The sequence below is a fragment of the Nerophis lumbriciformis genome, linkage group LG04 (assembly GCF_033978685.3).
Source record: "Nerophis lumbriciformis linkage group LG04, RoL_Nlum_v2.1, whole genome shotgun sequence".
Classification (NCBI taxonomy): domain Eukaryota; kingdom Metazoa; phylum Chordata; class Actinopteri; order Syngnathiformes; family Syngnathidae; genus Nerophis; species Nerophis lumbriciformis.
The window spans coordinates 34195916-34340094 of record NC_084551.2 but is presented as its reverse complement, the minus strand read 5'-3'; the positions used below and the strand labels follow the sequence as shown (position 1 = coordinate 34340094).

Here is a 144179-nt window from a genome sequence, read left to right as displayed (position 1 = left end):
GTAAAGTAAAGTATACATACAGCAATGTTAATATAGCACCAGTTCCATTGGCAGCAAAACAGGCCCAGAGCATTATACTACCACCACCATGCTTGACGGTAGGATTGTGTTCCTGGGATTAAAAGCCTCACATTTTCTCCTCCAAACATATTGCTGGGTATTGTGGCCAAACCGCTCAATTTTTGTTTCATCTGACATCACATGGACAAACATAAGATCTTCTGGAGGAAAGTTCTGTGGTCAGCCAAATATTAACATTGCTGTATGTATACTTTTGACCCAGCAGATTTGGTCACATTTTCAGTAGACCCATAATAATATTCATAAAACAACCAAACTTCATGAATGTTTTTTGTGACAAACAAGTATGTGCTCCAATCACTCTATCACAAAAAAATAAGAGTTGTAGAAATTATTGCAAACTGAAGACAGCCATGACATTATGTTCTTTACAAGTTATGTTATGTTCTTGACCACGACTGTATATACAGATTGTATTTTTCACAGAAAGAAATGACAGGTTTTTACTCACATGCAGCATCCATCCATTTTCTATTGCTTATCCTTTATCGGGGTCGCGTGGGGTGCTGGAGCCTATCTCAGCTACAATCGGGCGGAAGGCAGCATGACTATGCTAATTAGATGGTGATCACATACAGCTAGACCTCAGTCCTGTGAGAGACACTGTGTGTGACGTGTTATTTGTGTGTTGCAGTACACCATGGACGACCTGCTGGAGACAATCCAGGCCAGTGAAGAGGAAATAAAGCACCACTTGAAAACCCTCCACGCCTGTCAGATTAACGGTACCTTTTTATACCTAATGTTTTCTTGTTGAGAAGCCATTTCTGTGTTCCTTGTGCAATACAATAAAACTGAGCACTAGTATCTCTGCAAAGGCAAGTGAGGTTGTTCAGGTGTGCCAATAACCTACTCAGTGGCCTAGTGGTTAGAGTGTCCGCCATGAGATCGGTAGGTTGTGGGTTCAAACCCCGGCCGGGTCATACAAAAGACTATAAAAATGGGACCCATTACCTCCCTGCTTGGCACTCAGCATCAAGGGTTGGAATAGGGGGTTAAATCACCAAAAATGATTCCCGGGCGCGGCACTGCTGCTGCCCACTGCTCCCCTCACCTCCCAGGGGGTGATCAAGGGGATGGGTCAAATGCAGAGGACAAATTTCACCACACCTAGTGTGTGTGTGACAATCATTGGTACTTTAACTTTAAGATGTCTTGTTTCCAGGCTTCTGGCGCGTGCTCGACTCAGACTACGAGATGAAGTTAGTGGGTCATGTGACCCAGCTGGTGGACTCTGAGTCGTGGTCTTTCCACAAGGTTCCTCTTCAAACCAGTCTGGAGGAGCTTGGCCCGCTAGAGCCCAGGTTGGAGTCAGCATCACTTCAGACTTTGAATATTGATGAAGAAATGTTTGTCTTCCCTGACAGGGAGATGATCGAGCACTGTTTCAACTGCTACGGGACACGCTACATTGAAAACGGTGCATAGCACAATCCCTGGGAAATGTGCCCATGGATTTTTAATGTCCGCTTGCCTCCAAACAGGCGAGGTGTTCTACGCGCTGGATGAGGCTAAAGTTTGCCGGGCCACGGCACTAATGTTGCTGAACAACGCCGTCAAGTTCAACCTGGGGGAGTTTCAGGAGGTGTGGCAGCAGAGCGTCCCAGAAGGAATGAGCACCAGACTTGACCAACTGAAGGTTTGCCTCCATCATCCACTCACCACACTGTTTTCTGTAGTTGTACATACAGTATACAGCAAGTATGAATGTTCATCTACGCCCTCAAGAGTGTCGCCCTGGTGGACCGCACCGCTCGCCCCGAGACCATCTGCCTGCTTAGGGTGCAAGATCTCCCTGAGGACACCTTGGAACGCTTTAACCATCTCTTCACACTGCGAGAGAAATGGACTGAGGAGGATATCACACCATATATAGAGTGGGTGGCATCTCCTTTTTTAGAGTCATGTATGAACATCCTTCTACCGCTTGTCCCTCTCATGCCTTATCTTAAAAGTGTGGCAGTAAGTCAGCCCTCTGAGAATTCCATATGCTCAGGTACTCCACTACTTCCTGAAAAGTATATTTTGTGACATTTGCTCCAGATTGTTTACTCTCTCTTACAAGGAACAAAAAATGTATTTTGCTGTTAAACGTAACTAACATTTTCCTAGCAGATTTAAAGAAGAAAAGTTATTTTTGACATTTTGTCCTTCAGTACATTTTTGCTGTACATTTTTAGGAGCGTACCGATACAACTTTTTCATTGGAGCCTTGAATATTGGCCGATACAAATAATTTGATACAGTATCAGTACAAATCATAAATTTTTATTATTTTATGGCGTATACGTTTGAATATTAGGTATGAAAAGCACTAACCTTATGTCAGAATATGCTGTCTTTAATTTAAAGTGAAGTGGTCATTTATTTTGGTGACACCAAGTGGCGACAATAATTACTTAAACCTCATGATGCAGTAAATTGAATGATGCGGACACGCTTGCTACTGGATACTTTCTAATACGTTTCTGCCTTGGAGACTTTGTCTCAGTAAGTAATATGCAACTCTTATTTATGCTTGTTTATATTGACAAATAGGGTGTTTTGGACTGTAATATTGATCAATTAAGGACATTTATTATGTCTGTTTTGTGTGGTATTGTGTGCTTGCCTGTTGTGTAGCTGTTTGCGCCTAGTTTCCCTTTGTAAACGACGTCACTTATCTACTAAAAAAAAAAGTTTTGTGTGCTTATTGGAGGACATTTAGATGTTAACTGGCTGTCCACCTTATATCATAGATTTTAGATCCAAGTTATTATCCCAATACCTGTTTTTTGCTGATATCAGATCGTATCAATCATTTTACTCCATTGTACATCATTTTTTTCCATGATAAATTTTAAAATGTTAATGTCCAATTCTTCCACAGGTGAATGCTAGATACACTGGCAGTGATTCTACAATACAACAAGGCCAAACAGGACATTATTCCTTCACTTTTCAAAGGGCCTAAAAACATTCAAATTATATTCTTTTTTTTTTTTCTTTGCTCAAATCTCTCAACTTCAGCCGTAAACAAAAATATCAAACCGTTTTTTTTAACCTTTGAATACATTTTTATCAAATTATGTCATGGTTGTCAATTATATAAGTTATAGTCCATCCATCCATTTTCTACTGCTTGTCCCTTTCGTGGTCGCGGGGGGTGCTGGAGTCTATCTCAGCTGCATTCGGGCAGAAGACGGAGTACACCCTGGACAAGTCGCCACCTCATCGCAGGACCAACACAGATAGACATATAACATTCACACTCACACACTAGGGCCAATTTAGTGTTGCCAATCAACCTATCCTATATGTTATAAAACATGACATTTTACTAATTAAAACCTGTGACATCTAACAAAACGCTCTTTAAAAAGGAAAAAACATTACGTGTTGGATATTTTTGTTGAGGACTGAAGTTTATTGAGAAAAAAGAATCCAAAATGTTTCTGTGCTCTTTAAAAAATTAAGAATGTATGTACTGTTTGGCTTTGAAGTATTGTTGAATAACAACCAGTCTATCGTACACCTGTGAAAGAATTACAGATTGACATTTTTTAATTTAACATGGGGGGGAAAAAACACCTTGGAAAAATCATGTATAATGGAGGAACAACAATTATGGCCAAAAATAGAGCAAAAATGTACTGAAAGGACAAAAAAAGTCAGCCTCTCTCCCCCAAAGATTAAGAAAAATACAAATTTCTTACACCCTTAAAAACATAGGACTTGTATGTCATTTGGCTTTGAAGATAATCAAATCTAAAGCCCCTCCATTTTAACCTGTGACTGAGTAGTGAGCAACCACACAAGCTGTCAATGAACCTAACATTGGACACACTTCCCCATGTTAGAGCTATGGTAAACTGTGTGTAAACTTTTGACTAGTACTACTTACATGTGTTATTTGAAGGTGTGTCGAAAGCAGGGTAGGAAAAATCTTATTAAAAAAATAAACATATGCACCATGATGCCTCTCAACGTGTCCAATCACATTGTAGCAGCAGTTTTAGCAATCAGCAGCATGCACTATGACAAAAATGAGGCAAAGAAAGCAGAGCATAATAGGAAGTAAAAATATGTCATTTTATTTGTATACTCTTACCTCCCTCTATTCTCCAGGGATCTGTGTGGCGAGAAACAGACGACAGGAGCGCTGCTTACCAAATACGCTCGATCTTCTACGCAAAATGGCACCAAGGTGTTCAACTCCAGAAGGCCTATCTCTACATGAACATTATCACTCATCTTGCGTCACACCTCATTTACATGTTTATGTGTTGTAATGTTCACTCTTGGAATATATTCTGCTAACATTTAAGGGAGAAATATTCCATCTACTCGAGTTGTCATACTTTGTAAAATAAAAAAATAGCTCAAATAATACATGTGTATATATTTCATCATGCCGACCTTGATATTTACTGACCAGCTGCTATTCCGGTGTCGGTCCACAAGGTGGAGACATGTCAATATGAGTAAAAGGTCTCGTTTGAAACCAGTCCAACAGATGACGTCAGAGTTGTTTGTGCTTGCATGTGGCTTCTTGCAGCCCATGTCAGCACTGACGTGTGACTCATTGTATTAAAACCTCCAGTGTGTGTGTGTGTGTGAATCACCCCATGAGTTCAGCAGACACTGACAAAAAGTGACTTAAAGCCTGTTGCAACATAGATTCAACACAAACAGTTTCCAACAGGACCTTTGTCTACACTGGCTGGACTTGTCATCACTGATGGGAATTCTGACTTATCAGTTGATTGGGCAAGAGTGTGTGTGTGTGTGTGTGTACAGTACTCATCCCCTTAGCGACCTGACATTGAAGTCATTAGGAGTTACTATAGTTTGGGAGTGGACTTGTTTTTGTCTTGTTTTTAAATATCTCCTTATCAATAAACTCTGTCAGCATGGAGACAAATGTGTATTTTTAATGCAAGCAAACAATGGATTTGCAAACAAAGACTTTAAAAAAAAATATTGTAAACAAATATATCCATCCATCCATTTTCTACCGCTTATTCCCTTCGGGCTCGCGGGGGGCACTGGAGCCTATCTCAGCTACAATATAATGGGTTTGACATATGAAAGACAGGATTTCAAAGTGTTTTATTTACAAAATTAAAAAAATAATTTTGTTGGCATTTTTTAAATTTATTTTCTGTGTTTCTTCCCGTTTAGGTTGCAGGTCCCTTTTTGGGGTACAGATCTGTTTTATTAAATTACAAATCCGCTTTTGGTAACAAATAATTTTTTGTTGCAAATTCTGTTTTTACAAATATTTTTTTCTGGTTACCAAACGACTTCAATCTTGTGGGCGCTGGGGCCTATTCTGCACAAAATATTAGAAGCCTTTTTATTGGTGAGGCTCGAGTCATGGTGAGACTACACACTACTTACGCCCTCTCTATTTTGGTTAAAGACATACATTTTGTTTACATATGCTTTTTTTGTTTGTGAATCTATTTGTTATTTGATTGCATACAAAGACATACATTTCTTCATGTAGTGGTAGATTTGACACTAATGTACTTTGACACCTATAACACAAAGCTAAGATGATGTTTTGTTTTGTTTAGATTTAGAATATATTCACCTACATTGGATTGGTTTTTATCAATTTTAATGTTTGAAATGTGTTTAAGTGGCCCTGTGTCTTAATTTATATGAAAAATCTTTGTACACCCATGATTTTGTAGCTCATTTGTCATCACTTGCATTCTATGAAAGAGTAACATCATTCTGATGTGTGTTTACAGTAATGACAGTTTATTGCTCAGAATAAAACAATACAATTATTAATTGTAAAATAGAGCATTTGTAAAACTGGTATTAGAAACATTTAAATCATCTAAAGTATATCTGAAAAAACAAGATAAAAATAAATGTAGTGACAGAAACATTATTTGCAGCACTAATTGCTACACAAACATCTAATCCTTCCTACTACATTCTGTTAAGGCAATATGATTTCAAGACAATAATAAAATTAATTATTACAATGTTTTGATTTAAAAAAAAGTTCCCTTGTATGTTGTGTTTTGGTGTCAAATGTGCAAAGTTTGCCATCATTCCATGACTCTTTGGTCCCTGAGCTACAGCTTCACCATAATACATAAACCGCTTTCCCGCAGTGTCACGAGCACCTGTCTCCAGTGTGCTACCTGTCTACCTGGGCAGCATGTCCTCCAGGTCGGCTACCACGAAGGCCACCACGGCCCAAAGTGCCGCACAGAGGTCCATGTCCCGAGGGTCCTGAACACTCATAGTATCAGCTTCTGTGTGGTGGAACCAAAAGTAGCGACTGTCTGCCACATGGAGGCTAGCACCTGATTGATGTGCAAACACAAGAATAGATTGTGACACAATTTACTATTTGAACATTACAATTATATGATATTTTTTGAAAATCAATTGATATCTTTCAACTTTTGTGTGGCAAACCACAGATCTTCAGGGAGGAAGTGATTTTCCGTTGTCAGCACTTTCATACGTAGAGCTTATTCAATCATACCATATTTCCCTTTGCGGTGAACAACATCATGCTGCTTAGCAACAGACTGCAATCAAACTGACCCGGTACTCCGGCTTGCATCCAAGGCGAGATGTCCGTCCCCTCTCCGTGCATCTCCAGTTTGGTAGCATTGAGAGGAGCTAAGAGTTTGACCACCTCTTCCATTACCTGTTAGCGCAAACATAATAGACTGGTTGCTCAGCACGTTACACGGCCTCTAAATGATCATACGTTCATGTGTAATTTGTGGTGACTCCTATAGCTTGTGCTCAAAAGGTGTAAAATGTAATGCAGTGGAACATGGGATTTACAAACCCTTCTATTTGCGAACTTTTCGATTTAGTGTCCCGCCTGCAGGCAAAAGGCAGAGCGAAGCATTTTGGGAGGCGGAGCCCTGCACACCAATAGTCACTTCTCAGTGCTTCAGTGTGTGTGTCTTTTCTGTGTTTTATTGCCTTTTGGCAAGTTTTGTCCATTTTGCTGATTCAATAGGAGTCCCAAAAAGACAATAGACCAGCGTAGAAAGAAAAAAAGAAGGAATCACGATGGAGTTAAAAAAAAAAGACTATTACATTAATGGCGCTCACAAGTATGGAAGAATCGACAGAAGCAGGCTTTGTACCACAGCAAGTTTTACTTGTGATGAGACCAGAATTTCCTGGAAAATATGCCAAAGCAGACTTATTTCACAGCGGAGGAGAAGAGCTATCTCTCGTTCAGTGGAGCCTCTTCCAAGGCACCCACACAGCACCTCCCCCTGATCCCTCCCTTATCTCCCTCTGTCTATCTGCTCCTTTCCTGTCAGCTCCTCTTTTGCCGATGTTAGTGTAAGTGTATTTCACTTTATTAAAAGTTTCATTACCTTAGCAATATGGTTGTTAAAGTTACAGACTTAGGTTATTTCTGATCATTTGTGAGGGCAACAAAGGGACTTCTGTGTTTGTGCATGATTTGGCAGAGCAGTGCATACAGAGGGCAGCACCTTGGAGTTGTTTTTGGTTTGTTAATGAACAGAAAGTTTATCCATCAACCCTTGTTATGTTTGTTTTAATATACAGTAGTGTATAGCACTTTGTATTGTGTTCAAAGTGGACAAACCTTAACCAAAATATGGACTTTTTTCGAGGCTAGATTCCTACTCACGTTATTTTCATGGAGAAATTTACTTCACTATACAAACCAATGTGAACCAAATGAAGAACCAATTACGTTTCTTAAATCAAGGTTCCACTGTACCTTTAAAATGTTGTTCTTAATTAGACAAACAGCCAACTAGTTGCCAAGCTAAGCAGTTGTGCTTGATGGCAGCCATATTTTACACACATGTGCTCATCAATCCCCTAAAGGAGGGCATTATATGTTATGATGATTCAGCTCAACACCCTAAAGTTACAGTGGGTATTTTACAATGCACACAAAGCTGTGTGAGAAATTTTAAGTCAATTTGACTCATAAGGGGTGGTGTAAGAAATAATACTAGGTAACAGTAGGGGTGCATGATTTGACTATGGCCACCTTTTTGTGTTCAGCAGTTCAGGAGTAAAATAGTTACACCATGCAATGTCCTCATTACTGTATAAACAATTTCAAGTATTTCACACAACGCTTTTTTACATGTTTTTGTAACAAACATTGAGGAATCCGTGCTCTGTAGACTTATGGACGTATTCATAGCTGTCTTGTGTACCTTTCGTGCTGCAACACTGCCAGTAAACTGTAGCGCCACTGGGCTGAATGTCCCCATGTCAGACTCCATGACCATGTCAAAGTTGGACACGTTCACCTGCAAGGGAAGAAGACGTGGAGTTGAGAAAATAAATGATTTTGATACAATGCGTTTTCACATATGACATTGATTCTCTACAACTGGACAGACAGATATTGTGGGCAGGTGGCAAACAGTCAAATTTTACATCACACTGCCTATGTCTGACTTCGTTTTTCTTTTAAATCAAAATACACATACTTAGTACACAAACACAAGTTAAATACCTACCAGTGTAGTCCTATTTAGTGCAATTTTACTTAGAGTAAATTTATGCAAGTAACATGTTCCTCCCCATTTTATTATTAACTCTAAAATGCACATTGCACATGTAATTATGTGTATATTTATATTTCAAACATTTTGACTCCAATAAAAGTGTCTCATGATTTATTTTGGGATAGTTTTATAATCAAAGTTGAATTTAATTTGATGCAGGTTTTGTCCTAAAACAAATTAATGGGTATTAAATTGTTCAATAATAAATTTTTGTGCAAAACAGATCTAAAACATAAATTCCCATGTTTTCCGGTCACCTGTCCGGCCAGAGTTCAAACAGTTTTTTTCTGCTTCAAGACCAGATTAGATGAAAATAAGACTTTGTTCTACCTTTGTTTGCGTTTCCTCATATTCTGAAATTAAGAGCTTTACATAATGTCTAAATAAGAACGTCCACTTCGCTGTGACGTCACAATGTAGCCAGACTACAACTCAGCGAACAGAAGAATTCAAAACCGCGTACAAGCAAGCTCACGACAAAACACATTACCTTATGATTTGATGCATTGTTTACCATGGGTATCAAACATTCTAAAAACACCAATAAGTCATAAAACACTAAATTCATCATACAGTAGGTTCCTATTAAAATCAAGGTATTTTTTTACCTACTAGTTTGGGCAAAATTACACTGAAAATCATGTTTTTTGTGTATTATTTCTTATGCGTTGATGTTATCTTGATGCTTTAAAATACATAATATTCTGTGTTTTAGTGCTGATTTGTGTGTGTGGGAGAGCGGAAAAGCAAGTCATGCAGACAAGCAAAAACACAAGCGGATGAAGCAACCTATCTTTGATCGTGTACTTTGGCAAGACAACAAAGCCACAAGCAGACGGAGCATCCTTGCAAGACTCAGGCAGAAAATGTGTGTAGTTCTGCTCTCTCTCACTCAATTCTCAGTGTTTTTCTATTCAGCACTATAGTAACAGTCATAGTACCTTGTGTAGATTGTAGTACTGCTGCGCTCCAACTCCACCCGCCTCTTCACCTGCCCACAACACTGTGCGCATGGTTCTCCTTGGACGCAAACCTTGAAATGGACGATGACACACACAGAAACGGAAACAACTTTACAATTCTTATCCATCCTTATTTAGGAGTCTACCAACACTTTTGTATGTTTTTCAAAAGGTTACAGACCTACAGAACTACTGCTTGCCAAAAAGTAATATTTTGCCCTCTGTGTTTGTTATTAAAAGTAAGGAGCGCAACAAAAACCTTGATCTATAATTTACAAGTTCTCATGAATGATTATGAGCTATTTGTAACCTATTCAACCATAAGTCCCTTAAAGGGATACCTGTTCAGTATAAATAATATTAGACAAAAAGTTTAGAGACACTTTCTCATTCAACATATTGCAAAAAAATGGAAGCACATCTCCAACACCTTGGTATACCCTTAATGTTAACATTTTGGACAAACAAGTAAACTTAATACTGTAGAATATTGGTAAATAATTGACTGAGCTTTGTTTACATGTGCTTGAGATTGTTTGTCTTGGCTCACCCAGATCTTTGATGAGTGACAGGGCCTCCCAGGATATCATGGCCCCGCCACCATCGTCCATGGCACCCTGGCCCACATCCCAACTGTCCAGATGACCACTCAGTAGGACCACCTAGCAGATATATTTGAAATAGATGGAATATTAGAAAAGAGATGACGCATGGCTGTAGAAAAAACAGAGGGGACAAACACAAATTCCAGGAATTTTGTTGGCGGATTCCTGTTAGCAAACATGGTGGGGACATTGACACACACATATTGCATCACCTTAAAAGAAAAACAATACCAACTGAGGCCAAGATTTTGTTTCATTATCAAGAACTACAAAAATATTACCTCGGCTAAAAGCTAAACACCATCCACTCCACAGGACATCTAATTCAATTTCCCTATAAAGAATAATGGAACTCTAATCATTAATCCGTTCCAGGGTCAAATTATCCCCATCACAAAACCAATATCATAACTGTGCAGAAAATGTTTAATGTAACATTTTGATATTCTTAATAGTATTCCTTATTTTTAAAGGGGTCCTATTATGCAAAACCGTTCTGTTTTTTTGTATTTGGTATCACCATAAGTCTGGAAAATTGGAATATTGAATATGGAAGCGCTACAAACTACAACATGGCTGACGAGGAGAAGACGCAGTTGAAGGTGGTTTGGCCTGGACAAAGGCTTTGGCACGTGAATAAGACCGCCCACAAAACGACACATTCAGAAAGTGTCTTGAAGACTGTCTGTAAAACAAAATCCATGCAACATTTTGACCAAAGAACCACCATTACATAAGGAAGTGTTTTAAATGTAGGAAAAAAAATCATAATATGACCCCTTTTACTCTAATTCTTTGAAACAAGATGATTAAAATACAAAGTGACCTGCGAGACACAAAAAAGGTTAAGCTTCTGGCCACTTCTCTTCTGCTCTATTTTCCAAATGATCAAAATGAAACTTGGACAAATCAAACAAACAATTTTGCAGCTGCACACTAGCTTTAAATGGTGGGCGAGTAGAAACACTTCAAATGTGTTGAACCATTCAGTCAGTGTTCTTCAGCACAGACCGACTTACACAGTTAGTAATTGGACGTGAAAAAAAATTGTTTGTGTACACACTGATATTGCAAGTGTTTGATCAGGCACCAAAGCTGAAATGTACAGTTACTAGGCAAAAGTGCTTCTACACCATTTTTTTCTTTATAGGAATGTATTTTTCCAATTTATGGAGCAGCTTTGCTATGATGACAGCTGACTTCATTTCTTAGGAACAGTGGCCATAGTTATTTTGGAACATTTGTCAAGGCTAACGAACCCAACTTTGATTTGAAAAATAGAGCAAAGAAGCTGCATATTTACTGGACATACGGTGTACCATTACCATACCACGGTATGCTATAATAGAAGGATTAAACCAGGATTATAATTCATTCTCATACAATTCTGAACGGGTAAATAGAAAACAGTTCATCCATCCATCCATTTTCTATCGCTTTTTACCTTACAGGGTCAAAGCTATTTGTTGGTCTGTGATGATTGACTGACTGACTCAGCCTCACACTTTGAGTCACTAAGCCTTAAATGTCCATGTACACTCACACCAACTTCCTTTTCTGCACAATGGAAAAAGAAATGTCAATCATGTGTTTAATTTCCCAATTCTATAATAATAGACATAGTGCTGGTTCATACACTGTATCCATAGAACAATTGGCAGGCAGTAGTGATACAAATTAAATAAACTGTTTCTGTGGGTCCTTTTGGACCGTATCATCTTCATGTTTTGTAACTGTAAAATGATAAGAGCTCAACTCAACTTGCTTTGTACTATAAATGATTAAAGGTCAACATTTCACAATCATAGAGTTCCAATGAATCATGTGCTCATGACTCAACATGCAATATCTAATCCAATCTACTGAGATCTAATACAAGAAAAAATATCTGCCTTTACTCAGTTTTGATTAACACTTTTTCAGCAGCTGTAAACACGGACTATAAAAAACAGCACACCATTTCTAAATAATTACACATAAAATAAAACTAATGTTAAGTGCTAAAATACGTCAAGGGAAACAGTAATACCGGAAGAAAGTAGGACGTAATAAGATGCAAAAACAAATAAATATACATACCAATACTATCTGCTGAAGTACTAAAGCATTCTAGTTATAAGAAATCTAGGACTAAGGATCAGCATTATAAGGGTGAAAAATGGCAAAGAAAAATTCAACAACAAGTCAGGTACAGTACAGTGTGTTACAGCTACAGTGACATTACAGTTCTTAACGGAGACAGAGTTAAGGATCAGCATGGCTTTTGGCACAAAAGTTGACCTTCTCTTTGGAGTTTTGCAGGCTGAACAGTGAAGTCGGCGGAATGGCTGCCGGCCTGACATTTATGTGAGGAATCTCATAATACGGTCTGCATGTAAGATGATCATATACCAGAGGGGTCTCAATTATTTTTTGATACACAGTTATAGTTTAATGCATGCAGTTTTCATCCTTCAGACTTCCATTAATCTCGGAAGGTTGGAATTTGGAGCTGGGAATGACATCTCAGCCGAGTTATGAGCGTTCCAGTTACGAGGTCGGAAGAGTGGCCGTGCCAGCAACTTGAGGGTTCCTGGTTCGATCACCAGCTTCTGCCATCCCAGTCATGTCCGTTATGTCCTTGAGCAAGACACTTCACCCTTGCTCCTGATGGGTCGTGGTTAGGTCCTTGCATGGCAGCTCCCGCCATCAGTGTGTGAATGTGTGTATGAATGGGTGAATGTGGAAATAGTGTCGAAGCGCTTTGAGTACCTTGAGGTAGAAAAGCGCTAAACAAGTTTAACGCATTTATCATAAAAAAAAACAGTAAACAATTTACACTAGAGTAACATTACCATATAAATATACATATCCAACAATATATCATATGGCTGATTTAATGCAACAAAATCTACACTCTGAGCTGTTAAACTGTTACTGACTACAACAATTTATTTTCCTGACTTCTTTTAGTGTTTTTTTTAATTATTATTTTAAACATAAAAAACACAAGATACACTTACCATTAGTGCATCAACCCAAGAAAACCCTCCCTCCCCCATCCACACTAATTTACACAAAAGGGGCTGTCTCTTTCTGTTATTAAAAACTTCTGGTTCCTACAATACAAGGGATACAGTCTTTAAAGCACACATGATTGTGTGTGCTGCTGGTCCACTAACATTTTCATTAATTACTATTTTTTTATGTAATTGTTTTTATATTGTTTTACTTTCTTTTCTATCCAAGAAAAAGTTTTTTTTTTTTTTTTTTTAAATGTATTTCGCTTATTGTATTCCACTCAAAAAAAAATAAAAATGAATAAAACTAAACAAAACTAAACAAAACAAAACAAAGGACCTTATCTTCATCAGACCGGGTTTTAAGAACCCTTTTGAACCTCTTTTAGTGTTTCTTAACGCCAGAATGTTGCCATTTGAAATGACTGTATTTTTGTGTCATGTATGTTATCTGATTTTTTCTACAAAATTAATCAAGTGAATGGACATCCTTCAAGTCTGGTGATTCCATCATTTCCAGGGATTGTATTACTGGCAATAATTCTTGTTGAAAACCGGATCTTTAGTTAACCTGAAATCCGATTTTCAAGGAACCACTGTACCAGAAACTACAACATTATAAAACGATTCAACTTTATTCAAGGTTTTGGTCAGTGGGTGTATGTAATATCATTTTTCTTCAAAATCGCACATTTTGGATTTTTGTACAGCAGCAACTTATCAGCTTATCAAGTTGTACCCGTTTTTCTCGATGTGCAGGTATGTGCTGTCTCAAATAACCTGCACAAGGCAGTTAACACTGCATGTCAGATCAGGTTGTGGTATGTGAAATATAATAAGATTCTGACCGAGCAAGGCCAGCTTTTCATACTTTGTTCAATTACAAAATGAACAGACCAATTTGTTTAATAGAATGAACATTAAAAAAAGAAGCGGGGGACTATGCTGGCATTAAGTTTTCATACGTAAACTGTGATAATCTCTTTTCATCCATCACTATGTAGTCTTTAAATTATATTCCTCTAAGCGATGGAAATATTTACCAGTATTTAGAAACAAAAATAATCTGAAGAGAAGAACACAGCTTTATACAGTTCAAAATAGAGTACCGGAATGTCAAATGAATTTTAAAGGTGTAAAAAGAGGGTCACAACCCATCAATTCTGTAAATCCAAATAAATGTGCTTCCTCTTGCTGAAAGCATAAAATAACACCTTTTTGGCTTAGGTAATCAGTAACATGTGGGTTTGTTCCTTCACAGTGCTGTGATTCCAAAAGAAATTTACTTCACGCATGAACCTACAGTCCTATCAACCTAACTGGACAGTTGCCAGTATTTTTGTTAGAGCTCTTAGAATACAAAGCAGACAGTTGTGGTGATAATAATTATGGTAATGTATTCATTCTTCACTCATGTCCAATCATAGAAAAGGAATTAATTTTGAAATGTACTTGAAAGTTGATTTGAAATGGAGAGACTACTAAAAAAAACAGGACCGACAGACTAGAAGAGGGTACCTGCTCAGGGTGCTGCCAGCCTTTGATCTCGGCCACCGTGTTGAAGGAGTCGGCATCAGGAAGCGTCCTGGCAGCCATAGTGAGTCTGACAGTGATCCGCTGTCCCCTCTGCACCATACGCCACATTAGGTCAGCATCCTCAATGGTGATGCACGCTGTAGGGATGCGCTTCACGCCATCCTGGTAGTCCTGCCAACCAGTGTGGGGACTAAAGAGGTAGGAGCCAATGAATATAAACACGTGATTACAAAGTCATAGGACATCCATGTCTGCTTATACTGTAAATATGTACTTTACCTATTAATTGAGAAAGGAGTGATGGATCGAATGAGCGTGGCTACTGCTCCAAATTTCGACGCCTCGGAGGCGCCATATTCACGGTAAGCCACTGTCTCACCGTAGCTGACAAAAGGCTGGTTGAAGACCACAATCTTTCCTGAGACCTCGCCGGCTCTGCGCTTCAGTTCCTCAAAAGACCGAACAACTAACACCTCCGCTTCAATACCTTCAGACAGCAAAAAAGTAAATAACATTATAGAAGAGACAATAGCAGCTTTACGATACATTTATTAGCAACACAGTGGAGCCTCTAAGTTCAGATACAACAGATTCCAGGATGCTGATTTATTCTCATTTTAGATTTAGAAAAAAAATAATTTCAGTGGAAAATAATTAATGCGTTCAAAGGTCATATTGTCACCAACATAAAAAAACACTATGCAATGTTTTAAATACCATTATAACATTCCTAACTGTCATACAAGTGTAAAAATAAGTTAACTATTACTTGTAGCAAAACATTAAAACAAGAAAACAGTCTTGACCTAAATGGTGAATGGCAAAAAGGTGCAATGGCAAGGTGATAACACATTTTATTTCTTTCACAAAGTGTTGGTGACGAACCCCAAGATGCAGAGAAGGCAGGCTTGGTGCAGGAAAACATGATTTAATGTCTAAAATAAAGAAAAAACACAAACCAGGAACTAGGAACAGGCATACTGGAAACAGGAACCAGAAAGCAGAAAAATAGGAAATAGATAACAGCTAACAAGATCTGGCTAACAAAACAAAACAAGGAGCTCGGAAACAGCAAACTGTAAATAGCTATAGGAAACAGCCAACAGGAACAGCTTACCGCAAATAACGACATCGATGAGAATTAGCACAACAGGTAGTGATGACATCGACAATCATCCAGCCCTGACTGGAGGACAAAGCAGATCTAAATAGTAGCTGGCTGATTGACACCAGGTGAGGCCCGGTGCCAATCAGCCACAGCTGAGGGGAAAAAACACTCAAGGATACAAGCAGGAAATAAAGACAAAAGAAGAGCGCTAACAGGAAATAAAGACAGACACAGAGGAAAAACTAAAACATGACCAAACTGTCAGGGACAAGTCTGACAATTTCCTAACATTCATAGCTGTCAGACAATTGTGCAAATAAGTTTTATAGAAAATGCTACCTTAAAAAGGGTCCTATGATAATTGTTGTATTTTCTGACTATGCATACATACGCATATGTAGACAAGCAGTGCATATATTTCATTCTGTTACTAACTTTTTATCTGTAATAGTTAGAGATGTGCCGATCGGTATCAACAGATTTTCGTGAAAGAGTTCCACCGAGTTTGTATGACTGACACTACGTATGCGTTTCCATACACAGCGTGGAGCCACTACTCTAAATGAAAAATAATCACCTCCATTACGGAAAATAAACTGCATTTTCTAGTAGCATTGTCACTAGAGGACGAGGCAAAACATGTTACACAGCAGGAGCAGACATGCTAATAGTTAAGGTAACTTGAAATAACACCAAGAAATAGGTAAGTGCTTAGTCAACTTTAAAAGGTCCAGATGGGACCGTGTGGCAGCAAAAGTAAGCAGTTCTTACTAGATTAGTAAATAGATATTTTTATTTTCCTCTATCATTTTATTGTTGTTTAGTAGAACTTTGAGGGCAAAAACCAATCTATTTAAATGAGTAAATTATTGTATACTTTTTGCCAAGGTATAATGATTGATGATAAATTGAACTGAAAATCTCATGTAAAAAATATACAACATAAAGTAGCAAGAAACACGTCAATACTGAATAAAGCAAAACAGGTGCAACCCTAAATTGGCCTTAGTGTGTGAATGTGAGTGTGAATGTTGTCTGTTTATCTGTGTTGGCCCTGCGATGAGGTGGCGACTTGTCCAGGGTGTACCCCGCAGCTGAGATAGGCTCCAGCACCCCCCGCGACCCCAAAAGGGACAAGCGGTAGAAAATGGATGGATGGATGGATGTACTACACCAAAAATCACTTTGTATTCTCTAGTGCTCACTAGTGTTACCATATCTGAGTTATTGTGTAGAAATATGGGGAAATAACTACAAAAGTACACTTCATTCATCAACAGTGTTTCAAAAAAGATCAGTTAGAATAATACATAATGTTGGATATAGAGAACATACAAACCCTTTTTTTATTGAATCAAAAATACAGAAATTCCACGACATAGTGAATTTGAAAACAGCTAAAATTATACACAAAGCAAACTATAACCTGCGACCCAAGAATATACAACAATTCTTCTCAAAAAAAGAGGAGAAATATAATCTTAGAGAAAAATGTAATTTAAAACATTTGTATGCACGTACAACACTTAAGACCTTCAGTATATCAGTATGTGGAATTAAATTATGGAATGGATTAAGCAAAGCAATCAAACAATGTACTAATATGATCCACTTCAAGAAACTCTTCAAACTTAAAGTGTTTACAAAGTACAAAGAAGAAGAACCATGATAAACATTCTGAATTTATTTCATCCATCCATTCATTTTCAAAATAATACTACTCATCTCACCATATGAAATGTAACTTACTTCACCGAGTATTATTTATTTATTTATTTTTATTGTGATTACTTATGGAGTATATTGTGAATAAATTGAGAACAGGAAGTGAACAAAAGTTTTAGCAACTGTTATGTAAAAGAAAAGGGGTAGGATTAAAGTAAGCTCTGCTTCTTCCTACTCCTTTTCGAACATGTTGAAAAGAGAAACTGGAAATTGTGATGTATCATGTTGTATGCTTGCATGTTCAAAATAAACTCAAACTCAAACTCAAAATACTGTTGACTTTGTTTTGCTCAAACAATTGTATGTACAAAACCCAAAATCAGTGAAGTTGGCACTCTCTGTAACTTGTAAATAAAACCAGAATACAATGATTTGCAAATGCTTTTCAACGTATATTAAATTGAATACACTGCAAAGACAAGATATTTATTGTTGGAACTGAGAAACTTTTTTTTTTGGCAAATACTTTTTTTTTTTCCTGTGGCAACCATTGGAAAAAAAGTTGGCACAGGGGCATTTCTACCACTGTGTTACATCGCCTTTCCTTTTAACAACACTAATTAAACGTTTGGGATCTGAGGAGACCAATCTTTATAGCTTTTCAGGTGGAATGTTTTCCCATTCTTGCCTCATGTACAGCTTAAGTTGTTCAACAGTCCGGGGTCTCCTTTGTCGAATTTTACGTTTCATAGTGCGCCACACATTTTCAATGGGAGACAGGTCTGGAATACAGGCAGGCCAGTCTAGTACCCGCACTCTTTTACTGCACGCTGTTGTAACACGTGCAAAATGTGGCTTGGCATTGTTTTGCTGAAATAAGCAGGGGCGTCCATGCAAAACACATTGCTTGGATGGCAACATATGTTGCTCCAAAGCCTGTATGTACCTTTCAGCATTAATGGTGCCTTCACAGATGTGTAAGTTACTCATGCCTTGGGCACAAATACACCTCCATACCATCACAGATGCTGGCTTTTGAACTTTGCGCCTATAACAGTCCGGATGGTTCTTTTCCTCTTTGATCCGGAGGACACAACATCCACAGTTTCCAAAAGCAATTTGAAATGTGGACTGGTCACACCACAGAACACTTTTCTACTTTGCATCAGTCCATCTTAGACGAGTTCGGGCCCAGCGAAGCCGGCTGCGTTTCTGGGTGTTGTTGATAAATGGCTTTCAATTTGCATAGTAGAGTTTTAAAATTGCACTTACAGATGTAGCGATGAACTGTAGTTACTGACAGTGGTTTTCTGAAGTGTTCCTGACCCCATGTGGTGATATCCTTTACACACTGATGTCGGTTTTTGAAGCAGTACCACCTGAGGGATCGAAGGTCACGGGCATTGCCGCTTACATGCAGTGATTTCTCCAGATTCTCTGAAGCTTTTGATGATATTACGGACCGTAGATGGTGAAATCCCTAAATTCCTTGCAATAGCTGGTTGAGAAAGGTTTTTCTTAAACTGTTCGACAATTTGCTCACGCATTTGTTCGCAAAGTGGTGACCCTCGCCCCATCCTTGTTTGTTAATGACTGAACATTTCATGGAAGCTGCTTTTATACCCAATCACGGCACCCACCTGTTCCCAATTAGCCTGTTCACTTGTGGGATGTTCCAAATAAGTGTTTTATGAGCATTCCTTAACTTTCTCAGTCTTTTTTGCCACTTGAGCCAGATTTTTTGAAACATGTTGCAGGCACCAAATTCCAAATGAGCTAATGTTTGCAAAAAATAACAAAAGTTTACCAGTTCCAACATTAAGTATCTTGTCTTTGCAGTGTATTCAATTGAATATAGGTTGAAAAGGATTTGCAAATCATTGTATTATATTTTTTTTTACGATTTAAACAAAGTGCCAACTTCACTGGTTTTGGGTTTTGCAGAGAGAATAGGGACCGAGTTTAAATGTTGTGTTGATATTGTTAAACTGTCAATAGCATTCACCAAAAACCATTGGAAAAATGTAGTTAATACACGTGATCGATATCGGCCGATTTCACTCCTAGATGATCGGTATTGGAATCGGCAGCATAAAACCCTGATCGTAACATCTCTAGTATTAATCTGTACTTTATGTATTAACTAGCAAAGCTATGATTATGCCGTGTTTTGTTTATTGCTAGTAAATGCTGGCATTTTATACCTTGCCCAGGGACTACAATTACTGCTAGTCTGCACCAATTAGAAGCAAAATGAGTCAATTACGCCCGCCAAAGATCTTAAAATATTTTGCAAACAGCGGACATTTATTGATAAAAATATGGAAAAGTTGCTGATGGTGTGATTGACAGAAAATCTGGGTCTAATTCCAGATTGTATGACCATGGAGGCATCAGAATTTCAGAAGTCCCACTGTACAGTCATGGCCACAAGTTTTGAACACAACTTTTCTGCTTATTTTTTAATTTTGAGATCACCACAAAAATTGGTTGTTTCTTCAGAACATAACAGACAAGTAAAATGCTTTCTTAAAAAATACTGAGACAGCAAGCAGACTTGTACAAATACCTAATGTTTAGTAGACTTAAAAATATGGCTGACCTTCAGTTGGCGTTCCTACACTGCTACCCAGTCCCAGTATGGCCAGATTCTTCACTCGGGGCAAAATCATCTGTGCGCTCTCCTTTCCTCTCACCCAATGTGGGATTTTTACTGGTTCTGGTGAGACACAAAAACACAGCGAAGTGATAGAAACTTGAAAAGCGGTCTTTCACCCTCGCAAAAGGGGTCCTTGTATGCCAAAACCTTCCTTGCCTGTTGGTTCCTGTGTTTGTGAAGTTGGGATTCCCATAAGTGCTGACGATTTGAATTTAAACCAAGGAGGTTGATAGTTTGGGTTTTATGGACATAGTAAAAAATGTCTAGACAGACTACAATACAGTCGGGACTTCGACAGACTCTTTACCTACTGTATGAGCTCAGTCCTCATCAAAGACAGTATAAAATGAGAAAGTCTTTGGTTCTACATGCACTCTTTAATGCACAGAAGAACAGAACAGGTAGTTGTCAATATTGACATATGACTTGCTAAACGAGGCGGTTTAAGTAAAGGATATGATTGTCTATGTATCGGACCTGGCCAAATACAGTATGTCATGGTCAATGTTATGTATGTGCACACAAACAAGCTACTTCAGTTACAAATGCAAAATATCAGAGGTGTTTCAGGTACATTTATAAAACAATTGTGTCATTATTCTAAACTAGCCGTAAGAGGCTTTTGCCCCCAGGGACAGATGCCAACTTGTTATGTCAGCGGATATCTCCATCCATCCATCCATTTTCTACCGCTTGTCCCTTTCGGGGTCACGAGGGGTGCTGGAGCCTATCTCAGCTGCATTCGGGCGGAAGGCGGGGTACACCCTGGACAAGTCGTCACCTCATCGCAGGACCAACACAGACATGGTAAATGTTTTGCGGTTGACGCTGGCACGAGTCCGCCGTTTTTATTTCTTGTACCGGTGTTTGTAAACCAAAAAAAATATGTTCATGGTGAGACAGATAACCTAAAATGGTTTTATTAGCCAGCACCGGCAAAGGTGTGAACAAATAAAGCAGTATGCTTAATAACAGTATATTGACAATTTGTAATGACATGTTAGCGATGTAGTATTGTAGCTTACTAAATTAGTTTATTTACAAAGATAAACAAGCAAGTATATTTATATATATATATATATATATATATATAGATGAGGTGGTTCGGGCATCTGGTCAGGATGCCACCCGAACGCCTCCCGAGGAAGGTGTTTCGGGCACGTCCGACCGGTAGGAGGCCACGGGGAAGACCCAGGACACGCTGGGAAGACTATCTCTCCCGGCTGGCCTGGGAACGCCTCGGGATCCCCCGGGAGGAGCTGGACGAAGTGGCTGGGGAGAGGGAAGTCTATGCTTCCCTGCTTAAGCTGCTGCCCCCGCGACCCGACCTCGGATAAGCGGAAGAAGATGGATGGGTGGATGGATGGATATATATATATATATATATATATGTTGTACATCCCTGCAAGATATATATATATATATATATATATATATATATATATATATATATATATATATATATATATATATATATCTTGCAGGGATGTACAACGCCATTTCAAATAGAGAGACATACATCATAATAACATGTAGCCTGGATGTTTATAGCTTTATGGCACTGAAAGGCATTAAAAGAGAAAGCTAATAAACTAACCTTTGAGATGTGTTCATTTTAAGCCTCAATTCTGAAGTTTCTTGTTATGGTTTTGATTTATTTCGAACATGCATACTGTTACAATATGGTTGCATATTTCCGATTTCCTATTGAAATTATTACAATTTATTGACACATTTTTGGACTACATTGGCGGATTAGAGCAATGCTCTTTGGGGGAAACTTGACCTTATATTGAAAAATCCGCTGACGTCACACTTAGGAAAAACGTCACAAAATGTGCAAATTCCAAACGACTTGTTTGGAGGGAGAATGAAAGAAGAAAAGACTGTTTTATAAATATCACCATAATGCCTCCATGGTTTGATTTCACATCTTCAGGACTTATGTAGATCCGAAATACACAAAAACTGGTACCAATAGGTAATAAAAGTTGGTTTTGCATAACAGGTCCCCTTTAAGTCAGAAAGATAGGTTGGACCTCTCAGAGCAGAACATTTAAGAAGGCTGGGAAAATGGCTGAAGTCATGAGATGTTCTTGCATTCGGAGGAGCATTAACACAGAAAGTTAACACAGAAAGACTCACCTAGATGTACATCCAAACCATCCTGCATCATGGCTTTGTTCATATATTTAATAGCCATCTCCAGGTTAGCTGAACCACTGACACGGTTTCCAATGGTGTCGGTGAAGTCAGCTAGGCGTCTGTATGAGCGGTTCTGAGCTGCTCCAAACACAGCAAGGTCGATGATCTGTTTAGCCACATCGGCATAACTCGACACCTCTGCTGCAGTGTCTGAGGGTGCACATTGCAAATAGGGATGACATTGTAGCATTTTGTAAGCATTAAGTGTTTAGTTTTTTTTGCAGACAGGGGCAATTGCACAGTAACTTCCAAAACACACACAAACCCCTGAAACACATGCAATAATGGGAAACCACAACTCATTGAATCAGTAGTTCTATGTAAAATATTGTACAAAAAGTTCAATAAATACAGAAAATTAAACCTTTGCACTTAGCTAACTTTCCTTTGGGTATCCCGCTTATGTGTTGGTATATATCCCTTTCAGAAATGTCACCACTGGTAGGGCTTACGTAACTGCCGGTCACGACAAAACGGCTGCCATCTTGAGCAGACCGGTGTGCATTGACTGGCACCAAAATTTTAATCATTGATAGACTTCTGTCTCACTTGGTTAATGCTGTAAACAGATATGGCGTCCCCCAGCTCAAGATAACGGTCGCGTTGACACATTGTTCCAATGAACAAGCGCTTCAGAGGCTGCATCTAAGTATTCATATCATTGGGACTTATAGTGCGTTCCAGTTGTACTGGGAAGTCAGAATTTCCGAGTTTCTACTCGGAAATTTCAACTGGAACGCCCAGAGGTTGTCCCCACCACCCCTGAGTTGGCTGCAAAGATGGCTGCTCTGAATGTAAACAATAATAGAAGCTTCTATATTATCTGTTATTAGAACATCTACTGTTTTTTTGTCGCACTAAATCAGTCGTGTACGATGTATTGTTGGATGTTATATATGGTTATGCAGTGTTGGCGCTACGAATTTTCAAAATGGGGTCCCTGGGACCCCATCAAGTCAAAAAATCCCACAGTAAATTTTTTGGGTCCCACTTTTTTGTAACCCTTTTGAAAACAAATTATAAATGTATGCATTATCCTGTTATATCTCACATTCTATATTGTATTTTGGAAAAAGGTTGTCATAAACGTTACTTAATTCATTAAAAAAATAATACAAAAGAAAACACATTTTTATGCATATGTAAATGTATTCAGTTATAAACATTCATTCACTTTCTTCTTTCCTTCTTGGATCTAAACTTTACCGCTGCCGGTATTTTTTTGTACTAAGTTGTAGGTGTATTTATTTCAGTATAAAAGTGTAAAAAGTGTTTTGCTCCGGTCATGAAATTATGATAATGGTGTGCCAGGGCATACAAATTTAATTGATTATTCTCACCTGTATGTAGATCATCAGATGTTTAATACAGTGGCACTCAATGCCTCTAGCATATCATCCCTGGTCATAAGCTGTGTGTTCCCCTTTAAGAATGGCAATATGTGGGGTGAGTGACGTGTGTGAGTGGGCAAGACTCATAAAAATGGGGTCCCACAGTAAATTTTTTGGGTCCCACTTTTTTGTAAGCCTTTTGAAAACAAATTATAAATGTATGCATTATCCTGTTATAGCTCACATTCTATATTGTATTTTGGAAAAAGGTTGTCATAAACGTTACTTAATTCATTAAAAAAAATAATACAAAAAAAAACAAATTTTTATGCATATGTAAATGTATTCAGTTATGTTCGGTTGGCTTTGTGGAAAACATAAATAAAGAGTTGTAACAAATCGACAGCCTCGTCATTCTGACCGAAGAGCGGAATTTTAGAAACCCAAATTAGATGGTGTTTCTAGGTGCCTGGTAAGGCTGGATCTTTGAAAATCAGTGCACCCGGTTGTAAAGGTGTTCTTTTTATTAGCCCGTTTACATGGCGTGCAAAACATCTTTCCATCGTCATAAGTGAGCCGTTTGCTGAAAAGTGGCTCCTGAAGCCACTTTTCATTGAAGCTTCGCTTCTTGGGTTTATTGCTCGCCATGATGAAAACACTAACACCCGGGAGTCCTAATACTGGAAATGCAGTATTTGTGATCAATAAACCTTTTGGCGAATCAAAATTTAAGAAATTGTACCGGAAAGTGCATTACTTTGAAGTCGACCAATAATTAATAATTAATCATTTGACCCGGCAAATATAAACAAAACAAAACACCTTCGGAAAGCGATAATCGGTAAAAAAAAAATAAAATAAAATCTGCGCCTGGGGGATGCACAGACTTCCGGAATTTCCCGTCCTTTCTGATTTCAATGCGTAAAAAGACACAAAAACACAGTTGGCGCCAACACTGTTATGTTACTGTTGTGTAAATTAAATTTTTACTGTTTTATATGTTCTACTTCCACCGTGTTTGAAGGTTGCAGAAGGAGAGCACAATTTTTCCATAAGTTGTTTATATTCAGATAAGGCAAGCGCAAGAATAGCTTTTGTGGATTCAGCCATCTTCATCTGGATGTTCAAACTCCTAACTGTAATGCTCATAACACGGCTGTGACGTCATTCGCAGCTACGACATCCAATTTCCGAGATTAATGAAACGCACCGTTATTTCTTACTAACATGCTAACTTCCCGTTTCATTGTACTTCCGTTGTGTTTTCCCCCCGTATTGCACGTGTTTTGATGGTTTGCATGTGTTTTGGACATTGCTGCACGTTTACCCCTGTCGTCCACTGTAAATTACCGGAACTAAGGCAATAAAGCTGACCTTTTAAAGGAGAGTTTGTGTTACCTTTCCAAGCAGTATTGTTGACAACAGATATGACCACAGCTGAGCGTTGGGGTCGCCCATCCAGAAAGGTCGGCATGGAAACACCCACAAGGATGGAGAGGAGGAATGCCAGTTTGCCAACCTTCGCCATCTGAGGATGCAACTTTGTTAGTAATAGTGTAGCATTTCTAGCCAACAAGAAGCTAACAGTATTGTCAATTTCCATCCATCCATCCATCCATTTTCTACCGCTTATTCCCTTCGGGGTCGCGGCTGTTGTGAAGAACTCCCCCGAGGACTCCTCAACGATGGACGCTTTTGACCTTCCTTTTTTTCAACAACACCTGGTGTCGAAGTTTGAGATTGGCCCCAGTCCACAAAAACATTTCAACATCTCACCCAAGTTAATTGGGCATACATGCACGCACCCCGCCCCCCCAATCAACGCCTTCACCACTGCTTAATTTCTCCGGGGTTGTGGATGGCTGAGTAGCGCTTTATAGCGGCAGCCGGCCTCCAGGGCCCCAAACCCCCCGCCCCTCTGTTGCGAGTTGTTGTGATTACATGTATCATGTTTATGTGTGCCACGCTATGTGAGGTTTTTTCCTCGGACTCAATCTGGATCCCTCCTGAGGGTCCAGCCTTAGACTGATATTTTTTTTACTCTTCCCCCTTTCCCAATGTCACCTTTTTCCCACCTTTTTTAAGGAGCGCCATAAGTGGCTGATCCGTTGGCAGTCCCGTCTTGTCCCCTTTTAACGTATGTCTGCTCTTAGTGGGACTGTGCTGAAAACAAAATTTCAGTTGTTGTACATGTTAAAGAATGGACAACAATAAAGCATCTTGAATGATCTTGAATCTTGAATCTTGGGGGGGCGCTGGAGCCTATCTCAGCTACAATCGGGCAGAAGGCGGGGTACACCCTGGACAAGTCGCCACCTCATCACAGGGCCAACACAGATAGACAGACAACATTCACACTCACATTACCACACTAGGGCCAATTTAGTGTTGCCATTCAACCTATCCCCAGGTGCATGTCTTTGGAAGTGGGAGGAAGAAAGACCCCGAGCCCGGGATTGAACTCAGGACCTTCGTATTGTGAGGCAGAGGCACTAACCCCTCTCCCACCGTGCTGCCTGTATTGTCAATTTCCATGAAATACACAGTTATTTGTTTGGTGACGTAGGAGGGAGGAAGTTCCACTTTCACTTTAAAGACAACGAAAATGAGCAGCTGATAAGAGAGCTAAAAAAAATTAAAATATATCAGCTGCACACATCACAGTTGAACAATAAATGGGATGAATGGAAACTAGCGTCAAAACATACTAGCAGCTCAGCTCCATACATGATACATTTAATAATGTTTCATTTTATAAGCGGTAAAACAAACAAAAACACAAACCCTTTCACGCCAGGAGAAGAACCTTTTCTTTGCTGTGGTTGAGGGCTTTATACGGTACCTTGACGATGAAGTAAAATGGGGACGAAGGGATGTAAACAATAACCTAAACAGCCTTGAGGGCTGCGCTAATCATACACCTCCTCTCGCATATGCTAACTTCCGCTCGGGACGTTTTCACAATAAAAGCATATGAGATGAAGTGATTTATTTTTATATAGCGCTTTTCTCTAGTGACTCAAAACGCGTTACATAGTTAAACCCATTTACTAAGATACATTTAAACCAGTGTGGGTGGCACTGGGAGCAGGGGGTAAGGTATCTTGCCCAAGGGCACAACAGCATTGATCGATTGATTGAAACTTTTATTAGTAGATTGCACAGTGAAGTACATATTCCGTACAATTGACCACTAAATGGTAACACCCGAATAAGTTTTTCAACTTGTTTAAGTCGGGGTCCACTTAAATTGATTCATGATACAGACATATACTATTTTCATAATACAGTCATCACACAAGATAATCATCACAGTATATAAATTGAATTATTTACAATCCGGGGTGTGGGATATGGAGGGGGGGGGGATCATCAGAGAAATTGACATTGGAACAGTGTCACTGACTTGGTACATATGTACAGCAAGTATTGGACACAGAGAGAAAGAGATCAGAAATTATAAGAAAAAGTGACTACATTTGATTGTTTACATTTGATTATTTACAATCCGAGGAGGTATGATGAGGAAGGGAGGGTGTTAGTTTAGGGTTGGAGTTGCCAGCTGCAGGTGTTCTTTTAGTGCGGTTTTGGAGGATAGAGATGCCCTTTCTTTTACACCAGTAGTGACTAGGATGGGAAAGCAGGGATCGAACCTGGAACCCTCAAGTTTCTGGCACGGGCACTCTACCGACCGAGAGGCACTTCCGGGTTTCAGGCATGGTCTAGACTTGAGTCCTATTAGGCTACTATTTATTTACCTGCATCAGTGCAGGCATATTTTTAAAGATTTAGAGGCAAATATACAAGCAATCATTAAAAAAAAAAAAAAAAAAAGATTTAAAATGGGATGGAATGGATGTATACAACCTTAAGAAAATCAGAATCAGAATTAGAATCAGAAATATTTTAATAATCCCCGGGGGGAAATTAAAATTTTCAGCACAATCCCATTCAAGATCAGACAAACATTACAGGGAGACAGAACAGGATCGCTGACAGGTCTGCCAACTTTCGGCGCCCCTTGCAAAAAAGGTGAGAAATAGGTAAACGCCGGGGCAGGGGGCGAGGAACAAAAAATATTCAGTCTAGCCTGGGTCCCTGGAAAGGGGGTCCAGATTGAGGCCAAGGAAGAAGAAAAAACCTCATAGCCATAGCACAAATAAACATGTGTCCATCCATCCATTTTCTACCGCTTATCCCTTTCGGGGTCGCGGGGGTGCTGGAGCCTATCTCAGCTACAATCAGGCGGAAGGCTGGGTACACCCTGGACAAGTAATCATCATCGGCGGGTATGACGATCCTCCTGGTAGGGGGTATCCCTTTATGGAGGATGCCTGTGCGTGACTTTAACGTGGGGAGACTGGTGCACAGACAGTCACCGCACGATCCTTGACAGACCCGGGTCAGGGTCCAGTGGCATGGAGTCCAAGACGACTGGGGACCCTATTCTGCTACAGCTTTCATTCGCCATCGCAGCCGTTGTGACGCTCCATAGGGTTAGCAATTATCCTCCGCCTGTTCCACCGTTGAGGTCTTGAGTTGTTATTTCTCCATAACTGGGCACACATGGATGTGGGGGTGCCTTCTTCCGCCATCGCAGCCGTTGTGGTAGTTCTTACATCTACCGTCTTCCGCCTGCTCCGCCGCTGAGGTCTTCACCGTATCCCTGGCTCGGGGGCAGTCAGGTACTAGGCCTTTGCCAAGGGCCACCTGGGGTAACAGTAGTAAAGGAGTTAATCTCCTAGTGCCCCAAGACCCCATAGAGGAGCCTCCACTGCCGGATGCACTTTAACGTCATGCCCAGGACACCCTGGACAAGTGGCCACTTCATCGCAGGGCCAACACAGATAATGTGTGTAAGAGGGGAAACATCAAACAAAGAACACAAAGGACATTAAAGACTTTAAAAGGGCAGAACTGATGCAACCAGCCATTTCTACATACTGCTACAAAACGTAGACTTCCTTTTTATTGTCATTCAAATTTGAACTTTACAGCACAGATAACAAAATTTGGTTCCATAAGCTCATGGTAGTGCAGGATAAAAAAAAAAGCAATAAGGTGCATATATAAATAAATATATATCCATCCATCCATCTTCCGCTTATCAGAGGTCAGGTCACGGGGGCAGCAGCCTAAGCAGGGAAGCCCAGACTTCCCTCTCTCCAGCCACTTCGTCCAGATCCTCCCGGGGGATCCCGAGGCGTTCCCAGGCCAGCCGGGAAAGATAGTCTTCCCAACGTGTCCTGGGTCTTCCCCGTGGCCTCCTACCAGTCGGACGTGCCCGAAACCTACTCAGTGGCCTAGTGGTTAGAGTGTCCGCCCTGAGATCGGTAGGTTGTGGGTTCAAACCCTGGCCGAGTCATACCAAAGACTATAAAAAAATGGGACCCATTGCCTCCCTGCTTGGCACTCAGCATCAAGGGTTGGAATTGGGGGTTAAATCACCAAAAATGATTCCCGGGCGCAGCACCGCTGCTGCCCACTGCTCCCCTCACGTCCCAGGGGGTGATCAAGGGGATGGGTCAGTTGCAGAGGACAAATTTCACCACACCTAGTGTGTGTGACAATCATTGGTACTTTAACACCTCCCTCGGGAGGCATTCGGGTGGCATCCTGACCAGATGCCCGAACCACCTCATCTAGCTCAAAGTGAAGTGAATTATATTTATATAGCGCTTTTCTCTAGTGACTCAAAGCGTTTTACATAGTGAAACCCAATATCTAAGTTACATTTAAACCAGTGTGGGTGGCACTGGGAGCAAGTGGGTAAAGTGTCTTGCCCAAGGACACAACGGCAGTGACTAGGATGGCGGAAGCAGGAAGTAAAACAAAAATAAGACAAAAACAGATACACTGTGGTGACCTCTGCGGTGTTCCACACAATCATCTGCTGGGATGTGGTGAGCATGGCCAGAGACAGGAGCAGACCCAACAAAGCAACCAAGAGAGAACCCGCGGCCACCCACTAACTCTCGGTGTCTAAGGAGACCGAGGTGTCCGATACCTGCTCACTCAGCCAAGACACTGAAGCCTCTACGTCCCGGCGTTCAGTGCTAGCTCCGCAGTCCTGTCTCTTCATCTGCATATCCTCCTGTCACGATTTAACAAGCTGGCGGACCCAAAAGCAGACAAGAGTGGCAGATTCAAAAGTCCAAAGGGTTTAATTTAGATAAATGAGGGATGAGGGAAAGGCGTCGTCAGCTGGAGTGGAGGTGTCTGGCAGGCAGGCAGGCTTGGAGGAGGTAGGCACTGGAGGCAGAGGAAAACGATAGTCAGTCGAGGAACAAGATACCAGGAGTAAAAGGCACAAACAAAAGATCAACAAGATCATCAAAATACTACTAGAACTGGCGAGAAGCGTTACCACTTGGAGAGCTGTGAAACGATCTGGCAGCGTCATATGAGGAGACCAGGGCTTTTGTGGAGTGGAGGTGATTGGCTGATGGCAGGCAGGTGAGTGAGTTGATCAGCGCCAGGTGTGCCGGACTGGGAAGCCAGCAACCCAAACTCCGCCCACACATGACCACACCCGGACAGACAAGACAGACACACAAGACACTGCAGGGACTGTGACACCTCCAGTCTCTCCAAACGGACTCTGGTGTGGCAGAGACCCAGAAGCTGGTCTCCATGCCCGGGAGGCAGATCCAGAAGTTGACAAAAAAGCACCGCAGAAGTCATCAAAGTGCCACCCCTTGTCACACAGTCCCAAAGGGTGCCGAACCACAAGGCAAAAAAAAACCAAACATGAAAACAAGAGGGAAACATCAGGAACACAAAAGGATGACACAAGAGCACGGAGCTCCTGCCACCAGCAGCCGCTACAGCGGCGACATCTAGGAAAAAATGTATTCATAAATTAAACGTATAAAAATAAAAAATAATTGTAGAAAAATTTAAAGCATTCACCATCGACAAGACTTCACTGCTCTCTACGACCTCACTTCCTTGGACACACACACAGATTTAGAGAAAAAACTAAAAAAAAACAAATTAAACATTAATCGGCGAAAGACAAAGTTAGACTTATTCCTGCATCGGTAAGTAACGTTTTTGATTGACATAACGAGTGCCATGCTGCTGTGATCATGACGCTAATAAGAAAAAGGATAAGTTTGTGGGCAGTTGATTTCCTGCTACAAATATTAGTCTATGCAAATTCAATCTGCTGCTGGAATTTTAATTTTCCTGAGGGAACTCTCCTGAAGAAATCATTAAAGTACTATCTATCTATCTATCTATCTATCTATCTATCTATCTATCTATCTATTTATCTATCTATCTATCTATCTATCATCTACAATTCATGTGTGCGGTTGTTTTTATGATGTGAAGTTAGTATTTGTCTCAATATTTAGCTATCAATGTCCCTGTTATTCAGCAATGTTTGCTAGCGATATCAAGATTCAGGATATGCTGCTGAGCCTATGAGATATTTTTTTCATGTAGTTTATTAAAACTATTAAGGATATGTTCTTGATGCTAACAAATAGCACCACAAACCGTTATAATGTGGTCATCCGTGTCAAATAACAACAACGAAGCTTTAAGTATCTGTCATGTAAATGGACAATGAAAATATGATGGATTTGACCAACAATAACAATATTTATTACTAGGACCCCGAAAGGGACAAGCGGTAGAAAATGGATGGATGGACTTAACATGACGTTAGTTTATTTGCACAACAGTTATATTTAGGCATAGCAACCACAAAGTAATGTGATCTCTTGTCCTTTCTTTATGTTTAGTTCTGCTCTAAAACACTACTAATATAGTTAAAGTTAAAGTTAAAGTACCAATGATAGTCACACACACACGAGGTGTGGTGAAATTTGTCCTCTGCATTTGACCCATCCCCTTTGATCACCCCCTGGGAGGTGAGGGGAGCAGTGGGCAGCAGCGGTGCCGCGCCCGGGAATCATTTTTGGTGATTTAACCCCCAATTCCAACCCTTAATGCTGAGTGCCAAAAAGGGAGGTAATGGGTCCCATTTTTATAGTCTTTGGTATAAACTCGATTGCATCACATAAAGTTTCTCAAAGAACTTATATGTTCGAAAAACATTTTACAAAGTGATTGCTGCAGACACAAGTGATCCGATCCTATTCCACAAGTTGATGAAAGTGATTTTTTTAAGATCAATTTCCCTCGACGCACTTTCGTTTTTTCCCATGTTGTTTTTAGATGAAGATCACATTCTCCAATACCCAGATAAAATATATAATTATTGCATCCATTAGATTATTTTTATATTGTCTATAAAACGTAAAGCATCAGTCTTGTGGAGGTTATTTTACTTGCACAATTGTTGAAAGTATCCCTCAGTACAGCAACTTCTAATATATGTAAACACATATGTATGAGGTGCCTAATGTAAAAGTTCAGTCACACCTTTCTAGCAGATATATTTCTCAGATTTAACTCACTTTTCTCAGATTTAGATCATTTGCATTACATTTAGGTTTAAATTAAATGTTGACTCTAAATATAATATCTGAATGTTAAATCTAAACCTAAATGTTAAATCCAAACCTAAATGTGAAATTTAAATTTAATGTTAACTCTAAGCCTAAATGTTAAATCTAAATCCAAATGTTGTCTCTAAGCCTAAATGTTCAATCTAAATCTTAAGAAATCCAAATCTACATGTGAGAGCTAAATGTTAAATCTAAACCTAAATGTTAAATCTAAGCCTAAATGTAAAATATAAATCTTGAATCTAAACGTGAGCGCTAAATGTTAAATCTAAACCTTAATCCTAAATCTAAATGTTAGAGCTAAATCTCTCGCCAAGTGTAAAGATTAATATTTATAGAATGTCAATATTCCACCAATCCCACACCTCTCAGCCACAAAGTCACGCCCACATCTCTGCCTCTGTGTGCAAACACTCCTACACTTTCACACTATCACTTTTGAGTTTAAATTAAATGTTGACTCTAAATATTGAATCCAAATTTTAAATCTAAACCTAAATCTTGAAGCTAAACCTAAATGTTAAATGTGAGCGCTGAATGTTCAATCTAAATCTAAATGTTAAATATAGATCCGAACTAGGGAATTCCAATAATGGCTTTTTTGCCGATATCCGATATTCTCCAACTCTTTAATTACCGATACCAATATCAACCGATACCAATATGCAGTCGTGGAATTAACACATTATTATGCCTAATTTGGACAACCAGGTAAGGTGAAGATAAGGTACTTTTTAAAATTTTTTAATAAAATAAGATAAATAAATTAAAACATTTTCTTGACTAAAAAAGAAAGTAAAACAATATAAAAACAGTTACATAGAAACTAGTAATGAATGAAAATTAGTAAAATTAACTGTTAAAGGTTAGTACTATTAGTGGACCAGCAGCATGCACAATCATGTGTGCTTACGGACTGTATCCCTTGCAAACTGTATTGATATATATTGATATATAATGTAGGAACCAGAATATTAATAACAGAAAGAAACAACCCTTTTGTGTGAATGAGTGTAAATGGGGGAGGGAGGTTTTTTGAGTTGGTGCACTAATTGTAAGTGTATCTTGTGTTTTTTATGTTGATTTAATAAAAAAAAAAAAAAAAACAACAAAAAAAACCGATACCGATAATTTAAAAAAACAACGATACCGATAATTTCCGATATTACATTTTAACGCATTTATCCGCCTATAATATGGGCAGGCCGATATTATCGGACATCCCTGATCCTAACGTGAACGCTAAAGTTTTGATCCAAACCTAAATCTTAAATCTTAATCTAAATGTGAGTGTAATATTTATAGGATGTCAACATTCCACCAATCCGACACCTCTCAGCCGCAAAGTGACGCCCACATCTTTGGACCTGAGTGAGGACAGCCTTTTTTCACGACGGGAGGACAACAGGGTGACAAGTACTAAATCATCCAGACTAGAGATACATTGTATTATTATGTTTATCTTACCTAAAAATAAATATATTTATTAATTTTAAAAAAACAACTAAATAAATGTTTACTATATTTTGCTAAAAACATCAACATTAATTGTATTTTTATTTTTTCTGACTCCTTATTACATCCAGCCATAGAATTATATCAGTACATTAAAATAAACATATTTGAAATAATTAATTTTAAATTATCACAGTAATTCATTTAAAATGACCATATTTAATTATTAAAATAATTGTTTGTTTAACAAACACTTTAACATTTTATTTATTACATTTTGAAGCTCTCAGTAGCCAAGTTATGTTATATCCATGTTATATTTATGCAAGTTTGAAGTATCAATGATCTAAACACAGTTTTGTTTGCATATTTTCAGGATGTAGAGATATATATATATATATATATATATATATATATATATATATATATGAAATACTTGACTTGGTGAATTCTAGCTGTCAATATACTCCTCCCCTCTTAACCACGCCCCCAACCACGCCCACCCCACCCCCGACCACGCCCCCACCCCCACCCCCCGAAATCGGAGGTCTCAAGGTTGGCAAGTATGAATATTACACTCACTTTTAGATTTAGGATTTAGGTTTAGATCGAACATTTAGCGTTCACGTTCAAATCTATATTAAACATTTAGGTTTAGATTGAACATTTAGCGCTCACATTTAGGTTGAGATTTAAGATTTAGGTTTAGATTTGACATTTGGATTTAATATTTAGAGTCAACATTTAACTTAAACTCAAAAGTGATGAAAATTAGCTAAATCCGAGAAAGGTGAGTTAAATCAGACAAAAGTGAGTTAAACCTGAGACGAGTGAGTGAAGTTTGACAAAAGTGAGCTACATCTGAGAAATCTGTCAGCTAGAAAAGTATGACTGAACTTTTACATTCAGCACCCCATACTATGCACATGATCCTGAAAGGCAATTGTTGATTCCGTGCTTTTTCAAGTGAATTCCAAATGACCATGTGCACTAAAAACGTGAATGCAACCATTTGTGTTTTCCTCTATGGACCATTGAGTTTGAAAAAAAACAAAACATTGCCCCATTTGGTTCCTTTCACATTATGCTGGCAGTTCTGTGCAAACACAACAAAATAGTTGAGGCCTGCAAGAGAATGAAACATTCGCCATGCTACACTTGTAGATTTTGTACATGCATTTATAGAAATCATTAGGCTTGAAAAAAAAAGATAGGCAACTTTCATAGCCTTTATTAAATATATCCATATATATGTAACAAATAATTGATTTCATCCATCCATTTTCTACCGTTTGTCCTTCTCGGATAGAACAAAATACATTTAGAATATTTGATTCGTAGGTACAATTATGACTTAAAATATAAGTACTGTACATTTGACATAGATTATAAACTAAAATATCATAAACTAATACATATGAATAAATACTCTCCAATGAATGTTGCAGGAGTTGACCACTGCTTGAGATTAATTACTAACATTTTTGAGGCTAAAATGTTGTTCTTTGCACCATGCCAGTGAAGACCTGGAGCTTTGGTTCTATCAACTGAGATCCTTACGGTCTTAATTAGAGGGAGTAAATCACACGGTTAATGTTCATAACATTGTTTTATTCTAGCCATGAAATGTAGGTAATTCACCGGATTTCCACACATGTTGAAATGACGCCTGGCAAGTCGACAGAAAATTTGTAAACATCCCCTACTGCTAACCAAAAATTAAAATCAAAGTTTTAACTGAAATAAAACTGGTTTAAAAAAAATTTCATGGTACTGTACTTGAAAATAAACTACACTTTTTTGACAGTGAAACCTGAAAAGAGATGATTTCCTTCTACTCCAGAAGGTTTATTAAAGAAACACACTCCATGTTTTAGCAAACAAATCTTTCCCCCCCTTTTTTTAGCGGTTCCAGCTATAAGCTGATTTTGAAAACATAGGAAGTTGAAAACAAAATTAGCTGCTCCAAAATACATCCACAAAACAAAAGAAAACATGAAAATGCTATGGCGTACAATTTGCATCAGAGTAAATGCCAAAATAGATACATGCCAGAATAACTAAAAAGAACTGTATTAGAACATGGGCAACCTACAGCCGAGTTGTTTTTTTTCTAAAATACCTTTTTGTGCAGAAAGTCCAAGACTGTCGGGATTGCGGAACACCGGCCAAACCTGTTATTATAGCTGCATACAGTTGGCAGTCACAAAGGAATGTGGTTTGGCTTTGCTGCACTCAGTCATCACATAAGATAGTCCTGTAAATATTAATAATGTCACGACATGGCTGACATGCTGTGTCTGTGTTTGTGCAAAGACAATATATAGAATGGAATAGTTTTCTTTTTTTAAATGGTATTGGGAAATCAAAATTTCCAAAGAAACGATACAAAAAACTTCATCAAAAACGAGCTACAATTTTCAAAGACAAGATAAAGACATTTGCTATTGAACCATTACAATAAAAGATTTATAAGACAAAAAAAAGTACCTGCAGGGCAACCAAATTGCGCGTACCAAAAAATGGACATAAGGAATGTCATGGCAGCAAACTAACACATTCTTACAGTCAAAGCAAAAAGCGATAAATGAAATGTAACAACACATGAAATCTGACCTTGAACAAAAAAAAGTGAGGAAGGACTAAACTTTTGGAATACTCGTCATATGTGGTACCTTTTTATGAGAGCATTCTAACCACACTGAAGCTGTTCCACTCTTTGGTTTCAGCCAACATTCTCATTACTTGTTATTAATATTATTATCAGCTGCAGAAGCAAGTCCATCGTAGGTAGGCAGTGTGGGTTTATAAGGCACATAGTGGAATAGACTTTTCTTAGACTAGAATGGCTGTGATCCTCTCTCTCGAGACCTTTTCTTTCTTACTGATGCCACTGAGGATTGCAATAATATAGTTAATATAATTCACCCATCTTGTGTGTTTATGTCCATCACAAACGCTGACAATTGTGTCGACTAGAGACTGAGATGTGTAAAGATAGACTGCAAAAATAAAGATGGAATCGGGCCGTTCTCAGTCTAAACTGGCGGCTGATGGTTTCCATTCTGAGTCTCTATTGGTCCGTTCAGGCGTAAAACTCCTTGCTGGGCGCTTTTTGATAAGCTGCTGTGGACAGTTTGTTGTCGCCTAGATCGTAGCTGCCTTCGTCCTTCTTCTTCATGCGGTAGGCGAGGAGGATCAGCAGAGAGATGGCACAGAGCAATCCAACCACCACGCATGCTATCACCGCTGCAGGAAAGAAGTGAAATGTTACATTCTGGATTCTTTCCTGTGAGAGTAGCCTACTTGATGTAATATGTGCTTACCTGCCAGCACCTCCGTCCTCTCCCACATGCTCTCAGATGTTACGTCATCAGGAGAGTAAAATATTCTGCTGCCACGACCATCGGGGATCTCATTGGTCAGAACTCCATCGTCGTCTTTGTTGTCTTTGACTTTGGTTTTGGAGGAGTCGTCCCACCTATCCAGGCTGTTGTCCTCCTCTGTCTCTTTCGGGCTGTCGGGCTCAGAGGTGGTGCTCAGACTGGGAGAATGAGTGACCGAATCAGCAACCAGGTCCTTATCCGACACCTAAAAAGGGACAAACAGCCGTTAAAAATGAGTATAAAGGCTTTCAGCAGCAGTAATAGTATGACCAGTATTTTTACCTCCTTTGCTTCGGTGGCCTTTGTGAACGATGTTGTATCAGCGTCCATCACTTTGGTTGTTGGATTGTTAGCAGGGTCCACCGCCGACTTTGTTGGAAGTGTTTCTTCGGTCTCGGCCACATTGAAGTACTCTGTGATGTTTATAGTCTCCTTGTCTTCTTTGTCTGTACAAACAGATTTCCGTGAGTCACTTTCCAGTCTACACATATGTCATCATTACATTTGTTGTTATAGTCATGTTTTAATGCTCGTCTACACATTCAACTTTTGGGAAAATATGACAGAAAAGTTGTGGGAACACTTGTCATGTGCCTTTCACGTGAAATGTCACATGGCAGTACAAGATGGAGGCACGCTATAGTGAAAAATGCAGTGACAGTCATAAAATTGATAGAGAAACTCTCTTTGCTCTGTGTGTACCTTATGGTGTGTGTTTTTGCTGTTTTTTTTCAAGATTTAATTGTATTTAAAATGAAACAATGAGCACCAAAGCCGAACTTTAGACAACCTTAGCTTACGTATTTCTCTGTGAAAACAAAGTTTTATCCAAAGATGGAGTGTCTCTAGACTAGACCTGGGCAAATTAAGGCCCACCGGACATTCCCACATAATTTTTTTAGACATTTAAGATGGAAAATGTAGCTGCCATTATGATGTGCAGTGATGTATTTCAATGGTTGGAATCTGCGCTTTTGCATGATACACTAGTTACTATGGTAATCTAATTAGTTGCTATGGTAATCTAAGTCACAGCAGCTCAGACGAGGCACCAAGCAGTGTTGGTGGGGAGCATTTCCACAGAGTGTCAGTCTGAAATGCGGGTGTCAGGGACAGACGCGCAAGGAGATTTTTACAACAAAGTTCTAAAGCTTAGTGATGTATCAGATATATCAGATTGTAGGTGGGTTTTTTTACCCTTCGCGTTCATATTTCGCTGTGTTTTTTTGTTGTTACGCATTTTTGTTGCGTTTCGCTTGATTGTAAAATATGTCGATGAGAGGGGGTGTGACATTCATATGTTGTCAATATTCAGTGTTTTATCGTTCCTAGTTAATATTGTAAATCCCACATTCTTTATTTTCATGTACATTGTGGGTGTCTCATTTAGTAAAAAAAATTTTTTGAATTCCATTTCGTTTTTTAAAATGGGGACATTATCACCAGATCTATGTAAGCGTCAATATTTACCTTGATGTTGCAGAAAAAAGACCATATATTTTTTAACCGATTTCCGAACTCTAAATGGGTGAATTTTGGCGAATTAAACGCCTTTCTATTATTCGCTCTCGGAGCGATGACGTCACAACGTGGCGTCACATCGGGAAGCAATCCGCCATTTTCTCAAACACATTACAAACACTGAGTCAAATCAGCTCTGTTATTTTCAGTTTTTTCGACTGTTTTCCGTACCTTGGAGACATCATGCCTCGTCGGTGTGTTGTCGGAGGGTGTAACAACACGAACAGGGACGGATTCAAGTTGCACCAGTGGCCCAAAGATGCGAAAGTGGCAAGAAATTGGACGTTTGTTCAGCACACTTTACCGACGAAAGCTATGCTACGACAGAGATGGCAAGAATGTGTGGATATCTTGCGACACTCAAAGCAGATGCATTTCCAACGATAAAGTCAAAGAAATCTGCCGCCAGACCCCCATTGAATCTGCCAGAGTGTGTGAGCAATTCAGGGACAAAGGACCTTGGTAGCACGGCAAGCAATGGCGGCAGTTTGTTCCCGCAGACGAGCGAGCTAAATCCCCTGGATGTCTTGGCTCACACCGTCCCTTATGCCACCGAAGATGATCAAGAGAAGAATATCGACCCTAGCTTCCCTGGCCTGCTGACATCAACTCCAAAACTGGACAGATCAGCTTTCAGGAGAAGAGAGCGGATGAGGGTATGTCTACAGAATATATTAATTGATGAAAATTGGGCTGTCTGCACTCTCAAAGTGCATGTTGTTGCCAAATGCATTTAATATGCTGTAAACCTAGTTCATAGTTGTTAGTTTCCTTTAATGCCAAACAAACACATACCAATCGTTGGTTAGAAGGCGATCGCCGAATTCGTCCTCGCTTTCTCCCGTGTCGCTGGCTGTTGTGTCGTTTTCGTCGGTTTCGCTTGCATACGGTTCAAACCGATATGGCTCAATAGCTTCAGTTTGTTCTTCAATTTCGTTTTCGCTACCTGCCTCCACACTACAACCATCCGTTTCAATACATGCGTAATCTGTTGAATCTCTTAAGCCGCTGAAATCCGAGTCTGAATCCGAGCTAATGTCGCTATATCTTGCTGTTCTACCCGCCATGTTTGTTTGTATTGGCATCACTGTGTGACGTCACAGGAAAATGGACGGGTGTATATAACGATGGTTAAAATCAGGCACTTTGAAGCTTTTTTTTAGGGATATTGCGTGATGGGTAAAATTTTGAAAAAAACTTAGAAAAATAAAATAAGCCACTGGGAACTGATTTTTAATGGTTTTAACCCTTCTGAAATTGTGATAATGTTCCACTTTAAGGCGGTCTATCATAACCTTTTTAGCTTTCAATCAGACATTATTGTGAGGTTTTGTATTGGTGTTCCTAAAAAAATCAGATATACCGGCCCCCAGACGCATTTTTGTCCCTAAATTTGGCCGCCCTGAGTCAAAATAATTGCCCAGGCCTGTTCTAGGCACTTTTTTTTTACAAACAAATCTTGTCAGGAATCTCGCAGGTCAAAGGGGGTGTTTAGCACGTTTTCATGACGGTGGTAATGCAGTCCCCTGGATTGTGCATGTGCCCTGCATGTCTGTATCTCCGCTCCCACTGGTATTTGATTCGCGAGTAAATGCATGACGCAACAAGTACTCTTTCTTTCACTTTTATGACGTCCAGTGCGAGACATTCGGTACAGGTTTGTACCGAACCAAAGACTCTTTACAGCAAACCCCAAACCATTAGTTACACATCTAGATGTGTCTAAATATTCGTTAATATAGCAACAAAGCCGCTAAGTTGGCAACGCAGATCCTCCTGCAAATGAACTGTATTAAAAATTGAAGTTAGGATGCTTCTGGTCTAAAGGAGGATGAAGAATAGCCAGAAACTATCAGACTTTATAATTCACACGTAGCCTCCAGAAGCATCATGCATAGACATTATTTTAAGAAGTCCATTTATACGTGTTTTTACATATAGTTGTGGTCATGGTTTTAATTTATTTCGAACATGCATACAGTTGCAAAATGTTACATGACATATTTCCAGTTCCTAATTACTACATGTCCGAAAAGGAGTAGGAAGAAGCAGAGCTTATTTAATCATATCCCTTTTCCATTTTATAGCAATTTTTGACACATTTGTTTGTTCACTTCCTGTACTCAATCAAAGTTTACTTATATAGTCCTTAATCACAAATGCCTCAAAAGGCCTGCACAAACCACAACAACATCCTGTGCTCGGATCCCACATCAGGGCAAGAAAAAACTCAACCCAATGGGACAACAAGAAGCCTTGGAACGGACCGCAGATATGGGGCCCCCCTCCTGTAACGACTGGAAAGGCCGTGCTTGCAGCGTGACCCCAAGGATGCAGAGAGCAGCAGGCGGAATGCAGGCAAAAGTATATTTAATTGCAAAGTAAGATAATAGCAGCTCGGAAGTGCACAGCAACAAAACATGTAGGAAATAAACATACTCTCAGCAATTTATGGTTTGCATTATGAGATGAATAAGATTTAATTTTTTTGATAAGATTCAATATGTTTTCCAGGATTCTTCTTTGTTCTTTGTGAACAATTTGTGTTTGAACAGTTTCCTAAACTGAATCATTTTGGTACTTTGCTTGACTTCTTTACTTAATCCATTCTATAATTTAATTCCACATACTGATATGCTAAATATCTTAAGTGTTGTACATGCATACAGATGTCTTAAATTAGATTTTTCACTAAGGTTATATTTCTCCTCTTTTGTTGAGAATACTTGTTGTACATTCTTGGGTAGCAGGTTCTAGTTTGCTTTTACTTTTTTATTTCATTTTAAATATTTTTTATTTTAGCTGTTTGCAAATGCACAAAGTCGTTGAATTTCAATTATTTTTGAGACAATAATTGAAGTGTTTGGGTGTTCTCTATATCCAACATTATGTAATATTCTAACCTTTTTTGTAACACGGTTAGTTACTTAACTGTACTTTTGTAGTTATTTTCCCATATTTCTACACAATAACTTCGATATGGTAACACTAGCAAGCAGTGGAGAATATAGAGTGATTTTTTTGTTCACAACATATTTAGCTCTACTCGTTATTGATGTGTTTCTTGCTACTTTATGTTGTATATTTGTATATGATGTTTCCAGTTCATTGTATCATCTATTATTTATCATCTAATTTGATTTATTTTACCCTTTCAATGTCTACTCCATCTACTTGTATTTGACTTTCTATTCGACTGTTACCGAATAGCATTATTTTAGTTTCACTACTATTCAAGGATAATCTGCTTTTATCAAACCATCTGTGTATTTTTGTATTAGCTTCTGTGTGTTCTCTCCTGAACAAAACAGTCCTGTCACCTGCAAATATTAACTTTGTAACTTTACAAATATTGTTTGTATACAGATTTAATAATTTTGGTCGCAGTAGTGATTAAAAAAAAGATCATACGCTTCATCTACATCATTTTCACTGTATACATTGTCCCAATATTGTTCACTCCTAATAGTGTTAATATTTTTCTCTGCGCAGTCTTTGAAGTGCCTTTTTTGTCATTAATGTTCCTCTTCTTAATTGTATTTCCACAATGTGAAATAAAGTTAAATGAAACAATGAGCACCGATTCATAAGTAGTCCCCCCAAGGCGAACTTTAGACAACCTTGGTTTACGTATTTCTCTGTAAAAACAACATTTTATCAAAAGATGGAGTGTCTCTAGAGGCTCTTCTTTTTAAAAATAAATCTTGTCAGGACTCTCGCAGGTCAAATGGGGTGTTTGGGTATCCAACATTATGTATTATTCTGACCCTTTTCAGTGACTTAAATATACTTTTGTAGTTATTTCTCCATATTTGGACACATTAACTCAGATATGGTAACACTAGCGAGCAGTGAAGAATATTGAGCGATTTTTTTTTGTCCAGAACATATTTTACTTCCATCCATCCATTTTCTACCGCTTATTCCCTTCGAGGTCGCGGGGGGCACTGGAGCCCACCTAAGCTACAATCGGGCGGAAGGCGGGGCACACCCTGGACAAGTCGCCACCTCATCGCAGGGCCAACACAGATAGACAGACAACATTCACACTCACATTCACACACTAGGGCCAATTTAGTGTTGCCAATCAACCTATCCCCAGGTGCATGTCTTTGGAGGTGGGAGGAAACCGGACTACCCGGAGGGAACCCACGCAGTCACGGGGAGAACATGCAAACTCCACACAGAAAGATCCCGAGGCCGGGATCCAACTCACGACTTCGTATTGTGAGGCAGACGCACTAACCCCTCTTTTACTTACTTTACTTATTATTGACATGTTTCTTGCCACTTTGTTGTATATTTTATATAATATTTCCAGTTCATTTTATCACCTATTATCATTTAACTTGATTTATTTAACCCTTTCAATATCTACTCCATCTATTTGTATTTGTGTTTGACTTTTTATTGTACTTTTACCAAATGGCATTATTTCAGTTTTACTGATATTCAAGGATAATCTGCTTTTGTCAAACCATCTCTTAAATCTTAAATAATTTCTTCTGTGTATATTTGTATTAGCCGATGTGTGTTCTCTCCTGAACAACACACAGTTGTGTCATCTGTCAAATACTAACTTTGTATCTTTACCAACGTTTATATAAAGATTGAACAATTTTGGTCCCAGATTTGATACTTGGGATACGCCACAAGATATGTTTAGCTCGCGAATTGCTTCCTGTGGTCAAATAGCTTTTTATCAAGTTCAACAAGGTGCCAAGCCATACTGTTCTAATTTGGTAGTGAAGATGTGATTAATTGTGTCAAATGTTTTTGTTGGATCCATATATACACTACAGCTGCACACTGTTTACCATGTATTGCTTTGGTAATCGCTCCGTTATTTTTATTAGAGCCATTGATGTTGAAATGTTGGCTCTGTATTGGTTGTTCGCAACTGTTCCACTTTTATTCATAAATGTGTTTAGTCTATTGTTAAACAATTTTTCAATAATTTTAGAAAATTGCGGAAGGGAACACATCTACAGTTTGTAAAATGGTGTTTGTCTCTAGTCTTATAAATCTGTACTACTTTTGCTATTTTCATTTTGTTTGGGAATTTGCCCGTTTGAAATGATAGGTTGCTGATACAGTAGGTAAGGATGTATTTGACCTCATGCCTGTAATAACTCTGCATGTAACCAAAGCATTAAGGACTGGGACTATCCAGGACTAATTGCAGTGTGCTCAAATAACCTACCAGGTAGCATCTGTGCGCAGATAATATCATCTCTTTCTGTTTCTGACTTATCAGGTCGGTAGTGCATATTTCAGGCATTCTTCACGAAACGCTTTAGGGATAAGGCAAGAACTAACCCAGACCCACTGTATACGTTAAAGGTTCTGAAATCTCTTCAATACTTTTTCATCATTTCCATATCAAACATGATAAAAAACAACAAATCCAAAAGTGTCACTAAGGTCATGACACTCAATCTGTAACACAAAGAGATAAATAAATATATACATGAGTAAATAAATAAAGAATTAATAAATGAAAAGGTTCTCATATATAAAAGGTTAATAAGTTGGGCTTCACAAAATAGAATGAATAAGACTATCTTATTTTTCAATAAGGTTCAATATGTTTATCAGAATTATTTCTCCTTGTACTTTGTAAACACTGAGTAAGAATCGTTTTTTAAAACTGGATCTTATTAATACAGTTTGTCTTATTTGCTTAATCCATTACATAATTTAATTTACCTAATTTTAGCTGTTTGCAAATGTGCCAAATCATTGAATTTCAATAATTTTGATTCAATAAACAAAGGCTTTAAGTGTTCTCTATATCCAACATTAAGTATTATTCTAACTGATCTCTTTTGTGACACGGTTAGTGAATGAAGGGTACTTTGGCAGTTAATTCTCCATATTTCTACACAATACCTAAGATATGGTAACACTAGCGAGCAGTAGAAAATAGAGTAATTTTTTTGTCCAGTACATATTTTCATTTATTTATAAAAGACATATTTCTTGCCCATATATTTTACATGAGATTCCATTGTATCATCTATTATTACACCTACAAATGTGATTTATTGTACCCTGACAATGCAAACTCTGTCTATTTTACTGAGATTTAAAGATATCTTGTTTTTTTCAAACCATTTCTTTAGTTTAATAATTTCTTTCTTCTGTGTGTTTTATGTTTTTACGCCAAGGATCTATCCATCTATCTAGAAAAACAAGGGTGACGCAATTATGACTTCGGCGTGGATGATTCCATTGATACCGTAATTTAGTTAACTATTTCCCCTGCTACTTATTATTTTATGACATGTCAAAAAGGCCCGCCATGAAAAAGATAATTAGAACAGGATTTTTGCACAGTAATTTCAACAGTTAGAGAGAACCTCATTTTGGCATCAAAAGGCGTTAGAAAATGTTTACAACATGGTTGCTTGGATACGCAACCAGGCTTTAAGTACACCCAGATTTGACAAAACCACAATTTTGTCCTCTGATCACACTAAAAATGCTAGGGCACATTCTCCGCTGGGGGGCAAGATGACTTATTTTGAATACAAAGTAAAATACACTTTGCATTAGCTAGCTCCACCCTGTTTTTTTTTCATGTAGATATTCATGTATATATTCATTTCACCCACTGTATAGAGTGTACAGGGTCACATTTGTGGGCCACACCTTTCTTTGCACTTCTATATTTTTTATATTTTATATATTTACACATTGTTTTCTTGCATGCACACATCGCACTGTATGGAATGGCCTCAATCTCGTTACCCTGCGTAATGACAATAAAGCTGATTCTGATTCTTTTAAAAACACCCCACCTAGTATATATCACCCCCAAGACAAAGAAGCAGTACTTATTCATGAGGTGTAACCAAGTCCAATTAACAATAATACAAATGTACTTTCTGATTTCTGTAAAGGCCACACCTGTCTGCTGGCAAGAAATCATCATCATCCTTACCATAATCTCCGGATCCCGAGCCTGAGCCGTAGTCATACCCGTCTTCATCATCTATTGGGAGGTCCCCTGATGTTTGATCCTCAATGTAAATGTCATCTCCTATGAATGAGTGCGACTGGGACAAGACCAGCATCTGAGGGAGGAAAATCAGTGTCACTACTCAAATGACTGTAGGAAGAAGAAAGGGTCGTCCACACTCACAGAAAGTCATTAAATAGTTGAAACATAAAACACCTATTATTATTGAACACAGGAAGTGCATAGTTTCGATCATTTTTATTTACACTTAACAGAAGCAATGCGGTTACTGAAACCGATTGCAGTGTAACACGGAGCTGACATTACGCACACACACACACACACACACACACACACACACACACACACACACACACACACACACACACACACACACACACACACACACACACACACACACACACACACACACACACACAGAGAGGAATGAATGTGGCCCATTGAGACGTGAAGTATGCATGTCTGGTATGCATGCTGTGCTTCCAGTAACACAGGTGCTAACACGGAGGAAGGAAGGGAATGGAGCTTCTTATAAAACAGGTGCTGAAAACAAACGAGAAGACACAGCAATAAATATTGCATGATAAGCTGTCTGATTAAGAGGGTAGCAATTTAGTAGAATGCACAAAGCAAATAAATGTGTGTCTTCACATTGTGAAATGATTCACACACTTTGTCAGGAGTTTACAACACCAGGTGAGAGATGTGGTTACCAAGAAATGTGATGCAGCACTTATTTGGTCAAACAGAAATCAGCTTTTTTATGGACCCCAAATTTATGTAACTACATTTTTTGCGTTTGAATCTTGTGAAATTATTTTTTTTTTTTTTACATCTAATTATGCTTACAAATTAATGTAAATAATTAAGTGTTGTGAAATTCAGTGTATAAAAGTTCAGTGCACAAAAGTTCAGTGTGGAAAACTTTGCTTCTTCAAAAAGCAAGACTCACTTCCGGTAAATTAAAACAGAAGCAATCAATCCTGTCTCAGTTTGAAGTCCCGTGACACAGGTTTTGCAAAACATCATAAAAAAAGCACTGGGCTACATGGGCATAATACAACATGATACACACTTCAATGCGGCCGGCTGGATGTTTTCAAATTATAGAAATGATTCAAATGGTTAAAATCTGCACTTTTGAGATGACAAGACCATATCTTTTGTTATTCTTGTGTATGCAGAACAATTCTAGTGTGACCATATGGTAATCATCCATCCATCCATCCATTTTCTACCGCTTGTCCCTTTCGGGGTCGCTGGAGCCTATCTCAGCTGCATTCGTGCGGAAGGCGGGGTACACCCTGGACAAGTCGCCACCTCATCGCAGATAGACAGACAACATTCACACTCACATTCACACACTAGGGCCAATTTAGTGTTGCCAATCAACCTATCACCATATGGTAATCATAATAAATACAAATATTTAACTAATATTACCAAAAAAACGTAATGTCTTTTTGCCTGGTTATTTTGTACTTAAGCTACCTACCTCCTGGTTCTTGGGTATTATAGTTTTTTTTAAATAAAAAATATCCTTCAAGACCTTGCAATTTTATGTAATCTCTCCGTTACCATTAATTTCACTAGGAAAGTAAGTCTGCCCCTTGACGCAGATTTAGTTCCTTGTTAACAACTTCGGTGCTTCAGAGTATTTTACCCTTTGATATGTTGTTATAATAAAGCTGTGGATGGACTCTAAACATGAGACATGAGAATGTTAGTCACCACATTTGTCACCAAAGATGACAGCTAAAGAAAGTGGTGGTGAATTGTTTTGCATGTACAACATCACAAGCCGAGTCACCACTTGACCGTTACTTTTAACCGCACGTCATGCCCGCAGGGTGTCGACAAACATGACAACTGACCATGACTGACTGAAGCTGTGGCTTGCAGATCCGTTACAGGTATCAAAATAAATTAATTGCGTAACTTTAAAATAAACTCAAAATGTGGAAAATATTAGTAAAACTAGTTTTGTTTTTTTGTCTGCATCTAAAAAGATCTATGCGCGAGTGTCAGAGTTAAAATTAATGTACATCGTTCAAATGTTTCAACCCAAATACAGTATGTGTCAAATTAACTGCCTCTTAGAGTAAAACAAATGACAAATTGGTAACGTCAAAGGCTGATGCAATGTTATTGAAAAGAAAAATAAGCCTAAAAACATTGCAGCAACTCTTTGAAAAAGCAGCTACAAATTCAGGCATCTTAGGGTATGTTCACACTGCAGGGCAGAATGTCCAAACCAGATTTTCTTGTCAAATCCAATCTTTTTATGTAATCGTTAACATTACAAAAAAATCCGATGTGTAATGTGAAGGCAAGCTGACTCGCATGCAGACATGCAGGGTTTACTGGCATTAACCATTGCTCCAGTTCTAGTAGGTGTCAGTCAGTCCTACCACATTTGTAGAAATTTCAAGTATTTTGTGCAATTAAAGTCAACATTTTCTGAACCAAATTATTGCGTGCAGAAGATTTTGAAGAAAGAGGACAATAAATTTGGCACTCGTATTTGAGGGACATTTTGTTTGACGTTTAATTCAAAGAACGTGTGCGCGAGCAGTCGAAGACAGGAATGGTGGAACATTGACGCAAATTCATTATTTTCATCTGTTTTCATCACATATTCATTTTTCAAACATCTAATTTGGTGAAGAAATATGGCGCTTATCGGAAATTGGATACATATTTGATTAATATCCATATAAGAAAGAGGCCTTGGTCGGATTTGAAAAATTCTGAATTGCACTGTTCACATTGACATGAAAAAATCTGGGCAAACAAATTGTAATTGACCTGCATTGTGAACAAGGCCAGAGTCTCGACAAACTATTTAAAAAGCCTGCAAAATCCCAGAAGGACTGATAGAAGACTTGATTGTTGTTTAATAATTTCTAAATTTGAAAAAAGTGGGTGCACTACTTGGCTGCAACCAGAAGAGACGCTGCTGATTTATTCTCAACACGTTTGTAATCTGACAAGACAAAAAACTCCACTATGGCACAGCATCCATCCATCCAATTTCTACCGCTTGTCCCTTTCGGGGTTGCGGGGGGTGCTGGAGCATATCTCAGCTGCATTCGGGCGGAAGGCGGGGTACACCCTGGACAAGTCGCCACCTCATCACAGGGCCTACACCAGGGGTGCTCATTACGTCGATCGCGATCTACCGGTCGATCTCGGAGGGTGTGTCAGTCGATCACCAGCCAGGCATTAAAAAAATAGTCCTAAAAATGAGCGATCATAAATCTTCACTATGACGTCACTTTCGTCACTTGATTGACATTCACGGCACCCGAGGGTCTTCTGAGATGACGCTGGCTGCTGCCAGCTCATTAAAATTACCGACTGGAAGGCGAGAAACACTTTATTTCAACAGACTCTGGCGCCGTACCTGTCGTCAAAACTCCAAAGACCGACTGCACAGTTGCACAATAAAAGCTCTGCTTCATCCTGCCTGCGCTACCAAAATAAGAGTCTCAGAAAGCTGGCGTGCACAAGCTAGCAAGCTACGGAGTTTGCCGACAATGTATTTCTTGTAAAGTGTATACAAAGGAATATGGAAGCTGGACAAATAAGATGCCAAAAACCAACCACTTTCATGTGGTATTGGACAGAAAGGAGGACTTTTTTTCTCCTTCATTCGAAAATGCGGACCTTATCAGCACTACTGTCTTATTCCAATCAATGCAAGTCATCACAATCAGGTAATACACCAACTTATATTCTTGTCTTCATGAAAGAAAGGAATTTATATGTGTTAAACATGCTTGTATTATCTTTAACTACCTTTAACTTGTTAACAATATTAACTATATGTGTTAAACATGCTTGTATTATCTTTAACCACCTTTAAGTTGTTAACACTATTAACTATATGTGTTAAACATGCTTGTATTATCTTTAACCACCTTTAAGTTAACAATATTAACTATATGTGTTAAACATGCTTGTTTTATCTTTAACCACCTTTAAGTTGTTAACAATATTAACTATTTGTGTTAAACATGCTTGTATTATTTTTAACCACCTTTAACTTGTTAACAATATTAACTATATGTGTTAAACATGCTTGCATTATCTTTAAACACCTTTAACTTGTTAACAATATTAACTATATGTATTAAACATACTTGTATTATCATTAAACACCTTTAATGTATTAACAATATTAACTATATGTGTTAAACATGCTTGCATTATCATTAAACACCTTTAACTTGTTAACAAAAACATATATTTCATAAATAAGTAAATATAAATTATATATATGAATGAGGTAGATCCCCACGACTTGATCAATTGAAAAGTAGCTCGCCTGCAGCAAAAGTGTGAGCACCCCTGGCCTACACAGATAGACACAGCATTATTTTGCTAAATACGTCACTGGCATTAAACAAGGGAGATCCAAACATTCCCGTAGCCAATGAAAGAAATACTTAAAAAACAAAAACAAATAGTAGATTCTTCATTCCATGTACATCTGCTGTGCAGTTGTGTAATCCTGCGAGCTAACACGCCAACAGCAACCAAAACAATACCTCTAAAGCTTTATGCAGGACATTTTAACCACCCAGGAAAAAAGATGTTTGAGGAATTTTCTGTTGACAAAGGATGGAGAATTGCAAGTGACTGAAATGTACCAATGCTTTCACTAAAAGAAAGCAATCTCCACCGTGTTCAGCTCACACTATGGACTACTTACTGGATAGACTCTCTTGGTGTAGAGGGAACAGTTAATACAGCATGTGGTGAAAGCAGAATTCCCTTTTATGGTGATAAAGACTAGTCTTACTGTGACCTGGGGTTATTTTATCAACTGAAGTGCATGAAACTGCCTTCCATCTTTCAAATTGTTCCTATCATACAGTAAGTGTACATAAATATATGACCAAATAGATAAAAGACAGAAGGCTAAAGAGGCCTTCGGACATATTGCAAAACTGCTTTCACAGATTTATTGCAGGGACAGTGTAACAGAATAAAATGCAACAAAAACGTTTCACCGTCTTGCCCCTGTGCCAGAAAGTTGCTATAATGCATGTGGGTTTATTATAAGAGAAGCACACATCTGGAAAACATACATGGCGTCACACACACCATAGAATATATACCCATCTGGTAGCCTGGTGCGCCGTCATGACGAGAAGAGTGTGCTGGAAAAAGCTCGATCGCAACAGTAAAACTCTGCACATACGTATAGCAGCCTAAAAGCGAGTGCAGTTGGCTAAATGCACAATTTTACTTTTGCAATAAATAATTCCTTTTTACCACTAGGCTTTATAGTGTATTCAGTAAAATGTTCCTCCCATGGGCTACAAGTCAGTTATATAGACTGAGCAGGATGGAAGCATGGTTGTGTAACCTCTTTAAGTATAAACAACAGGGCTGTCATCACCAGCATTATATAGCAGCATCATCAAACACTACAGTATGCTCGTGAATAGCAGAACTAGAAACCCCCACCTATTTGTAGTTCAGCATTTGAAGATGTATTTTCTCCATTTTAAACTGTTAGATTTTACTTGCAACGTGAACAGAAATTGGCTTGCCTTACTCAACATTTTACAGCACCAGAAAATGCTTTGACAAGACATGATTTGTAACTGTGCGTTTTGTAAGTACAACACTGTATACTTTGACTGTATTTTTTTAAATAATGTAAAAACTGAATTTTAATTTAACAACTTTCAAAGGTATTGAGTTTCCAAAAAACAAGCATTTAAGGGGTTTTTAATTAGTGCCTCTATTGACATTTTCTCACTAGTCAGTAGTAGTGAATAGGCTACAGTCTGTTGCCATAGCCAGAAGTAGTCGTTTAATGTGTCATTCTTTTCTTTTGTTGAACCCTACACAAAGTGTTTAGATTAGGACTTTCACCAATAACTCATGAATTATCACAAAAAATGATCACATAAATCACTACATGTACACACTTATATTAATCATGCAATTTATTTTGACCATAATAAAAGCTCTTCAACCTTAGCCACTATACGGTCAGTGATAAGATCAGTGCATATGTCAGTACACAAATGAGTGAGGAGACTCCTACTGATGTGCTTGCTGGTACATTCACTCCAAAATTGAACCTGAAAGAACTTTAGAAATAACTGTTATCAAGTTTTGTGCAAATAAATGAAATGCATTCAAGAAAAATGTTTAAAAGACATTCCTGGGTGACATTCTAACAAGAAAACTGCATTGGTGTACAAATATTGGGGGCTTTTCTGCAGCAAAATGTAATTATGCAAGCGAGTAATCACCTGTGATTAATCTAAATTTCAAAATGTAATTAAAAAAAATCCTTATTTGACAGGCCTAGCTTATTTTAAAAGTACCCGGTATTGTTCTTGTTACACACCAGCTGTTAGATTGTAACGTGTGTCTTAGTTGTAGTTTTGATTACCAAATTTGGAGGTGTTAAAATCGCAATGAAAAATTGATAATGCTATTCCAATGTAATTATAGATAGTTAGCATTGAGATTGCGCAATTTGAAAGGTGGTGCCTTAATAATGCACTTTTAAGGGCCTTATTCCTTTGTTGGCATGAAAAATTGTAACATTACCTTGAGGCAGTCCAAGTTAGTTTTCACCCGATTGCAATCAACCGTGCGTGATATAACGTATAAAACAATGGCATCGAAATATGGCACCGGTTGATTTTGTGCGAACCGTTGCCTGGTAGTACCGACAGAATTCAGCCTGTGCCTATTAAAGTAGCGAATTTGGTATTCTTCCCTCGTCTTTTGTCTAAAGGCAGTAAGAAAACATGCCTTTGCAGCAAAAGGGAGACTGAAATACAACACTACAGCACCCTGGCAACAGGGTAAGCAAACATTAGCACACATCTGTATCGTTGTCACTGCTCTAATTTGACAATATGCCGCAATGACAAATGTGTTCAACCAATGACCATCATCTTTATGATATTGTCTCTTCTTCGAGTACTTCCAAAACCATGCATGTTAGGTTCATTGGAGACTCTAAATTGTCTGTAAGTGTGAAAGGTAGTTTACCGTATTTTCCGCACTATAAGGCGCACCTAAAAACCACAATTTTTCTCAAAAGCTGACAGTGCGCCTAATAACCCGGTGCGCTTTATTACGATTCATTTTCATAAAGTTTCGGTCTCGCAACTTCGGTAAACAGCCGCCATCTTTTTTCCCGGTAGAACAGGAAGCGCTTCTTCTTCTACGCAAGCAACCGCCAAGGAAAGCACTCGCCCCCATAGAACAGGAAGCGCTTCACCCGCCCCCATAGAACAGGAAGCGCTTCACCCGCCCCCGGAAGAAGAAGAAAAAACGCGCGGATATCACCGTACGTTTCATTTCCTGTTTACATCTGTAAAGACCACAAAATGGCTCCTACAAAACGATCCGGTTCATAAAAAGACGCAATCTCTCCATCCGCACACGGATTACTACCGTATTTCACAGCAACTGAACCGCACTGTGGAACGGGAGCACGTACGGTGAATATTCGCTCCACAGGGAATGAGAAGTCATCCTTCACTGTGGTTCTAGCTTGCCATGCTAACTTCCACCCATCCAAAAGAGACCTTTCCAGCCGGCGTCATCATAAAAGCTAACTCGAAGGGATGGATGGATGAAGAAAAGATGAGCGAGTGGTTAAGGGAAGTTTACGCGAAGAGGCCGGGTGGCTTTTTTCACACAGCTCCGAAGGCGAACACACCTTCACTAAGACGGGCAGATAGCGCCGGTCGACATACGCCAACATCTGCCAGTGGATCGTAAATGCCTGGGCAGATAGTTTCGGTCACAACTGTGGTCCGACCTTTCCGGAAGGCAGGATTCACAGAACTGCTGGACAACAGTGACACTGACTCCGGTGACTTCGACGAGACGGAACCGGCCATTTTGGATCCCGTATTCGCCCAACTTTTCAATTCGGACACCGAAGACGAAGAATTCGAAGGATTTACGAATGAAGAATAACTTCAGAAGGTGAGCGCTATGTTTATTTTGTGTGTTGTGACATTAACGTTCGAGCAACATTATGTTGCTATTGTTCTACACCATTTTGAATTTTACTATGTTTGTGATTGCACATTTGCGTACATTTTGGGACAGAGTTGTTAGAACGCTGGTTTTCAATATATTATTAAAGTTTGACTGAACTATCTGACTGTTTTTTTGACATTCACTTTAGCGCAGCGTTTTTTTGACATTCACTTTAGCGCAGCGTAGGCGCGGCTTTTAGTCCGGGGCGGCTTATTGGTGGACAAAATTATGAAATATGTAATTCATAGAAGGTGCGGCTAATAATCCGGTGCGCCTTATAGTGCGGAAAATACGGTATCTATATTTGACCTGGGACTGACACAGGGTGTACCCCATCTGTTGCGTAAAGTCAACTGGGATAAGCTCCAACTCACCCAGGGCAGGGATCCTGATCAAATTATTTACATTGTGATGACAAACAATTGTGAGGTGGCGCCAATCTCGACTTTGAAGTTACGAAATTATTGTAAAATGGATGGATGGATGGATAATGTAAAGGGGTTGGCATTGGTAACCCCTTAGTTTTAGTAGCACACTAGTCTGAAAATTCACCAATAACAAAGTAAGAACAAAATCCAGACAGTCAGCTGGCTTGTGTCCACATGAGTGCAATGACACTCACAGATGGGTACAAAATACAGATTTAGCAATACTTAAATAAGGATGTGTCATAATTTGTGTTTGGTAGCCAAAAATAAGGCACAGAACAACCCTGCTACTTTACAGGCCCAATAGCTTACTTACAGTAATGCATTGGCCACTAAGTTATGGATAAGTAGAAAGGCATGGTTGTTTGTAAAAGACCATAATAAATCCGATCAGCCAGCACAGGTTGTAATATTAGAGTGTTTTCAAAACAAACTGTTCACTGTCCCTTGAATTTCGCTGAATATTATTGCTGCAATTGGTGTAGCTTGCTCACTTGGCAAAAATACTGTATGTCCATCTACCGTAAACTGAAACTGAACCGAACTGTGAACTGAACAGAGTGGAGCCGCTTCTATAATACTAATCCTCGCCTCCATTGTGGCAAATAAACTAAATTTATTTCGGGTTACTTTATCACCGGAGAACAGTGAATATCTTGACATGCAACACACCGAGCAAGAAAGAGCAGTGAAACAACAAAGGAATAAGTGCTTAGCACACTTTAAAGGTGCCATGTGTAATAATTTAAAGTCAAGTCATCATTAAATATCCCGATATGTCAAAAGGCATTATTAAATCATCTTCTTTTCGAATACCTTTATAACTGATAACAGCAGTTCAGTCTGGATATGCTCATTTCAAAATTATTTTTACAGCCCCGAAATATTGTTATTGTTTTCATTTCAATGCCCTGCCCTCCATCGTTTGACCAATTAAAAAGTCCATGAGTGTGTCACATCCAGGTTGCCAGATACGCACCGCCACCTTCGTCTCGCTACTGCCACTGGTAAAGTTACTAAACATGTCAGACCTTAGTAAATCTAAAAGGCGTTGTTACAATTCTCAACGTATTCATGACAAAGCCAGGAACAAAATGAACATTTGTATCGGGGAGGCTAACGGGGGGCAATATATGCCCGTTAGCCTGTATGTTGATGTGTCATCCAACTGACAGGGCAACATATATTTTCAACAAATAAAACCTATGTGGATATGGGTAGTGTGTTTTGTTCTCAATATGCTGTTACACTGAGGAAATGTGTTCCAACATTAGCAGGGCACATATGGGGTGGTATTTGCTTGGCACAATATAATGCATTACATGTAGTGATTTTCTACTTTGTGTATTGACATGGTAGTAGGCTATATGATTTATGCGTAACGTGGTTTTTGCGTAACCTGGGTTGGCTCAGAATAGAATAGAATTGCACTCTGCACTGAAAGATGGCGATGCGCGTAAATGGGAGAGAATGCAGTGCGTCAGGTTGGATGCAACATGGGGTTATGCTGAACGAAATGTGGCGGTAATTTTACTGTTGGCCTTGGCTTGCCATCAAAGTAGGCCTATGCGATATATAATACATATTATATTATTATGTATAATTATTTCGATGGTGGTCCGTGCGGTCAAACTGGACATTAATGCAGGGTAAAGCTAACAATCTGTCCCAAATCCCGACGAAAATATTGCTGCGTAACTTTACAAATACATTTGGCTAATTGACATCATTAAAATGTGGCAGAATTACTTAGTAAACCATCTTGCAAGAAGCATAAAGAATAGAAACCAACAGCGTAGGACTTGTAGATTGCCATTTTGAAGTTCCTTGGAGTAGGATTCGGATGCGTATCTGGCAACCTCAGTCATTGAGTGGGAGGAGACTACAGAATTTTGACCGTGATTACAGTACCATTTCTGGCCACATTAATACATATGGCACTTTTAACAGAAGTCTAGCTGGAGTTATAGTAGAGAGTAACCAGCTGTATACAGGAAATTAGCAAGTAGATTAACAAGAGTCTAGCGAGAGAACACAACTACAAAACAACTACACTGAGTGTACACATCGGAAAACAGGAAATTACTCAATTTAACCTGTTTTAAAATTCCTCTTTTACAACTAATTTATATGGAAAAAAATATATTGTGACATATGTTGTTATCGCAAAAGGATGCAATATATATATCGCAATATGGATTGTAGGTCATATTACCTATCAATACCTTAAATGGTAAACAGTAGAGATGGAGGAAATAATCGATTTTCAGATGCATTGCAATTCGGATATGGACAATTATAAAATTGATTAGTAAATGTCAATAATCAATAATCGATTTATTTATTGTAAATTAAAGTTATGCAGGCAGTTCTAAAATGTGGCCTACTGCAGCGAGCCACCTCACTGAGAGATCCGACCAGCCCCTTTTTTAGGACACTTATGTTCCAGTTTTGCACACATTTCCATTAATCTAGTATGCGTGAATTTAATAAATGAGGGAATCAATTTACTGTTTCTTATTACAAATGCACAGTTTTTTTAAAGTTTCAAGTAATGACCGCTTATTTAGTGAAACAAAAAGTGTAAAACTGCATCAATAAACATAAAGATGCACCAATAATCGATTTTTTAAATCAAATCGTAGCTCCTGAATCGTAATCGTAATCGAATCGTGAGGTGCCCAAAGATTCCTACCTCTATTAAACAGGCTACTAATGTGCGTTCCATTGGTACTGGGAAGTCGAAATTTCAGAGTTCCTTGTCGGAAATTTAAACTAGAAAGCCCCTAAAGGTCGGATTTCCTACTCGTAGAGTCGGTGAGTCCTCACCAACCCCGAGTCGGCTTCAAAGATGGCTGCTCTGAGTGTAAACAATAATAGAAGCTTCAGCTATATCCGTATTTAGCACTTCTGACTATTTTTTGTTTGCACTAAATCAGCCATATATGATGTAAAGTGCATCTTTTCATGTTTTTTATGTTCTACATCGCTAGCAATAGCGTCTTTGTGTTTCTTCATCCAATGCGTTTGAAGGTTTCAAAAGGAGTGAACATTTTCCCATAAGTGGTTTATATTCAAATAAGGCAAGCGCAAGAATAGCTTTCGTTGATGTGGCCATCTTGATTTCCGACCTTGTAACAGTAACGCTCATAACTCTGCTGTGACGTCAATCCCAGTTCCAACTTCTAACTTCCAAGGTTAATGGAACACACCACGTACGCAAGCCAGCATGCTTTCACCTCAATTCATTATTTGTAAACAAGTTTTTCGTAATTTGTTATTTACAAACCCCGTTTCCATATGAGTTGGGAAATTGTGTTAGATGTAAATATAAACGGAATACAATGATTTGCAAATCATTTTCAACCCATATTCAGTTGAATATGCTACAAAGACAACATATTTGATGTTCAAACTGATAAACATTTTTTTTTGCAAATAATCATTAACTTTAGAATTTGATGCCAGCAACACATGACAAAGAAGTTGGGAAAGGTGGCAATAAATACTGATAAAGTTGAGGAATGCTCATCAAACACTTATTTGGAACATCCCACAGGTGTGCAGGGTAATTGGGAACAGTTGGGTGCCATGATTGGGTATAAAAACAGCTTCCCAAAAAATGCTCAGTCTTTCACAAGAAAGAATGGGGCGAGGTACACCCCTTTGTCCACAACTGCGTGAGCAAATAGTCAAACAGTTTAAGAACAACATTTCTCAAAGTGCAATTGCAAGAAATTTAGGGATTTCAACATCTACGGTCCATAATATCATCAAAAGGTTCAGAGAACCTGGAGAAATCACTGCACGTAAGCGGCATGGCCGGAAACCAACATTGAATGACCGTGACCTTCAATCCCTCAGACGGCACTGTATCAAAAACCGACATCAATCTCTAAAGCATATCACCACATGGGCTCAGGAACACTTCAGAAAACCACTGTCACTAAATACAGTTGGTCGCTACATCTGTAAGTGCAAGTTAAAGCTCTACTGTGCAAAGCGAAAGCCATTTATCAACAACATCCAGAAACGCCGACAGGTTCTCTGGGCCCGAGATCATCTAAGATGAACTCATGCAAAGTGGAAAAGCGTTCTCTGGTCTGACGAGTCCACATTTCAAATTGTTTTTGGAAATATTCGACATCGTGTCATCCGGACCAAAGGGGAAGCGAACCATCCAGACTGTTATCGACGCAAAGTTCAAAAGCCAGCATCTGTGATGGTATGGGGGTGCATTACTGCCCAAGGCATGGGTAACTTACACATCTGTGAAGGCACCATTAATGCTGAAAGGTACATACAGGTTTTGGAACAACATATGCTGCCATCTAAGCGCCGTCTTTTTCATGGACACCCCTGCTTATTTCAGCAAGACAAGGCCAAGCCACATTTAGCACGTGTTACAACAGTGTGGCGTCGTAAAAAAAAGTGCGGGTACTTTCCTGGCCCGCCTGCAGTCCAGACCTGTCTCCCATCGAAAATGTGTGGCGCATTATGAAGCGTAAAATACGACAGCGGAGACCCCCGGACTGTCGAACGACTGAAGCTGTACATAAAACAAGAATGGGAAAGAATTCCACTTTCAAAGCTTCAACAATTAGTTTCTTCAGTTCCCGATCATTTATTGAGTGTTGTTAAAAGAAAAGGTGATGTAACACAGTGGTGAACATGCCCTTTCCCAACTACTTTGGCACATGTTGCAGCCATGAAATTCTAAGTTAATTATTTGCAAAAAAAAATTAAGTTTATGAGTTTGAACATCAAATATCTTGTCTTTGTAGTGCATTCAATTGAATATGGGTTGAAAAGGATTTGCAAATCATTGTATTCCGTTTATATTTACATCTAACACAATTTCCCAACTCATATGGAAACGGGGTTTGTAGATTTGTTGACTATTAAAAAAAACTGTCAAAGTTTAGTCGTTAGTGGCAGCACAAGTAAATATCTCGTTAACCTTTTAACAACATTCGTTCCATGTTGAGATCTCAAGTTTTCAAATGCCTTGTTTACACAGCACACCGAATTTGATTTTTTTTTGCCCTCATATGGCAGACGATACCACAGTGGTCGGGCTCATCTCCAGGGGTGACGAGGCTGCCTACAGAGAGGAGGTCCTGAAGCTGACGGCCTGGTCTTCGGAGAACAACCTCGCTCTCAACACCAGCAAGACCAGAGAGATCATCGTCGACTTCAGGAGGAGCAGCACCGACCCTGCCCCCCTCTACATCAACGGCGAGCGTGTAGAGAGGGTCCACACCTTCAGGTACCTTGGAGTCCACATCTCTAATGACTTCTCCTGGACAGTCAACACCCCATCAATCATCAAGAAGGCTCAGCAGCGGCTACACTTCCTTAGAGTCCTCGGGAAGTACAACCTGAAGCCTGACCTGCTGCTGACCTTCTACCGCTCGTCCATCGAGAGCCTGCTGACCTACTGTATTACGGTATGGTACGGCAGCTGCACTGCAGCAGACAGGGAGAGGCTGCAAAGAGTGGTCAAGACGGCTCAGAAGATCATCGGCCGCCCTCTCCCCTCTCTGACGGACATCTACACCTCCCGCTGCCTCAACAGAGCCAGTGCCATCATCAAGGACAGCACCCACCCTGGCTCTGACCTGTTCCACCTGCTGCCCTCTGGGAAGCGCTACAGGTGCATTAAAACCAAAACAAACAGGCTAAAGAACAGCTTCTCCCCCAGGGCCATAACCATCCTGAACGGACTGCCCCATTGTCCCTCATAACTGCCTTCTCTTCGGTGCAATAACCCATTCCACCAACCACCCTGTTTTTTTTTTTTTTTTTTTTCATGTATATATTCATTTCACACCATATTCATTGCACTTCTACATTGTTTATATTTTTATATATTTGCACATTGTTTTTCTAGCATGCACACATCGCACTGTATGGAATGGCCTCAATCTCGTTACCTTGCGTAATGACAATAAAGCTGATTCTGATTCTGATTCAGAGATTGGATATTCCTTGCCAGCGTAAACGCTAACCAATGCTTAAAATCTGATCTTTTTGCATCAGGTTTTGGCCGCATCAGAAGGAAGTCGAAATCCGATTGGAATCTTCATTCATTCATTCGTTTTCTACCTCTGTCCCTTTGGGTTCGTGGGGGTTGCTGGAGCCTATCTCAGCTGCACTCGGGCGGAAGGTGGAGTACACCCTGGACAAGTTGCCACCTCATCACAGGGCCAACACAGATAGACAGCATTCACACTCACATTCACACACTAGGGACCATTTAGTGTTGCCAATCAACCTATCCCCAGGTGCATGTCTTTGGAGCTGGGAGGATGCCCGAATACCCGGAGAGAACCCACACAGCCACGGGGAGAACATGCAAACTCCACACAGAAACACCCCGAGCTTGGGGATCGCACCCAGGACCTTCGTATTGTGAGGCACACGCACTAACCCCTCTTCCACCGTGCTGCCCCCGATTGGAATTTGATCTTTTGAAATGTCACAAAGTCTCAACCAAAATGCGACCTGTTTGCGACTTTTACGTCATCTTTGGCAAGCTACGTCAGTCGTCTGCACAGGAAAAGACACGGACCGCCAGAGGAAGTGGATAGTAGTCAATAGTGTGCAAATAATGGGATATATATATATATATTAGGGATGTGGGAAAAAATCGATTCGAATTCGAATCGCGATTCTCACGTTGTGCGATTCAGAATCTATTCTCATTTTTAAAAAAACTATTTTTTTTCTTTCTTTTTTTTGATTAATCAATCCAACAAAACAATACACAGCAATACCATAACAATGCAATCCAATTCCAAAACCAAACCCGACGCAGCAACACTTACAACTGCAATAAACAGAGCAATTGAGAGGAGACACAAACACCACACAGACCAAACCAAAATTAATATTATCAACAACAGTATCAATATTAGTTACAATTTCAACATAGCAGTGATTAAAAATCCCTCATTGACATTATCATTAGACATTTATAAAAATAAAAATAAATGAACAATAGTGTCACAGTGGCTTACACTTGCATCGCATCTCATAAGCTTGACAACACACTGTGTCCAATATTTTCACAAAGATAAAATAAGTCATATTTTCGGTTCATTTAATAGTTAAAACAAATTTACATTATTGCAATCAGTTGAAAAAACATTGTCCTTTACAATTATAAAAGCTTTTTACAAAAATCTACTACTCTGCTTGCATGTCAGCAGACTGGGGTAGATCCTGCTGAAATCCTATGTATTGAATGAATAGAGAATCGTTTTGAATCGGGAAAATATCGTTTTTGAATCGAGAATAGAGTTGAATCGAAAAAAAAAATCGATTTTGAATCGAATCGTGACCCCAAGAATCGATATTGAATCGAATCGTGGGACACCCAGCACTAACATATATATATGTATGTATATATATATTTATATATATATTAAGGCTGCAACAACTAATCGATTAAATCGATTAAAATCGATTATAAAAATAGCTGGCGATAATTTAGTCATCGATTCGTTGGATCTATGCTTTTTTTTTTTTTTAACCTTTATTTATATACTGCAACATTTACAAACAGCTGAAAAACAATAATCAAAATAATAGGGGTGTAACGGTACGTGTATTTGTATCGAACCGGTTCGGTTCGGTTCGGTGCGGAGGTGTACCGAACGAGTTTCCACACGGACATAGTAAGTAGCGTACTGCACGTTGTGTAAACAATACTCAAAATGCCGGACATTTCAGGCATTTAAGAAACTCCGCCCTGACAGCTCCGCAAAAGAGGACATGTCCGGTGAAAAGAGGACGTATGGTCAGACCTAGCCCGGTCGCTGCTAGCATGCTTAAACGCCTCAAATGTTCGGCATTTTGAGTTAGGGTTGCGTGTATTTTCAATGTACATTCAGGGTTAAGAAGGTTAAAAACAAAACAAACTGTGCGCGCAGCAGCATTCGTGAGGGAGGGGCAGAGACAGAGAGAGCGAGAGAGTTGTGATAAACACGCATGCGTTGTCAGGCTCTGCTTTTTATCCATATATTTATCAGATTTAATTTTTTATTATCTATAGCAGGGGTGTCAAAAGTGTGCATTTTTGTAACATTTTCCTTGTTTTATTTGGCAAGTTGAAAGAACATGGCGCCAGTATGCTGTTTTTTTCCAAATAAAATACTGGAAAGGATAGAAATGTAGTTTGTCTCTTTTATCCGATTATTAATCGACTAATCGAAGTAATAATTAACAGATTAATCGACACAAACAAACACACACACACACACACTTTGATTCCAAATAGATAGCGATTGTTAAAGGACCGAAAATGACATGTACGCCGTGGCATATTTGCTTACATGTTACGTACATTGCAGAAGTTGTTTACGTAAGTGAGTTGAAAAGAATAATGCTAAATAAAAAATAAAGCTAACGTAGATCCGCGCTCATGTCTGTGTCTCCTCTACTTAACAGCCATAAAAATATTAGAACTCGCCCAAATATATTACACTATATATATATATATATATATATCTCCATTCATACACTGTATTACTTTAATTTATTTTCACATAAACCCCTATTTTTTAAGGCGTAGCAACTTTTATTTTGCAAGGTAGTATAGCGACTTCCTTGTTCATCTACGGAATCCGGTCAACTTCTTTTGTTTTTAATTTATCGGACTGCGCATGCAAGTGACATAGAGTCCACATTGGGGTCTGTTTGCGTTTATACTGGAGTCTGGTAAAGATCACGTTTTACTTGCAGTCCAAACAGGTAGCTGGAAAAAAATTGGATTTTGAAAAAATCTAATTTGGTCCACTATGGCCTGCAGTGTAAACATAGTCAATTTTTTTTATGTGGTATTACCAAAAATAAATCCAATATATCTCATTGTTTACAAAGTAAGATCAACAATAAAAGCAGGTGTCCTGCGATCGCTCTCAAATGTTCTACATGTAGCCCACGCAGCTCCAAGCTTGCCTGGGCTAGCCCAGAGGGACTCGCCATGAGTCATCCATCCAGAAGACGAAAAAAAAAACCCCAGTTCAGATCTTGTCATCAGCTGAAAGCCTTCTCTCAACATTCGTCATTCACATTGGAGGCACATCGCCGTGTTGACTAACCAGCCATTCTACAAGTACACTTGCCAACAAAGACGGTTTGAATATACGACATAAGCCATCACGCCCAGCAATTTTAGGACTGGGATCTCAGGACGTGAGGCATCTAAAAGACTGCTTCACTAAAATAAGATTCATTTCCAAGACTCACATAAAGCTACAACGGCCTTCTACAGACTGTAGTGTCGGTGGTGAACTTTATAAACCCATCTTAGGTTTCAGCTGGCTAGCTTTTTTAACAAAACAAAGCCTGTGATTGAATTATCACGAAAGGTGGCATTGTTTCCAAATACTTTTGCCGGCCTCTATCTTTTAGATCTTATTTTGTCCTGTACTGAAAAATTTCAACCTCAGCCTGTTTCCAGGTGTTTTCCAGCTTTGCTACAGATGCAGAGGGAAAAACAGATAGCTTTTTATTGTTCTTGAGGGGGGGGAAAAGTGGCCTTAGGCCCCATGTGGACTAAACTTGGTTAAAGTTAAAGCTTATTCTAAGTGTATGGGTGAGGTTAGCACTTTTTTTTTTACAAAAAGTAAAGAGCAGACTGGCCTAGTGTGAACTTGACACCAACCCAAGCACTTATACATGGACTGAAAATGCTTTTGATAAATATTCGTCAAGCAAACACTCATTGTTAGGTTTTTTTTTAACCTGCAGTTATTTGTAAATGTTTGGAATAAAGTTAATAGTCCGTGTGGACCGATTAGAAAGGTTGTTCAAGAGGAAAGTGACTGCTTTTTTTTCGACAAAAACAGAACAGGCCAACATTATAACTTAGGAATTAACGTATAAACGTTAATTGTAGGTGTGAAGTAAAAGAAAACGTACCTTTTCGCTGATGGCCAGCCCGACCAGGAACAACAACCACAAAGTCCTCATCTCAATTTTCAGTGAGGCGGCGGTAACGTAAAGGGAGAAAAAAAACAATTTAAAGAGCCAAAAAGAAATGTGTACACACTTAAATCAAGGTGAAATCCTTTAAAGTATATAGATAGCGGGATTTGGTTGTTTTTCTCCGTACAATCTTGATAAATCTCAGCCTCTCCGCGTAGCGCAGCTGGACGAGTCGTGATGTGGAGTTTAGTCGTGCAGTCTGGAAAAGTTGTTTGGTCTGGCCAGGGTGACGTCATCACGCCAGGGTGACGTCATGACGCCGCCGAGCCATAGGAAAACGGAAGTCGGGATTGATTTACGATGTATTTACGACTAATGTTTTAATTAAAGTTCTGGCGTGTTTTAACTAATTTCTACTTCTAATTAACAAATTTTTGGCACGGGTTACCGTAAAGTGACGTGTTTTAACTAATTTCTACTTCTAATTAACACATTTTTGACAAGGCTGACGCCAAGGTGACGTCGTTATAAAAGCGGAAGTGAGAGATTTGGTTCAGGATTTATTTACGACAAGCTTAATAGTTATAATAATAATAATAATAATAATTGTATTGCTATAATTCATGTTTAATCATTAGATTATTAAGACAATATGTTTCATTTTTTTGTCGCTATGTTAAATTAATTTTCGTTAATTAATTAATTTTTTTCTATACCATCCATCCATTTTTTACCACTTGTTCCTCTCGGGGTCGCGGTGGTGCTGGAGCCTATCCCAGCTGTACTCGGACGGAAGGCGGGGTACATACTGCTATATTAGGGTCACTTAACGGGTGAGCTGGAGCCTATCCCAGTTGACTTTTGGTAAGAGGTGGAGTACACCAGTATTGGTCGCCAGCCAATCACAGGCCACATACTGCGTAGATAACCATTTAGACCAGGGGTGTCAAACTAATTTTAGATCGGGGACCACATGGAGAAAAATATACTCCCAAGTAGGCCGGACTGGTAAAATCACGGCAAGATAACTTAAAAATAAAGACAACTTCACATTGTTTTCTTTGTTTAAAAATAGAAAAAGCACAAATGTACAACTCATAATGTTAGGGTTTTTTTTACACTTACATGTTGCGGATAATCATTTATTTGTCGTTATTCATATTTTCTGAATAAATTACGTGATAATGTTTATCAGTCAACTCATTTGGTGTCTATTAAAATAAAATAAAATATCAAAATTAAATTACAGGATGTTATTTATGTAGTTTGATCATTTTCCTCGACTGATGTACTAACATCATGTGGTTTATTTTGTACATATGTAGCATCATCTACAAAGATACAAGTAATTGCTATTGCGACATCCAGTGGACACATTTAGAACAGCTGTTTCTTTCATTCAAAAATTTCAGGTTACCGTAATTTTTGTACTTAGCAAACTCATCCTGCGGGCCGGACAAAACCTGTTCACAAGCCTGATCCGGCCCTCGGGCTGTACGTTTGACACCACTGATTTAGACCAAAACCAAGAAGGAACCAAGACTACCCCAAATAAAACCATCGCAAGCATGAGAACAAAACACGCAAACTTCAAACCTTCAACTTCAACTCATAATTGTGAGGCCAAATGCTAACCCAGGTGTCCAAACATTTTCTGTCAAGTGCCACATACAGAAAAATATAATGACATGGGGGCGACTTCGATACGTATCACACATTAAATATACTAAAAGCAATGTATGCTAAGCTATCTAAACAAAACAACCAGTGTTGTGTTGTAGGCGATGAAGCAAATTAGTATAATATCTAGTATATCACAATATAGCAACATTTTATTTTTACACTATGACGAGGGCCAATAAAAAGCGAGCTGTGGACAAAAATTTTGGGCACCCCTGTGCTAGCCAGAAATGCAGTGCAAATGAAAACCCATCCATCTTCTTCTGCTTATCTGAGGTCGGGTCGCAAAGAAACCCTGACTTCCCTTTCCACAGCTACTTCGTTTAGCTCAGTGGTGTCAAAGACAAGGCCAGCGGGCCGGATCTGGAATGAATGATCTATGGCTATCTATGGATGATATTTGACTAGTATTGGGGTTAGGGTTAGAGTTAGGGCCTGCTGCTGTTTTGCACGCACCAATACTCCATCAGTGTTGGCGCTAGGAATTTTCAAAATGGGGTCCCAGGGACCCCATTAAGTCATAAAAACGGGGTCCCACAGTAAATTTTAGGGGTCCCACTTTTTTGTAACCGTTTTGAAAACAAATGATAAATGTATCCTGTTATATCTCATTCTATATTGTGTTTTGGAAAAATATTGTCATAAATGTTACTTGATTCATTACAAAAAAAAATTATACAAAAGAAAACAATTTAAACTTTACCGCTGCCGGTATTTTTTTCTATAATTATTAATATTTACAGAATGTGTTTGTTCTATTTTTGGCCAAAGTAAGACAAAGAAAACAATCTGAAGTTGCCTTTATTTTTTAGTTTTAATGCCATGATTTTAATAGTCCGGCCCATGTGTGCACAGATTTTCCTCCATGCGGCCCCTGAGCTAAAAAAATCAATTGGACACCCCTGGTTTAGCTCCTCCCGGGGATCCCGAGACGTTCCAGGCCAGCTAAGAGAAATGGTCTCCCCAACTTATCCTGGGTGTTTCCTGGGGCTTCCTACCAGTTGAATGTGCCCCAAACATCTTTCCAGGGAGGCGTCTGGGGGTCATCCTGACCAGATGGCCTAACCAACTCATCTGGCTCCTCTCAATGCGGAGGAGCAACAGCTTTACTCTGAGCTCCTATTGAATGACAGAGCTTCTCGTCCTACCTATAAGGGAGAGCCTTTCACCTGACGGAGGGAAATAATTTCGTCCGCTTGTACCCGTGATTTTGTCCGTTCGGTCACAACTCAAAGCTAATGACCATAGGTGAGGATAGGAACATACTGTAGACCGACCAGTAAATTGAGAGCTCAGCTCCTTCTTCATGACAAATCGATACAGATGCCCCACCGATCCACCTATTGATCTCACGAGCCACTCTTCCCTCACTCGTGAACAAGACTTTTGAGGTACTTGAACTCCTCCAAATGGGGCAAAATCTCCTCTCCATCCCGGAGATGGCACTCCATTCTTTTTTGGGCAAGATCTATGGACCCGGTAGTTCTCTTTCTTCAGCCTGACGGCATTCCTGGTTCTGGGATTACCACCACAGCAAGCACCAGGCACCTTGCAACCACAGCTCCAATCGGCTGCCTCGACAATAGAGGCACGGAACTTGGTCCACTTGGACTCAATGTCCAGGACCTCCCTCGTGACATGTTTACAGTTCTTCCAGAGGTACGAGTAGGATGGGAGACTCTGCTAGATGTATCCCAGCAGACCCTCACAATGTGCTTGGGTCTGCCAGGTCTGACTAACATCGTCCCCCACCATTGGAGCCAACTCACCACCAGGTGGTGATTGGTAGAAAACTCTGCCCCTTTACCAGAGTGTCCAAAACGAGACCGCAAATCCGATGACACAACCACAAAATTGATCATCGAACTGCGGCCTAGGGTGTCCTGGTGCCAAGTGCACATATGGACACCCTTACGTTTGAACATTGTGTTTGTTAAGGATAATCTGTGACTAGCACAAAAGTCCAATAAAAAAAACAATCAGGTTCAGATCAGGGCGGCCGTTTCTCCAAATCACACCTCTTCAGGTTTCACTGTCGTTGCCAACATGAGCATTGAAGTCCCCCATTAGAACAAGGGAGTCACCTGAGGGAGCACTCTCCAGTACTCCCTCGAGTGAATTAAAAAAGTGGGTACTCTAGACTGCTGTTTGGTGCGTAGACTCAAACAACAGTCAGGACCAGTCCGTCAACCCGAAGGTGAGGGGAGCTACCCTCTGGTCTACTGGCTTAAATGCCAATGTACAGGTTCTGAGCCGCAAGGCAACACGTCTATTCACCCCAGCCTGTTGCATCTCACAGCTTGCAAAGCAAGAGTGGAAGAGAGTCCAGCCCCTCTCGAGACGACTGGTTCCAGGGCCATTGCTGTGTGTCGAAATGAGTCCGACTAGATCAAGCCGGAACTTCTACACCTTGCACACCAGCTCAGGCTCCATCTCCCCCAGCGAGGTGATGTTCGACGTCCCAAAAGCTAGGATTTGTAACAGAGGATCGGACTGCCATGGGTCCTGCCTTCGGCTGCCGTCCAGCTCACACGGCACCCGACCTCTTTGCCCCCTCCTATGAATGTTGAGCCCAGTGAACCCATGTTGTCTCTTCGCCATCGAGCCCCACCTCTAAAGGGGGGCCACAGTGACCCACATAAGGGGAGAGGGAATTCTTTTTGTAGAGTTCCTTGGGCTGCTCTTTGTCCCTTAACTAGGACCTGTTTGTCTTGGGAGATCCTAACAGAGGGCATAGAAGCCCCCAGACAACATAGCTCCTAGAATCATTGGGACACTCAAACTCCTCTACCACGATAAGGTGGGAACTCAGAGGAGAAATTAAACTACAGTAGAGATTTATTTTCTTTATAATTGTCATCTTTGTTTTTAAACGCTACAGCCAAAATGGAAATACTACACAAAATTATACATTTGTAAAAAAATCCCACCATTATAACAACAATTTTTTATCCTTGGGGCAGGACAATATAAACTAATTTGCTTCTTTTAGGAAACACCATGTTTATTTCCACATTTTCTTTTAGTGTTAGTATTGTTTATTTTGCAAATTAATATATATATATATGTTTGTTCGAACTGTGTAGAGATTGTTTGTTCTCTTTGAAATCAATTGATGAAATGAAAAAAATATATATAATCACAAATATTTCTTAGAACCAACTAATTATCTTATGTTTAGATTTGTCTTAGGCCTACTGTCATTTTTTATTGTTTTCATATTTTCCACCCAGATAGTACTTTTTCCCCATTCAAAGCAGGCAGCACATTTTATGGTTTCTGAACTGTGTTGTCCTCCATTTCAATGTGTCCACTTCTTACTGCTACATAGCCTACACTATGTCCACATTGATCCATTATCATGATTAAAATACTAACTTCCCCAAAGTAGAGCCTCAGTATCAACGCAGTTCTTCCCCAAAAATGCTCTATAATCTATCTAGTGCAAATCATTGGGCTTTTTACAGCTGCATCTAACACACCATTTATCAGTTACTTGTAAAGGCACAAAATGAGCACATAAACAGGACTCAAAAGTACACAAATAATTTATTCTTGAGACTATACCGCAATGGACAGGCCGATCCATAAAAGTGAGGTTGATCAACATAAAAATAAACTGACGTAAATAATAATTTTTAAATAACTCATGTCACTATGTGTGATTTTTTTTTGTTTTTTGTTTTTAACGGACAGGGATATTTAAAACTGTTGATCTTAATTAAACATTCAAACCAAACAAAAAAAGAAACATTTTCTTCCTGTGTGATGGAGACATGAAGGACAAGTGCATTCTGAATGATGTCATGTTAGAGATCAACCTCATAAATCACACAAACATCTCAAAAACATGTGGCACACTCCTCCAGGAAAACCAACAACTCGAAAAAAATAGCCTCACGCCTCATTTAAAATGCATCCACATCAATTGGTCCATGCTGGTTTAGCTTTCCGTGAGGTGCTACTGTCCTTCGTCAGCATGTTATTGCAGTTAAAAGGTTTTCCTATCAGGTGCAATCACTCAAGTAGTGAGTCAGTATAGCCTCTTTTCAGCTGGAAGGACACCTGGTGCTGGGTGAGGTCGGGAGGGGATAACTTTTAAGGCTCCTGCACGGGGCTCGTCTCTTCTACCCTCCCAAGCTGGCCATGGGTGAATCTTAAGACACAGTGTGTGTGTTGTGTAAGTTCTAGCGCAGTTTGCTGTCCTTCAGTACGTCTCTGAATCCGAGTCGTTGAGCTCCTCGTCTTTGTAGAAGCCATCGTGATGGCCGATGTTGTTGAAGCTGCAGTAGGTGGTGTGCTGGCCGCGCAGCACAGGCAGACTGTCGAAGGTGGCGCTCTTGGAGGGGCTAGTGGTGTAGTGGTTGATGGCACTGAAAGGAGGGGTGGGCGCCGGGGTGCAGGGGGACACAGGCATCATGGTGGCCAGGATGAGGGCGAGGCAGTCAGCCACATCTTTGTTGGGGGCACAAGCCAAGGCGGGTGTGTAACCTAAAAGGGAATGACACTAGGGGTGTCAAAAAAAATCTATTTTCGAATGACTCTTATGTGTAACGATACTTAATCAATTAAAACAAATCAAAAATCTATTAAAAAAATAAAAATAAAACCCCAGAAAATCTGTCCTGTCCAGCCACTTTATTAAATGTTTGGGTATAATTTTATTAAACAAAACCGATTTTCTTTTAAGTAACATAGAAATTGATCAGAGCTGTTTATCTATTTTATAGAGGAATGTAGTTAATCATAAAACTGGCACACAATGTTATTTAACAAGTATTGATTTTGAATCGAGAATCGTTTTAAATAAAGAATAGATTCTGAATCGAATCGTTACCCCCAAAAATCGAACCAAATCAAATTGTGTGGTGCCCAAAGATTCACAGCCCTAATGCATACACCTGCATTAATCTAATGTAATATCATTTGACAAAGTGAACAATCCATATGCATAACCTAAACTGCTCTACCTCTACATCAGGGATATTCAACTAAATTGTTTTGGGGGCCACATTTTAAGAAAGCTAAGGACTGGGGGGCTGGATTTAACCCTTCACTATTCGTCTTAGAACCAGCGTCCTCTATACCAGACGTTTGATCTACTTTGTCGGAGTTACAGGATTGCTCTGAGGTTTTTAAGGACCTTCTGCAAAAAAAATGTCAAAGATCATCTTTATGACAGAACTCTAGTGTTTTTAAGAATCTGCTGCAGAAATGTGAGTCTCTCAAAAGTTTTCTAACTTAATTTGTGGGCCACCAGTTGAGTAGCCCAAAGAATGAAAAGGAGAGGACCTAAAATAGAACCTTGAGGAACATCACTAGTATAACTAAAGAAGTTGAACACATGACTACTGACTGTATCTAAAGTAAACAAGCCAAAGCAACACCTTAGTTACATAAATCCCTTTACGAAAAACATTTCTAACTGCAAAAAAGGAGAGGACTTAAAGGGGTGACTTGAGGAACACATCGGTTTGTAAATCACAAGTTTGGACCGCAGTGTTCTATGTTTGCTAGCAAGGTAAACATGTCAATGCAAGGATCTGCCAATGTGTTAACAGTGGTCCAAGTAAGTCTATACAACAAGAGCACGCTATTGTTTTTAGGAATTTGCTGTAAAAAAGTTTGTCCCCAAGTTTTGAACTGAACTCGGGGGCCGGTATTGTGTCATTCTTTACCCCACATACTGCCGCCATATTGGTTTCATGTTTCATGGATAATCACAAGAACCCCCTCAATCCAGCACATTACCTATGTTCTGCAGCAACTCCACTGGCTCTCAATCAAACACTGCATCCAATTTAAAACAATTATCCTCACTTTTAAAGCTATCCATAACCTTGCCCTGTAACATCTTTGTGACCTGCTCCATGTCACCACGGCCTCACGCTCCATAAGATCCTAGTCAACCGTTCATCTCACAGTCCCCTTATCTAGACTGTGTGTCCACCATTGGAGCCCTAGCCTTCAGCCGCTCGGCCCCTCAACTTTAGAAGGCACTACCCCCAGACGTTTGCAATGTGGACCCATTTTCCCTCTTCAAATCAATACTCAAAAAACACTTATTCCAGACAGTTTATTGACTGTAAATTTTAGTTATCTTTGATGTTGTTTCTTATCTAAGGATTTTATACCTACTCAGTGGCCTCGTGGTTAGAGTGTCCGCCCTGAGATCGGTAAGTTGTGAGTTCAAAACCCCGGCCGAGTCATATCAAAGACTATAACAATGGGACCCATTACCTCCCTGCTTGGCACTCAGCATCAAGGGTTGGAATTGGGGGTTAAATCACCAAAAATGATTCCCAGGCACGGCACCGCTGCTGCCCACTGCTCCCCTCACCTCCCAGGGGGTGAACAAGGGGATGGGTCAAATGCAGAGGACACATTTCACCATACCTAATGTGTGTGACAATCATTGGTACATTAACTTTAACTCTTTATTAGTCCCTGGGTTTTTGTACAGTGTCCCCGAGTGCTTAGAAAGGCACCTCGTAGGTAAAATGTATTACTTTTATTCCCAGTCCGCCAGTTTAATAGTCCCTGTTCTGTGTTTTACTGATACTTTTTTAGATCTTATCTTTACATTATTCCTATATTTACCTAATCTCTGTTTTTATTGTGTCTATTAAATGTTTTTCTGTATGACAAAGTTTGTATTTTAGTGCTGTCTGTCTCCTTTGCTAGTGAGCCAAAGACAATTTTCCACCTCAGTGGACAATAAAGATGTATTCTATGGTTTCCATGCAGATGTATACGAGAAGAGTTGATATACCATTTTCATCCACTGCCAGGACACTGGCTCCCTTCGCAAGCAGCTCTTGCACCACCACAGTCAGACCATTCCTTGCAGCTACATGCAAAGGCCTGGCAAGGAATGATAAAAAGGATGTTTGTTAACAATCAAGTCATTAATCAAAGCTACTGATACTAATAAAACATTCTCATTTCCAAATAAGATACATCATTAATGAGCTGTGTTCTTTTCCTATTAGGAGTGCATGCTTTATATTTGAATTTGTGTGTGATTATCTGTGCTTCCATAAATTAAAGGCCAGTCACACTGGACCAAATGCAATAGGTATATGTAGGGATGGGTCAAACGATACTGAAGCATTGACGCCTTACGAAACATAGGTAGTGATACTGTGTCCCCCGGAGCCTCGATGTGTGTGTCATGTGGCCAATACAGCTGCTGTGTCATTTGACTGCAAAGCACCAAACTGTGTTGATCAGGAAGCACTTCTTCCGCTCACGAGTGACAGCTCGTACTATATGAAGACTGGCGTGCCGCACTTAAGTTTTCATCACCATCATCGATCTAAATGTTGCTAAGAAAGTAAATAAAAAAATTAATGGAACTACGAAAAAGGAAAAATGTCAAAGTGTGGGATTATTATGATTTTATCGCGTCAAATAATTGTCAAAGTTTTTCTTTTCTTGCTTATTATTTAGCTCATTGACCAGTTGTTCATTCATTATATGTTTAAACCCCCCCGAAAACAATTATATTTGCTAATAATTAATTTTGTTTACAGAAGCACTTTATTAATCCAACAGTATCAACACAGCTAGTGAGTGTGCCATACGCTCACTGAGGCATCATTTACCAATCACTAGTTATGTCACGTCTATGTTGTGTGCTCTTGCATGAGAAAGTGGACTGTGTTCTTTGACCTTTTTCTAAGTAATGCAAAAAAGGAGGGCGTGGCGCCAAAATGTGTAGTGAGCAAACATTCTGAAACATGCTGATAATGAAGGACATGTTGTTACTTTTTTATCGACAGAATGTATTAGACACTTGTAATACAGGGAGTTGGGCCTCCCGGGAAATAGGGAGTGTTGGCAATCTGTGTGTATAACACAGTTGCAATTCCAAGTCAACTCCTCAATTCAATGATGCCAGAAACTAGATAAGTAACACAAATTATACGTACGTCTGCAAGGCGGCGTTTGTGGCATTTATGAGGTTTCTGTCTGTGATCTTCTCCAATATTAACAAGGCACTGGTTTCATGTCCCTGTGTAAAAGCAATGGAGGCATGATTAGCATGAGGATTGATAATAAATCAATCAGCAACAGTGTATTTTGTTGCAAAACGGGAGTGCAACAGAGCCCCCTAGTGGTTAAAATATACCGACCTTACTGCAGGCAAGATGAAGTACAGTGTTCTTCACAGCATCCTGCAGGGTTAGATCTGCGTTTGCACTGCTCACCAGGAGCTCTTTAATGACACGCAAGACAAAACTAGTTCATTTTTATTTGTAATATTTGAATAAATCCTTAACATTTGTTGGTGTGCAGCCTGCATACCGACAGCGTTGGTCTGGCCGTTCTCAGCAGCCATCATGAGTGGAGTCTTCCCCGCGGCATCCACACCGTTGACCTGAGCGCTGTGGCTCAGCAACAGCTGCAGACACTCGACATGGTCAGTGAAGGCTGCAGCATGCAAGGGCGTCCTGAGCAAATGACATGAGGACAGAGACAAGTTAGACAAACTTCACTGAGGAGGTTTAACCAGCAATCCAAATAGAGGTCACCTGTTTTTTCCGTCTTTGGCATTGACAATGGAAGGGCCCAGCGTGTCTATCAGCATCTCAGCAGCACCTTCATTGTCACGGATCCTTAAAGAGGGAGAACATTTTTTTTGTTTTTGTTCTCACCCATCATACCTCACATTGCAGTAAATTAACAGTCTTACACAGCACAGTGGAGAGGGGTGAATAGATTTCCTTCAGCTTTCTGGAAAACCTCTTGTTCCAGCAAAACCTCAACACAAGTATCATGGCCTGCAAAAAAATAGGCTTCTATTATCCAAAGTTGAGCAAACATTTTGCCTAACATTATGACTCAATTTTATCATTTTGTGCATTCAGATTTATTTAGCTACAAGAGAGGGTCAAATTTTTAGCAACACTTTCACAGTACTTTCTTTTGCGCGACTGCAATCCACATACCATTGTAGCAGGCCCAGTGCAAAGGTGTGTAGCCTCGGCTGTCTGTCAACACTGGCGGGGCTTCCACTGATTGGGCCGCATGCAGTAGGCCTCCCAGTACCCCGATGTGTCCGCATGCTGCTGCCAGGTGGACCGGCGTGCGGCCCTTACAATCCTGCACCAGAAAGCTGGCACTGTGCTGAAGCAAGGCCTCCACACATTCCTCATGACCAGTCACAGCCTGGTCAAAAAAACAAACAAAACAAGAACATATATGAGTGTTGTTACAAATGGCAGCCTTTAAAGCTTTCATTGCGATGACTTTCACAGAGAAAGAAGGGAATGTTGAACTCACTCCTCTATGTAGCGGCGTCCTGCCCCACTTGTCTTTGGCTTCTACACTGGCCCCCTTATTAAGCAGAGAATATACACAATCTGTGTGGCCACTTAAAACCGACAGCATCAGAGGGGTTCTAAAAAAAAAATCACAAAATCACAAAATGTTAATTTATTTTACCACACATTTCTCGTGAAAAATGGAAAAGAATCAAATGCAATACTTACTGTCCGTTACCATCTTCAATGTCTACTGCGCTTTGAAGATCAGCATTTCCAATCAGCAACCGTAAACATTCTGAGTGACCATTAGTAGCTGCAGAGGGTTGACCAACAGTTAATCTACATAATTGTGCATGACAATGAAGGGGAACTGCACTTTTTTAAATACATTTTGCCTATAGTTCACAATCATTATGAAAGACATGACAACGGATGTTTTTTTAAACGTAGAAAAAATCCATTTACAGTGGAGCCAATGCGAGGTAGACTATTGCGCCCATAAACCCAATAAAAAACCCATCCAAAAAACGCCAACAATACTCCATTTACATTTTGTGACTTGAATATTAGCCAAGTATTAGTGATATTGTTATTATATTCCACACTCCATCCAGCTGTATAATCACTCGCCATACAGCAATAGATGACATCTGTCTATTACCTGACACCTGACATGTTAGCTACTTCTCTTTGTTTATAATGTTTACAATGTCAATTTTCTATTTCCTGCTGGAAATACTCTCTATTTTATGCTGCTGCTGTCACATATACTGTATATACTGTAATATTGTACATGGTCATTGGTATATATTGTATATATGTTATAGACATAATATAATATATCTGTATATATATTATTCTGTACACATATGTATATATTCGTATATATGTTAGATTTGTTATCGCTATATTAGTCTATTTATACCTGCATTGTCCTTTCCATCATTGTGACTGAGCTACTGTGTTGAACAATTTCCCTTGTGGATCATTAAAGTTTGTCTAAGTCTAAGTCTAAGCGTTAACACAGACAAACTATTTATAGCAGCGCCGTGATCACGAACTTGTGTGCCAATGTTTTAACGATCGACTGATCAGCTGCTTCCTCGTTTCCTTGCTCGTCAAACTTTATTCTAGATCATGATTAATGCCTCTCACTTGGATAGTAGAAGGACAAGGACATATTCTGACAAGTTGGTACACTTTGACAGCCAATTTAGACCCAGATATGGCGACTTCAAAAGACGCTTGGTTCCACCCCTCTTTCTTTGCGAAGATTATGAATCATTCTTCATCTAGACGGGACTGTAATAAGATTCTATCAGTCGGCATCCTAATGACAGCAGACATTGTACAGTAAGTGATGCTTTTTTTTATGTTTGTTGGTTCTCATCAAGTCTACTGTGAGTAATAATCTGTGATGTAGTTGGTAACACAAAAAAGGAACACTGTGATGTGGTTTTTAAATTAATGCACCACGTATGCTTAAAATGAGCAAAATATGTAAATATTAAATGTTATTATAAATGTGCCTGTTACTACATTACATATATACTTACATCATGTATATAAAACCCTAATGGAGGTGTTTGGATGTTTTTTTAAAGGGCTTTACAGGCAGAATATAGCGGCTCCCATACAGGCTCCATTGTAAACTGACTTTTGATCGCATTAATTTAATATATATTATATATATATATATATATATATCCTACCATGTTTACCTTTTGCAAAAGACTTCACTAAAACACAAGAAAAGACCAACCTTGTGTGTTTATCGTAGTTAGTACAGTATTTATTTTTTAATTATTGTAAAAAAAGAAATCGGCAAATCTACATTTCACAAAGTGAGAGACTACATTTATATTTGTGTACATTTAAAAAATGTCAGAGCATTCACACATTTGCAAGTGCATCCATTCAATTGTCTTATGTAAGAAGGACAAACCCACCCCAAATAAGGATATTCTGCCTTTGTTAACTACAATAATACAAACAAAAGTTAACTTATGCAAAGAAAAATAACTTTCTAAATGGCATGATTAATTGTGGACACGGCCTAAAAATTAATTAATTAAAACAAAAGCTAATGATATTCATGATTTATTCCAGGCCCTTACCTGCAGCATGGATGGGGGTGCGCTTTAAGGTGAAATCTTTGACCAGGATGGAGGCACCCTGGTTGATTAGAACATCTACACACTCCACATGGCCCTTAAATGCAGCCAAGTCGAGAGGCGTGCGTCCCTGGCTGTTTCTCACATCCAGATCTAACAGGGACTGCACCAGGACTTCCATGGCTTGATGGTGACCGTGGTATGCCTGAACACCACAAAATAAACGGCGGATTTTAGCTTTGAGAAGAAAAAACATCAATGTTAGTCTTGAGAGCCGATAAGCGCCACTCACAGCAAGGTGCAGGGGGCTGATGGGAGCTCTGACGTCAGAGTCATTCAGGATGTCTGTCCCTGAGGTTTCCATTAACTAGTCAAATAAAACAAAGATACATTTATTTGCTTAACTCTAGAGCTGAGGAGCAGAGTGACACACGTAATACCGTAATTCCTCAAATAGTGTCTGGGGGTGTTTATTTACTCAACTCCAGAGAGTTCCTGCATGCTACTATTACATGTACATTGTCACTTCTATGTTACAATAGGAAGAGTAACTGCCTCACAAAAATGTCCATTTTAAACAATGACACAGTCTATGTAAAGTGGCACTAACTGTTTTGTGCTGGTTCTCTCACTATCACTTAATATTGACAACCTTGCCTGAACAACACAATCTATTCAAGCTTGAACTTGCTGCAGGCCTGCAAGACCATGCGTGTATTTTGTTTGTCCTGCATTTAATTAATTAAATTATTTCCTTTCAACTTTCAAGCCCCTTCAAATAAATTGGTCTGTATTAAAAATGAAGCAATCTTTTTTTCTAAAACCAAATGAGAGCAGTTTATTTGTTGAAGCATATATTGTACCTGGTGACGTATTGGGGGACAGCCATTATTAGAGAATATACAGAACGCACACTGAAAAAAATCACAAATACTACTCACCACATCTAATGGGGTTTCACTTGCAATCTAATACAATCAATTCAGAAATACATGTATTAATACAGATAAGATTCAAAAGGCCTGCACTCAATGGTGACGCTCTCACCAGCTCCAGACAGAGGCGATGTCCATATGCAGAGGCATAGTGCACAGCATTGTAGCCCTGATTGTCCCGGATCCCTGGATCTGCATCATTTCGCAGTAAATATTCCAGGCACCTATAGTCAAAATAAAAATATATTTTACCAAAGTATTCAAATGTTTATTAGCATTCGTAATAGTGCAAGTGAACTTTTAGCTTTTTGATGCAAACAACAGTTAGATACATAGATGTCTCATTTATGTTGAGGGCCGTTCAGAGCACTACTGACTTTCCATCTGTGTCAGATGCAGCGGCGTAGTGGAGAGGAGTGCAGCCCCTCTCATCAAGATCATTGACGCTGGCCCCCGAACCCACCAGAGCAAACAGACACTGGTAGTTACAGTTGGCAGCAGCGTAGTGTAGAGAAGTCCTGGAAAGACAAATGTTGCTTAGCTGATTGTTGAAATGCAACAGCGACACAACCATTATTAAAACACCACAAACCTGCCAAAGTTGTCTTTTTTATTAAAGTCTGCACCCGTGTTGAGAAGTAGATTGAGACATTCCAGGTTTCTGCAGAGAATTACCCAAGATTGACATCATGAATAATTTCGCTGCTTAGGGTGAGGAATTGATCCAAACATTTAACACTATTAGCCCGAACCACACTCACCCTCCAGCAGCCGCAGCATGTAAACATGTCCTTCCAAAGTCATCAGGAGTGTCTATATCAAAACCTGATAAGACTCACAATTAATTACTTTGCATGGTTGTAAAGTCCAAATATTGATTAGGGTGGGGAATTGAGAACCGGTTCTCAGTGTTTTGATTCCTGGGAAATATTTGCCAATTTTGTTAACGATGCCCTTATCGATTCTTGTGGCCGCGCATGAAGCCACCAAGCACAGCGCCGATTGTCGGCATAAACACTGGAGAGTTACTGTATTCATGGGAAAGGATGACAACAGGGCAAATAGAGAAGGGAATAATGATCGATTATCTGATGCATCTCGATTAGAACCTGGGCAATTCATGAATAGATGGGCAAATGTCCAAATATCAATTATTTACGTATGTTAAATAAAGTAATACAGGTGGTTTTAAAATGCAGCATTGATGCTAATGTTCTCTAAAAGTTAGTTTTAGGTTTGGTTCTATCTAACCTTGGGAGAAATATTGGCTAACATTCTTTTAATGTTATGTAGTACTGTAGCGCAGACACAGACGGAGGGGGGAGCAGGAGAGGACAAGCTATGCAAGTTGTAGCACTAAGTTAGCTTGAATGTGAAGTAGTGAAACAAGAAAATAATATATGCTTTGTACACTTCCACAGAAGGCTAAAAGAAACTACGTCACAGCAGAGAGCAACCAGCTACGAAGAAGAAATTAGCAAGTAGATTAATAAGTCAGGAAAGACAATAATATCCATACAGCGTAGCAACACGTCTGTCAGCCATAGATATGAATGAGTAGTTAGACGACACACGTCTTTGAGCCGCAAGTTTATGGCTACTGGACCCAAAGTGTCTGAACATTCTGTGGTTTTAGAAGACATAATTAAATAAAGGATGTCTTTCTGTAGGGACTTTAATTTTTTCTATTTAGCAGGCTAATACAATTCTCACATATCTAATTTTCGCGCATGTACGCACATCTCTATGCTGTGCACACTATTCCAGAAACCAGAAATGACACAATACTGCATATGTCAATAGTCAAAGGAGGAACCTTGTAAATAGCTATTTTTTTCTTTCTTTAAAAAAAAAAAATGTATTAATCAATCAAACAAAACAATACACAACAATACCATAATAATGCAATCCAATTCCAAAACCAAACCCGACCCAGCAACACTCAGAACTGCAATAAACAGAGCAATTGAGAGGAGACACAAACACGACATAGAACAATCTAAAAGTAGTGAAACAAAAATGAATATTATCAACAACAGTATCAATATTAGTAACAATTTCAACATAGCAGTGATTAAAAATCCCTCATTGGCCATCTCTACAGACATTAATAAATAAAAAAAAATAACAATAGTGTCACAGTGGCTTACACTTGCATCACATCTCATAAACTTGACAACACATTGTGTCCAATATTTTCCACAACGATATAATAAGTCAAATTTTTGGTTCATTTAATAGTTAAAACAAATTTAAATAATGGATCCCATATTCCAATATATGACTCATTATTATCTAAACTAAATGCAGTTTTTTCTACTGATATCATCTCCATAGCTTGTGTATACCAGTCAGAATGTGTTGGACTATCAACATCAATCCATTTTTTGTGTGAGCGCATCATTGAAAAAACAGCTGTTATTAACTTTAAACGTAATATTAATGATTCTCATGCATTACATGACAAGACAGCGCCTGTTTGGTTCAGAGGCCGCATGCCTCCTTCCTGTCTGATAAGTGTTCTTTCATTCTTTTTTTACACCATAAAAGAACAAAATAATTATTTCCTGTGCATACGCTCCTAATGTTAGAGGATAAATAGTTAGGACCTTAGTACGAAGCGCTCAGACTAGATCTGTCCAAGCTTAGTCTATTAACATGAACTGATAAAAACTACTCGGATGAGAGGCCAAACATCTTCCAAGACAACTGATCAGTTGAATGCCATAAGAATAAGAATAACTTGATGAATGAGAACATTCATCTTCAAATATTACAAAAACACATTCTATAAATGTTATATTCCTACAGTATTTTCTATGTTTTCAAACACAACATACATCCCCAAAGTGGTTAAAGTAAAAAGGCAAACACATGGCACATCCATCCATCCATCCATTTTCTACCGCTTATTCCCTTCGGGGTCGCGGGGGGTGCTGGAGCCTATCTCAGTTACAATCGGTCGGAAGGCGGGGTACACCCTGGACAAGTCGCCACCTCATCGCAGGGCCAGCACAGATAGACAGACAACATTCACACTCACATTCACACACTAGGGCCAATTTAGTGTTGCCAATCAACCTATCCCCAGGTGCATGTCTTTGGAGGTGGGAGGAAGCCGGAGTACCCGGAGGGAACCCACGCAGTCACGGGGAGAACATGCAAACTCCACACAGAAAGATCCCGAGGCCGGGATTGAACTCACGACTACTCAGGACCTTCGTATTGTGAGGCAGACGCACTAACCACTCTTCCACCGTGCTGCCCCATATGGCACATTTCAAATATATTTATTTTCCACGCGTCAAGTCAGTGTTGTCACAGATGCCTACAGGTTTTGTGAAATAAAAAAAAAGACAAACTGGTAATTTGTCTAAGCCCGCCATCAGTTGGGATGTTACAATACTGACAAGACAGCACAGCACGGAGATGGTCCGCGGTTTTGAAGTTACGTATCTTGTGGGTAATTATTTTGCGGACAGCCATGTTTCTCGCCTTCTTTTAAAGATAAACTGTTTACTGATTGCTAGTCTCTCGCGACACCCGGTCCATGTATCTATGTCTATTCTTGTCTCCAGTTACATAAGTAACTCGGGATGTAACGGTATCAAATCTCATAGTACGATATTATCACAGTATCAAGGTGGCGACTTGTCCAGGGTGTACCCCGCCTTCCGCCTGAATGCAGCTGAGATAGGCTCCAGCACCCCCCGCGACCCCAAAAGGGACAAACGGTAGAAAATGGATGGATGGATCGATCAAGGCCACGGTATGATATTATTGTGGTATATAAAAATGTTATAGTGTCTAAAATGGAGTTGCAGGAATGTTTAGGATAAACACACTTACTGTAATCGAACACAAAGATAATGCTCAAATGTTCTAATCCTATTTATTACTACAAATATGACTTTTAGGTGCAAAGAATAGTGCAGGGACATCCACTGTTCCAAGCAAATATTAAAAAAAACTTAAAGTTGCATGTCTTTAAAGTGATAATGTAAACATCCAGTGTAAGACAATAATGTTCACTTTATGTCTTTCAACTTTTACTTTCTGACAAACAGTGTCCTCCACAGTAGACAATAGACATGTTTATATCAGTCTGGAAAATGTTGTTTCTCAGAAAAGTTAACTAACAATTTAACTTTTAATATTATGTAAATACCACACAAACTGATGTTTGGCTTTGTTGGCTTAAAATATCTTTACTGGATGACAGTGAGTAAGGCAACATGTCCAGGTAAGTTGCTTTCTGCCTGATCATAGGCTCCAAACTCACGCAACATCGAGAGAAGCAAGCGGTGGAAACAAGTATAGATGGATTAAAGATTTATAAAGTAGTTTTTCAGTTTTGTCACATTTACCGCGTTGAAAATGTAATGGGACGATTCCCACGATCCGTGATCGGTTGGCTCTTAAGTCGCCAAAACGAAAGTGGCACGTTTCGCTTTACAGAACACACATTTTCTGAAATCCGCTAAAGAGGTTATGTTTTCACTGGGGTTAGTTTGTGTGTTAGTTAGCAACATAACTCAAATAGTTATGGATATATTTTGATGACATTTTTCAGGAAATGTCCAAAAAAACCAATTCCTCTCAGAGACTACAAACACACTTCACTTGCTGCTCATGGCCTCACCTTGCCCCGCGCTGCCCAGAGGATTCTGGGAGGTGTAGTTTATTTTCAGACCCAGCCCACGCTAAAGCGCCAGAAAAAAATTACAGACCAAGTTTTTGTTTGATACAGTCAGGCATCAACGTGTTATTGAGAAGACTTTGAAACCAAAGAATCGTGGTATCTAGAAAACCGTTACACCCCCATAAGTAATGTGTGATGCATGATGCATTTTAAAGACAAAAACGGTCAACTGATTTTTAGTTCAGCGCGATAACCCGTTTATGGGTTTAGACTCAAATAACCTAAAGATTCACAATTTAACCTTCTCAATTGAGGAGGCTGTAACCATCTAAGCCGAACCGGCCGCTTCTCAAACCGGATATCTGGTCGCATTGGTTTATCGTTAACAACCCTAGTAATTAGCCAGAAAGATTGTGTATGCTTCCTGAAGAAGCAGATATTTTCCTGCAAAACAATGGTTAATTTTCAAAATTGCACAATGCAGTTTTATTTGACTTGACTTGCTTAAAAAAGGACATGACTTGCTTGTATTTGTCAATGACTGATGTCGTTTTACATACTTTTAATTGCTCAGCTCATATTTATTTAAAAAAATATTTAATTACATTTCTATTAGAACAAACTTAAAGATGTTACTGAACATTCTTGTGTGATTATATTGTTTCACAAAACAGTTCATGTTGTGTTTTGTTAATTATTACAGTAGAATATGTATTTTATTACTATATTACAAACATTTTTTTTCTGTCAAAGCTGTGGATCTTTAATTAACCTGTTTGTCATCCTTTTGTCCAAATCAGAATCGATAAAGAAACAAATCGTGAAACAGAATCAAAATTGGAATAGTAATAACCTTATTAATTCCCATCCCTAAATATTGAACAATTTCAAAGATACAAGCACAGTGTGCTTCTCTTCCAAGTGATAAACTTTTATTTAGAAGTTACCTGAAGACAATAGCTTTCGGCAGCAGTTTGAGAATCCACTTAGAGCAGCCAAATGCAATGGGAACATACCATGGACCCCTCGTCTGTAAGAAAAAAATAAAAAAAGAACACCATCATGATCATTGCTATTTTGCCATATACAACTAATTAGACAGTATAGTTTTTGGAGTGCACTGTATTAAAATCTGCACTGATATACAAACCCCGTTTCCATATGAGTTGGGAAATTGTGTTAGATGTAAATATAAACGGAATACAATGATTTGCAAATGCTTTTCAACCCATATTCAATTGAATGCACTACAAAGACAAGATATTTGATGTTCAAACTCATAAACTTTATTTTTTTGTTTGCAAATAATAACTTAGAATTTCATGGCTGCAACACGTGCCAAAGTAGTTGGGAAAGGGCATGTTCACCACTGTGTTATTTGGCCTTTCCTTTTAACAACACTCAATAAACGTTTGGGAACTGAGTAGACACATTTTTTAAGCTTCTCAGGTGGAATTCTTTCCCATTCTTGCTTGATGTACAGCTTAAGTTGTTCAGCAGTCCGGGGGTCTCCGTTGTGGTATTTTAGGCTTCATAATGCACCACACATTTTCAATGGGAGACAGGTCTGGACTACAGGCAGGCCAGTCTAGTACCCGCACTCTTTTACTATGAAGCCATGTTGATGTAACACGTGGCTTGGCATTGTCTTGCTTAAATAAGCAGTGGAGTCCATGGCAACATTGCTTGGATGGCAACATATGTTGCTCCAAAACCTGTATGTACCTTTCAGCATTAATGGCGCCTTCACAGATGTGTAAGTTACCCATGTCTTGGGCACTAACACACCCCCATACAATCACAGATGCTGGCTTTTCAACTTTGCGCCTATAACAATCCGGATGGTTCTTTTCCTCTTTGGTTCGGAGGACACGACGTCCACAGTTTCCAAAAACAATTTGAAATGTGGACTCGTCAGACCACAGAACACTTTTCCACTTTGTATCAGTCCATCTTAGATGAGCTCAGGCCCAGCGAAGCCGACAGCGTTTCTGGGTGTTGTTGATAAACGTTTTTTGCCTTGCATAGGAGAGTTTAAACTTGCACTTACAGATGTAGCGACCAACTGTAGTTACTGACAGTGGGTTTCTGAAGTGTTCCTGAGCCCATGTGGTGATATCCTTTACACACTGATGTCGCTTGTTGATGCAGTACAGCCTAAGGGATCGAAGGTCACGGGCTTAGCTGCTTACGTGCAGTGATTTCTCCAGATTCTCTGTACCCTTTGATGATATTACGGACCGTAGATGGTGAAATCCCTAAATTCCTTGCAATAGCTGGTTGAGAAAGGTTTTTCTTAAACTGTTCAACAATTTGCTCACGCATTTGCTGACAAAGTGGTGACCCTCGCCCCATCCTTGTTTGTGAATGACTGACCATTTCATGGAATCTACTTTTATACCCAATCATGGCACCCAGCTGTTCCCAATTTGCCTGTTCACCTGTGGGATGTTCCAAATAAGTGTTTGATGAGCATTCCTCAACTTTATCAGTATTTATTGCCACCTTTCCCAACTTCTTTGTCATGTGTTGCTGGCATCAAATTCTAAAGTTAATGATTATTTGCAAAAAAAAAAAGTTTATCAATTTGAACATCAAATATGTTGTCTTTGTAGCATATTCAACTGAATATGGGTTGAAAATGATTTGCAAATCATGGTATTCCATTTATATTTACATCTAACACAATTTCCCAACTCATATGGAAACGGGGTTTGTATAAAGAATCCTTTAATTAAGGTAACGGTTTGCTCACTTGGCTGTGTCAGCTCTGTTGGTAATAAGTGTGTTGATAAGCAGCTCGTGTCCGTATCGTGCGGCGATATGCAGCGGCGTATTTCCGTTCTTATCCTCGCAGTCAATCTCAGCACCTTCAGAGGGGAAGACACACACGCACGCCTTTAAGCAACCTGTGTAATTTCACTGTCCAAAGAAAAATGCTTTTTAGGGGAGCTCACCGTTTTCAATAATCGCTTGAGACCTTGAGAACCTTCCGTGGATAGCAGTCATGTGGAGGGGAGTCTTTCCGTCCTTACTCTGGAGTAATACAGCCGTGTGTGGGCGTGAGCATGAACTAGAATGTAAAGCCATTTTCAGAAGTCTCTCTGAAAATGTACCTTGATGTTGACGTCGGCCCCGTTGCACACGAGCAGCTCTGGACACAGCGCGTCGTGACGTGAGGCGGCGGTAAAGTGGAGAGGAGCGAAGCCCTTCTCGTTCACCTGGTTGACGTTCGCCCCGCACTCTATGAGCTCGTTTACCACTACATCTTGCCCGTTGTAGCAGGCCACATGAAGTGGCGTGTTGCCGTATGCGTTAGGCTCATTGATCTGGAAACCATCATCACCAGTTATTAATTATTATTGCATACTGAGAATAAAGCTTCTGTTGTCAAGAGTCTAACAGTGAGTGGGACTCACATCCACCCCCAAGTCCAGGAGGTATTTGACAACGCTGATCATCCCACTGGAGGCGGCGGCGTGAAGAGGTGTGTATGATTTCTTATCTTTGCAGGCTACTTCGGCTCCATGAGATGCCAGCAGTTTTACCACCTCAATGTGACCTGCAGTTTAAAGATGGCCATGCACACAACATGATTATGTTCTTTATCGGAGCAGCTACAGCGGTTGACAATGTATAAACTGAATAAAGTCAAATCCACCAAATCACTACTATTTGCGTCCCAGAAAATTCTGGACTATAGGCCGCTACTTTTTTCCTACGGCTTATAAAACGGTGCAGATAATTTTATGGATTTTTCTTCGCTGACGGCCGTAATGTTTTGTTTTCAACACTGAGGGAGACAAAAGGTGTGTTATTGTTTGTGCTATGGCACCATCTTTGGCAGGTGCTGCAGGGTGAACGTCTAGAGTATTCCCTTCGGTTTTGAACTTTAAACCGGAAGGACAAGTGCTGTTCCGTCTTTAAGTTTTCCATAACCTTTATACTCGTATGGATTCTTCATTCCTCACTCCAAGCAACGTTTGTAAGTTTTACAATATAACTACAACTATTCACACTGACTAAATTGTCTCATGTGTGATGTCTGTGGGAGAGTTTTCATGCATACTTGTACGTGCGATCGTAATGTAATGAAGCTAGCGTTGTAAGCATTAGCAAAAAAGCTAACACGTTTACGGCATTCTGTTTGTATTGTTTTAGTTTCACAAATTCTTCAGTAAATTCACCAAAACATCACCGTGGAGTTATTAAATCTGTTTAGCTGATTGGAGAGCTAGCTCTATGACGATGACTTCTGTTTTGTTTGATCCGCCGTTTTACTGCCGTGTTACAGGCAACGTTTGGATACAATTAAGGTGTGTAGATAAACATTTACAAAATCTTTCTGTGTAAATAACTAATTTCACAATTTTACTGCGGCTTGGAGTCCGGTGCTGCTAAAATATGGGGATTTATATATTTTTTCCTTCTACAATTTAGTGGGTGCGGTTTATATACGGGTGTGTTCTACAGTCTGGAAAATAGGGTACCTTGAACATTGGAAATAGCATTCAATGCCTGTCAACACTTCCTAAAATTTGACTTTAATTTAAATCCTTCAGAAATTTTATTTATGTATGTTCATATTGAAAAAAAAACATTTAATAAAATTCTGACTTTAGTCATGTCCCTGGGCTTTCACTCGGTCGTGTTACCCGAACACATTACCCCCTCTAAAAATGCCAAAAGTAAGTTAATTTACACATTTTTCATTTTTTTTGATGATATTTTACCTATGATTTTTTTTAACGTGATTTGTTTTTTTTCAAATTAGTTTTTTGTTCAATCATGTGTATGTTGGCATAAATGACATGTGGTTATATAATTCATGCATTTGATAATTAATTCTGTGCTAAAAAACTCACTCAATACTTTGAGTCCTGTTACTCAAATAAGTCATGTTTACCACAGAATAAACATTTTGAGTAGTTCAGTAAGAGTAATATTAGATTAAGAGTTGAAAGACAGAAATTTAGGTTTGCTTTGAGAACTTTACAGCAAGCAAATGGCTCACAAATCGTCTCCCGTTATGTAAATGATTGACAGTAATAAGTGTCTGTCACTACTAATACATGCCTGTGTAATCCATGGGATGCAAGTGAAGGAGTGTCTATTTTAAATGTAGGTAACACAGAGAACCAACAAAATGACATAACAAGTGGATATATTTTTACCCATGTAGGCTGCCCAATGGATCGCACGCCGGTCCTTCTTGTCAAAGGCATTAATGTTGGCCCCTCTGGAGAGCAGAAGCCGCACCATCTAATGTGATCCAAAACAATTAATGAGTCATGAGGCGATCAACATTATAAAACCAATGTTTCTGCATTTTAAGAGTGGACATTAATACATAAATATACAATATGGTCAAATCGGTGTAATGGCTTATTCACTGGACCTAATCCCTTGAATCTGAAAACATTAAAGTGTTTGACATTAGAAAGGGACAAGCAGTAGAAAATGGATGGATGGATGCTGATAGTTGTGAAACAGCCCACCCATACATTAGCTCTATTAATACTTGAATAGAGCAGGCATTCCCTCTCCTAAAATAACTTATCCACATGGAAGCACATGTGCCCAGGTACAAAGACTTAATCGACTCCAAGTTCACCATGACGTTTGGGTGTGTTAATGACTCGCAGCTTAAAAGGTTTGGTTTTCATCATCAATAATACAGCAATTATTCTTACAAATAATTAATATTTTGATTAGCAGAGTGTATCTTATATTTAAATGTAATAGTGGCATATAATTTACCAGGATTAGGGATGTAATGATACATTTGTAATTTGATTTTCAGTAAAGTACAAAGGCACACAGAGTTCCCACAAGGTACACATTAAGTGAGTGCCAGGCACAATAACTGCCTTGTCATAGAGTCTACTCCGTAAACAAATACAGTGCAGCCCTGGCTAGCGGGAGTCGTGGCTAGCAATGGTGCCAAGGAGAAACAAAAAGTTGAAAACCCTCTTCTGTTGTCAGTCTCCTGTTTGGGCACACTTTGCCTTCCCGCTTTAAAGGCATGTGGGTAAGACTAAAGCATTGTGCTAGCAGTGTTAAGTAGAGATTGGGAGCGAGGCTACAAACTGAAATCTGTTATTGCTGCATTTCATTCAATAATACAATATAATTTACTACAGATAAAATCCTGTAGTTACTGTTGCACTTGTCTGCATTGGTTCTCTTACCTAAAAAGAAACACTTAAAATCATTACAAGGGCAGTCAAAAAAAACAAGTTGACTGATGTGATTAATCACAAAAACATTTTGCATTAATCATTAGTAGTAGCAGATTAATCACACAATTTATTTTAAGGGAAAACATGCACCTTTACTTAAAAGAGGAACTGTACTTTTTTTATTTTATTTTGTCTATCATTTACAAACCAAGTGTGTACAAACTTATTTCTATTTTAATTTATAATATACGACTCGTACTGGATGGCTAACAATGTAACTAATGGGAGTAATATATTATATATTCCCCCCATAAAGTCCTCTACCGACTCAGTGGCCTAGTGGTTAGAGTGTCCGCCCTGAGATCGGTAGGTTGTGGGTTCAAACCCCGGCCGAGTCATACCAAAGACTATAAAAATGGGACCCATTACCTCCCTGCTTGTCACTCAGCATCAAGGGTTGGAATTGGGGGTTAAATCACCAAAAAATGATTCCCGGGCGCGGCCACCGCTGCTGCCCACTGCTCCCCTCACCTCCCAGGGGGTGATCAAGGGTGATGGGTCAAATGCAGAGAATAATTTCGCCACACCTAGTGTGTGTGTGACAATCATTGGTACTTTAACTTTAACTTTAAAAAAACGTCAACAATACTTCATTAAAATGCATATTCACAAAGTATTAGCGTCATGGTTATAATAAGAGCTAATGCCAAGGAACTACTTTTAGTGGCGCCTTGATCACAGCAATGTAATTAGCTAGTACAAGGTTATGGCCACAAGCAGAGAGATTGGTGAACTTTAAAATTTAATTTAGATCTGAAGACATTGCGAGAAAGACATGAAAAGATGCTCGTTGGCGCCCACCCTTTCTTTTTATCCGAAGATCGAGGATTCTGATTAATCCATCATCTAAACGCCAAAATACTCCAGTAATTGTTCAATAACCTGTATAATAACCAAGCTGTAGCAACATTGTTATTGTAAGAACACAGTCTTGCAATAGCATGCTACGGAATTAGCCATAAGCTACCTTGTGTCTCAGCACCTGAATGGCTTTTGAGTTTGTAGTGTACAACACAATGCAATAGGACACCAATGTGTACGGACTGAAAAATGTGAACAATCATATTACAGTATCTGTAAAGTATTAGCCCACATTTCATGTTTTCTGTGTTCACAGCTAGCTCGACAATGTATGTAGTTGTAATAACAAGCATGGTGTGCTGCATGTATCATGATCAATATTATAGTGACTCACTCGATGGACAGTTGTCTGTTCGGTTAAACTGGCCGGGGACGTTTTTCCCAGTTAATTTTGGGTAAGCACTCCATTTATGTCGGCATAGCTTGGCTACAAGCTCCACATTTACCCCGTCAAACTCTCTCAACTTCTGTCTGCTCCAACGTTTGAGCCTTTGTTCGTGCTCACTTCTATAACCAACAGTTCATCCTCCGTATAGTCAGGTTAAAAAAATATAAGGTTGTCAATCCTCATTTGTACAAAAATAGCCATCTTTGTTGTCTATTACCAAGTCTGCCATGATTAGAACACGGAAGTAGGAGCACACAATTGCTGTCGGAAATGCCTTGCTATGGGAACGGAAATAAATGCACTGAGGAAATAAGTTCCAGTAATGCATAAAATTACCAAAATAAGGTAAATAATAGAGATGTCCGATAATATCGGCCTGCCGATATTATCGGCCGATAAATGCTTTAAAATGTAATATCGGAAATTATCGGTATCGTTTTTTTTAAATTATCGGTATCGTTTATTTTTTTTTAATTTTTTGTGTATTAAATCAACATAAAAAACACAAGATACACTTACAATTAATACACCAACCCAAAAAACCTGCCTCCCCCATTTACACTTATTCACACTCATTCCCACAAAAGGGTTGTTTCTTTCTGTTATTAATATTCTGGTTCCTACATTATATATCAATATATATCAATACAGTCTGCAAGGGATACAGTCCGTAAGCACACATGATTGTGTGTGCTGCTGGTCCACTAATAGTACTAACCTTTAACAGTTCATTTTACTCATTTTCATTAATTACTAGTTTCTATGTAACTGTTTTTATATTGTTTTACTGTCTTTTTTATTCAATATTTTTTTTTAAATGTATTTATCTTATTTAATTACTTAATTTATTTTTTTTAAAAGGACCTTATCATCACCATACCTGGTTGTCCAAATTAGGCATAATAATGTGTTAATTCCACGACTGTATATATCGGTTGATATCGGTATCGTAATTAAGGGTTTGGTCAATATCGGAATATCGGCAAAAAGCCATTATCGGACATCCCTAGTAAATATTGTACATATTACATATTGTTATGAATATGACTGTTATTATTATACAGATATATATATATATATATATATATATATAATTTGCAGTGTGTATACCCCGCCTTCTGCCCGAATGCAGCTGAAATAGGCTCCAGCACCCCCCCCCGTGACCCTGAAAGGAATAAGCGGTAGGAAATGGATGGATGGATATAAAACATTGATGGAGGTTTTGAAGTTGTTTTAGAGGGCCTTGAAGGCTACAATGGTGACTCCCATTAGCCACATCATTCAAGCGTTTTTTATCAGCTTTAGAATCCTAAAAAAAGATTTGTTGTCTCTCATGATTGTGAACGATAGGCAGAATTTTTAAAAGAGAGCAGTTCCCCTTCAAATTATGTAAGCAAGTCATTTACTGAGATTGATCACAATTAATCCAAATTCATGATAGTTGCGGTTGTAGTTCAGAGTTATGTAGAACTGCATAGCATTAAATTGAGCACATTATGTTGCCCACTAATATAGCCTCAGTAAGATACATTATATGTGTCAATCAAAATTGAGCATGACACGTCTGGAATTTCATTAGATTACCCCGAGAGGGACAAGCATCAGACAACGGATGGATGGATGGGTACTTAAGGTTTTGTCTAGTGGGTGTAAGATCATGCTTCATGGGTCACACTAATGACATCAGAGTTTAGGTTTAATCAAACGAATATCACCTCTAGATGACCACTGAAAGCTGCATGGTGCAGCGCGGTCCGTCCGGCTCTATCCGACACGTTCACATTGCTGAGCTGTGGGACGAGTGCTTCTGCACAGCGGACCGCCTTATTGGCCGCGGCGATGTGTAGTGGCGTCTGCCAGTTCTTGTCTCGTGCATTTACGTCGGCAGAGTGTTTCAGCAAAACTTGCACTGCCTCCTGCCACAAAAATGTTACAAACACAGTTTAGAATTTGTCACTTTGTTTATCATTCTCTTTGGTGTGCACTGTGTGTGTGTGCATGTGAGAGAAAGAGAGGAAACCGAAGGACATTCGCTTCGCATACCTCGCTACAGGAGGCAACAGCTCGGTGCAGAGGAGTGAGCCACTTGCTATCTTTGGCATTTACTCGGGCACCTGCAGCATAAGACAGGGAACAATCAGACTACTTGAGGACATTTGGAAGCAACTTGCACAATTAGTAACAAACTGAAACTAAGCTTTGGACAACAACCGGATAAATCATATACAGTGTTACCTCAACTTAACAGTGCTCTAACTTAAGTGTTTTGATATATGAGGTTCTTTCTGCTAATTGTTATGCTTCAAGTTGCAAGCATCGCCGCCATTAGTTGGTGTAGCAAATGTAACAGTGACCCCCTTAACATCCACTCAAAACATCCGGTCTTAGCTTTTAAGTCATTGGCTTACGGCTAGAGATCGATGTAACTTTGTGAAAGTTAATGTGAATGACAGTGCTGAGAAGAACAAAAAAGAAAGAAAGAAATCATAAAAAATATGACCGAACGTGTCGCCAACTTTGCAGAGCAATCTGAGGATAACACTGCTCGTCTGCACCGTACTGAAGCAGAATGAGTCTAAAGCCAGTCAAGAGTATTACAATAATATCTAAACGACAGACATTTTTCCATGGAAATATGGAAAAGCTGCTAATAGCGTGTTTGACGGAGAAGCAGCTGGAAGGCGATGCCATAGAACTCCAATCTCCAAGGTAAATGCTATACATTATAATAAATGTACTTAAAAAAAAACAAAAAAAAACTACTGTATTTTTTATTACTATATTCTATTGTTTTCATATAACATTTATTATTCAAAAGTGTGTTTTTATTTTAAAAAGACTTGTTTCATGTTAAAATTGTGCTGTTTTGCAAAGGCCAAGCACCAATTAAACTGATTTCAATTAATTTCAATGGGAGACATTGGTTTGAGATACAAGCCTTTTGAGTCATTACAGTTCATTACAGAACCAATTAAGCTCATAAGATAAGGTACAACCTTGGTTACAAACCACATGTTTGTGTAAATATTCATATTCACTCAGCATATTATCTCCATCACAAGAGTTTAGCTTTTTTTCCCTCTTTTGTATACATTTCTTTTGATGCCACCATAAAAGGGTACCAACGTGTGATGTGATGATAGCCATAAAAACAGGAAAAAAATGTGGAGTGTATTGAGAATGTCAGGAGATGTTAACAAAATGAATTATTAAATCTAGTAATACTATGTAACAGAATCGCCACACAAACATCCTGGTGCCTCTCCATTACGAGTCTACCAGGCCTCTTTAAAGAATGAGTAGTTTTACTTTAATTTATCTTTTAATTTAAAATACAACTGCAACGATTAATTTGATTAGAAGAAAGTTTTGATTTCTATTTTGTTGCTTCAAATAATTTAATGAAATGTAAATGAAAAAAACCTGATAAAATCCAAACTGCATGGAGTACTGGGAACTTAAAATACGTTTACATATATTAAGTACAGCCGCTGCAATACAGCACACATGAATGTATATAAAAATATACCGGTAACCGGATATTTTATTTATTTATAAATATAATGCATTAAACTTTTTTTTTTATTAATGCACACGTTTAAAGTGCAATTTCAATGTTGATGTGCATTTATAAAAATAAAAACAGTTATGGCAAGTGTTTTCTCTAAAATACGCATTGAAGATCCAATTAATTGAGCAAACCAATAGATTAAATACTAAAATAATAAATAGCTGCAACTCTGATTGAAAATGTTACTTCAAACATTGTTTGCAAAGTTAATAAAAGGTTTGGTTAATACTCAACTTTAATTATTTTACTTAACATTTATTCCAATTAGAATTAGACTGGAAATTTGACTTTGAAGGCTCCACTGTATTTGTATGAAGGGCGTGACCACATAAGTCATGCACTATACATCTCATAACACGACTTCAAATGTGTTTTATGCAACATAACTTGTACGCTGGCTGTTGCCTTGTAACACAAAACACACCTGAAAGAATCAGAAGCTCTATAATTTCTGCATCTCCAAGGTAGGCAGCAGCATGCAGTGGCGTTCGCTTCTCGTTGTCCTGTCATGAGAGAAAAAAAGAGAAAACTGCAGTGATCCAAACCAAATCAATACATTGTTATGAGGCTACTATGTTGTGACAAGAAAAACAATATGCTGGGTATGGTGATATTTTTATTACCAACTAAAGTTCAATAAATACAGTTTGCTACTCAGAACACAAGCCAGAAGCAGATGAATGCAAACAAATAAAAAGGTATTGCAACAGTGAAGCAATTCAAGTACAATAAAAGTGGGAAGTTTACAAAACTAAGAGAATAAAAGCTGCAGGGATTACCTGTGCATTCACATCCTCCTTTTTGAATATGAGTGACCGCACTTCATCGGGATCCACATTGAAAATGGCTTTCAGCAAAGCAGGCTAAAAAAAGGAAATATAATCAGGTTAAGATCAACGGATTTTAGGGTTGACATGTCGAGACATTTAAGTAGAACATATGGGCCTCAGTGAAAGATGAATGATTTACAGGATCCTTCCTCATCCTCAGAAATTACTATTGATGCCCGACTCATCTGTTCAATGTGATCAATGTAATAGAAGCAGAAGCAGAAGACCCAACAAAAAATAAATATTTGGCTGGGGATGAGGCTGAACTACTCAAATAGGCTGGTTTACGTTTTTAGATGTAAATGATTTCACAAAACCACAAAATGAGCTTTTAATAAAGTGTCTGGACTGAAAAGCATTGAGCATCCCACCCAGCACAGAAACATACTTAAGACTTGTATGCAAAAAAGTTCAGACACAAGCTCAAAAAGTGGCTTGAAGGACAAAACGGCCCATCTTCACTTGTTTTCCACTCTGAAAGAGACCATGCTGCAAAACCTGCCTCCTGCATTGACTATTTACATCCAAGTTCAGCCCAGGAGATATTATCGGCCCACTATTCGTTTTTCATCGACCCACAGCATATTCAAACCATATATATATATATATATATATATATATATATATATATATCAATGAGACAACATGCTAATTTTGTGGTTGCCTAAACCCAAAGCTGACATGTTGATGTTTTGACCTACATTGAATTGGTTTGGCCCTGTGATGAGGTGGCGACTTGTCCAGGGTGTACCCCGCCTTCCGCCCATATGCAGCTGAGATAGGCTCCAGAACCCCCCGTGACCCCGAAAGGGACAAGCGGTAGAAAATGGATGGATGGATGAATTGGTTTTAGCATCTTTAATGCACAAAATGTGTCAAAGTGGCCCAACCACATCCTTGAACTGTACTGTATGTTGGCCCCCTGCTCTCTTGACTGGACCATAACATGGTGAAAAGTAAGGATGGATACTGGAACTTGGTTCCATAATGGCACAGGTGCTGACATCAACGGTAGTAAACACACAGAAAGAAGTAGTAACTATTGGTGCCTCATTTTGGCGCTAAATAAATGCAGTGAGCCACCTGCAGCAAGTGCTTAACAGTGATATTGTGCAAGTAGCAGGCACACAGAGTCTGACCCCCTTTTTAAACATTATTACCAACATTAACATGCCAACTGCTGCACAACACCGTCAGCACCGCTAGCCACAACAACACAGCATGTCCTCATTATGCAGTCTGTATGCACCAATGTGTGAATTATATTTATATAGTGCTTTTCTCTAGTGACTCAAAGCGCTTTACATAGTGAAACCCAATATCTAAGTTACATTTAAACCAGTGTGGGTGGCACTGGGAGCAGGTGGGTAAAGTATCTTGCCCAAGGACACAACGGCAGTGACTAGAATAGCGGAAGCGGGGATCGAACCTGGAACCCTCAAGTTGCTGGCACAGCCGCCCCACCAATGACACTCAAGGCGAGCGGAGTGCATTCACAAACCCCGGAACTGTTAGCATCAACATTACAACACAAGCAAGTCGTTTTTTGCACGTTGTCTAGGTTTTGCATCATTGCTAGTTTTGTTGCAATATCTATTACAATTCTTTGGGAATTTAATTTTTAATGAAATACTAATCATTTGATTTACATTAAGTATTGAAATGACTAGTATGTTCAATTTTAATGTCACAAATAAAAATAAATAATAAAGGGTGTACCCCGCCTTCCGCCCGATTGTAGCTGAGATAGGCTCCAGCACCCCCCGCGACCTCGAAGGGAATAAGCGGTAGAATAAGGATGGATGGATGGATGGAATACATTTTTTTTTTCTTTTAGAAAAATGTGTATGTTTTCCATTTTTTTATGTGCCAGTTTAGGCTGTGTTTAGGCACTGAAACCTTTTCAAAAGTGCCTATTTGGTATTAGTATTGTTTAAAATGTAAACAATACCCAAACGTAGTGAAGACTAATATTGACAAAACACATTTCTGGGCTTATTTAAAAAAGCCTGGATTATGACTCCACCTCTTTCAGGTATATACACAAACAACAGAAAGTACCAATGAACACTTTTTGCATGCTATCAGGAGAATACTAATACAAAATGTATTGGCAATGTTTACTTAATGTAAACACTTCATGTTTGTAGATAGTGTGCTGGGACTTTCTACTCGTGAAGCACAGTTGTCCTATAACTGTCTTTTTCTTTGTGAATATTTAATTACAACCGTTGTTCAACACATAATGAACCTAAGTTGTAACTGCACAATATGTTGGCCATCAACTTACCGGTATATGTACAACTGACTTGTTTCTAGAGGAGCATATTTCTTTCAAGTCGAAGCTGTAAAGCGGAAATTACTGCAACTCCTGAGTACTTACCCTTCCATTGCAGTATGTTAGGGTGTGCTCCAACCCACCAGAACATGGGTGACAAACTCTGGCCCGCGGGCCAAATTTGGCCCTTGAGGCGATATCAAATTAACACTAGAGCTGGCCCGCCGATTATATACAGCGGCGGTGCCGCGGTAACACCACATTCACCTACTTGCCAAACCTCCCGGGGGACTCCCAACTTTCAGTGCCCCTCCCGAAAACCATCAAGTCTGCTTTTCATCCAGTCCAAGAAGTGCTGGCCTAGTCACAAGATATGTGCGGCTGCTGCACGCACAAACAAGTGAATGCAACGCATTTATCAATAGCGATACAGGTTACACTGAGGGTGCCCGTAAAAAAACAACTTTAACACTGTTAGAAATATACGCCACACTGACTCTTCCGGGACGCTACAAGGTGTGTGTGTGTGGGGGGCGGGTGCTGGGGCGTGGTTTGGTGGTAGCGGGGGGTGGGGTGTATATTGTAGCGTTCCAGAAGAGTCAGTGCTGCAAAGGGTTCTGGGTATTTGTTCTGTTGTGTTTATGTTGTGTTACGGTATTCACATGTGTGTGTGCGTACAGAAGCCGCACATATCTTGTGACTGGGCCGGCACGTTGTTAGAATGGATGAAAAGCAGACGTGACGAAAGCTCGTAGAGGACGTTAAATTAAAGCAGTGCCTTTAAGGCACGCCCCCAAGATTGTGGTCCGGGTGGACTACGAGATATAATGACTGATGAACACCTTCGTTCGATAATGAAGGTTGCCTCAGCTCAAAGCCTGAGCCCCGACATTAATGAACTAGCATCCAAGAAAAGATGCCAGGTATCTGGCTTAGGCACATCAGATTAGATCAGTGTGTTGCAAACTGAGCAGTTTAAAGTCCTGAATGGTTGGTTTATTCATCGTTATTTTATTTTCAAATTTATTAGCCTGTGGAAAAAGTTAATGTTGATATTTACCTCAGAAGGCTGCAAATTGAAAAGAGGCATTCAATTTTTATTTAAATTGTATTTGATATGCCATTGATATTTTTTTATTATTATTATTATTGTTTGAAACGGGATTTTGCATGTCACTATAAAGTTATATAAGCCTTGCTTGTTCAATATTCAATGCAAAACTTGTTTGGGTCCCTATTAAAAGGTTAATTTGTTAAACCTTGGCCCGCGGCTTTGTTCAGTTTTAAATTTTGGCCCACTCTGTATTTGAGTTTGACACCCCTGCACTAGAAGGTCATGGTAATTTCTTGTCATTTACAATAAAACACCAAATCACAACAGAAGTAATTTAAAGAAACGTTCCTACAGAAAAGGCATATGCTAAGTGACATTGGACATGCCATGTACATGCTACTGATTGGCATTGGCAATTTCAATACCTGTAGTAACTAAAACTACAACTAAAGATGTACATTGCAATCAAACAGCTTGTGTGTAAAAAGTATAATACTTACAGGCAAACACTTTGTAGGACTGAACAACAGACAAGACGGGCACATTCACCTAATGATAACAGACTACTTACTTCCTGGGCTACAGCAACAAACCCGGGACAAACTGAATGAATACCCGGTACTTGCAAATGAGACTCTAAGAAAACAAGACATATCAACTGATAATTAATATCAGCTCGGTGTTAAATGATTTTTTTTTTAAATAAACTAATTAGCATTTATAACCACATAAACACAAAAAAGTACCAAAAATTGATACAGTTAAATTACACCGAGGTACCAGGAGTTGGAACATTATTAGTTCAAATGTAAAATGTACACATCCCTAAACATCTACTGTGTCGATATGAAGACCACAGTTTTCTACCACACTAATGTCTACACTTAATACTCTTTAGTTGTTTTTTTTAACAATAAGAGCTCTGATGTAAGTGTAATAAGTTATCTACCATTAAAACATCCCATCCATTCATTTTCTACCGCTTATCCCTTTCGGGGTCGAGGGGGGTGCTGGCTACATGAAACCACTCAAATGTTACTACTACTGCTGCCACTTCTGCAGCAGTTCAGTGAGTTGAAATCGATTCAGGAATTTTAACAAAAAAATTTAAATCAACCAGTGTTACTGTGAAATAATAAAATACCGGATACTGCACACTGCGGGTGAAGTTTCCTATATTCCTGTTATTTATTGTAAGGGAATTATGTTTAAATGAATTATGGATACAAACAAGCAAGCAAGTAAACAACAATTGATGACCAATGCATTCACATCTTATTTGACTAAAGTGCTACCAACACTTTAGGTTGAATTAACAAGAGGACACATTTTCTGTTCACATTTAAAATATTCAAGCAATTTTCAATAAAAGTACAGTAACCAACATTTTAACAGTTTAATTACTTGCTAAATAAAGTTCCCCGCCTTGGCGTTGCCAATGAAGGACAGCGTCCCAGGTGTGCGGAAGCATATATGCCCCCTAATCCTTGATGATACGGCTGGGCGATATGGCCTTTTTTTAATATCGCGATATGGCCTTGAAATATCACGATATATATCTTGATATTTTGCCTTAGCCTTGAATGAACACCTGATGCATATAATCACAGCAGTATGATGATTCTATGTGTCTACATTAAAACATTATTCTTCATACTGCATTAATATATGCTACTTTAAAACTTTCATGCAGAGAAGGAAATCACAACTAAAAAAAATCACTATTATTTTTATACGGTGTTGATCTGGAAATGTTTGTCTCGGCATTTTGATGGTGTGGGCGTGTGGCACCGAACGGAGATGTTGACATGCGGAGTAAGCACTCTTCATTCTCTAGCAGGTGACTTTTCAAATGATGCTACACATTACCAGTAATGCTACTTTTTATAGCAAAGCTTTCGCCCCACACTTGACTAATTACGGTTGTCTGTTCGACATATTCCCACTTGAAGCCAAACCACCGCCAGATGATGGACCCCCTGCTGTTTTTTGGGGGAATTAATTATTCCTTCATTTGTTACCAGATTCGCACCTTCTTTCTCTCGTATTACCGCTCACACGGCTACGCTAGCATCACAGCTAACGTTAGCCATGCTGCTACCTCTTTGCTGCGCGAGGGCGTATACGTATGTGACGTATGACGTGACAGTATGTGACGTGTGTAGAAGCTGTGCTTGCTGTCTGTGAGAAGGAGAGACAGGAAAGAGCGAGGAGAGCCTGTAGTGTAATGCCCCGCAGCTAAAAGCAACTGCGTGAGAACGCATACTCGAATATCACGATATAGTCATTTTCTATATCGCACAGAGACAAACCCGCGATATATCGCGTATATCGATATATCGCCCAGCCCTAGTTGATGGTGTTGGGCCCTCGCTTCCTAAATTCCATAGCCTCCTTCATCCATCTCTTGTATTTTTTCTTTCTTTCTCATCAAATGATTTCTCCTTGTGTTCTGGAACTTGATGTGTTGCGGTAACTTGCTCCGCTGTCACATCTGTTGGCTCGGCCGCGTCTTTTGTAGTTTAAGGTTGTGGTGTGGGTTTGTCATTGTGTTGTGTCGTTTGTATTTGTCGTGGCTTTTGCAATCGCACTGTTGCAGAAAACAGTCTCTGCAGGTTTCAACAAGTCAATTCTAAGACTTTAAGACTTTTTTTAAGACCATAATGAATATAATTTAAGACCATTTCACATCCATATGGACAAAAAAGTACAAAGACATAAAATAAAATCAGAGACCAGGAGGAATTGTAAGTATGCGAATTAATTCACTACTCTTTCACATTAGAAAACCAACAAACTAACTAACTACACCAGAAATCTCTCTATTGTAAACTAACTGAAAAAAAATATTAAAAAAACAGACATTTTTTCAAATTTGCCATAAAAAATATTTAAAAAAACAGACATTTTTTCAAATTTGCCATAAAACGGTTTTCTTGCAAAAGGTGCTTCACATCAAGTGTTTTCATGTAACAACAACACGTCAGCAATGGTAAAGTACAACAATATATCGTCTGTGAAAGGGACTGTTAGCATCTCTGCTAAAGCTAATTGGTTAACTTTTGCAGTGCATTTGCACCTGTCAGAATTGAGCAAACAGATAAAAACATATTCAGTACTAATACTGTTTCTGCACAAAGTTGTGAAAAACTGAGAGTCCAGACAGAGCGAATGTCTAAAAAGAAAGAAGGAGATTATGGCTTGCAAGCCTGAAACAGAATTTGGATGTGAATAATGTGGATACCATTCAAGCTCATTTTGTATCTGGTGTGTATGAAAACATTTTACCTGTTTTTTGTGATTTTTAAAAAAAAAATTATAAAACATATTGCTAATAAACAAGGACTATTTCTTATTTAAGCATGACAAAATAAGTCTTCCTTGCTTTCCTCACCCAACCATAAATTGAATGTACACTAAACAGACAACCTTAATAGCATTTAATGCAGTTTCTGTATAAAATTGGAGAAAAGATCAAGCATAAGAAGCTGACCTGAAATTATTGGAATAATTATTAGAAATTATGTACGATAATTATGTTTTTTTTTTTGTTTTACTGCTGTGAGTACACGACTGGAGTACTACAGAAAAAAATAGTGTATTTACTGTATGTATCGTCAACATTTCATATTGGTCTCCTTCGGCAATTGGTGCCACTTTACCCACATAACACTCCTGAAGTGAAGTTGATCCTTGTAAAGTTGTACAAGTGTTTATGGCGTTTCAGCATCTTTTGATACAGACATATCCTGGATTTTTGACTTTTACATTATTCTTCCATTCACTTTCACTACAATGTTTACAAACGCTTCCCTCCTCCATGGCTCCACAAACACTTTATACAGTTCCATCCACCGGCTTCAACCATGCATTAAATAGTTTTTTCTGGAGCCACAAATCCTTCAACTTGCACTTACCCATCTTATGCAAGTAATTCGGCTTTGCTGTGGGCTTTTGTTAAGTTTTCTCCGCTGCTATGCTAAGCTGTAACAACACACCACTGCGAGTGCACAGCACACTAACTGGTGGTGCTCGATAAATTTGCACCGGGCAGCACAGTTTAGTTCCGTTATAGTGTCCTCATAAATCTAAACATTTAAAAGCAAGAGTGGCGTTTATGCATGTTTTAAATAAAAGTAACGTTAATAGATTTTTAAGACCTTTCAAAATAGTATTTATGACCTTTTATGAAATTTTAGGAACATTTAAAATGTTAAGGCCTTAAATTCAAATTGTTGGATTTAAGACTTTTTGGGACTTTTTAGGACGCCGCGGATACCCTGAGAAAGTTACCATATTGCAATGACCTGCAGTGTAGAAGGAGACACAGTTATTTACAAGTGGAAACAAACTCAGGGAGTCAAAACACACTTACCGGTATACAACAAGAGCTGCTGTTCGCCACAACTCACGTTAAGACACACACACAGACATCTAAACTCTCGTGGGACTCTGTTCACTTGTCTGCCACTCTCGCACACCACACACACAACAGCGCCACCTCTTAAAAGGAACACAGACACACATATCACTGAGGTTATACTATTGTCTTGTTGCGTTTGTTATGACCTTTCTCGACCACGGTAGACATCTGCTATTTTTGTTTTGATGAAGCCGCAGATGGGAAATTAGACTTAATGTTTACATTCTTTATTATTAAAAGTGCTAAACTCTATATAAAGTCTTACGTTTTTAAATCTGATGTTTTCCTTTTTCTAGTATCGATAAAATCGATCGATTCCCCTTTAAAGCAATCTTGGATAAATACCTGTATCTCTTGGAAGGCAAACTTGCTGGGCAGAAATCCATATACCGGTACTTGAATTTGAGAAATATAAATCATTCTATCATTACATCCCTACTAGAAAGGCACTCTGAGAGCGCAGACTTTTGCCAGACCCTTTCTAAAGAATCCTTTTTCTGAACCCAGATGGTTATATCCAGATCACACCCATAATCTAATCCCTTGTTCCACCTCAGACTCTTCCTGAAAGTTTAATCAAAATCCACCAGCCAGTGGCTTTCAAACTTTTTTTTCCACCAAGTACCACTTCAGAAAACACTTGGCTCCACAATTTCCACCATAATTACTAGAGGTGGGGGAATCAATCGATTTTTAGATGCATCGCAATTCAGACAAGCACGACTATAGAATCGATTAGTTAACGTCAATGATGGATAATCGATTAATTTATTGTAAATAAAGCAATGCACACAGTTCTAAAATGTGTCTGATGGCAGCGAGCCACCTCACTAAGAGATCCTACCAGCTCCTTTACTATTTGGCACTTATGGTCCAGTTTTGCAAACATTTTCATTAATTTAATAAATGTGGGAATTCATTCAACTGTTTCTTATTCCAAATGAATTTTTTTTTTTTAAGTTGCAAGTGATAAACACTTATTTAATAAAACAAAAAGAAATGTAAAACAGCATTAATATACATCAATTAAAGATGCATCAATAATTGACTTTTAATCGAACCGTAGCTCCTGAATCATAATCGAATTGTGTGTTGGCCAAAGATTACCACCCCTAATATAGACCAGTATTTAAATACAATAGCAATAGCAAAAACAAGGCAGTATGTTTATTTAACAAACATATTTAATATTTGTCCAGGGTGGGCGCTGCCTTCCACCAGAGTGCAGCTGAGATAGGCTCCAACCCACCTGTGACTCAGAGAGGGACAAGTGGTAGAAAATGGATGAATAGATGGATAGGTTTTTGGCTACTGTAACAATTTGAACAGTAACACTGTATTTGAATATTTAAATAAGTGATTATTTGGCGTACCACTAGATGGAGCCTGCGTACCATTGCTATATGCAATACCCTCCAATATACTAATATACAAAACCCAAATTCAGTGAAGTTGGCACGTTGTGTAAATATAAATAAAAACAGAAAAAAATGATTTGCAAATCCTTTTCAAATTGTATTCAATTGAATAGACTGCAAAGACAAGATATTTAATGTTCGAACTGAGAAACGAAATTTTTGTTTTGCAAATAATTATTAACTTAGAATTTTATGGCAGCAAAACATTGCAAAAAAGTTGGCACGGGGGTATTTTTACCACTGTGTTACATGGCCTTTCCTTTTAACAACACTCAGTAAACGTTTGGGAACTGAGGAAACCAATTTTTTAAGCTTTTCAGGTGGAATTCTTTCCCATTCTTGCTTGATGTACACCTTAAGTTGTTCAACAGTGTCTGTTGTCGTATTCTACACTTCATAATGCGCCACACATTTTCAACGGGAGACAGGTCTGGACAACAGACAGGCCAGTCTGGTACCCGCACTCTTTTACTACGAAGCCACGCTGTTGTAACATGTGCAGAATGTGGCTTGGCATTGTCTTGCTGAAATAAGCAGGGGCGCCCATGAAAAAGACTTTGCTTGGATGGCAACATATGTTGCTCCAAAACCTGCATGTACTTTTCAGCATTAATGGCGCCTTCACAGATGTGTAAGATACCCATGCCTTGGGCACTAATACACCCCCATACCATCACAGATGCTGGCTTTTGAACTTTGCGCCTATAACAGCCTGGATGGTTCTTTTACTCTTTGGTCCGGAGGACACAACGTCCACAGTTTCCAAAAACAATTTGAAATGTGGACTCGTCAGACCACAGAACACTTTTACACTTTGCATCAGTCCATCTTAGATGACCTCGGGCCCAGCGAAGCCGGCTGCGTTTCTGGGTGTTGTTGATAAATGGCTTTCACTTTGCATAGTAGAGTTTTAACTTGCACTTACATATGTAGCGACAAACTGTAGTTACTGACAGTGGTTTTCTGAAGTATTCCTGAGCCTATGTGATGATATCCTTTACACAATGATGTCGCTTTTAGATGCAGTACCGCCTGAGGGGTTCGAAGCTTCGTAATATCGCTTACGTTCAGTGATTTCTCCAGATTCTCTGAACCTTTTGATATTACGGACCGTAGATGGTGACATCCCTAAATGCCTTGCAATAGCTTGTTGAGAAATGTTGTTCTTAAACTGTTCGACAATTTGCTCATGCATTTGTTCACAAAGTGGTGACCCTCGCCCCATCCTTGTTTGTGAATGACTGAGCATTTCATGGAAGCTGCTTTTATACCCAATCATGGCAACCACCTGTTCTCAATTAGCCTGTTCACCTGTGAGATGTTCCAAATAAGTGTTTGATGAGTGTTCCTCAACTTTCTCAGTCTTTTTTGCCACTCGTGCCAGCTTTTTTGAAACATGTTGCAGACATCAAATGAGCTATCCATCCATCCATTTTCTACCGCTTATTCCCTTTGGGGTCGCGGGGGGCGCTGGAGCCTATCTCAGCTACAATCGGGCGGAAGGCGGGGTACACCCTGGACAAGTCGCCACCTCATCGCAGGGCCAACACAGATAGACAGACAACATTCACACTCACATCCACACACTAGGGCCAATTTAGTGTTGCCAATCAACTTATCCCCAGGTGCATGTCTTTGGAAGTGGGAGGAAGCCGGAGTCCCCGGAGGGAACCCACGCAGTCACGGGGAGGACATGCAAACTCCACACAGAAAGATCCCGAGCCCGGGATTGAACCCAAGACTACTCAGGACCTTCGTATTGTGAGGCAGATGCACTAACCCCTCTGCCACCGTGAAGCCCCATCAAATGAGCTAATATTTGCAAAACATAAAATTTATCAGCTCGAACGTTAAGTATTAAAAGTTAAAGTTCCAATGATTGTCACAAACACAGTATCTTGTCTTTGCAGTGTATTCAATTGAATATAGGTTGAAAAGGATTTGCAATTCATTGTATTTTGTTTTTATTTACGATTTGCACAATGTGCCAACTTCACTGGTTTTGGGTTTTGTACTTTATATCTTGTGTGGAAATACCACAATGAGTACCATTCTAATCAAATTAAATACTGTCACATTTTGAATGGCTCAATTGATGCAAAGCATGTAGGCAAGGCAACACCACAACACCAGTGGCTCATCTCTTACCGTCACTGTTAATAGCACAACAATTATCTCTCTCAGTGATGTCCGTGAATTTCTGCAGCTAAAAGGATCGATTCACACCAACAAGTCAACGGCTGTGCTTCTTACAACTGCGTCTCATTTTGCACAGCTCAAATGCTGCACTAGATTTGCTATGCTCCTTGTCTCATGCAAAGCCTTGAACACTGTCACCATGGAGACGGCCCTTCAAGCAACTTACACCTGGCTCGCAGAAAAACAAGATCATCCGATGCATGTTGCGGAAAATAACAATGGTATGCAAAAGCACTTCAGCGTACTGCTATCAAGCTAGCTATGTTTGTGTCCGCATTTATAAGCGTTTCATATACTGACAATATGACCTGGTCCCTACACTTTTTGCGTCGGATTAAAAGAGCACAGCTCCCTCCCCCCATTCTACAGAGGCACTATAGAGAGCCTACTGACCAACTGCATCTCTGTCTGGACTGAAGCTGCAGTGCCTCAGACTGGAAGTCTCTGCAAAGAGTGGTGAGGATGGCGGAAAAGATCATCAGGACTCCTCTTCCTCCTATCAGGGAAATCGCAAAAAGCCGCTGCCTGACCAGGGCTCAGAAAATCTGTAGAGACTCCTCCCACCCCCACCAAGGACTGTTTTCACTGCTGGACCCTACAATGAGGTTCCGCAGCCTCTGTAGCAGAACCTCCAGGTTCTGTAACAGCTTCTTCCCTCCGGCCATAAGACTCTTGAACGCATCAAAATAATTCCCCCTCAAAAACGGATTAACTCGCTGGAATATAAAGACAATATAACATACATCCATAAACTAGTGATGGGATCGGCAGTTCTTTTGACTGTACTGAATCACTAGAATCAGTTCCTTAAATTGAGTCGTTCAAAAAATTTGTTCACCGACCCCCCCCCCCCCCCCCCCCCCCAAAAAATAGGAGGGGGGGGGGGCGTGCGTAGTACAGTACAGTGCAGACATTCGCGGGAGAAGCAGCAAATAGGGTGAACGCGAGTCCCTACACAGCTCTGTGCATGCAGTACACCAGGCAGTGAGTGACTGACACAGCGCCACAGTCAGCACAGTTCAGTACGTGAACCTGAATCACTTCTGCAGCAGCAGTTCTGTGTGCAGGTCGGCGAATCATGAGTCAGTCAGTAACAGCTTCCCCAGCGGCAGATCTCGGTGTGTGTCAGTTCGCGAACGACACAAGCCCTCAGCACCCAATGAACGACGCGCACAGTGACTGAACGAGAGCCTCAATGTGACGTCCTCCTCCACGACACAGTCAGTTCTCTGTGTCAGTAGGTTCGCGAGTCCTGATTCTGTCGTTCACTGAGTGATTCTTGTCGTTAATCCGCGGTGAACAAATCGTTCGCTCAGTCCCTCCCCCCGCCCCCATGATGAGTAGCTGGCTGCGTCGTTCGCCGACGTCGAGGGTTCAGTGAGTCACAGAATGCGCCAGTTCCACTCATACCGGCATGGTCGCGGCGGAGCTCAACTGAACTGAGAAAGGAACGAATCAGTTCATGAAGTGATTCGGTTCAGTACGTTCACTCAAAAGATTCGTTCATTCGAACGAATCGTTCGCGAACGACACAACATTACCATAAACGTGGATGCATGTTAAAAAGTGCAATATATTTATCTCTATTTATTTATATCTGGACCTTATTGCTCTTTTATCCTACACTACCACAAGCTAATGCAACGAAATTTCGTTCTTATCTGTACTGTAAAGTTTAATTTGAATGACAATAAAGGAAGTCTAAGTCTAATAATTACATGCCAGATGACTTACATAGACATAAATATACTAGAGGAAAATAACGCGTTGATTACAATAAAGTCAGGTTATTGGGATGGTGATTTAAAAATGCTGCAATATATTTGTTTGCTAATGCAGCACTTGTATTTGTTACAAAAGGTAAACAGCAAATGATGCATATGTCACAAGCATTCCATAGTTACAACAAGCACATTGGTGTGATTGTCATTGTGTAGTCTCCAGAACCTTCGTGAGCCTAAACGACAAATAAACATATTTTTCTTGTTGCATCTATTAGCTCTTTATCCGTAGATAGGGGGGTTGGCTAATTGCTGGAGATAAGCAGTCCTGTTTCATGTAAGTCCCCATGCATAAGTGATAGGTTATCACGATCACAACAAAAGCTGTGATCAGGCTTACGTTGACCAACTGTAATCTAGCTCGGGAAAACACATACATTTATCTTTTTTTATTCCAGTTTCAAGCGCTGCATAAATCGCGATAAATAGAATTAGCCACATATCGGAATTAGATTCGCTAAGAAAAACTGAAATCGACGCTAATTCGAATCCCTATGCTATCTTTGGATCCGACTTTTAACACAAGCGTCCTTACCTGGTCTCGAATTTTGAGAACCACCATATTTGTGTGGTTTCAAGTGCTCTCATGCAGACTTGCAGTGGGGTGTTTGTCTTCTTCCTGACAGAAATGTGTTCGATCGTGTTGCTGCTCCCTCTGCGGCTGCTCTGCTGGAGGCCTAGCCTGATGCTAGCGTAGCTCCCTCGCTAGCCCCATGGCCTGATTACATGCAAGCGAACGAGTAGCGGAAAGCCCATAACATTAGCGCCGCCATATTCCGCCTCCCAAGAAGACGCAACCCTATTGGTCAAATATATCCTACGAGAAAGAAAGAACGCTATTGCTCGGGTTGTATGTGACGTCACGTCCGGTTTCTGTTGCCTGTGACTCGAGCAAACAAACGTTTAAAGTCGTTCATGCAACCCGCCATTGAACTAAAAGAAGAAAAAACAAATCATGTGTCTTATTCGTAAGCTACGACGTAGCGGTAAGCTAAGTAAAAAAAACATTGTGAGTTCTTACAAAAAAATCATAAGTGATGGGGAAAAAGGTATTCGACATAACCACAAAACGCAGAGAAAAATTAATTCTGAACATGTCGCGTGGAGCCAATGTCAAAATGAAATGTGAAAGCTGTTTATTCGTGTCTTGTCTTATTATACATATATTTACACACAAGACGTCTTCTTTAAGAAACTTTATCTTGGAATGGGTTTGTGTCTTAAACGCATGGCGTGACGTTTCATGTCGTAATGTGCGGATCGATACTGGAATGTCGATACCGGATGTCCAGATATATATGCTTTAATAAAAACAAAATGTCGATACTTTTTAATTATTTTTGTCATTTATGATACTGTGTATCAATAGCGGTAACTACGTCATGGAGACTTTGTCTAAATGATACGTGATTGGTGGGAACTCCTTTTTCTTCCGCCGAGGTCAGTACGTATTGCGCAAGCGCAGCAGCACGCTGTGCGGTGCTCAGTCATTTGATTGATTGATTGATTGATTGATTGCAACTTTTATTAGTAGGTTGCACAGTGAAGTACATATTCCGTACAATTGACCACTAAATGGTAACACCCGAATACGTTTTTCAACTTGTTTAAGTCAGGGTCCAGGGTTGATTCATGATACAGATATAAGACTTCGACTTTGGCTTAGACTTCCTTTTTATTGTCATTAAAATTTGAACTTTACAGCACAGATAAGAACGAAATTTCGTTACATAAGCTCATGGTAGTGCAGAATAAAAAAGCAATGAGGTGCATATATAAATAAATAAATATATATAAATAATATATAAACACATATATAAAATAAATAAATAAATATAAATAAATAAATAGATTACTGTGCAGATAAATATATTGCACTTTTTCACATGCGTCCACGTTTATGGATGTATGTTATAGTGTCTTTTTTATTCCAGCAAGTTAATCCATTTTGGGGGGAGTTGAGGGGATAATTTTATTATGATGCGTTCAAGAGTCTTACGGCTTGAGGGAAGAAGCTGTTACAGAACCTGGAGGTTCTGCTTCGGAGGCTGCAGAACCTCTTTCTAGAGTCCAGCAGTGAAAACAGTCATTGGTGGGGGTGGGAGGAGTCTTTGCAGATTTTCTGAGCCCTGGTCAGGCAGCGGCTTTTTGCGATCTCCTGGATAGGAGGAAAACGAGTCCTGATGATCTTTTCCGCCGTCCTCACCACTCTCTGGAGAGACTAAATACTATTATCTTCACTATACTATTATATTCAGTCTCATTCATTTGTTTAAGAAATTTACAGGCAATTAAAATGAGTCAGTCAGTATTATAAAAAAAGTATATGCATAGTTTTACTATTTGGAGATACTACATACATAGTTGAATATAAATACAATAATAGTACAGAATAACACCATCATTTATTTTGCCCTGTGTTTTCTCCTGCGTATAGAGGTTATTAGGTGACTACAGATGATGCCCTAGCTGTTCAAAGTCAGGACCCGGGGTGGACCACTCATCTGTGCATCAGTTGGGGACGTTTCTGCGCTGCTGACCTGTCTCCACTCAAGTGAATCCCCTGCTGGCCCCACTATGGACTGGACTCTCACACTATTAAACTAGATCCACTCAACGTCAATTGCACCTCCTTTCCCTCTCCGGCCCCCTCCAAGGTTTCTCATTGTATCTCATTTGGTTGAGTTTTTTCTTGCCCTGATGTGGGATCTGAGCCGAGGATGTCGTTGTGGCTTGTGCAGCCCTTTGAGACACTTGTGATTAAGGGCTATATAAATAAACTTTGATTGATGGATTGATTTGATATAGTTTGAAGATGATACCCCGAGGGCAGTAACAGTTGAAATACACTACGTTTTACATTTTACCAGACACATTAGGTATAGTTGCATAAAGTATTGGTATCGGATCAGTATTGCTCATGATAACAGTCTAAATTTTACTTGGTATCAGATCAGAAAGAAAATCAGTAGTATAGTACATCACTAGTTTCAAGAGAATCACAGTAATACAGCAGTACTAATAAACTGCTAGATTAGCATGCCGCAAAAGCTATTGACAATTGAAATCTTCTAATAAAAATCGAAAAATTGGAAAAAACAACACGTGAACTCAGAGTAGTAATGTGAAACAAACAATATGAAAGAGAACTTTCGTATTGTGCACTTTCATATTGTTTGTTGCATATTACTATACTTAGCTCATGCATACTTTTTTTCAGTTTTCCATTCCTTTTTTTAATTTTACACTTTCAATCAGCCATAGTTTTTAGTCTTGTGACCCAGAACTCAAAAACACTTTGATATTGTTTGTTCCACATTATTACAGTGAGTTCACAGGTTGTTTTTGCCAGGTTTAAAAAAAAAATTTTTCTAAAATTTTAATCATCAAAAGCTATTTAGTCATGTGACCAAGAACTCCAAAACAACAATTGAAGTTTGAAAACATTTTTAAAACTTGGAGTATAATAATGAGGAACAAACAATATGGTTTTAGGGTTCTAGGTCACGTGACCAAAAAGCGATTGACCATTGACTATTTCTCTATGAGCCATTGACTAGTGAATTTAACGACAGTCCCTTAACCTAATGTATTACGTCAGCACGGATTAGCAACCGCTTGAGGAGCTTCTGATGTCGGGGACGAATTGTCAAACTGTCGGCCTGGATCATGGATCATGGAGTCTGGTGAATATTCGACTTGAAACGATGCTGAATACCCCACAGCAACAAGTCACAGCATAATGTATCTTCTTGAAATTGCCAAACCTAACAAACAAATTATTTTTTTCTGCATAACAAATATTTAGTAAATACTATACTAAACACCGACATTTATTTAATAATACCACCTTAACATTTGACAACCAAACAATTACACAAGGCGAATCAGTAAAGAATCTGGGTATTATCTTCAACCCAACTCTCTCGTTTGAATCACACATTAAGAGTGTTACTAAAACGGCCTTTTTTCATCTCCGTAATATCGCTAAAATTTGTTCTATTTTATCCACTAGCGACGCTGAGATCATTATTCATGCGTTCGTTACGTCTCGTCTCGACTACTATAACGTATTATTTTCGGGTCTCCCTATGTCTAGCATTAAAAGATTACAATTGGTACAAAATGCGGCTGCTAGACTTTTGACAAGAACAAGAAAGTTTGATCATATTACGCCTATACTGGCTCACCTGCACTGGCTTCCTGTGCACTTAAGATGTGACTTTAAGGATTTACTACTTACGTATAAAATACTACACGGTCTAGCTCCGTCCTATCTTGTCGATTGTATTGTACCATATGTCCCGGCAAGAAATCTGCGTTCAAAGAACTCCGGCTTATTAGTGATTCCCAGAGCCCAAAAAAAGTCTGCGGGCTATAGAGCGTTTTCTATTCGGGCTCCAGTACTATGGAATGTCCTCCCGGTAACAATTAGAGATGCTACCTCAGTAGAAGCATTTAAGTCCCATCTTAAAACTCATTTGTATACTCTAGCCTTTAAATAGACCCCCCTTTTAGACCAGTTGATCTGCCGTTTCTTTTCTTTTCTCCTCTGCTCCCCTCCTCCTTGTGGAGGGGGGTGGGGAGGCATAGGTCCGGTGGCCATGGATGAAGTGCTGGCTTTTCAGAGTCGGGACCCGGGGTGGACCGCTCGCCTGTGCATCGGCTGGGAACATCTCTGCGCTGCTGACCCGTCTCCGCTCGGGATGGTGTCCTGCTGGCCCCACTATGGACTGGACTCTTACTATTATGTTGGATCCACTATGGACTGGACTCTCACAATATTATGTCAGACCCACTCGACATCCATTGCATTCGGTCTCCCCTAGAGAGGGGGGTTACCCACATATGCGGTCCTCTCCAAGGTTTCTCATAGTCATTCACATCGACGTCCCACTGGGGTGAGTTTTTCCTTGCCCTTATGTGGGCTTTGTACCGAGGATGTCGTTGTGGCTTGTGCAGCCCTTTGAGACACTTGTGATTTAGGGCTATATAAATAAACATTGATTGATTGATGATTGATACTGAAACTCCCTCTATTTATTCAATATCATACTACTTTTTATGTTTTGATTGTTTATTAGACTTTCTGCTAGCTGTAAAAAATAGGCGTTCAAAATACTGAATATCTATGGGACATGCAGCCCAAATGAGATATATAAATCTGGTATAATTATTCATGATTGATGTTTTCCTCCCAGGGAAACCGAGTGCATTATATGATGTGGAAAACAAAGGCTGGGCTCCAACAAAAACACTAAGACCCAAGAAAGTTAAACCAAAACAAAGCAAAGTGATGAACAGACTGAGGTCCATGATGAGAAACACAGACGCTCTGAAGGTGCAGAAGCTGTGCATGTGCTCTATAATCAGCCTGAAACAGAAGCTGCAGAACAACATTTTGATCAAGTTTCAAATTAAAGTTAAGTTAAAGTACCAATGATTGTCACACACACACTAGGTGTGGTGAAATGTGTCCTCTGCATTTGACCCATCCCCTTGTTCACCCCCTGGGAGTTGAGGGGAGCAGTGGGCAGCAGCAGTGCCGCACCCAGGAATCATTTCTGATGATTTAACCCCCAATTCCAACCCTTGATGCTGAGTGCCAAGCAGGGAGGTAACTGACCCATTTTCATAGTCTTTGGTATGACTCGGCCGGGGTTTGAACTCACAACCTACCGATCTCAGGGCGGAAACCAAGGTATATTCAATAAATATGACTATTTGCTGGATTTGACAGGCCCAGCTCGTTTAGTAGTCCTTGTTGAATCTCATGTTAAACCTTCAGAAAGATTGTTGACACTTGAGCAGCTGTCTTTGACACAAAACAAAGTGGTTGACTGTATCCCTCTAGTGACCTATCCGTGAATAAAAGCAAGCTTTTAAAAAGGTAGAGTTGGGGGAAAAAACTAAATTCTAAATGAAACTGGAATAAAAACAACAGTAATACTCCCTAAGGAAAAGTAACAGAGTATTATCCGGTCTCAAATATGTTAATGATGGTCAGTATCCCATAAATATAAGCCTAGTTTTACATGCAGTTTACAACCCTGGCCTGAAGTTGGAGATACTGTACTGCTAAAGAAAAAACATGCACCCCGAAAAGGGAACTGCACTTTTTTTGGAATTGTGTCAGACACAAACACATTTTTTTATTTAATGCATTTTAACTCGTAAATAAACATTTGGAAAAGTTAGCTAAGAATAGAGTCAATGGGAGTCACTCTATTCTAGTGTTTACGCGTTTTAAAAAAAACAACATTAAAAGTCATTAAATGGATCTTGCGAAAATTAAGACAATAAATGGCATTAAAAAGCATTAAAACCGACGTCCAGAGGCATTAAAAAAATTAATACAATTGTAGGCCATGACTGATCGTCAATAAGTCAATTCAAGGAATGATAAATAAAAATAAACTTAAATGACCGTCATCAATAAATTGCTATGTCCTTGTGTTGTTCCTTTTTGGCTTACAAGAGGTCTCACTCCGTGCATCGCTCTCAGCACCTGAGCACAATTGTTCTACAGTGGAATTACAAGAAGACTCTTGGCAGTCATCCACAATCTTTGTTTCGGTATGAGCAGGCGGAACTTACTTGCAAGTCGCTTACACACAGTTTCCTGTTTGTGGGATCTGAGCTGAGGATGTCATTGTGGCTTGTGCATCCCTTTGAGTCATTTGTGATTAAGGGCTATATAAGTAAACTTTGATTGATTGATTAATAGTACTGGTTGCGACACTCACTTTAATGTTACAGCTGTAAAAATGGGACCCATTACCTCCCTGCTTGGCACTCAGCATCAAGGGTTGGAATTGGGGGTTAAATCACCAAAATGATTCCCGGGCGCAGCCACCGCTGCTGCCCACTGCTCCCCTCACCTCCCAGGGGGTGATCAAGGGTGATGGGTCAAATGCAGAGAATAATCTCGCCACACCTAGTGTGTGTGTGACAATCATTGGTACTTTAACTTTTAACTTTAATAGTACTGGTTGCGACACTCACTTTAATGTTACAGCTGTAACTAAACATTTTAAACAACGGTCACTTTTAATGTGCACATTGCTTCAAAACCGTAGGAGAGACGTACGCGGAGGTGGGCTGTGTGAACCCTGGAAAGTATGTCATAATTAACAAGCTGACCAATTACAGCTCTTTTTTTTACCTCTAACATTATTACACACAAAATTCAAACAATCATCACATACAAGTAAACATTTATCCATACATTTTTTTCAAAATATGTACAATCATTTTTCTCTATAAATTTCAAACAGTAAGAAATTAATACAAAACTACCATAAGGAAAGAATAAAACAAAAATAAACATGAAACATGAAACATGAAACATGTGCAAGGGACAACAAATGCAAATAGAACAAAAAACAAAAGCATCACAGTACTTTAAAAAATGTTTTGCCTTTGAAGGACATGGTCTTTATTATGTCTTTTAGAGTGGATGGGTGTGGGTAGTTTTCATTAAATGGGTTATACTTGTATTGCGCTTTTCTACCTTCAAGGTACTCAAAGCGTTTTGATACTATTTCCACATTCAACTTTTCATACAAACATTCACACACTGATGGCGGGAGCTGCCGAGCAAGGCCCTAACCATGACCCATCAGGTTTTTGTTTTCTTTATCATCATTAGTGAACGCTGTTTAAAGCCTGCCTATGGTCACCCCAGAGAGGCGTTCTGCAATGTGTGCAAAAAGACCTTCAAACTTTGCTCAATGGGCATCAATGCGGTGAAATCACATTTGGTAGTAGCTTTGTTAGTCGGCGATTAAAGGCAGGCAGCAGTTAGCAGTGTCAAATTTCTTTGGTGTGACCAACAAAGCAACTTCTGCTGAATAAAATAAATGAAAATAGGAATTAATTCTCATGTTAAACAGTCTTGTGAGGCAGTTCTAATTCGCTAGAGATTAAGAGTTAATGTAAACCTTTCAGTTACCGTATTTTCCGCACTATTAGCCGCACCTAAAAACCACAAATTTACTCAAAAGCTGACAGTGCGGCTTATAACCCGGTGCGCTTTATATATGGATTAATATTAAGATTCATTTTCATAAAGTTTCGGTCTCGCAACTACGGTAAACAGCCGCCATCTTTTTTCCCCGTAGAAGAGGAAGTGCTTCTTCTTCTACGCAAGCAACCGCCAAGGTAAGCACCCGCCCCCATAGAACAGGAAGCGCTTCTTCTTCTACTGTAAGCAACCACCCGCCCGCGTAGAAGAAGAAGAAAAAGCGCGGATATTACGTTTCATTTCCTTTGTGTGTTTACATCTGTAAAGACCACAAAATGGCTCCTACTAAGCGACAGGTTTCCGGTTCATGAAAAGACGCAATCTCTCCATCCGCACACGGACTACTATTTCACAGCAACTGCCTAAAGACTTTCAAGAAAAGCTGGCTACTTTCCGTGCATATTGTAAAAACAAGATAGCTGAAAAAAAGATCCTGCCAGAGAACATTATCAACATGGACGAGGTTCCACTGACTTTTGATATCCCTGTGAACCGCACTGTGGATACAACGGGAGCACGTACGGTGAATATTCGCACCACAGGGAATGAGAAGTCATCCTTCACTGTGGTTCTAGCTTGCCATGCTAATGGCCAGAAACTTCCACCCATGGTGATATTCAAAAGGAAGACCTTGCCAAAAGAGACCTTTCCAGCCGGCGTCATCATAAAAGCTAACTCGAAGGGATGGATGGATGAAGAAAAGATGAGCGAGTGGTTAAGGTAAGTTTACGCGAAGAGGCCGGGTGGCTTTTTTCACGCAGCTCCGTCCATGTTGATATACGACTCCATGCGCGCCCACATCACGCTGGTTTTTAATATATTATTAAAGTTTGACTGACCTATCTGACTGTTTTTTTGACATTCCTTTAGCGCAGTTAGATGCGGCTTATAACACGGGGCGGCTTATAGGTGGACAAAGTTTTGAAATATGCCGTTCATTGAAGGCGCGGCTTATAACCCAGGGCGCCTTATGGTGCGGAAAATACGGTATTCAAGATTATTGTTGTCAAATGCTGACAATTTTGTTTATACAAACAATTGTAAGCTTTGACTATAAATAATAACTATCTGCATTAGGAAATGGGCATTAAATTTAATTTTAAGTGGCATTAAAAATGGAGAATTGTTGGCGTTTTTGGGTGGTTATTTAGAGGACTTTGTGTCCTCCTATTGACTCCAGTGTTAGCTCCCTTTATTTACAAGTTAGAATGCAGAAAAAAATAAAAACATATGTTCTTTTCTTACATAAGGATTGTGAATGGTAGGCAAAATTCCCCAAAAAGTACAGTTCCCCTTTAAGCCAAACTTTCACATTCCATAAAAATCAAAGGATCTGGGGACACTTTGATACATTTTGTGCATCATCCATCCATTCATCACCGCTTGTCCCTTTCGGGGTCGCGGGGGGTGCTGGAGCCTATCTCAGCTGCATTAATGATGTTAAAATAATCCGATGTATAGGTGAATATATGAGGGCTGGGCAATATGGTCGAAAACTGTATCGTGATATAAGTGTTAAGTATGAGTCATATTGGTCGATATCCATAATTATTTGTATTTTTTAAGGCTTATTGAAAATAAGGACCAGGAGAAAAATATGTTAAGTGTAAACATTATTATTTAAAATGTAACCTTTGTCTGATTATAATCCCCTGGGCTATCATGGCAGAAGGGAAAGGAAATGTCAAAACAACCATGGAAAACACTCAAAACATCAATGTAAACAGAATTCTAAAATCACAATAAACAATAACCTCTTAAAATTAAGGTGCAAAAACAGGGAATATGTAAAAATGCTTAATAAAGTGTAACAAAAAAGAGCAAAGTGTGAAAATGTAAACAGAGAGAAACCTGAGAATAACTATTTTCTGCAGGTTTAGTGCCAAGAAGTTACAGCTGTGCTCTTAAGGGTGAGCGCGGCTAAGGTGGTGTGGTATTCCTGGTCTTGGTGAGGATGAGCGCCTTACATAATCCAAAAAACTCCCTTACTGTCGAGATGACCTCTTTCTGTTTTAATGCACAATTTTCTCTCTGTAGCTCTCACTTTTACTTTCTCTTATCACTCCATGCAAAGAACCACCTGCGAGACAACAAGTTGCGCAACCAAAATTGATAGTTGACACTGTTACCTGATTGGTTGTTTGCATGTCACTCCCACTTACCAGTGATCACTTCCTGCTTTTCTTGGTTACCAGAGAGCGAGTGCCTTAGTACATGCAACCAACCTTGCTGCGCAACTTCCGGTTTCTTCTGAGGAAGAAAAAAATAAAATCGAACGCATTTTTTTACTGATATCGAGTACGTGTCTATCGCGATATATATTGGTTTCGTTTTATTGTCCAACGCTAAACTATATAAACAAAACATCTGCATCTTAGCTTAGTGTTAAAGGCTAATAAAAAGGAGCTGTGGGACCACCACACCTAATTTTGGCCACACATTTTTGTTGGCCTACGGCATATTGTTGAAAGAAGATCAAACATTAAAACAGTAACAATGTAATATTTTTTTGTAATTTTTTTGGTAATTTTTTTTTAAAACAAATATTAGGAATTTTTTTTTAAAAATAGGCTCCGGATGCTTGGACTTTTCATTATGAAGCCCTTGAAAGAAAAGGTTTGGAGACCGCTGGTGTAAATCAATAATATGACCATGTTTCAGTAATCAAAGCTGATATTTATAATCAAGTTTAAATCCAATTCCTTCCTATAAGTACATAACGTATACAGAACCATGTATATTACTCAAATTGCAAAATTGTGTTTTATTGAAAGAATGAGTGTTTCCAGGGTAGTTTCATATTTCAAGGCATCATAAAGAGTAGAGGAGGTTGTTGCAGCTATTATGTACGTTTGTTTTTTAGGGGAATAGGCTATGGGTCTTTGCTGAGGATAAGTCCTCCTAATCTTGCTAAAACCTAGTGAAGGCCACACTAAACCCCAGTGGGAATACTTTCTCACAGAGGTATTTGAGTTGGAACTGAAGAGGTCCCACAAAGAAACATTTAGGAAGAAAAGGGGAGCCTGGACTAAGTATATGGATATGTAAATGATAAAAAAATGATACAAAAAAACCTTGATTGATTACGACAACAAGTCACCTCAGAATAGTTGATCATCAACGTGGTCGTGTTTGCTTGTTTTACTTTGATGGACTGATTTTCCTCATGGATACACTTATACTTTGTCTCTACTAAACTTTTGTTCAACAGTTAGTCAACATGTTCTTTGTAGTAGTTGTAGTTGTAGTTCCGTTTAGCAGCACCACAACCGCATAAATTCAAAAGCACATAGAGATAATTGCTTATTTAGCCTTGCTTGGAACACCATCATCGTGACAGAGTTAAAGTCGTATTTCTAAAACGATCATACTATTTAAGTTTATATTGTAGCCAAACCTTATCCCCAAAGATAATGTCTAATAGCGTTTGCCCATTTTTGTGTTTTATTTACTTTTTCAATTCATACCAAAGTGGCATAGCGGCTTTGAATTAGCTTCACTGTGGTAGGAGATATCGAACACTTTTCTTTCTCCTTGGATCTATCAACCTATTTTTTTAATCTTTTACTGTAAACATTGAACATTATCTGGAATATAAACACATGTCTATTGAACATTGGATTGAACTTACTGTATTTTTCGGACTACAAGTTGCAGTTTTTTTCATAGTTTGGCCAGGGGTGCAACTTATACTCAGGAGCGACTTATGTGTGAAATTATTAACACATTACCGTAAAATATCAAATAATATTATTTAGCTCATTCACGTAAGAGACTAGACGTATAAGATTTCATGGGATTTAGCAATTAGGAGTGACAGATTGTTTGATAAACGTATAGCATGTTCTATATGTTATAGTTATTTGAATGACTCTTACCATAATATGTTATGTTAACATACCAAGCACGTTCTCAGTTGGTTATTTATGCCTCATATAACGTACACTTATTCAGCCTGTTGTTCACTATTCTTTATTTATTTTAAATTGCCTTTCAAATGTCTATTCTTGGTGTTGGGTTTTATCAATTAAATTTTCCCCAAAAATGCGACTTATACTCCAGTGCGACTTATATATGTTTTTTTCCTTCTTTATTATGCATTTTCGGCAGATGCAACTTATACTCCGGTGCGACTTATACTCCGAAAAATACGGTAATTGTAGTTGTCAATATAGTATTTTAGTTTATTGTTCAGATGCAGTGTTGGGACTAACGCGTTACAAAGTAACGCGTTACTGTAACGCCGTTAGTTTCGGCGGTAACTAGTAATCTAACGCGTTATTTTTTTATATTCAGTAACTCCGTTACCGTTACTACATGATGCGTTACTGCGTTATTTTACGTTACTTTTTATGTAGTATAAAGTGTGTTTTATCGGAGGGCTGCTGTGTCGTTCTGATTCTTCTTGTGTCACAAGACGGAGAAGAGAGAGAGACATGCGCTCTGTGTGGGTGTGTCTGAGTGTGAGTGTGGGGAGCGAGGGGGGGGCGTGTCTGATCATGGCGGAGCCAGAAGTCGAGTTTGCTAACATGGAGATATTTTCACTACTTTTCTTTTGTCGAGCACAAAGAAAATAACATTTTAGTTAAATGTAAATTGTGCTTTGGATCAAAGATGCCATCTACTGCCCAAAACAGCAATTCAAATCTGCTGAAACAAGCTACATAGCAACATGCTTCGACGAAGCTAGTAAAGAGAGACAGAGACTCTGATGCCACTTCAGCACTGAAGGTACACACACTCTGTCAATCAATGTTCCCTCTAATTGTTCATGTGTGAGCAAATGCAAAAAGTCCCTGAGCATTGAGTGGAGACCATGTGAGCAACTTTAGACGTGCACACTGTGGCTACACCAGCAGCACACCTGTCCCAAACCTCACTAAATAACAACTTACATCTCCATCCATCCATCCATTTTCTACCGCTTGTCCCTTTCGGGGTCGCTGGAGCCTATCTCAGCTGCATTCGGGCGGAAGGCAGGGTACACCCTGGACAAGTCCCCACCTCATCACAGGGCCAACACAGATAGACAGACAACATTCTCTTATTATTATAATCAAATGACAGCAGTCATTTCCATTTCTAATATAAGTGTTTAGGCCCACTTATAATGACAATAACAAAAAAATATTGTTTTTCATGAACTGTGTACTTGTATTGTTTGTCTGGGTGGAGGTCCTGCTTTGGAAATAATTTGTACCCCTTTCAGACATTGCATTTAGTTCCCATTAAAACATTCACATGTTGCACAATGAGATGTAAGCAGGGGATCATGTGTACATTCCTGCAACTTCCTGTTTGTAAAAAATATATTTTTATTAGTATTTATTTAATATACTAACAGCATTTAATGATTAATATTTATAAATTAAGATTCCTAATAAATGACACTAGAATAAGCACACATTTGATTGGTAAATCATAGTGTAACGACCTGCAATGACACTTTATGTGTGGTGTTGGAGTTGTCCGACTTTTTGTGTGGCTGTAAACGCATCACTGGCTAAGTGCCATATGTGCAAGTGTTGGCGCACGTGAGAGAGCGAGCGGCTGCTGTTGATATAACAAAGTTGCTTTTGGTCTGGTTTGTACTGCAGAAAATGACCAGTTTTGCTAGATATCATTTTTTTTACTAATGTTTTGGTGATGTGTTTATGGCCGACAGTAAAGAGTTTTGCTCAGTAAAGTGATGGATGGAATTCATGTCCTCAAAGCGTCTCGACAGACATTACAATATTTGAACAATGATGACGAAAACGGTTTTCTCTGTCGTGTCGAAAATTGTTATGCGCTTATTTTTTTATTTGATTTTGTGCATGGCATAGATTTGCCGTGCGCAGAGGACGCTTGAGCAGTGCGCAATTGCACATGCGCGCTCCTGAGAGGGAACGTTGCTGTCAATTCTCTTATATACTCTTTCATTCTAGACTTCTAGAGTGTTTGATTATCACATCACTCTAAATGTATAGACTATGAAGTTCACAAACATAAAGAGGGATCCTAGTGGGCCAGGCCAATCTTTCCTTATCTCTAAACTAAAACTGGGGAAATGTGTAGTGTTCTGGGTTTCAGACATGATTTTGTATAAGAATTACTTGAGGAAGAAAATGCCTGGTTAGACTTTGTGTATGTAGTGTGTGCCTTTCTTGGTTTACATCTATGCTGTTATTATGCTGTTTGTTACTTATGTATGTTATGTTGCAGCTATTTAAAATAGTTTTGTCAATTTGTTCTGGCCAGAAACAAATTGGCCTTTGTAACATATCTTTGTCTTTGTGTGTTGTATGTAGACCACATGGCTTAGCAGAGTTGAGTGATGCAAATGCATGTCAAGTTGATCAACAGATTGTATTATTCTCCAGTGCAATAACAGTACTGAAATGAAGGCTAAAAGGGCATTAATTGGAGCTTTAAAAAAAGAAAGAAAAAAGAAGTAACTAAATAGTTACTTTTCACAGTAACGCATTACTTTTTGGTGTAAGTAACTGAGTTATTAACTGAGTTACTTTTGAAATGAAGTAACTAGTAACTGTTACTAGTTACTGCTTTTCAGTAACTAACCCAACACTGTTCAGATGTGATTATTTATAGTAAATACAAATCTAAAAATAACTTGTAAAATATTAACAATACATTATTTCTTGAAAAAAAACCCAACCTTAACTCTAAAGACACATAAATAAGATTAATCTGTTTCAGGGTTAAGATGTTGACATCACAAACCCTTAATGAACTGTATAAGGAATGCTTTAAGTTAGCCCTGACCAGTGTTGGGTTAGTTACTGAAAAACAGTAACTAGTTACAGTTACTAGTTACTTTATTTCAAAAGTAACTCAGTTACTAACTCAGTTACTTACACCAAAAAGTAATGCGTTACTGTGAAAAGTAACTATTTAGTTACTTCTTCTACTTTTTTTTTTTAAAGCTCCCATTAATGCCCTTTTAGCCTTCATTTTAGTACTGTTATTGCACTGGAGAATAATACAATCTGTTGATCAACTTGACATACATTTGCATCACTGAACTCTGATAAGCAATGTGCTCTACATACAACACACAAAGACAAAGATATGTTTCAAAGGGCCAATTTATTTCAGGCCAGAACAAATTGACAAAACTATTTTAAATAGCTGCAACATAACATACATAAGTAACAAACAGCATAATAACACTAACACTAACACTAACACTAACACTAACCACGTTAAACCCAGATTCCGAACTAATAAAGGTCTTAACTCATTCTCTTTCTATGCCACTTCAATATGGAATGCACTCCCAACAGGTGTAAAAGAAAGGGCATCTCTATCCTCCTTCAAAACCGCACTAAAAGAACATCTCCAGGCAACTACAACCCTAAACTAACACCCTCCCTTCCACATAATACCTCTTCGGATTGTAAATAATCAAATGTAGACACTTTTTCTTATACTTTCTGATCTCTCTCTCTGTGTCCACTACTTGCTGTACATATCCTACCAAGTCAGTCCTACACTGTTTCAATGTCCATTTCTCTGATGATGCAATTGTTGATGACTGAAGTGTTGATACCAACCAAACCTAACCCCCCCCCTCCATATCCCACACCCCGGATTGTAAATAATGTAAATAATTCAATGTATATACCCTGATGATTATCTTGTGTGATGACTGTATTATGATGTTAGTATATATTTGATAGTATATATCTGTATCTGGACCCCGACTTAAACAAGTTAAAAAACTTATTTGGGTGTTACCATTTAGTGGTCAATTGTACGGAATATGTACTGTACTGTGCAATCTACTAATAAAAGTTTCAATCAATCAATCAATCAATCAACAACATAGCTGTAAAGCTGGCTTCACCCAAGGAAGGCACACGTGAAATACACAGAGCCTAACCAGGCAGATTTGAATTGTTGTTTTGGGCAGTAGACGGGATCTTTGATCCAAGACACAACTTACATTTAACTAAAATGTTCTTTTCTTTGTGCTCGACAAAAGAAAAGAAGTGAGAATATCTCACACTTGCCAACCCTCCCGAATTTCACTGCCTCTCCCTGGGACAACCATTCTCCAAATTTCTGCCGATTTCCAGCCGGACTTAAGGCACGCCCCCTCCCGGTCTGTGCGGATCTGAGTGGGGACAGCCTGTCGTCACGTCCGCTTGGCCAACCAAAAAGTAACCACAGAACACTATACCGTATAGGCGTATAATGTTCTGTGGTTACTTTTTGGTTGGCCAACGGTTGTATTGCGCACCCCCCCCCCCTCCCCTCCCCTCACCTTCCCACACTCAGACACACAGTCACACACACACACAGAGAGCGCAGAGGAAGAATCAGAAGCACGTCTCTGCTTCGCTGGAATAAAACACACTCAGATCCTCAGTTTCTAGCCGATACTACATAAAAAGTAACGTAAAATAACGCAGTAACGCATCATGTAGTAACGGTAACTGAGTTATTGAATATAAAAAAATAACGCGTTAGATTACTAGTTACCGCCGAAACTAACGGCGTTACAGTAACGCGTTACTTTGTAACGCGTTAGTCCCAACACTGGCCCTGACAGGGCTGCCAAAACATATCTGTTTCTCAACTGAGGTCTGTAGGGCATACTTGCCAACCTTGAGACCTCCGATTTGGTGGGGGGGTGGGGGTGGGGCGGGGGCGTGGTTGGGCGCGGGGGGGCGTGGTTGGCGGCGTGTTTAAGAGGGGAGAAGTATATTTACAGCTAGAATTCACCAAGTCGAAGTGGTTCAAAAACGTGACTTTCATTCCTAATTATTGCATGCTGTGTGTTCAAATGTTTTAGCATATTGCTCGCTTGTCCTTTTCTTAATGAAATAGCAACCTATTTATTACAAGTAGCACTTTTGCAATATTTTCTTGTAAAACGTTTGTGTTTATTTCGACCGGGCATCGCCATTTCGAGATCTGACGTCACTTCGCTATACGCATGTTGAATAATGATGTCATCCCCACCCGGAAGAATCAATAAGAGAATTGCTTGACAAAATGGCAAGCGATTCTAAGGAATTGATACACTTACCGGTTTCGATTCCCATCCCAAGTTGGCATGTTAGCCAGAGTGGTAATATCCATGACTTTAGTTTTAGACCCACAAAATTGGCTAAAATGCAAACATACTAAGTGTTAACCTGCTAGCAAGATAGCGCCAAGTATTAATATCTGTGAATGTTTAGTTTTATACCTACACACTTGGCTGACATGCTAACAGTCAGCTTGCGAGCAAGATTGCATCAAGTAACAATATCCCAAATAAAATTAGTCTCAAATTATTCCAAGCAGGATTAATACCCCTAGTGAGCTGCGTCCTGTGAAGACATTGTGACATTTGAAGAGTGGTGCTGTGGGAAACGTGTAAAGAGAGACAAGAAGGAAGACATTTGTCCAGCGAGCCTAACAGTAAACTAAGAAGAGGCTGGACAAGAATGCTTTGAAGTGACAAATAAAAATGTGAGACCATGAACAGCTGTGGATTTATGACAATAACAAATCTGTGTATAATCTGGACTAATCACTGTGAGCCTTGTTCTTTTCACCAAAACTCTCACCAGTATTATGTAATACACCCAGTAAGAATCTGGGAAGGTATCCTAGTAAAAGAGTAATGTAAATAGTGTGTAGCAGGGCTGTTCAACTGCCATCAGTTCATTTCCAAACTTGTCAAATTAGTTTTTTTTTTACAAGCGTGTACTGTAAAAATCAGAGTGCTCCTGTTATATAGAGGATCTTTGAGTAGCATTATTTCATATTGTATAATTAATCTTTGACCGAGACCTTAAAAACATTAGAACACTCAATTTACTGTATATACCATAAAGTATAATGTAGCAGGTCATATCCAGGATCTTTGACTAGCATTTTGAAGTAGGTAGCATTTTTGTTAAATAGAGGATCTTTGGCAAGTGTTAAAGCAGCGGGTTCTTTCCTCTAAAAAATCAGAATGATCCTTTCATATATAGGATCGTTACACCTTTCACACAGGGGATCTTTGGTAGAGAAAAGGGCAACAGTCCTGTCATTTAGAGGATCTTTGACTAGTGATTTTGCAACCGATCCTTAAAAACATCAGAATGATACTAATATAGAGGCATTTTGAAGTGAGTCCAGTGTGTTCCTGTTATTTATAGGATCTCTGACTAGCGTGTAAAAGACCCATAGCGTCCAGTTGACTGAAATTTCACTAAAAAGTTTTATTTTTTACCTTTTTTGTTACTGGAAATAAACCTGACAGTAATGTCTTATAAAATCAATGAGTTTTTGAGTAAAGTGTAAATAACTAACTACTTTGAACGCCCCATTTCCATTGCCAGACTCGATATGTTGCCTCCTCTTAGTTTGACACCATCTACAGATCTGGAACCCATTCTACCACATAGACTCTGTGGGTAAAATTATGTAAAAGTATTATTTTGATCACTTAATTGCATGTTTTTGTCGCGCTGGTACATCCATCCATCCATTTGCTACCGCCTATCCGTCTTTGGGTCTTGGGGGTGACTGGAGCCTAGCCCAGCTGCATTCGGGTGGAAGGTCCATAATTGCTTCATAACTGATATGGTTAACATTATGAGCAAAATAAATATAAAACAATCGCCATTTCCAGACTTCCTTGCTCTTCCATCTGCATTCCATAATCACCCGAGCCTGTGCTTCTTCAAGCACCTTCAGGAAAACATCAGTAGAAGAAGACACACAATAGAATACTATGGCTTACATAATTTTTCTTTTGTTTTTGATCGCCGGGTCTGCTGTGTTTTTTCTTAAGTTCTGACTTAGTCTTTCTTCCCTTGAGGGTTCTCCTGATTTTCAGGATCTTTTATATTTTTTCCATCCAAACACCCTTCTTCTTCAAAGTCAGGGTCACTAAAATGATGACTGCAAATTACACTCCTTCATTTTGCAGGAGTCAGTTTTAGTGGAGATGTCCATACATTCCTCAAATTGCCATCATTTGGAAATGCATGCAGGCTGACCCCTTCTTTAGTTGTTTTGTGACAACTTGCAACAATGCATCTGGCAGACATATTTTATCACTACTTCAAATTTTGCTTAAGAATATTGTGATTCAGGATGAAGATGTGACCAAAACATACACTACGCGATATGAAATTACCTCCAGTCGTCTGTAGGTGACGTCAGGAGGCTGATGCTAAAAACGTCCGTTCCAAAATGTACTGAAACTCTAAACAGGCCTGTGTCTTTTTTGAAGGAATTTTACCTGTGGACATCATTTTTAGGTCCAGAAATATGAAATAAGTGCCAAGGTTGTCTGTAATAAAGAGACCCTTCAAGCAGTAGGTCCTAAAAACAGCAGTAAATCCTTTAAAACATCAGAACTCTCCTGTTATACATATGATCTTTGACTAGCATTTTTGCAATAGGTGTTTAAAACCAGCAAGGACCTTGTCATATAGAGGATCTTTGACTAGTGTGATCTTTTGCAATCACTCTTTTAAAACATCAGACTGATAGTGTCATATTTAAGGTGTTTGAATAGAATAGTTATGACATATAACTAGTGACTAGTGTTTGTGCAAAAGGGTCATTAAATGCAACAGAGTTCTTGTGTCAGGTAGGGCACTGGATGTTAAATGGGGGTACTCGTAACCCTCGGGGTACTCGAAGGCACTCCAGGGTCACTCCAGGGTGGGGTTGGGATTGTAAAAATATATGTGGAGTAGGGATCATTTTGTATGTAAGTGTACCCCCTTACAAAGATAGACAGTATGTTAATTGAAACAGAGCAAAATAATGTAAAAAAAAAAAAATCCAGAAAAAACAATATTCTATAATGTTTAAATCAGGTTATATATGAAAATAATATAATATTGCAATCCCAAAATAGAGCACCTTAAATTTATATTTATTTCATAGAGTTTAGTTGTTAGGAACCACTGCGGGATCTTTGACTATAACAGCAGTCCCCAAAATTTGACCCGCCAGCATCCAAAATCTGGCCCACGGGAAATCTCAAGTTAAAAAAAGAGAAAAAAAGTTTATATTTAAAAAAATGTTTTATTGTAATTTTTTCAATCTGTCCTTTCTAATCCATTTTCTACCGCTTCTTACTATCGGTGTCTCCTAACCGCTCAGGCAAATCATATTGTCTAAAAATGCATTTTCGCATCGATAACGTGACATCATAGCGCTCAGAATATATATATATATGTATATATATATATATATATATATATATATATATATATATATATATATATATATATATATATATATATATATATATATATATATATATATATGTATATGTATGTATGAAAAAAAATATATATACAGTATATATATATATATATATATATATATTTACATATATACATACTGTATATATATATATATATATATATATATATATATATATATATATATATATATATATATATATATATATATATATATACAGTACAGGCCAAAAGTTTGGACACACATTTTCATTCAATTGGTTTTCTTTATTTTCATGACTATTTACTGTTTACTGAAGGCATCAACACTATGAATAACATAAGAAAGGTCCACTTTCACCTATTCAACATCCAAATGAAAAAGAGGTAGTCGTTAAAGAAGTAAAGTGTCAAACTGCTATGTACTTAACAAAAAAAAGGTGAAATAACTAAAAACATGTTTTATATTCTAGTTTCTTCAAAATAGCCACTCTTTGCTCTTATTACTATTTTGCACACTCTTGGCATTCTCTCGATGAGCTTCAAAAGGTAGTCACCTAAAACGGTTTTCACTTCACAGGTGTCATAGTTTTGACGCCTTCAGTGACAAATTGCGGATTTTTAGTTGTGTTTTTTAAAATGTTTTTAAACACATTCTACATATTTTTGGCCTAAATGAAGCATTTGTAGTTATAACAATGACTTCATGAGATAATATATCAATACTACTACAGTAGCATTAGACACAAGATGAGACCAAACTAAGTATCTTGGCCACTCATTGACTCACCCTCAGGCTGCATAATAATATTGAATTAAACAGTGTTAAGATATATATATATATATATATATATATATATATATATATATATATATATATATATATATATATATATATATATATATATATTCATTCCAAAAGCGATGTGTCACGTTATCAATGGGAAAATGCATTTTTAGATGATGATTTGCCTGAGCGGCTAAGGGGAGACACCGAGAGTAACAAGCGGTAGAAAATGAATTAGAAAGAACATATTTTAAAAACAATTCTACAATATATATATATATATATATTTTTTTTAATGGGACTTCCCACTGGCCGGATTTTGGGGACCTCTGGTTTACTGTATTAGCCATTAGGTGAGGTGAAATGTGGAGTTATGGCATAGCTTTGCATTGATGTACAAAATAAGAGTAGATAAGGGAATAGTCTGCATATGTTTCTAAAAAAAAGTATACCCCTCGTAGTGTATACAGTACAACTCACTTATACCTACCGATTCAATGTAATATGACCCAATAGAGACACATCACAAATAACATCTTATATATGAACAGTTTTTATTGACAAAATACAATACTTTTATTCTTGTAGATGTGGATGATGCTGTTACATTGGTCTGTTCTAGAAAAGTAACATTTACAGCAGCCATTGGTGTTTTGGGTGCAGTACTCTAAACAACCAGTAGATGACAGCGTGTTCCTTTCAATGTAGTCCTGGATGCGTGTACGCTCCAAGTGCTACTTTAGTGCATCGATGCTCAAAACATTGCTAAAAACACAGCAAGCTGACGTAAAACAAGCAAAAAATTGTATTCCAGCACAACAGCATCTAAAAACAGTAAGTGACTGGCAGCAAACTGGTGTTAAATCAACATTGTTTACACTTTACACACCACATTCACGTCTCATCTCAGGTGTTTAATGTTATTTTCCGGTGTTAAAAGTAACCCGCTAGGCCCACGCAAAGGACATTATCAGTGGTCGTCATTTTTGTCAGTGATAATAATTCAACTATTTATAGTTGCCTCGTCATCATGGTGCAGACACAGCTTGCCTCCCACACGTCTTCTAATTTTAACATGGCCATCAAACCGGTCAGACCCTGTTTGAAACACTTCGTACTCTCTCGTTGCGTGATCACGTTTGAGTTTATATTTGAGTAAATAAGCAAATTCACTGACATTAAGGGGTGAAACTGTGGTGATTATTACTACATATTAACAGGCGAGGCGACTAGGAAGTTGCAGGTAGATGATATGTCAGTTTGAGAGTTTTCGGGTCGATCCAATTATCGACTATTATCGATACCAATGGGTAAACTATAAACACACATCATTGTTATAATCATACTTGCCAACCTTGAGACCTCCGATTTCAGGAGGTGGGTTGGGGGTTGGGGGCGTGGTCGGGGGTGGGGCGGGGCGTGGTTGGGGGCGTGGTTAAGAGGGGAGAAGTATATTGACAGCTAGAATTCACCAAGTCAAGTATTTCATACATATATATATATATATATATATATATATATATATATATATATATATATATATATTAGAGATGCGCGGTTTGCGGGCACAACCGCGGAGTCCGCGGATTATCCGCGGATCGGGCGGATGAAATTAAAAAAAAAAAGATTTTATCCGCACGTGGGTCGGGTCGGGCGGATTAATTAGATTTTTTTTTTTTTTTTTTTTTTTGCGGGTGGCAGTTAAACCAATTCGGAAATATATATACATAGTTAAATGTTGTTACCCACATACGAAAAACGAGGCACCTGCTGCATATGCCACAACAGAAGAAAAAGAAAAGAAAAGAGATGGACACTTTTACGGAGCGGAGAAGGGACGCCTCGCCGGGGTCCGGGACCGAGGCCCCTTCCCCCGAGAGGGCCCCACCGGGAGCCGTAGCTGAGGAGATCCGCGAGAAGGGCCCGACGCACGTCCAGGGTCACTACCGCGCCCACCGCACCGACACCCCGCCTGGTCCGCCTTCGCCGCGGCCGGCGTCACACACAGCAGGTAAGCAGCTTACCTGCCCGCCACCCCCGTGGCCGGGGGCTCGTAACATGGGTCACTCCGCGCGCTCCGCCCGCGCAGCTTACCTGCCCGCCACCCCTGTTGCCGGGGGCGCGTAACAGGGGTCACTCCGCGCGCAGTGCGCTCACGAAAGGGGTGGGGCTCACCCTGGTTTATATAGAGAGCAGGACGGTGGCCATGGAAGTCGGAACCCGCTAAGGAGTGTGTAACAACCCACCTGCCGAATCAACTAGCCCTGAAAATGGATGGCGCTGGAGCGTGGGCCCATACCTGGCCGTCGCCGGCAGCGAGACGCGCTTGGAGGTGCGCTCAGCGCGGCTCCCATATGATTGCGCACTGGTGTGCGTCTGGGTCGTGACAGCGTGGCACGCGAAAGTCTGTGCTGCATTGGATCAGTCTCCTTTCTTTAACAGGCAAAAGCTTTATAACCTCACCATACCTGCCAACTTTTGAAATCAGAAAAACCTAGTAGCCAGGGTCCAAGGGCCGCAGGCCCCGGTAGGTCCAGGACAAAGTCCTGGTGGAGGGTTCAGGGCTTCGCCCCCCGACGCAAAATGATTATTAGCATTCAGACAGGTTAAAATGTTGCTAAAACCATCACTTTTCTATCAGTCACAGTGACTTTTCAAAACAAAAATATTACAGCAAAAATCATATTGATTGGCATGTTTATTCTGTAAGCTAACTTCAATAGTTTGAAATTATTTTGACAGTTAATGCCAGTTATCCTGTCAACCTTTCACAAGACTTCAATTTGTTAATTGAAAGTATAAACAGTATAAACACTTTTTACAGTAAACAAATGGTAAAACAGTACAAAACAATTCCATAAAAAAAAAAATTGTTGTCATTATTAACTTTCTGTCCAAGCTTGTATAATCTACTGCCTTGTTCAATTGTAAAAAATATTCTGTGCCTAAAATTCACATTTCTATCACAATTATCATACTGTAAACATGGTAAGCTAACTTCATTAAAATTAATAGTCCTGTCAATAGCATGGAATTACAATTCAAATGTAGTTTTTTTGTAAGCCTTTCAAAAGAATTCAAAATATGAAAAATTCATGAAAATTAATTTAAGCCATCAGACACTTGAAAAGTGGCACATCACATCTCTAATGTAATCATTTGAACTTTTCAACAGAAATAGCACTGCAAAAATATTAAGGACATACTTCTGTATTTTGGTAGTTATGCTGTCAACATTTAACAAGATTTCTTCAACTTGGACTTGAAAGCATAAATAGTATAAACACTTTTAACAGTATGTCGTGCTGTGAAATACAGCCGACAGGATTGCGCACCAAACACGAAGCAAGGCCAAAGCGCACGCGCGCATGGTGCAGGAGAACAAAGGACTTCTTTCATTTAAGGTTTGTGATAAACCATCAAACTCATTTGTTAAAAGGACTCTATAGTAATATAAAGCGAATTTTTCTGGACATTATCATGCAAGAAAAGTTTATTTTTGGGACCGCGATCACCGCGTAATGATTTTTAAAGGTTGCATTACAAACATTTAACTGTCCCATGTGATCAGCCAGTGCGATTGGAAATCCATGCTCAATTATTGCCTCCGTAAATAAAACTTCGGGCGGATGGCGGGCGGGTGCAGTTCTGATCAAACGTTACATCGGGTGGATGGCGGATGGTTGACGACTTCCTGACGCGGTTGCGGATTAAATAAATTGCCTATCCGCGCATCTCTAATATATATATACATATATATATATATATATATATATATATATATATATATATATATATATATATATATATATATATATATATATATATATATATACTTGCATAAATATAACATGAATATAACATAACTTGGCTTCTGAGAGCTTCAAAATGTAATAAATAAAATGCTAAAGTTTTTGCTAAACAAGCAATTATTTTAATAATTAAATATGGTCATTTTAAATGAATTATTATGATAATTTAAAATTAATTATTTCAAATATGTTTATTTTAATGTCCTGGTATAATTCTATGACTGGATGTAATAAGGAGTCAGAAAAAATACAAATAAAAATACAATTAATGTTGATGTTTTTAGCAAAATATAGTAAACATTTATTTAGTTTTTTTAAAAAATTTTTATAAATATATTTATTTTTAGGTAAGATAAACATAATAATAAAATGTATCTCTAGTCTGGATGATTTAGTTCTTGTCACCCTGTTGTCCTCCCGTCGTGAAAAAAGGCTGTCCTCACTCAGGTCCGCATGGAGCTGGATGGGGTGTGGCTTCCAGCTCCGGCTGAAAATCGGGAGATTTTCGGGAGAATATTTGTCCCGGGAGGTTTTCGGGAGAGGCGCTGAATTCCGTCCGGGAGTCTCCTGGAAAATTCGGGAGGGTTGGCAAGTACGGTTATAATCAGCAAAAAACACAGGACGATTATAGGCAAACAAAACAGGCAATTTAAGAACGTCAACAAAATACGTTTTGCTGGACGAGAGAGTCTTTTGAACATCTGTTTTAAAGGCGATATAATTATTTTTTTTCTCGTGGTCTACATCAGTGTTTTTCAACCACTGTGCCGCGTGCCGTGAGATACAGTCTTGTGTGCCGTGGGAGATTATCTAATTTCACCTATTTGGGTTAAAAATATTTTTTGCAAACCAGTAATTATAGTCTGCAAATGATGTGTTGTTGTTGAGTGTCTGTGCTGTCAAAATAAACAGAAGGTGAGTGCCCCTAAGAAAAGGCATTGAAGCGTAGGGAAGGCTATGCACTGAACTGGCTACAAAGTAAACAAAAACAGAATGCTGGACGACAGCAAAGACTTACTGTGGAGCAAAGGCAATGTACATCCGAACATGACATGATAATCAACAATGTCCCCACAAAGACGGATACAAACAACTGTAATATTCTTGATTGCTAAAACAAAGTAGATGCGGGAAATATCGCTGAAAGGAACACATGAAACTGCTACAGGAAAATACCAAAAAAAAAGAGAAAAAGCCACCAAAATAGGAGCGCAAGACAAGAACTAAAACACTACGCACAGGAACAGCAAAAACCTCAAAATATGTCAGGGTGTGATGTGACAGGTGGTGACAGTACACCTACTTTGAGACAAGAGCTATAGTGATGCATGCTTGGTTATGTTTTAAAGTCATATCCAACAATTGCGACAACGACTATTTACTGTCAACTGTTTTTTGTTTTGTAATGATTCCCGCTGGTGGTGTGCCTCCGCATTTTTTCAACGCAAAAAATGTGCCTTGGCTGAAAAAAGGTTGAAAAACACTGGTCTACATAACATGTAATGGTGGTTCTTTGGTCAAAATTTGGCATAGATTATGTTTTGCAGACTGTTTTCAAGGTACTGAACTAGCTTCAAACAACAGCAAAAAATAAGTGCTTAGTAAAGTTGAAGAAGTCGAGATGGAACTACGTCACAACAGAAAGTAAGCAGTTATTAACAGGAAATTTAACAAATAGAGTACGGTAAAAAGAGTCTAGAAAGAGGAAAATATAACAACAAATGTTGGTGTGTCAGCATTGTCACAGTCAGTGCACGACACGTAAGAGGAGGGGGGATCAATTTATAATTTATTTTCTCAAAAAATGATGTTTTATTTTTTTCTTAATGTTTACAAATTTAGAAAATAAGGCCCCAGACACAGATGATTTTCAAGCTGCTTTCAGTCCGTCTCTCCAGAACGCGCTGTTTTGTGGGCGGTCTTATTTACGTGCCTCCACTTCGACTGTGTGGCGGCCATGTTGTAGTTTTTAGCACTTCTATATGGGGTCTACTGATAGATATAAGTTAGAACTATACGCTACTTTGTATTAGAAATGGCAACAGCGAAGGATGCATGTGTATGTATGAGCCAGTCTTCCCCACAAGAAGAGTATAAAGAAAAATAAGGATCTTATACATATATATATATATATATATATATATATATATATATATATATATATATATATTTCTGGGGGTACGCTCTGGGCCTGCTTGTCAGGCGGGGGTCGGCACCTCAGGCTACTGCATCCGGGCTGCATGTCTGGAGCTCCTGGGTCCCATCGTCCATCCCTTCCGGGTGTCTGTCTTGGTTGGGGCCTGCTGGGTCTAGTCCCCGCGTCTATTGTGGTAGCTTGGTGCTGCAAGGTATTTCGAGGTGCTGCAAGTCGGCCAACTGCTGGGGTAGTGACCTTGTGTGTCAGCATGTCTGTGATCTTCTTTTAATTCTTTTTTTAATATATAATAATAATAATAATAATAATTATTATTATTATTTATTTTTTAAATATATTTTATTATTATTATCCCCTCCCTCAGAGAGGGAATTCGACAGGGCTGGTTGTTCCATCTCCATCGTTGGGGTCCCTGCGGGTTTGGGTGAGTGGTTCTCGTGGCCCCGTGCTGGGCGGTCCTGCGGCGGCCGACTTGGGTGGGGTGGCCAGGGGTCGGGGTTGGGCTCATGGGGGCCCGGTTGCTGGTGGGGCAGGCCGGTCTTCCTGTACGGTTGCGGGGAGTCTCTGGGTCCCCCGGGCGGGGCGTCCCGCCTTTCTGCCCGTGTGGGGTGTGGTCTTTCGCTGGCTTGAGGGCTGGCTGTCCCCTGCATCTCCCGTGCCTTGTCCTCTGCCGGGCGCGTCTGTCTGTGGCCTGCTGCTGGCTCTTCCGGGCGGCACGATGGGCCGGGCTCTGGGGTTCCTGTCGCTGGCCGGCCTGGCTGCGTGGGGCCAGTGATCCCTGGTTCCCTGGGCGCCACATCTGCTGTTTGTGGGTTGGGCTCTCTGGGGGGCTGGGGCCGTACTCTGGCTCCCACACACACTGGAAGTAAAACATATTGTATATACGAATACACATATACTCACATACACACCGTTATTCATACATACATACATATATACTGTAGGTACCTACGCTCCCACATACATACACAAATACAGTAAATACCTACATACATAAAGTTCGTACATCCACACGCACATTCACTGTACAAACATACATATACACATACATGTACATATACATTCACTGTACAAACATGCATATACACATCCTGTACATATACATTCACTGTACAAACATGCATATACACATCCTGTACATATACATTCACTGTACAAACATACATATACACATACTGTACATATACATTCACGGTACAAACATACATATACACATACTGTACATATACATACATACACTCATGCACATAATCACGTTTTATCAAACATAAATTCACGTTGTTACCCTAGGGTAAACTGGGTACATATTGTTACTATAACAATCTGTAGATTGTTATAGTGCAACTATAGTTATAGTTAATATAGGTTGCTTCTCTTTATTTCCCTCCGTCTTTCTGCTTTCTTTTGTACCTCTAGTTATAATTACGTATATGTATTGTTGCATTTGAACAACTGTATTGTTGATAATAGAGGTACATTATTGGTATTGTTCATTATCAATAGCGCTATTTCTATCGGTATATGTATTGCTCCATTTGTAGTAATGTTCATTGTCATTTCTGTATTATTATTTATTTCGCTAACTGCTTCTTTGCTATCACTTTTACCATCATATTTGTACATATTGTATTTGCTGATGTTGCTCTATTGTTGTTGTTGTTGTTGTGTTTGCTGTTGGTGTTTTTGACTCTCTGTCTTATCCCCCTCTTGTCCCCACGATTTCCCCCTCTGTCTTCTTTTTTCTCTCTTTCTATCCCCTCCTGCTCCGGCCCGGCTGCACCAAATGATAATATAAATACATTTAATAAAGTCAAATACAAATAAGTCAACAAGAGAAGTATCCCACACTTCTCTTTTGTAAAGTAAATCTGAACAGCCGATATGGGCATTACATCAAATATATGATTTGCCTGAGAAGCTGGACAGGACAAAAAAGAAAAAAAAAGAAAGAAATAAACTTAAACCATAAGTTCTATACAATTAGGTCCAGAGCTGCTGTCATTCCGCCGACTGGTTTGTATCATGCTGCTAAAAAAATTGTTTGAAATGATATGTATATATATATATATATATATATATATATATATATATATATATATATATATATATATATATATATATATATATATATCTTCCCTCAGCTAGTAGACACACCCAGACCTGATACACTCTGGCAGAGAGGGACACGGCCTGCAGCTCAACTCAACACCTCCCACTCTTTCTTCCCAAGGAGACTGCTGGAAAGATCGCACATGGCAAACTTATGGTCAGAGATCCCCTCTTGGGTTTACTGTCTGCTCCTCCACTGGCAGCAAGACCACCAACGCACGTTCTGGTCAAGAATTGTGTACTGACGATCCCACTGAATGCTTGAGGCAGGATGCATGACACTTAGATGCAGTATGCTTGGATGCTGATGTTGCGAGTCTCACCACAGGGCAGGAACTTGCCACGGTTCTGACATTCACATCCCGCACAATGCCTCTGGAGTCTGGGTTAGCACTGATGACTTTCCCAAGCTTAAAATGGCCCTTCAAAGCATTTTGGTCTCACAGCCAAACAATTTTGCCAACTGCAACATTCCTCTGTGCAGTGTGCCATTTACTCCTTACAAAGTGATTAGAACCAGGTAGTTCACTAAAAGACTTGCAGAATTTTTTGACCTGGTGATGTATTTTCTAGAGTCTTTGATAGGGATTGCTTGAAAAGTTATATGTTATCCAGTCACCACTTGATGATGCCTTTTCCAGCAGGAGTGGGTTGGGTGTGATGTACTGCACAAGTCTTCATGGCTCTGCACCCTGGCATCAACAGGAAGCTGAAGTGTTGACAGAAGTTCGCTGTAACTGAGCCCAGACTCTCTCCCCGGACTCTGGACCGCCTTTTTCACAATCCGAACAGCATCTTCAGGAAAGCCATTTCAATTAGATTAATCAGATGGCAGGACTTTCCAGTGCCAGTCAGTTCCATTTTGAACTGAAGTCTTCTCCACAGCAGACCTGTCCAGAAACTGATACAACTCCTCCACAACAGGCACTAACAAAATTGATCCCTGGGTCTGACCAAATTTTCTTTGGGTGCCCTCGAATTGCCATGAACCTTTAAAAAGCCATCAGATACCTTTCGATGACATAGTGTTGGCCAGCCCTGTGTGAATTGCTCTACTGGCCATACAACAGAATACAACTCTCCAAACCTTCATTTTTACTCTTTGCCTCCCATCATCTTTTATCTGATAAGGTCCAAACAGGTCAACTGCTGTGAACTCAAATGGGGCCGCTGGCCTAGTCCTCTTGAGGCAGATCACCCATCACTTGATGACATATTCTTACTCTGGTTTTCTTCAGTAGAATTGCAGCCACTCCCTCGTGGCCCTTGCTGTGAGCTTCACGAAACAACAGCGCTATAAGGTAGGAGGGGAACATAAGCTCTGTCTTCTTTAAAAGCCTGAACTCTTCCACCACAAGCCAACAGCCCACTTTCTACCTCCTTAAAGACTACCAGCCGGTCCATTTTGGTTGTTGTAAAGGTCACGTTGTTGGAATAATTGTTTGTAAGTTATCACAAAAGAAACGTTGTATTATGAATGCTGTCTTTCGAGGCCTAACAAGAGGAAGAAGGCTCGTAAAACTCCACTGTGATTTCAACACGGACAGATGGCAGGATCTGCTCAACTTCCAGAGGAACTCTCTTTGAAGTGTTAAACGAACTCTCTTTGAAGTATTTCACAAACTCTCTTCCAACTGTTTGGTGACCGAGGTCAACGCTATTTACGACCCGCTGCCCTCTTGAAGTCCCTGTGGTCAGGAGACGGGAGGGGTTATCCATTGTCCTCCAACACCTGCCCCAGCTGGATCCAGGAAGAGCCCAAGCCCGAGAAATCCTCTTCTTGGACTTCAATGAGACCGAAAACAATGACTGTTTTAAATACTTCCCATTCCTGCTGTGACATATGTTGGTGCGTGAACATTGAACATCTGAATAAATGAGGAGACGAAAACCTTCTTCGTCAGAGCGTGGTGCAGGACTGTACAGAGAGTGCAGTGACCATGTCTTTCCTCAATTGAGTCCAAATTGAATTCTGTCTCTGTTTGATTCCTTGCCTTTTGTCTTGTTTAACAGATGTCCTCAGTGTTTGAACGTGACATCTAATTGGTCCTTCGAGCCGGATTCCAACACGTCTGACGATTCCAGCAAGAATGAGTGAAACCAGAAAGACCATGGCATCCAAATCCTGATTGAGGAACTGCTTTTTCTTCATTTCGGGCTGGAATTGAAAGACTGACGGAAATCCAAGGACAAGAGGAAGGAACGCAGAGAGCAGTGAGTACGTTTTAAATTGATAAAGAAAGAAACGACTAAGAAAAAGCGTGTGACTGAGGGTTACGACGCATAAACAAACCCTGTAAATCCTAGGCTCTAACAGGTAAAAAGGCCAAATTAGAGGGACGTCGGAGTCCAACGTCCGTGAGTATTAAAATTTTAAATAAAAACTGAATTAAAATAAAAACTGAAGAGGCCAATATACTGCAGGTAAACGGATCCGCGAAAACTGGAATCCGTAATATCCATAAACAAACATACTAGGGGGTGTCGGGGCCCACAATAATTTGAAATATCCGTGAACCATTATCCTGAGGACGACGGAGTCCAACAGACCTAAAATGGTCTATTCAGAATAAAAAACAGAATTTTGTCCGTAAAAAACAATAACCTGGAGGGCGACGGGATCCTCATGTCATGAAACATTGAAATTTCCGTAGATCAATATACTGAAAGGTGTGAATGTGAGAGTGTGTGGGAGTAATCGCCATTAGGCTATCACTCCATATTAAAGTTGTGAGAAGTAAATAGTGGGTTATTGTGGATGCTCTAGGCAAGACACCTCCACTGGGGAACCATCTCCAGTAGAAGCGACGTGTACCACAATAATAAATTAAACCACTATCTTACAAAAAAGACAAAAGTAATCCTTATAAATTCGGCTCTGTAGGGGACGACGGATTACTCCAAATTCTCAAAATGGAAAGAGGGACACAAAGAAACGCAGATCTAATATGGTCTATTACAATCTATTTAAACCAAAATAGAAGACAACAACCACGTCAGCGGTTACACCCGACTGCGTGTTGGCGTTGCAGCAGAGAAGGGCATTTTGCAAGAAACTGCCCTGAAAAAAAGAAAACATTTAAATAGGAGACATCCAAATCTCCGAAGACCACACGAAAAGACAAATAAATTGATAATTAGGACATACTAAATTATGAGGACTTAAGTAAAAAAAAAAAACAGCGAGTAAATTAGAGATAATAATATAAATAAAGGGTAAAGAAATCAAATTTTTGTGTGACACCGGAGCATGTAAAAGTTAAAGAAGTTAAAGTACCAATGATTGTCACACACACACTAGGTGTGTGAGGTTCAAATAAAAATAAAAATAGGTTAAAAGAAAAAGCAAATAGGAGAAAAATCTCAAAGTGCTAAAATGAGATAAAAGTAAAAATAGATGAAGAAATGGGAAGAAATCAATAAGAAGAATTAATGCAATATGAAATAAACTAATGCGAAAGAGAGATAATGGGGGTATTGAAATAAGAAATGAAGAAAAGGTAGACTGAAGATATACATGTATGTTTGGATATATAAAGAGCGCTTTTATATATACAAATATATATATGTATAATTAAATAATGGAACAAATAAAAACCTAGATTAATAACTATAATAAGAGTTGAGATGTATAGTATGATAAAATGATAAAGTGGGTTACATGTTTATTAGCTGAGGAAAGAAGAGAGAAAAAAGAAAAAAGAAGAGAAATCTCTTCAAGTGTTGCTGACCTTTGCCCTTAAGAGTGCACTCACGCACTTACACACCACCGTGTGTGTGTGTGTGTGTGTGTGTGTGCGTGGCGCAGTGGGGGAGGTGTGAAAGTGAATTTATTACATGTAAATTTAAAGTAGGTTTAACTTTGAAGTGTAGTATAACATTCTTAAGTTAGATAATGTTTTAGACATTTGCACACCATACATCTGAGTGTTGAGCTAAGATAAGATAAGGACACAACATAGAATAAATAAGGAGGTATGGCAATCAGGAAAACTATCAGCTAGCGATAGACAACTGATTGCTTTGAATATTGTTGAATAATAATTGCAAATAAAAAATATAAACAATGGGAAGAATGTAAATTCAGAGTTTAAAAGTATAGATTAAGTGGCATATAGACAGTTAAGTGAGTTTAAAACATTACTTAAAAAATACATAAAGTAATATGTATAACATTTGAATTAGGAGGAAAAATAACATTAGCGTTATTAAATCATCTACATAGTGAAAGACACAAAATAAGCAAAATAAAAGTACAATTATGCAAAAGAGAAGTAAAGAATCTAGAACGTTCTCTAAACAAAAATGGACGCACTATTGTGGAAAATAGAAAAACAAAGTACGACAAGTACAAAAACCACAAATAAAGAAGCAAATGAGGTAATTTCTAGGATTAACGAATTATTGTAGAAGTTGAATACCAAATTATGCTAAAATAGTAGCTCCTTTAAGTAAATTAATGAAAAAATGAAATCATCTGTAGAGTGGAATTCAGAAGCTAAAGCAGCATTCTGTGAAATAAAAATAGAACAGAATGTGCGATTGTTACAGTAACGAAAATTTTGAAAGCTATCAAATGCCCATCAAATTGCTCAATGCAAGCGGCAGAACTAGAAGCACTAATAGAAGCATGTAAAGTAATGAAAGATCAAAAGGTCACAATATATATAAAGATAGCCAAAATATAGGAATGATAAAGTCAACAGGAAAATCTGTAACACATTGGAGAACTGATAAAAAAAAAAAAAAGAGAGAGAAAAAAGAATTAGTAGAAGCAGTACAGCTACCAGCTAAAATAGTAATATGCAAATGTGCGACACACACCAAGGGAACAGATACAGTATCAATAGGAAATGTGTTTGCTGACAAAACAGCAAAACAAGCAACAGAAAAGGAAATACAAATTTCAAACGACAAACTAGTGACATGAATAATGATATACTAAAAGACATGCAACAACAAAGTACTCCAAAAGAAAAAGATAAATGGATTTAAAAAACGGAGTCACGTTGAACAAAGAAGACATCTATGTATGTCCAGACAATAAACCAATCTTACAAAGAAAAATCGGTATAAGTGAGCAGCAATATTGAGCCAAGGTTGAACTCATGGCTCAACAGGAGGGATATGAATACCCTTATACAGAAGTACTATACTTCCTATAGTTTAATTCTTATAAAAAATGTGTATAAAACATCTATGCAATTAACTAAATAAGAGTGAAGGAAAACATTATTGTCTGGTCATAGTAGATGCATTTTCAAAGTAGGTAGAAATATTTCCTAAAGGAAAAGCAGATGTGCTGACAGTAGCAAAAGCATTATGCAAATATTTAGTAAAAATGTACATTAACATTACAAGTACAACAGGACTAACACCATTTGAAAGATAGTGGAAAGACCAAGCTGAGTACACTTAGCACATAGTAAAAAGTCATATAATGGGAAAAAAGTATTTGGGATTGTATTTGTGTTATCAAAGGGACATGTTAACTAGCACACTACAAATTCCACTGTGTCATAGTTGTAAACATACCATTTGATGGTGTGTCAAAGTTTGATAATAATTGGTTCCTGTTTTGGTAATTAATTTGTTCCTTATGGCGGAGCAAGTGGGAAAGGCTACATAAACTGATTGTGTTGTATGTATAAGCCCAGACAATTACTCAAGATGAGTCAAAAAAAAAAAAAAAGTTGAATTGAAGTAATGAGCAAAACAAAATTTACCTTGTAGGTAAAGAGACAAAACAGAAACCAATATTTGATAAATATGTGAAAAAGCTAATTATACCTGCATTAACATGCAAGGCTCTGTACAACAGTTAGGAAACGTATCATCAGATAACTGCATACACATAGTAAATGTATCATTATTTGTACAAGAGTTGTTAACACGCCTGAACAGTTTGATATCTGAACATTGGAAAATAACTAGACATGATGTAAACTGGCAAAGTGTTGTAGATCCAACTTATATTGATGGGTGTCCAAAGAAGTATATCTGACGACTATAAATTGGTAAATCAAGTTGCAGATGGATTTGAATCATACGTCTACTGGTGGTGTACGATTAACAAGAATGTTGACAGAATAAACTATGTCCACTACAATGTACAGGGATTGGAAAATTACACAGGCCAAGACTTGAAGCCGTCGCTAATCAACTCGCCACCGCCACCTTCCTTATGGCTTTTCAAAACCATATGACGCAAACAAGGGGGCGTGTGCGCAATATTTGGTGAACAGTGTTGCATGTTCGTACCAAACTGCACTGATGCAGAAGTAGCCTGACCAAAGCACTGGAAGGCCTGCACACCCTTAACGGTAAACTGAAAGAGCATTCAGGCATAGATACATCTATGTGGGAGGGGTGGTTGGACGTGTTTGGCAAATACAAGTCTTTGGTATCTGGTATCTATGGCCGTGTTCAGCAATACTGACGTTGTGTGGATGTTGTTGTATTCCCTGTCTGTTCTCTGTTTAACCGTCTGATTACCACAGCGATTAGCCCAGCAGATGATAAAGCTGTTCAGATGTACTTCCTGGTGGACGACAAGGAAGATGAATCTGAAGACGAGGATACCTACCAGGATGGTGTTCCTGATTTATTTCCAAAAATGTCATAAATATGAGGAAAAATGTATGTTCAATTCTGAGTGTAAACATAACTTTGTTGTAAGGAAATTAACCATTAACTGAAAATTGCAAGAAGAAGTTATTAGGGATAAGGAGATTATGGGAACGTTTTTGCGATAAACAGGAGGGAATTGTTGGAATAATTGTTTGTAAGTTATCACAAAAGAAACGTTGTATTATGAATGCTGTCTTTCAAGGCCTAACAAGAGGAAGAAGGCTCGTAAAACTCCACTGTGATTTCAACACGGACAGATGGCAGGATCTGCTCAACTTCCAGAGGAACTCTCTTTGAAGTGTTAAATGAACTCTCTTTGAAGTATTTCACAAACTCTCTTCCAACTGTTTGGTGACCGAGGTCAACGCTATTTACGACCCGCTGCCCTCTTGAAGTCCCTGTGGTCAGGAGACGGGAGGGGTTATCCATTGTCCTCCAACACCTGCCCCAGCTGGATCCAGGAAGAGCCCAAGCCCGAGAAATCCTCTTCTTGGACTTCAATGAGACCGAAAACAATGACTGTTTTAAATACTTCCCATTCCTGCTGTGACATATGTTGGTGCGTGAACATTGAACATCTGAATAAATGAGGAGACGAAAACCTTCTTCGTCAGAGCGTGGTGCAGGACTGTACAGAGAGTGCAGTGGCCATGTCTTTCCTCAATTGAGTCCAAATTGAATTCTGTCTCTGTTTGATTCCTTGCCTTTTGTCTTGTTTAACAGATGTCCTCAGTGTTTGAACGTGACACACGTCCTAATGTGCAGCAAGACAAAGGTCTCTCAAAGCATCTCAGTGCTCTGCTGCAGTGATGACCCTGGCTGATGAAACCGCCTCCCACTTTTGGGCTCCCAAGATCCT

General features: G+C 39.1%; 5 protein-coding genes across 8 annotated transcripts in view; 1 reads left to right on the top strand and 4 right to left on the bottom strand.

The window, feature by feature from the left end:
- Positions 1 to 4282, bottom strand: part of mrpl13 (mitochondrial ribosomal protein L13) — a 30994-nt gene extending 26712 nt beyond the window's left edge. The window contains exon 1 of the mRNA XM_061953379.2: positions 4172 to 4282. The gene's annotated coding sequence lies outside the window, so the exon portion shown is untranslated. The remainder of the gene's footprint in view (positions 1 to 4171) is intronic.
- The window catches only part of dscc1 (DNA replication and sister chromatid cohesion 1), a 13866-nt gene extending 9416 nt beyond the window's left edge, over positions 1 to 4450 (top strand). Inside the window, exons 4-9 of the mRNA XM_061953346.2 lie at positions 716 to 806; positions 1247 to 1385; positions 1449 to 1501; positions 1566 to 1720; positions 1810 to 1958; positions 4189 to 4450. Of these exons, the coding sequence (XP_061809330.1) occupies positions 716 to 806; positions 1247 to 1385; positions 1449 to 1501; positions 1566 to 1720; positions 1810 to 1958; positions 4189 to 4300 (699 nt within the window). The 3' untranslated portion in view covers positions 4301 to 4450. The remainder of the gene's footprint in view (positions 1 to 715; positions 807 to 1246; positions 1386 to 1448; positions 1502 to 1565; positions 1721 to 1809; positions 1959 to 4188) is intronic.
- Positions 4451 to 5811: 1361 nt separating this feature from the next.
- LOC133600346 (carboxypeptidase Q-like) lies at positions 5812 to 26623 on the bottom strand. 3 transcript variants are annotated; one of them, XM_061953325.1, is made up of 12 exons: positions 26476 to 26623; positions 25767 to 25854; positions 25090 to 25219; positions 22301 to 22510; positions 20099 to 20215; positions 15003 to 15210; positions 14706 to 14913; positions 10134 to 10245; positions 9563 to 9654; positions 8265 to 8360; positions 6640 to 6745; positions 5812 to 6392 (listed from the first exon to the last, which is right to left on the bottom strand). In XM_061953325.1, the coding sequence occupies exons 3-12, from the start codon at positions 25217 to 25219 to the stop codon at positions 6232 to 6234; spliced, it is 1440 nt and encodes a 479-aa protein (XP_061809309.1). In that variant the 5' UTR covers positions 25767 to 25854; positions 26476 to 26623; the 3' UTR covers positions 5812 to 6231. The 3 variants fall into 3 exon arrangements, with proteins under 3 accessions (XP_061809309.1, XP_061809301.1, XP_061809317.1); XM_061953317.1 differs by lacking the exon at positions 25767 to 25854; XM_061953333.1 differs by lacking the exon at positions 25767 to 25854 and having other exon boundaries at positions 26482 to 26622.
- Positions 26624 to 34845: 8222 nt separating this feature from the next.
- LOC133600339 (uncharacterized) lies at positions 34846 to 64195 on the bottom strand. Its single transcript, XM_061953303.1, has 5 exons — positions 63917 to 64195; positions 45483 to 45615; positions 37298 to 37461; positions 36956 to 37220; positions 34846 to 36878 (listed from the first exon to the last, which is right to left on the bottom strand). The coding sequence occupies exons 1-5, from the start codon at positions 63965 to 63967 to the stop codon at positions 36715 to 36717; spliced, it is 777 nt and encodes a 258-aa protein (XP_061809287.1). The 5' UTR covers positions 63968 to 64195; the 3' UTR covers positions 34846 to 36714.
- Positions 64196 to 69132: 4937 nt separating this feature from the next.
- ankrd28b (ankyrin repeat domain 28b) lies at positions 69133 to 108457 on the bottom strand. 2 transcript variants are annotated; one of them, XM_061953135.1, is made up of 28 exons: positions 108146 to 108456; positions 94407 to 94490; positions 94052 to 94130; positions 92100 to 92170; positions 91772 to 91972; positions 87740 to 87827; positions 85985 to 86127; positions 85682 to 85894; positions 85523 to 85601; positions 85321 to 85435; positions 83513 to 83595; positions 78685 to 78748; positions 78516 to 78584; positions 78301 to 78441; positions 78036 to 78147; positions 77930 to 77956; positions 77281 to 77355; positions 76992 to 77193; positions 75100 to 75187; positions 74891 to 75008; positions 74557 to 74776; positions 74301 to 74388; positions 74140 to 74223; positions 73913 to 74058; positions 73741 to 73823; positions 73537 to 73619; positions 72375 to 72466; positions 69133 to 70093 (listed from the first exon to the last, which is right to left on the bottom strand). In XM_061953135.1, the coding sequence occupies exons 1-28, from the start codon at positions 108170 to 108172 to the stop codon at positions 69810 to 69812; spliced, it is 3159 nt and encodes a 1052-aa protein (XP_061809119.1). In that variant the 5' UTR covers positions 108173 to 108456; the 3' UTR covers positions 69133 to 69809. The 2 variants fall into 2 exon arrangements, with proteins under 2 accessions (XP_061809119.1, XP_061809127.1); XM_061953143.1 differs by lacking the exon at positions 77930 to 77956 and having other exon boundaries at positions 108146 to 108457.
- Positions 108458 to 144179: the final 35722 nt, after the last annotated feature.

Coding starts and splice junctions, on each gene's coding strand:
- ankrd28b (XM_061953135.1), bottom strand. CDS start 108,172: ATGGTGGTTCTCAAAATTCGAGACCAG. Junction 94,491..108,145: donor TTCTCAAAATTCGAGACCAG/GTAAGGACGCTT, acceptor TCCTTTTTTTAG/CCTGCTTTGCTGAAAGCCAT. Junction 77,957..78,035: donor ATCGCCTCTGTCTGGAGCTG/GTGAGAGCGTCA, acceptor TGATTGTATTAG/ATTGCAAGTGAAACCCCATT.
- LOC133600339 (XM_061953303.1), bottom strand. CDS start 63,967: ATGAGGACTTTGTGGTTGTTGTTCCTGGTCGGGCTGGCCATCAGCGAA. Junction 45,616..63,916: donor GGCTGGCCATCAGCGAAAAG/GTACGTTTTCTT, acceptor TTCCTCCCTCAG/ATGCTGGTCTTGTCCCAGTC. Junction 37,221..37,297: donor AGGCCACCGAAGCAAAGGAG/GTAAAAATACTG, acceptor GTCCCTTTTTAG/GTGTCGGATAAGGACCTGGT.
- LOC133600346 (XM_061953325.1), bottom strand. CDS start 25,219: ATGGCGAAGGTTGGCAAACTGGCATTCCTCCTCTCCATCCTTGTGGGT. Junction 15,211..20,098: donor TGTAGGAACGCCAACTGAAG/GTCAGCCATATT, acceptor TGCTGTCTGAAG/GTATTGAAGCGGAGGTGTTA. Junction 6,393..6,639: donor GATGCAAGCCGGAGTACCGG/GTCAGTTTGATT, acceptor CACATCAATCAG/GTGCTAGCCTCCATGTGGCA.